Consider the following 122,670-nt stretch of genomic DNA (forward strand, 5'->3'; position numbering starts at 1 on the left):
TTCCCCACTCTTCACATATCTTCTTTGCCTGCTTCCCTGCACCTCCCCCAACAAGCTTTCCAGTACTTCTTAGATGACTACTTCTCTTGGCCTTTTCCGGTCCTAAATTCCTACACATCTCTTTTGTATGACCATAGATAGGGCCATTTTCTCCATAGCCACCTTTCCCCTCCTTTTCTCTGCATCTTGCCTCGGCCACGTCAGCCTCGTTACTCCCTGCCTTCCTGACCATCGCACTGCTCCACCCAACAACAAAGTCATATGCTTTGTTTTCCTTCCTGAGCCCCCCTCCCAGGGTGGTTGCTTCTGGCCTGTGTGTGTGTGCCTCCCTCACTCCGCCCTGTAAACCCAGGCCTGCCCACGTACAACCTGTCTGTCTGCTCCTTTTATTTGGGATCTGGGGAGCTTCTCACAGATATGGCCCTGGTCACAGGATCCATGTGCTCACCTCTCCATGTCCCTTCTGTGTGAGTTTGGTTTGTCTTTAGGTAGAAGACATCGAGGTGTCCTCTGCACCATGTTCTTCCTTGCTTTACAGGAACAGAAGTGACTTCCACAGGAATGTGTGGTGAGCTCGAGGTCCCTATGGAAAGCCCCTGACAGTTGGCTGGCCCCAATCTGCAGAATCCTGTTGATGTTTCTGAACTACCTTCCAGGAAACACTGGGATCCTGCAAGCTTCTAATTGGGATTTTATCTTCTAAAAATATCTTTAATCCTTAAGAAATAGAATAAAATGCCTTTACTCAAATGTGTATTCAACCGGTGTAGATACCTGTGTTCTTATTTACAGTCTTCAGTGGAGGGAGAATTAAAATTGAACATATAAATGAGTTGAATAAAAGCACTATTTTATCTCCTTCATAGTTGGGGTATCAATAAGATTTTGTTTATGAAAGATTCTCCAGCTGAAAGAAAAGGCTGGAAAACCACTGTCCTACATGAACACCCCGACTCCTCTCTCACTTGGCCTGAAACTGTTGGACCATCATAGTTTTTTTTTTCTCTCTTGATCTTACAGGGGTCTCCAAAAATACCCTGATTTGGGGGCACCTGGGCCGCTCAGGCAGTTAAGTGTTCGACTCTTGATCTTGGCTCAGGTCATGATCTCACGGTTCATGAGATCGAGCCCTCCTTCAGGCTCTGCGCTGACGGTGTGAGCTTGGTTGAAATTCTGTCTCTGCCCCTGCCCTGTTTGCGTATACTTGCGCTCTTTCTCTCTCTCAAAATAGACTTTAAAAAAAAAGTTTTGCAAAAATTAGCCAACAAGTCTAAAAGTCACCTCTACTCCTCTACCCCCCCCCCCAAATTAACTGTTTGTTCTTTTTCAGCCTGGTTTTTGTAAATTTATCACTTTAACATAGTGTAGTCCTAGCCTAGTACAGTCTACTGAGATGAAGTCGCTTATTACGCCATTCTGTGTATGTCAGGCATTAAAATTTTTTAGTCTTTTTGCTGTCCTGGAGATTCTCTTGCCTTTTCCTACTTTTCAGCAAGTTCTAATGAATCCTAAATGATAGTGTTTTATCGTGTGTGTGTTTTTTAAGTCTATTTATTTTGAGAGAGAGAGCTCACATGTGTATATGAGCAGGGGAGGGGCAGAAAGAGAGGGAGAGAGAGAATCCCAAGCAGGTTCCACTCTGTTAGTGCAGAGACTGACCTGGGGCTTGATCCCATGAACCAGGAGATCATAACCTGAGATAAAATCAAGAGTCGATGCTCAACTGACTGAGCCACCCAGGTGCCCCAAGGATAGTGGGTTTTAAGCCAACCTCTAATTCTTCTTTCTACTATTTCATTGATAAGGACAATAACTAGGCTTTTGCAGCAACTATAGTAAAGGCTTCCTGTATGCTTTTTGTCTTTTATTGACAGGGTGTCTAAAAGAGATCAAGTTCTCCATACATCTGAAATTCACTTCAAATTCTTTGTCTCTAGGGATTAAATTTACAGTAAATATGTACATTATTGTGCTGCAGATGCCTATCATAGACAGACAGTAACGGGTACCATGTATTGAGCATGTCAAATATGCTGCTTCATTCGTTATGCATATTACCTCATTTAATTGCCTTTGAGGTAGAGAGTACTATTATCCTTATTTTATACTTTATTTTTTAGTGTTTATTTATTTTTGAGAGAAAGAGAGCATGAGAGGGAGGGTCACGGAGAGAGGGAGACACAGAATTCGAAGCAGGCTCCAGGGTGCTGTCAGCACAGAGCCCGACACGGGGCTCGAACCCATGTACTGTGAGATCATGACCTGAGCCGAAGTTGGACAGTTAACCGACACTAACCAGGTGTCCCCTTATTTTATACTTTAAAAAAGGGAGGCTCAGAGAGGTTAGCTGACTTGCACCTTAGGGCTTTTAAGTGGGAAGCCCAAGACTAATTTGGTTTATGCTGTCGGAGCATGAACTCCATATGGTGATATGATACCTGCCCCCCCTATGAGTGCATCTGCTTCTATCCCCTCTTTTTATCCTCCTTGATCCACTCTTTAACACTATTCCTTTCTCTTCCCCCAGAGCTCCTAGCCTGCCAACTTGGCTTCATTGGAGGTGGCAGTGGGGGGCTTCTGGCCTGGAGACATGGAACATCTACCCTTCCACACCTGCCTGAGATGTCCTCTGGTCTTTGAATGTTGACCTCAGACTCCCCAGCTTGGACCAGAGAGTTATTTATTCTCCTTCTAAGCCAATGAGGCAGGCCTGGATGATGATATGAATCTTTCTAGCCATGGCTCAAATGAAACAATTTTTCAGGCTCTTAGAGCTAGTGCTGGACAGAGATAGGACAAGATCCAGGGGTCTTCGTTCTCTCCAACTAAGCAAATTACCTCTTGGGACAATATTTCAATACTAATTTCCTGTTAACAGTTCACTTTTATTCAGCACTTTAGTGCCCAAATGCTGTTATAGTGCTTTTCATGCATTATATCTTTTTTTTCGTGTTTATTTATTTTTGAGGGGGGTGGTGGGCAGAGAGAGAGGGAGACACAGAATCTAAGCAGGCTCCAGTCTTTGAGTTGTCATCATGGAGCCTGACGCAAGTCTTGAACTCACAGACCGTGAGATTATGACCTGAGCTGAAGTTGGATGCTCAACTGAGCCTGACTGAGCCACCCGGGCACCCCTGTATCTTTTTTTTTTTTTAATGTTTATTTATTTGGAGAGGGAGGGAGGGACAGAGAGAAAGAGGGGGACAGAGGATCCGAAGCAGGCTCTGCACTGTCAGTGTAGAGCCTGATGCAAGGCTCCAACCTATGAACCATAAGATCATGATCTGAGCTGAAGTCGGACCCTTAACTGACTGAGCCACCCAGGCGCCCTGCATTGTATCTTTTTAATACTATAAAAATTCAACAAAAATATCCCCATTTTATTATCCTCATTTTGCACTGAGGGAGCTGGCTCAGGGAGCCAGTAACTTGGGTAATATCACACAGCAGATAGAACAAGACACTCTTGACCACTAACTGATACTTCTTCCCCCTTCTCCCTTTTTTCTCACCAAAGGTAATCCATGTTCATTATGGAACTATTTCAATGCTGATTTTTAAAAATCTTCCTTCTGTCAATAAGGCTAAATCTGGAGTACTTTAACCTCTTAAAATGGCACTGATTATCATGTGTACATCTGTGAACCTTCATGGGAAGAGTGTTTTTCCCATGAATTTTTTAAATAAAGTTAAAAAAATTGAACTTTATTCTTTTTTAGACTCGATATTTAGGTTAAGATCCACTGCAAATGTGAAGGGAAACAACCTTGATCTTTGGCTATCCTCTAATAGAGCTTTATGGTAAATACTTTGTCCAGTGCCTCTCAAAATTATAACACGCATGTGAATTCCTAGGAATCTTGTTAAAATGTAGATTCTGTTTTCAGAAGTCTAGTCTGGGGCTCAAGATTCTGCATTTGTAACCAGCTTCCAGGTGATGCTCAAACTGCTGGGCCAGGAGAACCAAACTTTGAGAAGCAGGAGCAGTGTTCTAATCCTACTTAATTTTCAAGAAAGAAATTCAAATTCAACTATTACTTTCCAAACTGTTTGCTAAATAACCCAAGCCTCAAATGATTGTTAGAAACAACCCCTGTCCTCAGGGTCCATAGCATTCTGATTTCCATGGAATTTTTTGGGCTTGACCTTGACTCCCTTTTTGGTTTATATTAGTGCATGCAGGTAAACTCTCCAGTTTCCACATCATTGCTTCTTTGTAAGCTGAGTCATTCCTCTCTCACTTACAAGTAGGATGTTATTTGGGTCATGGCTTGAACCAGCCCATGTGTCCTGCTTGAAGGTTCTGCAGTAAATTTTCTAAGAAAAAATGTTGTCAATATCACTTTTTTGAGACGTCTCTGTGAGTTGGGGCAGGGGGCAGGGAGAAAGATTTGGGAGCTCGGGATTGATCAGTGTGGTCTTGCCTGTGTGCCATTATTTGATAAAGTGCAGCAAAAGTCTGCCTCTTTCCTACCCCCATTCTGCCTACTCTGAGCCTTGGCCATGTGCAGAATGGACTCTGGATGGCAGTTGTGGATGCTCAGCACAAAAGGTTTCTTGTTTGCTAAAGGGTCTATCAGTGTTTAAATAGAACAGGCGGAAGCACAGGCACACCGTATCAGCAGCTTATCGGGGCCCATGGCTTTCCCTGTACATTTGCTAGTCACTTGAGTTTACCCAGCTCCATCAGCACTGAGTTAAAAATTGCAAGGCCACGCTGTACAACAAGGGGAACAAGAATAGGTCAGTTACTGAATACAGGGGTTTGTGTGGGTCCTTGGACCTTACTTGCATTCTGCCCATGGAGAGAATGAAGCGTGCTGGTCTGTGTATTAAGAGGCATCAGAGGGTCACCTGGATGGGTCAGTCGGTTAAGCATCCAGCTCTTGATCTCGACTCAGGTCATGATCTCATGGTTCGTGGGTTCAAACCCTGCATTGGGTTCTGCACTGACAGTGTGGAGCCTGCTTGGGATTCTCTCTTCCCACCCCACTGTCAAAAAAAAAAAAAAAGTGGCATCACAGGGAACTGAAGTTCGCTTTAGCGAACTGGGAGGACTCCAGAAGCTAGGATAACTCCCTGGGGCAGAAGTAGTGGAGATACAATTTGTGACCCTGGCTCTCCATTTGAGCTTCCCAGGTTTGTAGTCAGCCGAGGGAGTGGTTATAGAAGGTGTCTATGAATACCTACAATTGTATGTACTTCTGGCATTTGCAAGCGTGCGTGCACATTTATCCGGGAGTGGATCCATGACCCAAAGGGCCAAATGTTCCTGTACTAGTTGGGCTGCATTTTCTTGGAAGGCAATCTTCAGGAGAGAGAGATGGGCAGCCTGCTTTACAAACGAGTCCTTTCCATTTATAATCATTCCTCCCAGGAACTTGTTCTATGCCAAGTGCTTTGCAAGCTGCTTTATAAGTATTACCTCATTTAATTCTCAGAACAATCTCCTGAAATAAGAATTGTTATTTTTATTTTACAGATGAAGAAACTGAGGCTTAAAGGGTTGTGATGTGTCCAAGGTCACAGAGCTAACTTAAAGATATAGCTACCATCTGAACCTGAGCTTCCCGGTTCCAGAGCTCTTAGCACTGTGGACAGCTATCTCTAGTGTTTTAATACACATGTCTGAGCTTCACACATTCATTGGTTAACTCTAACTGGCAAGAATCATCCCAAACTTCAGCCATCTTCACGCTGTTTGCATGCTTCATGTATTTTGTCATATTTATATCATCTATATCATTAAATTACTATTTAATTAAACATGTATTAAATGTTATTAAATTTGTCATCACTTAGCCTCATCCTGAACAATATCCACAAAACAACCATCCATTGTGCCAACCTCATTTTTCTTTGAGTTCACACTAAAATAAGTACATAACCATTACAATGAAAGATTTTACGTCCCACCTTGCATTATCTACGGCACCGTGAGTGTTTTGGTACTGTATGTTGAACAACCCCTGTAAGATGTAAAGGTGCATGTGTCTATGCCATAGAATTGTGGGCAAACTAAAATCACTCCTACAACCTCACCCCAGGCAGCCTTCCCATCCAGGCCCCGGCCCCCCTCGTGGGGAGTGGTGCAGGGAACCTCAGGAAGGGGCTGGGCAACCCCAGGGAAGGCACTCTTCTGGTGGAGACCACACTCTTGTCTTTCAGGGCTCTAATGAGACAGCAACAGGGCCAAGAAAAAGACTACTACTTAGCTAGCCTTGAGGGGGCTGAAGGATTCCAGGGACTGGGGTAAGAATCTGGACCCCATCACTGTGTGCTCCTGCTGAAGGGATGAGCAGGGATACTGGGGGTTATGGAAGACACGGCCTTGCCATGAGCAGAGTTTGGGTGGTAAAGGGTTCCAGGCGAGGATGAAAGAGGCCTCTAACTAAACTCCAGTTGTTCCTATTTCCAGCCTAACCCAATGTTCCTTCCTAAATTCTGCCTCTGGGGCATAAATTAAAGAGAGATTTGGAGTCTTATTGTCTGAAATTGTATGCATTTGACCTACATTGCTGTGTCTTTAATACAAGCAGCTAAAGAATAATTCCTAACTTCCTGACTTCACTGTTTATACCCAAAATGGGCTAAGACCCTAAGTAACCTAGCACCCCCACTTTTTTTTCCCCAGTAAAGTTGTACTTTATGTGCTAAACTTCCCAGTCTTGGACTTTTAGCAATTTTGTAATTTGGCAATCTCTCTAACCATCAAGCAAGACAAAGGATGGCAGCCTACTCATGATTTGAGGGGGAAGGATTCCGGGAGTCTGCTCTCTTTCACTGGCCTGGAGACATCAGTGGGAAAGGACCAGCGGCTCCACAGATCTCTGTGACTAGACCCACCTGTAGCAGTAAAGTGACACTGGTCTACCCCACAGCTGATCTGCTACCTTGATCATTCCAGACACAGTGATTGCCTGCCTGTGGTGATTCCAGCTGTTAATATTTCAGTACCAATATGTGGGGAAAAGACATCTGCAAGCAAGAAAGAAAAGTCTGCTCTTGGATTGGGCTGGGCATTTAGCACTGTGACTGTCCTCATCCTTGTGGTTCAGCAGTAGCTGACCCTGGACACTTCTGTGGGAGCTGCAGTAGTTCTGGTCCCCCAAACAAAATTCCAGCTCCCTGGGGGTGCAACAGTCATCCTTTCCTGTCTGCCCCCCAAAATGGCAGGGCCTGACCAAGAACTCCCAGGTAGAGTACTTTTTAAAATGTCCCTCGCCAGCTTTCAACTTCATATTCCATTTTCCACCCCCACCCCTCCTCCCACCAGGAGCTTGTGGCTTGAGTTTACAGCAACACCAGGCACAAATGGAATGCTGCCAGTCGCAGGAGATTCCAAGGGAGATAAAAAGCACATCTTTGACCACTTCTTTACCAAACAGACCCGAGATGTGTAATTAAAGGCCCCGGGACTCTGCTGGAAATAGGTTTAAACTTGAGGTAATCCCTTCTGGCACTTCCTCTTCCTAATAACCATCAACAAAAATCAAACAAATCCACCTGGCTCCAGCCAGTAAGCCTGTAAACCAGCAAAGGTCACTGGAGGAGCGATAAGAGAAAAAAGTGGCCACAAACAGCGTTACTGGAAACACATGTCGGAACGTGTTAGAAAGTGACTCCTGCCAGGACCATCCTGGCCCCTAGACGAGTCTGTTCTGCTGTCGAGAAACACATTCCGCCCCCGAAAAGAAGCGCTGGTGGCACGCACACGCGCACGTCCACCCCGGTGCACGCCCACCCCACGCGCGCACGCCCACCCCCACGCGTGCACGCACGCACACACCCCCCGCGCACACATCCACACATCCCCCACGCACGCACGCACGCACGCAAGCGTGGGGAAAGACGATCGGGGGAAGCGTAGTAGTGCCGCCTGCCTTCATTTCTACTAAGATGTGTGACTCAGCCAGAGAGAGACGAGAGAGGAGGCCGTTCTTAACGTTTACTTTCCTCCTCTTTCCAAATGTAACGCATGGCCGTTATTGAGGATACTGTTGATAAGAAAAACCGAGAACAAGGTACTGTATTTCCCCTAATTCCACCACGCAGGGATTGCCCCTGCGAACATCTTGGTGCATCTTCTCCCAGTCTGTTTTTGGTGCATGCATGTGTATGTGGGCGTCAGATATAGAAACACATATGCATGGGAAAGGATTTTTTTTAAACTTTCAAACCGCATTTCACGGTGCAAACTATTTTTAGCCTGGTTTTTGTTTCAGTCTATCTTGAGCATCTTTTTCATCGTCTCGTGTTACATCATTTTAAGTGGCTGAATCGTATTCCATCACCTGACAGCACCACACGTTAATCATCTCCTATTATTCGATGTTTGGGCTGTGTCACAGTTCCCGTCTCTCCCCTCCCCTCATAAAGCTGTGTTGTGGAAGCATCCTGACTGTTGGTTCTGGGGTTGAAAGGGCGGGTGTGTCCGCTGGCTTGAGCGTGACTATGTGAGCTCAGCAGCACCTACCTCCGCTTTGGGGTAGGGGGTTTGGGGGGAGGTGGAGAGAGCAAGTCCTGGTAGCATCTTTGTCAGCATGATTTTATATGAATTTGTCACAACAGGAAGTAGGACGAAGGGGCTTGCCTTGAGTATCTTGGGGTAGTGTGCAGTTTCAGATGTGTGCTATTTTGAATATCTTGAGTGAGTGTAAATACAGAACCTTCAATCAAAAACTTGAGTACGCGTTCTAAGAAGTTGGAATACAGCTTGAAAAACACCCCAGGATAGGATTCCAGTTTTGTGCTTTTCAAAAAATTTTCAGCCTTCGAATTCCGCCTGTGATGCTAGTCATTTTGTTCCGATTGACCAACATGAAAAAAAAGGCTTTGGAAGGCACAATGTACTTGGCAGTATGTGCATGTTGTAGGATCTAAAAACTGTGTCAATGAATAGCACAGTGAAGAAAACTGTGGAGTCATTACAGTCACGTTGAAGCCTGGAAATCATGCATTTTCAGTGCCATCTTTGGGAAAGAGGGAGGAAAACGTGGCACTGAGCAGCCTGCCCATATTGAAAAAAAATTCCAGCCCACGGAGACACAGCCATTGGGGTGGATATTTCCTTGGGAGCAGCTGCTATTGCTACGGCCCCATTTGGCCCACCCACCTACCAGGGACACTTAGGGAAACCCATGTCCTTGGGACCTGAATACCAAGAAAGTGACCCAACTTTGTGTCACACTCTTGTCTTTCCAGAGCCCAGAGGACTTGCTGAGGGAGCAGGCTTGACCCAGGAGGTAGTCTTAGAAGCACTGTTATGCGCACAAAGCTTTATCCTGATTTGGGGAGCCGCCTAGTGCTATCGTCCCCTTGCTCAGGTCTAAGGGCTGGACTGTAAGTAGTGGATCCCTTCTGCCTGGTGAGTCCCCATCACCTAAGAGGAAAATTGGTTGGCTAGAAGCCAGGGGCTGGGGTAAATAGCGACTGGCCTTGATAAGGTACCCACCTGCCTAAGGATAGAGCAGCTAGGCAGGCCACGAGCTGGAGGTGGCCTTTGGTTAGAGCAGGTTCCAGCGAGCCCTAGAGTCTGTGTGCTATGGCTCTGTCAGGGGTAATAGTACCCCCTCCCACAGCTGGGCAGAATTTGGAGGGAACCCAGGCCACCTGGAGGGATTCCACAATGATTGGGGTACAGGGAGGAAAGGGTAGGTCTGTGCAGATAAGGTGGCGATTGGGGTGATTCCCTCTGCATACCTAGTCACTCTCTTTCCCATCTGCTTTTCGTATCGCCCACACCCTCTGTGTGCTGGGCAGCACGGTAGGTGTTTAGTGTATAAAAACAAGATGTTGAGCTTCAGGAGCCTGTAGTCACTAAACTGCAGAGGTAGAGAACCCTCTTTAAATTTTTTTTTAAATGTTTATTTTTGAGAGAGAGAGCACAAGCGGGGGAGGGACAGAGAGAGAGGGAGACAGAGGATCTGGAGAGGGCTTTTTGCTGACAGCAGAGAGCCCATTGTGGGGCTTGAAGTCAAAAACCGTGAGTTCATGACCCGAGCTGGTCGGACGCTTAACTGACTGAGTCACCCAGGTACCCCTATAGAGAACCCTCTTAAAATATGTTATCACAGTGCAGTGTGAATACAGTAGCAGGAGGAACCTCATGCAAAACATAGTGTCGGTGCAGGTGCCATACTGTGTCATATGTTATTTCTTCTACTTAATGATTCTTAGTGTTGCCTTCACAAATGGATTGTAAGTGCTTTTAGGCTAGAGACCAGGTTTCTTCCTGTGACCCTTGCGTGAGCCTCATTCAGTTCAGAGTTCATGGTTAAGTAGTGGTTAGTGCCTTTAAATTGATCAACCAGTCTTGAACCCTGTGACAAGAATGTGCGTGGGGCTGAGAGGGTTGGATATTATAGCCCCACCCTCTTTTGGGGGGAGGAGGCAGAAAAGCTTGGGGCTGGGGGAGAGAGTTGTTAACTCAGGCTCTGATTTCTGAAATGCCTGTTAAGGGGCGCTTGGGTGGCTCAGTCAGTTAAATGTCTGATTTTGGCTCAGGTCATGATCTCACGGTCTGTGGGTTCGAGCCCCGTATCGGGTTCTGTGCTGACAGCTCAGAGCCTGGAGTCTGCTTTGGATTCTGTGTCTCCCTCTCTCTATGCCCTCCCTGCTCATGCTCTGTCTGTTTCTCTCTCTCTGAAAAATAAATAAACATTAAAAAAAATAAAATAAAATGCCGGTTTAAAATGAATTGCACATCAGCTGAGCGGCTTTGAGCAAGTTACTTAACCTCTGTGAGGTTGTTTCCCCTCCCTGTAAGAGTTGATGATGATGCTGACCTCACAATATCTGGGGAGCTGCTTTAGAATCCTGCCTGCCCTTCTCAGGACTCCAGCTTTTCTGATTCCCTTTGTCTTCTTTCATCAGGCACAGCTCTTTCTAGAACCAGTCTTCTCCATTCTGTTCTGAACCGGACTCTGTGGAGGTCCAGAAAGGCATTAGTCTTTCAGGTTCACTTTTTTTTTTTTAATTTTTTTAACGTTTATTCATTTTTGAAAGACAGAGACAGAGTGTGAGTGGGTGAGGGGCAGAGAGAGAGGGAGACACAGACTTTGAAGGAGTCTCCAGGCTCTGAGCCATCAGCACAGACAGAACCTGATGCGGGGCTCGAACTCACAAATTGTGAGATCATGACCTGAGCCGAAGTTGGATGCTTAACCGACTGAGCCACCCAGGTGCCCACTTCAGGTTCACTTTTAAGGAAAAAAGGAGGAGTTTTTAAAAAGTGCTTTGGTCTCCTACAGGCTTTTTGAAAGACTTAGTGTATAACTAAGAATAAAGGAAAGACCAAGTGACTTTGTGCCACAGAGGGCTATGTAGTCTTTTTAAAAAAGTATTTATTATGAAAAGTTTGTTATGAAAAGGTGGAAAGAATAGAAGTAGTAGAATGAACACCCAGCATCAAAACTTTTTGATTGTGATAGAGTACATAGGACATAAAATTGGTAAAATTTGACCATTTCTTTTAATGTTTGTTTATTTTTGCGAGAGAGAGCACGAGCGGGAGAGGGGCAGAGAGAGAGGGAGACACAGAATCCGAAACAGGCTCCAGGCTCTGAGCTGTCAGCACAGAGCCTGACGTGGGGCTCATACCCACAAATGATGAGATCATGACCTGAGCCCAAGTCAGATGCTAACCGACTGAGCCACCCAGGCGCCCCTTAACCATTTTAAGTATACAGTTCAGTGGCATCAGGTACATTCCCAGTGTTGTGTAACCATCAGCACCCTCCACCCCTAGAGCATATTCTACATCCCATACCGTAACCCAGTGTTCATTATACACTAACTCCCCATTTTCCCCTCCCCCCAGCCCTGGTAACCACCCTTCTAGGTTCTGTCATTATGAACTCAGATGTTCTATGTACCTTATATAAGTTTACCACCTAAATTAACAGTCATTAATACTTGGTTATATTTGCCAGATTTTTTTTTTTAACTGGTACATCTTAAAGTATATTAAGGGGTGCCTGGGTGGCTCAGTTGGTTAAGCATCCAACTTCGGCTCAGGTCATGATCTTGCAGTTTGTGAGTTTGAGCCCCGCGTCGGGCTCTGTGCTGACAGCTCAGAGCCTGGAGCTTGCTTCGGATTCTGTGTCTCCTATCTCTGCCCCTCCCCCACTTGTGCTCTCTGTCAAAAATAAATAAACATAAAATAAAAAAAAATTTAAAGTATATTAAAAACATCATGACATTTCCCTAAAAGTTTCCATATACATCTCTAAGAATTCAGAATATATTCCTAAATAACCTCAACAGTGTATATCACAGCTATAAAATTTGCATTAATTCCTTAATATCATCTAATACCAATCCATATTCAAATGTCCCTAGTTGTCCTAACAATATCTCTCACAGCTGGCTTATTCACAGCAGCACCACATACTGTATCTGTTTGTTAAGGCTTTTAAGACATTTTTATTCTAGAACTTTCCTTCGCACTTCTTCTCACCCTTATAACATGGGCTTGTTGAAGAAACCAGGCAGCTTGTCTGTAAACCCACCTTCTGGGTTGGTCTGATTGTTGACTTGCGTTGTTTCAAGTCGCTCCCCATCAGCTACATTTCCCATCAGTGGAGGTTAAACCTAGGAATTGATTAGATTCTCCTGTGGCCACACTGCACCCCTTTTGTTGCCCCAAACCAGGCGGTTCATCTTGTCTGGTAGTCCCACTTTGGGTCCCTCTAATGCTTGGGGCAGAGCTTGATCTGGGGGTAACAGGCTCCTACCTGATCCTGCCAGTGTCAAGTAACACTTTCCTTTTCTATGCTCTTGCAAGCGAACAATTCATGGGGTAGTATTTTGGTGCCATGTTGAATATCCAGTTCCCTTCAAACCATTGCATCCACTGATGTTCCCCGCAAAGAGATGATTTTCTAATTTTTGTTCCTTCTACATTTATTATCTAGAATTTGTAAAGAGTTCTCCCTCCTTGCCTGGGACTGATTCCCTGAAACTCAGTTCCTCCTGGAAAGGTGGGATAATGCAAAATTCTGTGCTTTTCTTTACTCATTTCAGAGTGAGGAATTGAAATTGTTTCATCTTCAGGAGGCTGAAGCATGAATGTGACTGATGGTTGGGGTTTCTTTTCCTTTGTTTCCTGTGCTTTTTCTTGTGATCCCTCAAGATCACAAGATTTTCTTATTTCCTATTTTCTTCAGAAATAGGCCGGAAGCACCATGTGTGGGGCCGTGAGGTCTTCCTCAGCAGTGGAGCCCTCTACTTGGAATTTTTCTCATTCCAGGAGAGTTCCCTGGGTGAGGTGGAGGGAGGGGGAGCTGTGGAGAGAGCAGTAAGCCTTATTTCCAGATCCTGTGTTTGTTCCATTTTTGGAATGAGCTGGGAGGGCCTTTGGAGGGAAGAGTGTCATTATTTCTCAAGAGTTCTTCCTCCTGGCTCTGTGCTTGTGGGAGATCATAGATTTCACCAGCCTCTTCCTGAATGTTTGAGTATTTCTACTACTTATTTTTGCCCTGCTCCATATGGTTAACAGTGGGCTAAATGGTAAATGTCATTTACCTAATATTTATGGAGCATCGTCCGTGGGTTTCATCCTTGGGCTAACTCCAGAGGAGATGCCCCTTAAGAAACTCGCTGTTTAGTTTGGGAGGGGGAGAAGCGTTCACACATAGGAAGTGGAGTAGAGAACAGTGATAGCCCAAATAGACTTATAAACTCTAGTTGATTGTCTGGCCTGGTACGAATCATTTACTGACCACTTATTCTGTATTAGGTACTTGGCTTTAAAATCTCTGGAAAATAGATATTATCATTCTGTATTTCAGACAGGGAAATTAGAGCTCAGAGAGTTCACATGACTTAGCCAGGACTACACAGCTCTTCAATCCAGGGGCTCAGCTCCTTGTGTCTCAAAGCCTGTACTCCATTCACCACACCGTGGTGTTCTGTTTCCAGTTGTTAAGAGACACAGGAATTTAGAGAAGATAGGAGACTGACTATAGTCATTATTCACAAGGTATTTGTTACTTTGGAATTTTTAATTCTTCCCCTTTACATGTAATTGTTAATAATGTACTAGCAACGTATTAAATATATTATGGTGGTAACAAAAGTCTTCATAGGAAAAAATATGCCCATAATCTCTTTAACCACTTTAACGTATTTTCAGTTTCAAAAATGTCTTCCTATCTAGTCTTTGCTTATGGGTGTTGGTAGTCCTACATACTGTTAATCACAAAGCACATTTTTCATGTTTTCTTGCTTGGCTTTATGCATGTTATAAACACCTTTATGAAGTCTTTACACTTACAATTTTAAAGACTAGATAATATTCCATTGCGGAAATAAGAAGAAAGCATAATTTATTTAACTAATATCTTTGGGTTTCATCTGGGCAGTTTCTAATTTTTGTTATCTAAAAAAGCTTAAGTGAGATTTTCAGTGCCATTTTCTTTGTATCCTCTTGTGACTTCCTCCTTAGGAAAATTCCCAGCAGTTGCTTACCTCGTTCAAAGATTTGAACTTTTTTTTTTTTTTTTTTTTGTGCATTTGACACAGTTTACTTAACAGCTCTCCAGAAGGTCCATACACCATTCATTGCTACCAATGGTGGATGAGGTGGCAATTTTTCCAAACCTTGCCAGCATTGGGTGGTCTCTCGGCTTGTGTTTTACTCTCTGCTGACCTACAAGGCATAACATGGTTCTGTAGAGTTGTTAATGTCTATACCTTAGATTGTTGGGTAGCTTGAATATTTCTCCACCCTTTGTCTACTTTTTGTGCTTATTCTATATGAATTGTCTATTCTTAAGCTTTGCCTGTGACTTCTTGGAGTCTTTGTAATAGTTTTATGTTTTATAGGAGATATTTTATATATATGAGTCAGGACTTGACAGAAAATAGATGGCACACTCGGCTGGATCGTTCGCAGAGAGTTTAATACAAGGAATTTCTTAACGGTGTGGGCAGGGTTGGGGAACTCACAAGGATAGAGCAGCCCTCTGGCTGAGCATCAGCCTGCCCTGACCACTCTCATGACTCAAGAAGCAAAGAGGGAGGGGCACCTGGGCGGCTCTGTCAGTTGAGCATCCAACTTTGACTCAGTCCATGATCTCAGTTTGTGAGTTCAAGCCCCGCCTCAGATTCGCTGCTGTCAGCACAGAGCCTGCTTTGGATCCTTTGACCCCCTTCTTTCTTTCCCTCCCCCACTCATGTTCTCTCTCTCTCTCTCTCTCAAAAGTAAATAAACATTAAAAAAAAAAAAGGGCAAAGAAGGAGCAGGTACCAAGATCTGATAAGGGATGGTATATGGGGGAGCTCCCTGACAGGAGCAGTGGCTTTGAGGGAAGGGCCTGGCCAGCCCAAGATGACTCTTCAGGGAGGGGGTCAGGAGAAAAAATACTTCCCACCCACCACTCTTTCCCTCCTCTCACTTGCTGGGGCCCTGGGGTCAGATCACTGGCTCCCTTACAACTGTGTTTCCCAAATGGTGAAGTGATTTTAGGAGATAGAGTAAAACCTTGGATTGCGAGTAACTTGTTCTGCAAGTGTTCTGCAAGATGAGCAAACATTTCTAATAAATTTTAACTTGATAAACGAGCGATGTCTTGCAATATGAGTAGTATGTGATGCTTAACATCACATGATCACCACTGAGCCAATGGTTCTTCTCTCTCTCTCTCTCTCTCTCTCTCTGCAGGATTGTGGGTAATTGTCTCCTATGCTCAGATGTTCGGTCTCAGGCCGTGGCGTTTGGCAGAAATCAGTGATTTTTCAGAACGTTGGAAGGTGCCCACAGTTGACACTAGTGTATCCTTTCTTCAGAGCACCTATGGACAGTCCTTTGCTTTTCCATACAAGAGGAAGCTTAGGAATGCTTCGCTTCATTCCAGGTCAGGCTGCCTGCAGATATAGACCCTTTCTTCTGCCTTATTGCCAGTTACATTACATACAGCATATGACAAGAGTTTATCGATACTGGACGGTGGTCAACATCCGTGAGAGCGAATACAATGGTCCCCATGCAGAAAAAGCCTCTACTGAGTCAATAGACAGCAGTGATTCCGTTAGTGATAGTGAAAGTTGTCCTACACAATAACCCTCCAATTTCGTCTCCATCACACCAGCCACGAAAGTTTTCAAAGGTAAATGCAGTTTGATTTATTTTTCTTTATATTTTGTATTTTCTTTATTATTTTGTATTATACTACAGTATTGTTATCATTTTTATATGAATATTTTGGGGTTGTGGAATGAATCATCTGAGTTTCCGTTATTTCTTATGGGGAAATGCGCTTTGATACACAAGTGCTTTGGATTACAAGAAGTTTCCAGAACGAATTATGCTTGCAAACCAAGGTTTTACTTATGTAGATAAAGGTTTTTTAAAGTTTAAAAGTCATGTATTAAAATACACACACATTAAATGTTTTTATCTTATTTATGTAATAACATATTGGTAAAATCCATTATTTTATAGTGTTTGTTTTTAGTAAAGGCTAAACTATATATTTAAGTTTAAAAATGGACTTGATTTGGTGGAGTATGTGGGATAAAGGAGTACAGGTGGTGTGTGTGCAAGGCAAAGCTGACTGAAGTTTGGAGAAACCTGCTTGCCTACAGGGACTCCCCACAGCATCTGATCCTTTGATCTCTGATCTCTCCCTCTGTCTGTCTCACACACACACACACACACACACACACACACACACACACACACATCTGAAATAACTGTCCTGGGAGATCAAGGGTTCTTGATCACCAAGAGTCTCTTGTCCCTCATGTCCCACGGTTACAGAGGGGTTGCAGAAATACGACAGAAGTTTGTTGTGAGGCCCCCTCACCTAACTAATGGGAGAGCCAGAAGGGGAGCCTTGCATCTGCTTAGGCTCATCAAGTAATGGAGCAAGTGCTGGTGGGCAGCCCCTGTGTCCCCATGCCTGGAAGCCGAACCCTGGGCTGAAGTGTGCTCCCACAGCAGGACCAGTGCGAAGGAAGAAAGGGGATCCCAGAGTCTGGGTTCACATTCTGGGCTGGGGGAAGGACATTAAGCACCACCTCCTTACTACAATGGCTCCATCTTCCTGGGGCATGGAGGGGCACCCTAATGGGGCTCTAGCTGGTGTTCATTAGCTAGACTCCTTCCCCTTCCCACCTGGGAAAGTTCATTAAAAGCCCTGCCTGCCCCCAGCCCTTCCCCTCCGCCTCAGAAGGGGTGTACTTCTGGCAGCCATTCAGTAGAACAGTGCATTTGGTGTTATCTCATCCTGTCCTCTGGGAGCGTCTGCTGTACGCCGAGGAGGCCCCAGGCATGTCCCTCTGTGCCTAGCATCTACAGGAGAAACCAGAAGACATTAGGCAAAAGATAGATTACATTATGATTTATTATGTATCTTACTATGTACTCAGTGAAGTGGTTTGCTAAAATCTCTTTGAGAAGTGACTGTTGCTTTTGGAAAAGTTTGAACAGTGATTTCAGGTTTGAAGTTTTGCAAACTTGAACTCTGGAAAGTGTTCCCTGTCCTCAGCCCTGTAGGTTGAAAGATGAGGCACCCCTGCTTGCCTGGGGTAGACCCAGTTTATGTCTGTTTGACCCTTTTTCATTTTAAAAAGCATCCAGTTGGTTTGGACAATAAATTTAGGGCCCCCTGAACCACAGGTATATATAACAGTCTCTAGAAAGAGCATATAATTAGGGGTCTGAAAGAGCTTTCAGAAGTCTCTTAATTCATTCTCCTGCTGGAAAGCAATAAGCAGAGCTCCCCACCTTTCCCCCTGCCCCTCCAGGAAGATCCCCTTGCCTCCCTCACAGGTCCTGTGTCCAGCTATTTACAGGTGTTTCAATGGGAAGATGTTCTTCACCTTCCTCCCCTTCTCTCTGCTCAGAATTACCTGATAAGAGATCAGAAAATCCAGGATTCTTAAGGGAATGGCCTTTTGTTCAGACTGGGAGAAAGCCCTTGGGCTTGAAGACAAGCCCAGTAGGTAACTTGTTCCCTTGGTTTCCTTGTGATAAAAGGAATGGGATCTGGAGAACCTACAGAGAGAAGGAAGCCCACAGAAGTGGCAGAGCTGGGTGGTGACCACCCAGGGTCCAGATGACGTTTAACCATCTGGGCTTGACCGGCACCTTACACACCACAAGGCCCGCTGGCTCATGCTGTGCCTGGACCCTGCCCGGGCTGTTTGGGGAGTCTCAGTCTAACTCTTGTCTTCTTTCTGCCTCATCCCTACCCTGTTGGTCAGCTGCTTCCTACTGAGCAGACAGGGGACCAGAATGGACATGTCCCTGGGTTGAGGGTTTACTTCTCTGTTTTGTTATTTGGGGAACGATGGGCTTAATTTTACCTAATTATGGGACATTTGTTGTGTTCTTGCTGTGTGGCAGGCAGGTGTCCATGCTAGGTGCTGGAGGTACCGTGGCCCTGCATCCTGACCTGCCCCAAACATGCAGTGGGTTTGTAGCATGGTGTTCTGTCTGATCTGAGGGCACAGAGAAAGGAGCCATTGTTCTGCCTTGGCTGTGGGATCTGGTGGGGGAGGCTTCAGAAAGGAAGAGCATTTGAGCATAGTCTTAGAGGATGAGAAGGGCCTCTACATGGTGGGTGAAACAGGAAGGGCTTTCCAGGCCAAGGAAAATGCTTGAACAGATGTCAGAGTGTTTGAGGAATGGGCAGAATTGGGTGGGATAGAGAGCTGGTGGACTTTGTAGAGTCAGTGCAGAGGTGGGCAAAGAAAGCCTTCTAGAGTCTCATAGACTGGCTGTGTGGCTGTGGGCAAGTGAGTTCACTTCCCTCAGCCATAGTTTCTTTATCTGGAGAGTGGGAATAATATAACCCACTTCATAGTCTTGTTGTGAGAATTGAAGGGTATATTGAATATAAACCATTCACCACGGAGTCTGGCACATAAATGCTCACATAATGTAAAGTATTGGCACTGCTCTACTAATAAAAGTGGATTGTTCTTTTCTAAAACATATGGCATGAATCGCTGGAGTGAGTCAGCAATGCTGCAATCCCAAAGCAGGTCTGAACCTGTGATCTCATTTAGGAGGAAACTGTCTGGAACAGGATGCTAAGAGAAGAAAATTCACGTGGCTGCCTTGCTCAAGACTCTGCTGCCATCTTTCTGTGACAGTTGCGTTGGGCCAGCAGTGTGGCTCTTGACATCGGCTAATGCATTGAATTACTTTTTATTTCGCAAATGTGTATTGTGAACCTGCCATGTGTCAGGTCTTGGATCCAAAGTCTTAGTAAGAATAGTGGCTAATGGTGATGGGGAGGTAGAGAGTGGGGAGAAAACAAGTCAGTTCTTTCCAAAACTAACTTTATAAATTCACAAAAGTATTTGGAGGCCATAATTTAACTGCTTGTTGTTACCCTCTATTTGGAAACTTGGTAAGGTATGGGGGACGATTTCTTTGTTTTTATCTCTTTCATTAGAGTGTGAGCGACTCAAGAGTAGCCACTGTAGGGACCAGGTCACATTTGTCCATTTGGCCACTCAACAGATAGTTATTGAACACCTACTATGCACCTAGCACTGTTCTCCGAGCTAGCATTAGCTGTTTAAGTGGTCTTGGAGATCTGAAGAGCTCTTTCCTGATTATGATTACCTTCAAGAGATATTTTTTGCGTTAGAAAGAACCAGCCTCATATTTTCCTGCTCACAAAGACTTGGAAAGAGAAAGTAGAAAACCGTGGACCTGTATTGTCCTTGCTGAAATCAAATGCTCCTTAGGGCAGTGATGGGAAGGGATATCCCCTCACTACCCCATGCTGTTCCCTTAAGGACAGCCTCCTGGACTCTCCCATTCTGTGCATCAGTGCAGGTGATGGGGTGGCAGTGGGTGGTTTCAAACTGTTTATGAAATGAGTAACTGCTTACTCCCCGCTGCTGCCACCTCCACACTTTAAAATTAGTCTCTGCAGAATGAAGCTTATCCCCTTGTATGTTATTGGAGGAAATGGCTGCCTCAGACAGGTTACGGAGACTAAAGAATAATAAAACTAATTGAACAGTAGCAGTCACCATCATTTTTGAGTACTTATAATGTTCCAGGCAGAGTAGCACTTTTCATACATTATCTCATTTAATCCTCGCTACCACTCTGTCAAGTTCATACTGTCTTCTGCATTTCTCAGACAAGGAAAATTAAAACCAAGGGAACCAGTGAGACCAGTCCCTGGTCACACAGCTGATAAATAGAAGAGCTAGGAGTTGACTCCTTTCTCTCAGGCTTCAAGTGCCTTCACCCATACACTGGTGGAGGGGTCGACTGGCTTTTCCCCTTGACCTCCATCCACCTCTTCCTTTTCCTGCTCCTCTTCTCTCCTTCCTTCCCTCTCCCCTCCCCTTCCTCCCTGTCTTTCTTAAAGATTCTTCACTTAACCAAGCCAGGCTTAGAAAACCCTGATGAGCTATCATTGGGGCCATTTCTAGCAAGGGACTCCCCCTTGGAACTGCAATGGTTAACTCTGGCCTGGTCCTTCAGAGATGAATGACTTGGCCTTGGGAGGCGGCTATTAGTCCTCCTTTCTAATTAACAATCACCACCACTGGCTTTCATCCCCGTGCTAACTAGAAGAGTGTGTGTATGTGTGTTTGTGTGCACAGCTCTTTATCTCCATTTCCTGTTTCATATTTAATTCGACATTTTTTCCAGTTTGTAGATGTGGAACATGTGTAAGGTTGGGACATGGTCTGTTAGTAATCATTCCTGCATTTTGGGGTTGGCTTCCTCCCATTGAGCCCAACCAAAGGCTCTTGGATCCTAATCTTCTTGCCTCACATAAGTTACTTTGTCCTGATCACCTTGGTTTCTGAAGGAGCTGCCTTCTGAAGGGCAGTGGTTTTGCCTTGCGTGCTGCTTTCTAGCAGGTCTGGGGTGGGTTTTGTGGAGCAGGGAAAGAGCAGGTAGCATGGACTGCTGATTTGATAAAGACTGAAGGCTCTGGGAAAGACCACCTCCCCATCATGGTTGTGATCAGTTTGGGCGGAAATGCAGCTCCAGACCTTTGGTCTTTGTCAAGACTGGATGAGAGTCATGGTGGATGTTATATGTTCACTTTCTGCCATTTCTCTGAGTCCTCAAGGACCAAACCACATTGGACCAAACCAGCCCTCTGAGGCGGGGCTGCCTCTGTTTAGCAGCACAAGTTTGTAGACCTGCATCATGGAGTGTGGGAGTCCAAGCCACTGGAGAGGATGGGGGCAGTGGGGACTGGGGAAGCTCTGCCTCTTCATTGGTTCCTCCTGAGCCTAGCAGTGGGTCTCTGAGGCACATGGAAATCCTTTTGGGTTCCCAGGAAATCCCAGGGACCCCTCCCCATCTCGTAGCTGGGAGTTGGGGTTCAGAGCTGCTATCTAGGGGCCTGCTGAATGCCCTGATCTTCCTAGTGGTAACATCTCTTATCCTGCTAACCTGAGCTTTGGCACTCTCCTGGTCGTCTCTAAGACACTGAGGGTTTTTTGTTGTTAGTAGCCTCTGATTGCTAAGGATTATCTCAGGTATAGAATGGAATCAAAGCACTTGTAGAAAGGGAGCTAATAAGATGCTTACCAGTCTGCCTGATCTGGGAAGGACAGAACCTGATCCTAACCTAATCCTTGGAGCCTTAGAATATGCTTGTGGTAGGGGGGTTGGGGAGTCTTGGGACCTCTGAAGCTGCACAATTCTCCATGTTTGGGCACATGCATTTTTCTAGGGCAAGGGTCCGAGGCCTTCTTGAGCTTCCCAAGGTATCAGGATTTTTCAAAAAAGTTAATCACTGATCTAATCCCTTCCTCATTTCACTGAAGAGTGCTGTAGAAAAAGTTCCAGTAGAATATGGAGTAAGGTTCAGAGGGTGCAGAGGGGCTTTGCTAAAAACACTTCGAGATCTCATACTTGAGTGTAAATTTTGATGATAGGTGGGGAGACACTCTTAGAAGAGTAGATGTGGTAGAAATAAAATAGGTTGGGGTGCCAGGATGGCTCAGTCGGTTGAGTGTCCAATTCTTGATTTTGGCTCAGGTCATGATTTCATGGTTCGTGGGTTCGAGCCCCATGTCGGGCTCTATGGAGCCTCTTTGGAATTCTCTCTCTTCCCCCCCCCCCCCAAATAAATAAGCTTAAAAAAAAAATAGTTTGTATTTCTTTGCAGACAGAAGTAATCCATTTTTATTATTCACTCTTTGCTTTGAGGATGTACAGGGAGTAGTCTTAAGTATAAAGAATTATAACCAGCCCAGACTCCCTGACTTTGAATAATCCATTATAAAAGTACAGTTCCTTTTATCATAATGTTCTTATCTTCTGTTTGTTTCTGAGCTGAACAGAAATGCCCTAAGCTACACCCCAGCTGTAGAGTTTCTAGACCAAAGGCTACTGTTTTCTTCCTGCAGGAACCCTGGGGTGTTTGGGGGTTAAAAGGCCTGGCCCAGCCATGTGTGTTTAAAAAACAAGGCTGATTCCGCAGCCGGCGGCTCCAGCCTGACTCCATCCTGCTGTTAATGGAGGACAGAGGACCACTTATAGCTTCCTCTTCACCCCATAACAAATAATACGGTGCTCCCCCAGGCCTTCCTGCGCCCCCAACCCCCACTGCCCTCACAGTGGCGGCAGCAGCAGGCTTAGTCCCAGCCTGGTTTCTCTGCAGGTCCTGTGGTCAGCCCCCACCAAATGTCTGAGGCCCAGCTCCTCTCCGTGAGAAGCCTCTAACAAGCCACATTAATAGAGTGGCAGGCAGATCACCTTGCCTCTGTCTTCTTGGCCACTCCAGAGCCTCCAGGGCAGGGTGGAGGCATTTGTTCTGCAAACAAAGCTTGGTCCACTTTTGAGCACAATCTTCTGAGACGCCTCCTCTGGGAAGGCCTCCCTGACTGCTCTAGCCCAGTTGGTTGCATCTTTGTTACATTCATTTAACACATATTTGTCATGTGGCCTTTATCACAACCTGTGCATACATGATTAAGCATATAATATTAAATAATAATAAGTAATTCCCATTTACTGCAAATCGCTATGCATTCAGCTTGGCAGTAAGCATCTTAAATGAAATGTTTTATTGATTGAGCACAAGAGTCCTGTGAAGTTGGTACCTTTGGTATCCCATTTTATAGACCTGGATATTGAGGCGTTTCTTGATTTCCTTTTCTTAGCTTTTATCACTTTCTGTGGTCACATTATATATTTATTAGTAACTTGTTTTATATCTGGCTCCCTTATTATACCGCAAGCTCCATGAGGGCAGGGGTTTCCCTTCTGAAGTGCTGGAGGCCTGGACTGAGCAGTACCTCGTACCCAGGAGGTACTCAATAGATGCTTGTTTGAAGGTTGAATGAGACACAGGAGGCTGTCACTTGTCCATGGCCTCACAGCTGGTCAGCAGTGAAGCTGGAATTTGAACTTGGGTCCATGAGCGCTTCTTAAATGTGTGAGTTCTTTTCCTCAGTGAGACCCTTCAACTCCTTGGGGTAGAACCCAGTCTTCCCTGAAAAGGTACACAGGCTTTAGAGTGGAATCCACCTAGGTCCAAACACTGGTTCTGCCATTCACTTGAGTGACACTTGGAAAGCTGCCTGTCGTTTCTGAACCTGTGTGTCCACATTTCTGAAATGTGCCTGGGTTGTTTGGAAATTTAGAGATAATATAATACATGGGTTGCCTGGTTTATCATAGGTACCCAGTGAAATGACAGCTAGCATGAACCTGGGCTCCTCCTAACTTCTCAGGACGTCAATGGACTGGGTTGAAAAAGCTTAAAAGTACGTTTTTCATCTTTTCTTAGGTTATGAAATGAATACATGAATACATGCTCATTCCAAAAAAAGAAATTAATGCAGAAATCAAAAAGTGGAAGTTTTACATCCTCCTTTGCCGTCAAACCCATGGTTCTCCCCAGAAGTAACTACTATTGATATTTTGGTGTATATGCATTTACCTAAATAATACATGTTTTATATAAAATTATACAAGGCATATTATTGTGAAATTTGCTTTTTTTTTCCATTAAGCTTCCCCCCCCCCATTTGGGGGCTTTTTTCTGTGTTACATTCAGAATTGTCTCAGTTTTCTTCTTGATGGCTGCACAGCATTCCTGGAGTGGCTGGACTATAACTTTTGTGACCATTCTCCTATTGATAGCCTTTGAAGTTATTTCCACTTGGTCTCTATTTCATACAAGGTGGCAGTGAATATTTTTTCTCTTATTGCTGAGGAACAAAGCCCTTAAAACTTAGAGGCTTAAAACAATAATTTATTATTTCTCATTTTTCCCTGGATCGGGTGGTTCTTCTGCCTTGTGTAGCACTGACAAAGCTAGAGGGTCTGGCAGTTGAGTGGCTGGCCTTTGGTGCTGGCTGGCTGTCACCAGGAACACGTTGGCTCTCCTCTGACTCATCTTTCCACCTGGCTTGGGTTTCTCACAGCATGGGGCTAGGTTCCAGAATGTCACTTCTGCCATATTCTATTGATCAAATCCAGTCACAGGGCAAGTGCAGATTCAAGGCGGTGGGAGACCAGCTCTACCTTTTGAAGTGGGAGCAGCCTGTGTGCCTCTACAGGGAGGGTAGGAATTGCTGGAGGCCATTTTTGGAGACTGGCTACACACGTGTGTACATGTGTGTGTGTCCTTGTTCTTCATACAGCTTTGTAAACAGGTGGTTCAGGGCCTCATTCAACAGCTCTGCTGCTTGCCACCTCCCTGTGAAAGGCTTTCGCAGCACTGGTGAGCAAATTATTAACCCTGTATGATCTTCAGGCTCATTACTTACTTAGATAGGTTTTCAGAGGGCTCTGTAATTCCCAGTAAGAGGATGTTCTGCACTTTACTGGAATTAGAAGACCAGCTCTGAACTCTGAGCCCATTTGCTGGGCTGGAAAAGCCCATGTAGGAATGAGGTGGGAGTGGACTGTGGGTAGTGAGGTCAGGGAATAAAATCTCTGTTTAACGTCCACCTGTTAACATACTTTTCAGGCTTTTCCCTCTTGTATTCCTACTTTCCCACGAAAGGAAGTTAGGAGGATATAGGAAATGATGGCTCTGACGGAACAGTCCAGGGTTTAATTCAAAGACACTCACTGGTCATGGTTGGTCCCATTGTTTTTCCAGCTTTGGATCCAAGCTTCGGTCTCCTAGACTTCTCACATGAGCGTGGCACACAGAACTGTTTTGGTTGTAAGAGACAGAAAAGCCAAACCACACTTTGGCTTAAGCAGGAAAATAACAGGTATTTACTGGATCACATACTAAGATACCTAGGAGTGGAGATAGGAATTGGTTGGGTTCAGGCTCAAAGGTGACACTCTTCAACCCTAGACCTGTCTCTCAGATATCCTTCCATACCTTATGCTCCTTGTGAAGCAAGACAGTGGTGGCCTGTGGCCCCTTATCCTTTCAAGTCTAAGTCCAGCTAGACAGAACGCCTGCCTCTGGCTCTGCATTCACAGCAAAACCTCTGTGGCCCATTGGCGCTGGCTCCCTCGTGGCCATTTTCCCACCTCTGATGTAAGCCCCACGGCCCAGGGAATCTGGCACAGTGACTGGCTCAAGCTGTGACATGGGTTCCACATGGAGGTCAATGTTTTGGAACCTCATCTTGACCATGGGGGAGGGGAGGACCCCAAACAAGCCCTGGGAGCTGTTTCCTGAAGGCAGAGGAAAGAACATTGGGGATGTCAAGGACAGAAGTCATTGTCCCTGGCTTCTCCATGGTGCACGTATATAACACGGTCATTCATTTAGGATATAAAATCTACAGTGTGTATGGGGGGATTTGGGAATTCCACCTATCCTCAGGTAAAGCTAATTCGCCTCTTCCCAGGACCAGCAGTAGCAAACAAAAAACTTGAGAAAGTCCAAGAACAATTACAAATGATTCCAAAGCCTGGCTTTAGTCACGATTCCAAAGCCTGGCTTTAGTCACGGGTTATATGGTCCGCTTATCTCCCTTCACGGAGTAGAGAGGAAGAAGCCAGATGTGACCCCATCTCCGGCCTTCTTGCCTTAAGGGAAGATGTCTGAGTGGTGAAAAGGCCAAGAAGGGAGGGAGAGCCGGAGCTAGTGGGGAGTGAGTGCTTCCTTGCTTCCTTTCACAATCCAGTTACAGAATTGGTCTTTGTAAAGTTGATTATCTTTATTGCAAGTTTTATCTGTGTGGGTTTCGGTGAAGGGTGCATATTTTCTTCAACCACAAACCTAGACTTTGGAGAAGTAAACGTCCTTCTTTGCCCGGCTTGGCGAACAACCCTGGGATGTGCTAACAGGCCCGATGAGATCATTAGCCTCCTATTAATCCTTTCATGGTTTACTGTTTTTTTTGTTTTTTAGAGAACACTCAGGTAAACTATTTATTGTAGAGAAGAGGGATGCTGCTCCCTCCCCCTGCTTCTCCTGCTTCATTGCTGTGGCTTATTTAATGGGCAATAGGTGCAAATAGTGTAAAACCTGAAAGGTGCAAGATGCTGTGTGGGAAAGTCTGTCGTCTCTGGAACCTCTGCCCTGGCCTCACTCAACACCCCAGAGGCAGTCCCTGTTACCAGTTGCCACTGCATCCTTCCTGAGAGAGCCCACACACCATCTCTCTCTCTCTCTGTCTCTCTCTCTGTCTCTCTCTCTCTCTCTGTCTCTCTCTCTGTCTCTCTTTCTCTCTCTCTCTTTTTCTTTCTCTCTGTCTTAAATAGGCTCCATGTCCAATATGGGGCTTGAATTCATGATCCTGAGATCAAGAGTCACACACTCTACCAGCTGAGCCAGCCAGGTGCCCCTGCCATCTCTTTTTTTTTTTTTTTAATGGAAAAATGTACCACATACATATTACTGAATGACAACTTATTCATTGGTTTTTAAAAATAAAGGAATTAGAATTTTCCACTACAGTAACCTTAAAACCCCCAAGTGCAGGCCACACAGTTAAACAATTCTGGCCTCACCTCCTGTCAGTGAACCTGTTGACTGCTCATGAATGCTCACTGGTTCTGGTGGTTTACACACATCTACGTGTCCTCCTCCCTTGGGGCTCCCTCATTCACAGGGCCTGTGCGTTGAATTGCTTCCTAGCTCGTTTGACCAAAAACGGCTTCAAAGCATTATTTGACCATCTTCCCTTTACCTTACTGGCCATCCAGGCTGCAAATGCCCCACAGTTTCTAAAGATAGAGCCCCTCCTCAGTGTTGAAGACTTGTCATCACTAACGCTTATATCAAAGCTGAAGACATTTCTGAAGAAGTGGCCCAAAACATCACAAACAAGGGCAAGCCTCTGCTGGGGGTGCTTTAATGTAACCCCTACTGTATTCCAGGCCTTGTGTTGGGCCCCGAGGATAAAGATGAATAATGCACAGTTCCCTTCCTGGCATAGCTTAGTGCAGTCCCCAGGGAATGGGCGAGGGTGCTGTTGGAACATAATTATTTAATGTGCCTTAAGTGGGTCTGAGTCCCATGGAGATGACTATCAATGACATTCATTTTAGACATACAAGTTCTGTTGTACTTGTTTTAAAAAAGAAAAATCAATCACTCTGTAGTGTCTTGCCTTAAAATGCCAGGGAGAGATGTGGAAATAATAATAGTATAAATAATAAATAATAATAATAATAATAATAATAATAATAATAAAATAATGATAGTCAGCTCGTTACTGACTGACGAGCAGAAATGATAACTGTGGTGCACAGGGGTCAGGCCCTGTCCCAAGTACTTCTAAGCTTTACCTCACCGATGGCTCGAAAGGGCCCTGTGAGGTAGAGCTGTCATGCTCATTTTACAGGTGAGCGTTTGGCCCCAGACAGAGGAACTTAGCAGCTTGAGGTCACAGAGTCGGGGCTCAGCATTCATACCTGGGTCCTCTGCCAAACCACTGCCCACCTGGCACCGTGAAGTCACTGACCCATCCTGTGGCGATTTGTTACAAAATAAAAGTATTTTTTAAAGTGAGCACTTGACTATTTCCAGAGAAAATCTTGATTCTTAGTAGGCAGATTCCTGCTACTGACTGGATCTGGGTTAGCTTGTTGTGTTCCATCAAGAGGTAGCATCATTAATAATACTAATACTAATACTAATACTAATAGCACCTCCATTAGTTGGTAGCGGGACCATAGTTTGTGTTCCCACTGCTCTCAGATGTGTGGAGAAAGCATAGCACCTTCAATGGAGGGTAGAGCTGGTAGAAGCCCCACTCGACCCCTATGGACTGAGTGGCAGGAAAAAAGTCACTGCAGTCCAGTGCAGCTTATGACAGAGTCTGATCTTTTCAGCATCTCTCGAGGTTTCATTTGGTCTGTTTTCTCTGGTTTGAGAGGGTGTTGGGGGAGGAGCGTGGGAGAATTCACGGTCTGGAAGAAGGGTCCTTCCGTCCTTGCACTGGCCGTTGGTGTGTGAGCTGGCTGGTATCTCAGAGGAATGTTGGCCCAGCCGTATCTCCAGGCCATCCTAGTGACTGCTGTGCATCTGAGTCCATTTTTACTTCAGCTCGGATGGCGTCTGGCAGGACATCCCTACTCACTTGTTTCCCCTCCGTGGATCCCCTTGTGTCTCTGCCTGGTCTTCCCTCTGGTCCCTGGGCAGGAGTTGCACCCACAGTCTGTAGCTGTTGATGGCATCACAGATCCTTTCCTCCCGGCCATACCGCTTGGCCTGTTGTCCTCCTCAGCTCTGTGCTGTGTTGGAGGCCACATCAGCAGTGCGGCAAGAATCTCCTCTGCTCTTGCTCTCCTCCTCCTCTGGCTTGGCCCCTGCCACCTTTCTGAGGGAAAACTGGGACTTACATGCCTGTATGTGTACTTCTCAGTTCTGCTCGCTGTCCTTTCCCCATATTCCTTTGGCTAAGAAGTAGTAGGCCTCTCTTCTCCACATTCCATTTGTTTTCTCAACTCCAACCTCATAGCTACATCTTAATGGTCAGCAGCAGTCAGAGATGCCTCAGGACACCAATAATTCTCTCCAGAAAAATGGTCCTTTCTAACTTCTTTAGTCTTTCCCTTTTATGCCCTTAAAGCAGATGTTTGCCAAGCGTTGTGAAATCATTTTTGACAACTTTTCTTTTCACATCTCACATTGGTGGGTCAGTGCCCAAGCATTTAGGAATACTTGGCATCAGTGGCTGTGTTCTCAGCCACTGGACCTATAGAGAAAACCAAGACGGAATAGTCGTCTTTAACCTCTCGTGTCTCGAACATTCAGTATACTATAGGTTTACATGTAGGTACTCGATTCTGAGCATCTCAACAACCCTGTAGGTGAACAGGTAAACTGGAGCTTTGAGACCTTAAGTTATTGAATATGTCAAAGTGAGCTGGGCTAATAAAAGAAGGTCATGGTCCATATTACTGACTTTGAGATGATTTTTCCCATTTTAGATTTTTTTTCTTCTACAGATTTACCACATGTTTCTTTGATGCTGTCTGGCCTGTCATGTTCAGTTTTCAATTTAGACAGGTTGGCTTATGCTGATTTAAAAAAATGTTTTTTACAGGTTTTCAAGTATTTATGTCTTCATCTTTTTTTGAGATTCAGAGGCCATGTTCATTAAGGGAGCCATGTTTTTCAGGACCACAGTGTTCCTGGTTCATGGATAGAAGTAAATAGGTCAGTATTTTATGGTGACCCAAATTCCATCCTATCTGGACAGGTCTGTCAGAAGTGCCATTTCCTGAAATGTGTCCTTAGAGCAGATGTTACTAAAGAAAGAACAGTGGCAGGAGGTATGTGTTCCATGGTCAAGTAGGTTTGGGAAACAGTTTAAACAGAACTCACTAGACTTCTTAACTACTGGGCTTTTCACACCTTCCACAATGCACACCATTGTATTAATCCTAGGATGGGACTTTTATAGACAGTATTGTCCAAACTTCTGTGTCAGTGAGCATTTCTTGGAACTGATGTTGGATGGAACCCTCTCTGCAAGGTGCTGATCTAGACTGAACCATGTAGAGGGAAACAAGGAACTCCTATTATCTTAGTGTTTCCTTGTGAGTGAAATCTGTGGTCTCTGAGTCAAAAAGGGAGCCTGCAGGGCAGACCAGGTTCTATGGTGCGCAGAGAGCCTGCCTAGCAGTGTTTTATTTTTCTGCTGCAACAAGTCCTCTCTCACAAATGAACCAGTGCAAACTTCCTTCTGCCTGTGATGGAAGTAAGTCGCTCCCAGGGAAGGTAGTTGGGTTGTGCTTGTTGGCTCAGATGTGAGAGAGGGTCTGTTCAGCCACAAGAAGTAAATATCCTTCAACACTGCCCCACCCACCCATCCCTACATCAAATATTTTCACTCTCCTCCAACCAAAGCAGTGGTCCAAAAAGAAAGGGTAGGGGAAAATGAACAGCATGATCAAGAATTTGCATGACATTTCCTTTTTTTGCCCTAGCACCATGTTGCTTTAGACTGCAAATATGATTCCAGCCTTGTGAGATTTGAACAACAAGTGGAATTAGTTGTAACAGGATTTCAGCTCTGTTTTGTTGTCAGGTAGCCCCTTTAGCCAGGGTCCTGGAGATGATAGAACTAACTAGAGCAGGTGGATATTAGCAAAATTAGCAAATTGGATTGACTCTCCCAAGTCTGTGGGCTAACAACAATTGGGTGGCTCTGTGAACATTTCAGGGCTTCGGGAGGGAACTAGGCTTCATCTCTCAGTGACCCTGGAAGTGTAGATTGGGTTGGCTTTTTCAGAGAATAAAGACAGGCTGCATGGGGGTGGATGTGTCAGATTGAGAGGGTTCTGAAAGAAGCTATAGACGAGAACAAAATTTCACCCACCTGGGAAAGACCTCTTGGGCTATATACCACCCTCTAACAGATTTATATGTCTGAGGTATGAAGGTAGCTCTTCTAGAAGCCATGCTATAAAAACAAAGCCACAGAGGGTATAAATTTGCTGACTGCACAAGCTATAAATCAGTGGTGAGGGGATCCAAGGTCTTTTAAAGGCCCACTCCCTACAGAATCTGAGGACAGCGTGGCTCACAGGGCCTCTGTGAGGCGTGTCACATCCAGTGCAAAATAACCAAAGATTTTCCTCTTCACTCTCTTCCCCCACCAGCCTCTGTTCCAGTCACTAAGATACTGCTGAATGGAGCCTGTGATGGGTGGGGGTTTTTCCATTTCTGAAGGCCATCAGCACTTCTCAGAGCTCCTGCCACATGACCTGGCTGTCTTGAATCATTTTTTTATGGTTTCATACCTTAGTTCTTTTTGGAGATTGTTGGCTTGAAGATATGGGTTGTGTCTTACCTGTTTTTGTGTATTTCAAAGCAGCTACTCCGTCCTTCCCATTGGATAGATTAATAGGTGATAATTTTGGGGTGTGTCGGACCTACCCATTGACCCCTAGTCCCTAAGAAGTTACCCCTTCCCCATCGAGAATGGGCCCAGGAGTCATATTTGTACTCTGGAACACTGCTCCCCTGGCCATAAGAGGTAGATTGCTGACCCACAGTGAACCACTCGGATTCTCTCCTTAAGAATTTGGGACTGGGAACCGGACACTAGGTGGTTTCCACTAGTCTTTTGAATGGGACATGTGAAAACAGGAGCTCCGGGTCATCATCAGTGTCCTCTGCTGCATGCATGGAGAACAGAGGAAGGAGGTTTGCCAAGAGAGGAGAATGGAATGGATGTGCACAGAACAGCATGGACAGTTGACCATGTGGCTAAAGAGAGAGGAAGCGTGCCTGGCCTGCTTCTGAGTGGCTCTCCAGGTCATGATTCCTGCCACTCCTCATGCCTTTGGGTTCTGAAAGATATAGCTGAATCCTCATCAGTTCATCCTCTTTGCGTAAGTTAGTTTGAGTGAGTTTCGACTTCTTGCAACTAGAGAACCTTGATTAAGCACTATGAAAAATAAATGATACTTGTTTGAATTCCCAAGTATTTCATCAGCATATCTTACTGCATTTGCCTTTAAATCTATCTAGAATATGATCCTTTCTGACCATCCCTATTGCTATAGAATCTCCATTATCTCACTTGGATTGTGGTAACAGCCTCCTAGCTGGTCTCCCTCCTTCTACTCATGCAACCCTACAGTCTGTTCCTCACCCAGCAGCCAGATGGGCAGAGTCCCTTCTCCTTCCCTTCCCTTCCCTTTCCTCGCCTCCCCTCCCCTCGCCTCTCCTCCCCTCGCCTCCCCTCCCTCCTTTTGTTTTCCCATCCCTTCCTGAACAGATTGGTCCTAAAGCCATTAGGTGGGACAAAGAAAAGTAGACACTTGGGAGAGATCTGCTGTGGTATACAGGAAAGTTGGAGTTTGAATGGGGTAAGGAGTGTGTCTATGTAGAAAGACTGGCGTGGGGGAGTCGAAACCCAAAGGGATGAGACGTCATCCAAGGAGGAGGATGTCAGAGCCTTGGAAGGCTAAAGAAGGTTTCCAAATGGTACAGGAATCACCCAGATGTGAGAAGATGGGAAGACAGAACTTGGGGGAGAGGGAAGGATGCCATGGGGCGGAGAGGCCTATAGGGGATATTAGAGTCCAAATATAGGCACACCTCATTTTATTGTGCTTCACTATATTGTGCTTCATGGCCACTGCATTTTTTTTACAAATTGAAGGTTTGTGGCAATCCTGTGTTGAACAAATCTATTGGTACCATTTTTCTAATAGCATTTGCTCACTTTGTGTCTCTGGGTCACATTTTGGTAATTCTCTCAATATTTCAAACTTTTTTGTTATCATTATATTTGTTATGGTGGCCCATGGTCATTGGTGTATTACTACTACTATTGTAATTGTTTTGGGGTGCCAGGAGCCACTCCCATATAAAATGGCAAACATAATCAATCAGTATGGTTTTAACTGCTGCACCAGCCAGCCATTTACCCATGTATTGCCCTCTCCTTAGTCTTCCCTATTCCCTGAGACATAACAATGCTGAAATTAGGCTAGTTAATAATCCTACAATGACCTCTAAATATTCTAATTATGAAAAGAATAATAGCACGTCTCTCCCTTAAAAGTTCAAAGTGAGTAAGCCTCATGTGGAAGGCATGACGAAAGCCAAGATAGGTCGAAAGCTAGGCGTCTTGAACCGCATGGTTAGTCACGTTGTGAATGCAAAGAAGAGTTCTTAAAGGAAGTTGAAAGTGCTACTCCAGTGAACATATACATGATAAGAAAACAAAACAGTCTTATTGCTAGTACAGAGTAAGTTTTAGTGGTCCGGAGAGAAAATTAAACCATTCACAACATGCCATTAAACCAGTGCCTAACTTCGGTCAAAGCCCTAACCCTTTTCAATTCTGTGGAGGCTGAGAGAGCTGAGGAAGGTGCAGAAGAAAAGTTTGATGTTGGTTCGTAAAGTTTAAGGAAGTTAAGGAAGTAAGCCATCTCCATAACATAAAAAGTCCATGTGAGGCAGCAAGTCCTGATGGAGAAGCTGTAGAAGATCTAACTAAGTCATGAAGGTGGTTATACCAAACAACAGGTTTTACTGTAGACCAAACAGCCCTCTACTGGAAGAAGATGCTGTCTAGGACTTTCACAGCTAGAGAGAAGTCCATGCCTGGCTTCAAAGCTCCAAAGCACAGGCTGACTCCCCTGATAGGGGCTAATGAAGTTGGTGACTTTAAGGTGAAACTAGTGCTCATTGACCATTCTAAAATTCCCAAGGCCCTTAAGAATGATGCTAAATATACTCTACCTGTGCTGTATAAATGGAAGAACAAAGCCTGGACGACAGCACATCTGTTTGCAACATGGTTTACTGAATATTTTAAGCTTAATGGAGTTTATTGAGAGTTTAATGGTCTCTTATTGTTGAGACCTACTGCTCAGAAAAAAAGATTCCTTTCAAAGTATTATTGCTCATTGACAATGCATCTGGTCACCCAAGAGCTCTGATGGGAATGTACAGTGAGATTAATGTTGTTTTCATGCCTGCTAACATAACATCCACCCTGCAGCCCATGGATCAAGGAGTCATTTTGACTTTCGGGTCTTATTGTTGAAGAAATACATTTCATAAGGCTATTGATGCCACAGATAGTGATTCTTCTGATGGGTCTGGGCAAAGCAAATGGAAAACCTTCTGGAAAGGATTCACCGTTCTGGATTGCCATTTAGGACATTTGTGATTCATGGGAACAGGTCAAAATATTCACAGGAATTCAGAAGTTGATTCCAACCCTCATGGATGACTTTGAGAGATTCCTGCCCTCAATGGAGGAAATAACTGCAGATGTGATGTAAATAGCAAGAGAATTAGAAGTGGAGCCTGAAGATGTGACTGCATTGCATGTGTGATCTCCTAATAAAACTTTAACAGATGAGGAACTGCTTTTTATGGATGAGCAGAGAAAGTGGTTTCTTGAGATGGAATCTCCTGATGAAAACACTCTGGAGATTGTTGAATTAACAACAAAAGATTTAGAATATTGCATAAAGTTACTTGATATAGCGGCAGCAAGGTTTGAGAGGATTGACTTCAATTTTGAAAGAAGTTCTTTGGGTAAAATGCTGTCAAACAGCATCACGTGCTACAGAGGAATCCTTTGTGAAAAAGAGTCCAGTGATGCAGCAGACTTTATTATTGTCTTATTTTAAGAAATTTCCATGGCCACCCCTAGCCTTTGGCAAAGATTACCTTGATCAGTCAACAGACACCAACATGGCAAGACCCTCCACTAGCAAAAAGATTATAAGTTGCTGATAGCTCAGATGATGGTTAATATTTTTTAGCAATAAGTTTTTTCAATTAAGGTATATTCATTGCTCTTTTAGACATAATGCTTTTGCATACTTAATAGACTACAGTAGAGTATAAACATAACCTCTCTCTATTAGGAAACCAAAAACTTCATTTGACTTGCTTTAGTGTGATACTTTATTGAAGTGGTCTGCATCCACACCCTCAGTATCTCCAAGCTATGCTTATAGAGTGGGGAAGGTATCAATGCAGGGCCTGGTATGAGGGGTTAGGGTCCAAGCAGAGTGAGGAACATGATCATGTGGGTGGGAGTTGTCCAGCACGGGATTCAGAGGTTGAGAAGGGTATCCAGGAGAAAGGATGGTGATGACAGATTGGTGATATCAGGGAGAGTGATCAAATAAGTAAATATGTTAGGACTAATGAGAGCCAGGTTTCCTACTGTGAGAGAAGAGAGAATTATGGAGAGGGAGGAAACTTAAAAGAACCCCATCGTGTTGGATTGGAATTGGAGATATCTATCAGAACTCATGGCTTTCAATACATAGATAGGTAGATTATAGATACAACTGTCCACGACAACTCACTAGCAATGAACACAACTAGCACCCACATCTTGGCTTCTAAATATCATTTTCCACCAGCAGGAACTACGCATCCTTAGAGAAATGGTAATTCCTGGATTAGGGCATGGAAAGTACGAGAAGACCCTGGAACATCTTGTGCCAGAAAGCTAGGATGTGTTCAAAAAATAATTGGGAAATGTCAAGTGGACACAGAAACCAGCTTGAAAGAGCTCCTACTGGCCAAGTCTGGGACAATATGAACATCGGAATAAATAATGATAGTGAGAGATTATAACCTGCTGACTGAATTAGGAAACTGTGACTCCATACTAATATAATTTAATAAGTGCATGTTTACATAGTTTTAAACATTCTCTCCACAAGATATTTTTAAGTGTAAAGGAGGAAAAGAGTAACTTTATAGTGATGTCAGGTAGACATCACATCAGTCAAATGATCAAAGTGAGTATCATCAGCAGTGGGACAAAATGAAATGCTCTGTTGATAGAATGCAATAAGAACACAGCCTCACTTCTCCGATACTCTTTAAATATATTTTTAATGTTTGTTTATTTTTGACAGAAAGAGAGAGAGAGTGAACAGGGTAGGGGCAGAGAGGGGGGGTGGACAGAGGATCTAAAGCAGAGCCCAGTGTGGGGCTCGAACTCAGGACCTGGAGATCATGACCTGAGCCAAAGTCAGATGCTCAACCTAGCACCCCTACTTCTCTGATATTCTTTACAAAGATGCATAAGAAGACCTTTATCATAAGGACCAAATTATCATTCTGCAAAATAATGGACCTGTAATCTTCAAAAGTGTTGAGGTTGTGAAGGCTGAAGACCTGTTCTAAATTGAGGAGACTAAAAAGACGTGACACTGTGTGTGATTCTGAATGGTCTCTGAGCCACCAGGTTTTGGCTGATCTGTTGGTCTTGGCTCCAGGCTGTGTGTTGAATCCAGGTCTGCACCATGTGTCTCTCTTCCTCCTCAAATCGGGAGATACCGCATGCCCATTCTTTTCATGATGAAAAAGCAAGTCACGCCCAACTGCACAATCGTATTTCGAGTTTTGCTCACTTCACGTATGAAAACTAATTCAAGTCAGAGGGCTGAGCCCAGGGTCAAGGGTGGAAAGGCACATTCTGCTCTCCATGAAAGCATAACAAAGATATGGATGTATGCTACTGCTACTATAGGCAGATTAAGAACTGAGACTAGTAATCGAACTTGCTACACTTATTGTGTGCCTGAACCATTTCTAGGGACACTCTATGACCTGGGAATTCCCATGTCGAGTATATGTTAGTGCCAATCACACTGCTGAACTCCAGGAAGATGTTTATCTTGATAGATTAATTGCTGCCAAGGGTGTTTCTATCCACGTTGGGGAGGAGACCAAAATTACCATGTCATTGTTCCCTACCTGTGTTGGTTCCAGGCACAGATAGGCTCCCTGTTAAAATGTAAAATGTGTCAACTTTTGGAGTCATTAGTTTATTTTTCTATCCTGGAGAATAATTGCAGATGTAGTTAAAAAAAAAAAAAAGGCTGTGAATGAGGTTGCTTATAGCATACAGTTTATAAGAGTGACAAAGTATAACTTGCCAAAGGTCTTTCAATAGAAGAGTTAAGTAAACTGGTATTTCCATGGTAGTTAAAAAGAATGAAGAATGAAGTATAGTTATATGTTCTTATCGGTAGAAGACAGACCACTAGGAGGTACAACGTACACGTACGTGTGTGTGTGATGGGTATTTGACTTTACACATTTGGCAGAGCTGGTTGAACAGCCTTTGTAAGGCTGTTTTTTCTCATCTGATGCTGGAATATCCACAGGGCAAGCAGGCAGAGAAGAGCAATGTAAGTAAATTGGAAGCAGCAAGGACCAGCTGGAGCCCACTAAAATCCATGTCAGCCTCATTGCCTCCAACTACGGACCTTTAGGAGAAGCTGGCCAGGTCCCGGAGGTGGAGGGGCTGGTAGAGGATGTGGGGAAGAGGTGGAGCAGCTCCAGGCAGCATGCACGCCTTGCAAAAGCACCCCGTGACCCTGCTCTCACCTTCCAAGAGTTAGAAGGAACATGGTTGCTGCATCACATTGGCCCTTCACATCGCAGCAAAGAAATGTCTCCTAGCCCATTCTAAGTGGAAACATACAGGGAAGGGAAATCCAGAGACTACTTCAGCCTTGCCAAATTGCTGCATCACAAAGCTACCACGTTGCTGTTGGGGGAAGATTTCCAAAACCTATTGATGTGTGAAAAATGCAAGTTTTGGGTATTGTGGACATATGTTTTAAAAAATACTTCCACAAAAATTATTTCCATCTGTACACATCTAGGTGTGTGCATGCCTAGAGACAGATTTGGAAAGAACACTGACCATGGTCACCTCTGAAAGGAGATTGTAACTGGGGAAGGGGGTGTCAAGGGGACTGAGTTTATCCAGCTTCAACTGTAATTGGAAGTAAGCAAAAAGAAAAAGAAAATCCCCTTCTGTATAAATCATTTCTTACATTAAGGGTGGGAGGGCTTTACTTCTTTATAAGGGCCCTAGTTTTTAGTACTTTAAAACTAAAGTACTAATAATAAAGTAGATCTTGTAGGACACTCCAAGGGATATATAGATGGTCAAATGCTTATTCTGGTATCCTTCTATTCCCTATGTCCTAATCAGCACGGTGAGGCTTTACCACCCCTCTTAGCTTCTGAGAGGTGGGGAGACCCTCAGGGCTTCGGCTTGTAGCCAGTCGGCAGTGGTGAAGTGCAGTGATAGTGCCAGGACTTTCTGTAGGGAGTTGAGGCACAGCTCCCTCTCTTTTTTCAGTAGTGATGTTAAATAGCAAGCCAGCACAATTTTTGAATAGATGTTTCTCCCCAGAACTTTGCTTGTGTAATGGATTCCCCTGGAGAACTACTGGGAGTCCTCTTTCCATGGACTCTGCCTGCAGAGCTCTGTAGGGTTTACTCAAGAACAGTAGTCTCAACTACTTTTCAAGAGAGGGAAACAAATAGATGGTGAGTGTCAAGAGTGTGCAGTCCCCTGGAACAGGGGACCTCCAGACCATGTCCCAGGCCCAGAGGACCGCCTCTCTTGTGGGGCTACCCTCATCTCCTGTCTTCTGGGAAGCCTTCAGGTGCTTTCTCCCAGATAAAGCATCTGCCTTCTTTTTTTTTTTTTTCTGTTGAATTCTCAACCATGCTTCAGTTCTTAGGGGAGAAGTTTCTCATTAGCCAAAATGGGTTTGATTTCTCCTTCATCACCCTCATCTCCCTTCAGGGCAACACTCACTGCCCAGCTGTGGGGCCATCAGCAGCCAGTGTCTAGCTGTCGACTCCCTCAGAGTCTGCCTCAGCTGTCAGGACCTGTCTTACCCAAGGTCGTGCCCTTTTCAGGGCTACCACATCTGGTGGCCCAGTGAGGCAAGGGTGTGAAGGCCCTGCCATTTCCACGTGACAAGGACAGCTCTGGTACAGCATTTGCTCCAGAGCTCCCTGTGCTGGCTTGGCCAGCCATTTGACGGGCTGCACTACAGCTTGACTTTTCCCTCTGGCCGTTTCTGCTTCTGCCTTCTTCCTTTCACAGACATTGATCTGCAGTAAACATCTTACATCCCAAACTCCTTATCAGCATGTACTTCTGGACAACACAACCTGTAGTATTTGGGACAGGGAATGATCCAAGAGAGCAGCCGATAAGGTGGGGTTTGGAGCTGGATCCCTTATGCCGAGGCTGAGCATGGGTAGGGGTGGAGCGCAGGCATCCCCTGGTATGAAGTGATGGCCTGTTAGTTCACCTGGTGGTGAAGTGAGCGGATACGCTGGTACACAGGAGAGATGTTTGGAGAGGAATGGAGTTCATACAACTGTGTGGATAGAGGTGTGGGATGGCTCTACGGAGCCCCACTGATGGTCTGCAGGAAGGTAATGGACAGCTACAGGTCAGTAACAGGCAACGGAAAGGCCGGTGTGAGAGCCAGTAGGCTTCTTGGTTACATACAAAGCAGTACTAATCTCTCTTAGCAGGGGACAGACACCAACCGAAGCAGTTCTGTTGTGCCAAGGTCGAGACCCTATTGGGGAAAAACCTAGGACCCTGACATGTGGGATGCAGACGCCTATGTGGCCACCCCAGTAGACTGTGTTCACAGAGTCCGCTGAACTGTCAGAGCCCACAGAAGTGGCCCAGCCCTCCCTAGTAAGGGTTAGCACTCTCTCTGTGTTGGATAACAATGCAAGGGCCTCTCTCCCAAAGGCAATATGTACCTCTAGGTTCAGCCCTTACCTTCCCTCCTGGCCACTTGGTTTGAAATTAAGGTTCAGTCACAGCATAACCCAGCTGAAGATGTGATAGGCCTGACAGGGGAGGAAAGGGACCATCCCACGAAGGGTGCAGGACAGAGCCAGGCAGTGCCTTTGGGGGCCAAAGGGTGCACAGAGGCCTGGATATGAGGGTGTCAGATATCAGACACCAGAGCATAGTGTTGGGTGGGAAAGAGTTTGACATTGGTGTGCTCTCTGGAGGTGCAGGACCCTGGGAGGTGGTGCTGTCTCACTATTAGGATGCTTCTAGAGGCATGGAGAAAGCGACAACCCCAAGCCGATCAAAGTTGAAATGCTAGAATTGCCATGGCAGATGGTGGAAGAAGGAATGAAAGGCACTGGGAGGTAGGTGTGCTGAAATGGATGGAGTCAATAGCCAGGACGCCACCTAAACATGTGATCCCCAGGAGGGTTCAGAGGACATATCATTCACCAATGGTGTAAAGGCATTTCAGTGGTGGCTCTCCTTTGTAGGTCAGGGCTGAGGGTGGAGTGGTTGTTATAGAATTAGTCTCCCTGTTAGCAGTGTTGATGATAGGATCTGAAATAATAGAGGTTGGGGACTGTGCTTTAACCTCCAGAAGCCAGGGACCACAAAGGTCGTGATGGTTGGCAAAACTAAAGTGGTAGACAAGGAGGCCTGACAGAAAGTTACAGAGATGGTTATTACAGTGTCTCTAGGGGCAAGTAGCTGGATAGTTGATAAGGGTGCTGTTCAGCTTGTACTAGCAGAAGAAATCAAGGAAAGGTGAATAGAAGATTGAGGTCCAATGAGAAGATAAGATTCCTTGCCTGTTTCCAGACCTAAGCAAGTTTTTTGACCTGCAAGCCACTGACTGAAGAGGAAAGAAAAACCCTGTCCTTCTCTCAAAGGACCTATGGACCTATGGCCATGTCTTTAGGTCACTGTGCACTAGGGAACTGGGATTACCTAGATATTTGAAGAATTTTGGATACAAGGTCTGAGTTGGAGATCTACTGATACCCAGAGACTTGAAGTGTTGTCATGGTTCCCCTGTTTTGTGGGGGCAGAGGGGTCCAAGTAATAAATGGAGTCCTGACCAAGATCCAGCTTATGGTGGGTCTACCTGGATGCCACCACTACCAATGGGCATTTCTCCCCATCCCCACCCTGCCTTCCTACCCTCTTGATTTACAGTTGCTTGAGAATAGGACCAGTATCTTTGAATTCCCCATTACTGCCTGGCATGATGCCTGGCATGCATCATGGGGTAGGTACTTAATAACTACCAGATAAAATGAAGCTTTTCTTGACCACTGAAGAAAACTGGATGGTAGCCATACCTCACCTTGATGCTTAGAGCTTCTAATATATATTCTGCACATCTGTAGTTATTATTTTTTTAAAAAACTTTTAATTTTGGAATTCTAGACTTACCAGAAGTTGCAAAAATAGTACAGAGAGGTCCTGCCCATTCCTTTTACCTTTCATCCAACTTCCCCAGTGGTAGCGTCTTAAATAACTAAAGTACATTAACAGGAGCACCCAGGTAGCTCAGTTGGTTAAGCATCCAACTCTTGGTTTCTGCTCAGGTCATAATCTCACAGTTGGTGAGTTCGAGCCCTGCATTGGGCTCAGCACTGACAGCTCGGATGCTGCTTGGGATTCTCTCTCTGTCTCTCTCTGCCCCTCCCCTGCTTGCTCTCTAACTCCCTCAAAAATAAATAAATAAACATTTTTAAAAAGTATATTAAACCAGGAAATAGATACAGCTATAATACTTTTTATTAGACTCCAGAGCTTGTTTGGATTTCACCAGTTTTTATGTGCACTTTTGTATGTATCCGTAGTTGTATTAAATTTTTATCACCTGTAGAGATATGTGTAACCACCACTGCAGTGAGGATACACCCTCCCATCACCCCAAAGGAACTCCCTCAGCTACTCCTTTATGGTCATGTCTTATCCTCATCCCTCATCCCTGGCGACCATTGATCTGTTCTCCATCTTTATAATCTTGTCATGTGAACATAAGTTTTCGTTTATTTGGGATAAATAAATGCCTAAGAGTTTGATTGCTGGGTCAACGTGGTAAGTGTGTTTAAATTTTATTTGAAACTGCTAGCCTATTTTCCTGACTGGCTGGACCATTTCCATTTCTACTACGAGTGTCTGAGAGATGCACATCCTCTCCAGCACTTGGTAGAGTCTGTGTTTAGCTGTTCTCATAGATGTATAGAGGAATGTCACTGTGGTTTTAATGTGCATTTCACAATTTGTGGATGACATTGAACACCTTTTCATGTGCTTGTTTTCCACCTGCATGTTCTCTTTGGTGAAGTGTCTTTTGAAGTCTTTTGTCCATTTTCTAGTTGGACCCTTCATCTTCTTACAGCTGAATTTAAAGAGGTTTTTTTAAAAGTTATTTTTATATTCTGTATACAAGTCTTTTGTCAGAAATGTGATTTGTAAACATTTTCTCCCATTCTGTGGTTTGTCTTTTCATCCTCTTAACAGTCTTTTGCAGAGAAAAATTTTAAGTTTTGATAAAGTCTACTTTATTAGTTTTCTTTTATGGATTGTGATTTTGGTGTCAGATCTAAGAACTCTTCACCTAACTCTAGTTAAGATTTTCTCCCATGTTTCCTTCTAAAAGTTTTATATTTTATATTTAGAGCTCCGATCCATTTTGAATTAATTTTTATATAAGGTGTGAGATTTAGCTTGAGGTTTTTTCTTTTTTTTTTAATGTTTATTTTTCAGAGAGAGTGAGCAAGCAGAATTGGGGATGGGCAGAGAGAGAGGGTAACAGAAGATATGAGGCGGGCTCTGCTTCACAGGGCTTCACAGGGCTCAAAGTCGCGAACCCTGAGATCGTGACCTGAGCCAAAGTTGGATACTTACCTGACTGAGCCATGCAGCCACCCCTTGTGTTTTTTTCTTTTTGCTCATGAATGCCTGAAGCAATGATTCTAAGACCACATGTTGAATACTCTCATTTATTGGTTACTTTTTTCCAAATAACTACCTTTTTCACTACCTAAATAGAGCAAGAATAGGTACCCCATCTATGCCTCTTGGCATCTTTCTCTGAACTTAGTATTTCATCCAATCAAAAAGTATTAATTGAATACACATTATATGCTGGAAATTAGACTAGGTGCTTAGAATACGTATGTTGTCACGGAGCTCATCACCTAGTGGAGGAGACAGACCATAGACAATCAAAAAATACATAGTTAACATCGTGATGAAGTTCTCTGAAGGAAAAGAAAACCTTACAGTTACAAAGAACAGTGAGGAAAGAAGGTCTGCCAACATGGTGAGGGAGATGCACTCAGAAGAAGTTACATGTAAGCTGGGACTTTAAGATCTGTGATATCATTGTGAACATGATGAAGCAAGAGGGGTGGGGAGAAGCCCTAACTTTTCATTGTTCCAGCCCATTGTCCATCTCAACACCATCCAAATCCCACAGCTAAAAAAGGAACCTGAACGTATTTATCATTTTATATTCTAAAATTCAAAGTGAGCCCAGTCTGGGAGGAGAATGCAAGGGCATCCCCAGAGTCAGCTTCCTTCATGATTGATTGTCTGTAGCCCAGCATGGTTTTGTGGTTCTTCTTGGATTTTGGATGTTCATAAAACCAGCTGCCAGCTGCCTGCCTGCCATGTGGGCCAGGCTCTGCGGGACAGGTGCCTTGCTGGGAACTGCGTAGACTGACAGGGTCCAACACAGCCATTCTGAAAGCCTCCTGATTGGCTACGTAGAGCATTTCCCCAGGCCAAGGAGGGAAACCCAAACTACCAAGCTACCAACTATGCCTGCTAGAGAATGAGGAGGAGACAGGCAGGATTTCACACCACCATCTATTTGGGGTTCTCAGTGGGCTTCCAAGGCCTCCACCGTCTCTAGGCTTTGCCCTTCAGCACCCAGATATCCAGAAGCCTGGTGGCACTTAGCACATGCCTGGCACAGTGGAGTCACCCTCCATTATTCCAGGGCATTCTCAGCCTATGTGTATTTTGGAAGGTGCAGTAGTCTGGGGAATACGGGTCGAGGAGTTTCTTTTTCTCCCTGGGTGCTGTCAGCCAGTAAGAACTTTTAAGCAGAGACAAAAATTGTTGCTTTTAATATTCAGGGGCAATCAGATCTTTGCTGAAGGACCTGGCAGGGCCTCATGTTGCTGGTGGGGGGAGAACAGTGGAGTCCAAGTGCCTTGGTCCTGGCCCTCTGGGAATGTGGCCTGCCAGCTCTGGGACTGGGGGGTCCTGTTCCAGCTCTGTCGTCTCTGGATAATTTAACCCCACAGTTGCCTTGGTTACACAGGCTGAATCTCAGTGAGCCCCGTTACTCATTACCTCTCCCTGGACTTGGTCTGACAGGCAGCCATGGCTCCTGGCTGTTTGTCTGCTACCCAGACTCACCTCTCTGGGGATGTGTCTCCCAGCTTCTGAGCACAGCCTGGGGTGGGGGTCAGTCTCTTCTTGTACTTGACACTTCCCTCAGACTTGACATTTGTGTCCTAACACCTCCCTATCTTGCTGGTCCTGAAGGCAGGCCCTTCTCTTACTCCCCTCCTTGGAAACCAGAGACACTAGGATCCTGAGAATGGCCAGGGACTAGGGTGTGGCCTACAGATTACCCATTGTGTTTGTGACACATTATCTGCCCATTTCCTTATAGCCCCTCACTGCAGGGTCCCTGGGTCATCAGGGTCCTGCACTGGTGCACCTCCCAGAGGCCTAGGCAATATGCCAAGCCTCACATAAGCTCCAGAGAACTGGCCTAAGCACCAGACTGCCTAGGTTCTAACCCTGAAGCCACCCAATTTGTGATCTTGTACAAGTCACATGACCTTGCTGAGGGTTAGTCTCTTTTATGTAAGAGGAACAATAGCACCAGCCCTCAAAGGATTATTTTAGAGATTAGATAGGATAATGTATGTAACATGCTTGGCACAGTGCTTTGTACATAGTAAATGCTCAGTAAATAGTAGTCATCATCTTTGTCATTCCTTTCAGAATGTGCTCGTCTTATGTTCTCCTCCTGAAGATTGGTCTTCCTGCTCAATGACTGCTAGTGAATTAGCGAGTTAAGATATTAACACTAACCACAGAAAATCCCTATCCAGCACTTTCTTTTGGCCAGATACTGTCTAAACTTTTGACATTTCACTGAATTCTCCTAGCACCTCTCCAAGATAGGTACTATTATTATGCCCAAATAAGGTAAGGCAAATGAGACACAGAGAGATCAAATGAGCTGCCTGAGGATACATTGCTAGTGAATGGCAGATCCAGGATTCAAACCCAGGGAATCTGGCTCCAAATTACAGTCTTACTAACTTGACACACTTGAGTTGCTTCCCCCAGAAAACGCAGGACACTGGAAGGACCTGTCTCAGACATGCAAGGAATGATGGGCAGTCTGGGTCGTTAGTGCTTTTCCTACACTGGTGTGTCTGCAGCAGCTCACTGCTTGCAAAGCATTTTGGGACACGTGAGGCATTTTCATACACCTGCACATTATCTGCCTCTTCTAGCAATCAGGTGGGGCGGGCAGGAGAGAGTAATTGTTATTTCTATTTTACAAGAAAAGGTGAAGCAACTTGCCCAAGGTCACCCAGCTAACGCCAGATTACAGGTCTTCAGTCTCTGGGTATAAATTCTTGCTCCCATACTATCCTGCCTTTTGTTGATGCCACTAGTACGTTCCTACAGCCGAAAACCATGATATAACAATAAAATCCTAGGACTAGAAGGTCACTTAGAGCCATGCAGTTTATGTTTGAATATGTTGGAAGACCCCCAGTGATGGGGAACTCACCACCTGTAAGAGTTAACTGGATAGTAGATTCTGAATGGTGTACAGGGTGGGGGTAGCAAGGGCATGACTGGCCCTGGAGATGTCTGTCCTGTAAGTGAAGCCGTGGGATTGAGCCTCTCTGAGGAACGTCCCTGCAGCCAGGCCCATGAGGCCTCCTTCTCAGTCCTTCCTCTCTAAAACCTCATTCTTCTCCCTCGGAAGGGAGCCCTTTCTGCAAGGACTGGTTAAGGTTTATTAGCCCTTAAAATTCCTTAGAGATGAGTTGGTATTTATTTCTCTGCAAAGCTTATGTAACTGTAAGAGGATACTGGGGCTGCCAAAGCTGTCTGTGGTTTGGATGGGGCTTGCAGCGGTTTTTTTCTGGGAGCTAAATATTAGAATGAATGATCTCATACTATCATTTTCTTTGGGAGCCAGTGGTGCTTGTTCCAGTGATACCTGGAGCTCCTCCGAGGCCCCTGAGGTTTTGCTTTAGGCTCATATCTGCTGGCAGGGCAGAGGGGACAGCGAGAGCACAGATTAGTTTCTTGAGGCAACTCGGCCACTTAGCTGCTTCAAGGAGGCTCAGATCTGGGTGGCCCACAGCGATTGGGCTGCCGGGGAGATGACGGGGAAGGCCAGTCTTCCCGCCATGGTTGTTCCAATCTGAGATTTTATAAGGAGGCAGACCGGGAACTTGGAACAGGAGCAGGATTGGGAGGCTCTGACTGCTGGGAAATCACAGGCGAGTCCTGAAGAACTGTCAGAGCTAGGGCAGCCTTATATTGGGAGCCTCCAGCTACTGGATAAAAGGTGTCAGTTTTGGAGCACTTACTGCATACCGGACAGAAGTTAAGACAGCAAGTCAAACGGGGGCATGGAAGGCAGTGGGTTGGAGGGTAGTGAGAATGTCTGGGTCTTATCCCAGCTTCCCCAATTACTGGCTAGGTGACATTGGGCACTGGTGTAACCTATCTGCCTTCATCTCTAAAAATGGTGGTATAATAGCCCTTCTTTTGAGGTTGTTGGGAAGATTGAATGTGATAATTTGGACAAGTTCTTAGCACAATGTTTGGCATTAGTGAAGAGCTCAGAAAAGTTTAGCAATTATCATCATCATCATCATCATCATCTAATATAATCCTCATAACAGTCCTGTGGTGTAGGACACTTGATCTCATTTTGTGGGGGAAGAAATGAGGCTCAGAGAGGTCATGTGTTCCAAGTCATATAGTTAATGAGCCACTAGGATAGGATATGAACCTTTCATTCCTGGTGTTTCTGGGCCTGGAGTTGGGGGAGGTGGGATTTACTGCATTGATTCCTTCCTTGGGAAACTTGAAAGCTGCCACATGCAGAGCTAGAGAAGGGGAATAGCCAGATTCCTTGGCCTTGGAGCCCTGCCCTCAAAAGGCAAATGGTTCTTGGCAAAGACTTTGAGGAGGCTGCTAGCTTGTGAGCTTCAAGAGGGCTCAAGGACCATGTTGGTCTTGTCCACTGTGTTCCAGCTCCGAGTACTGTACCTGGCATATGACCGAACCCTAGACTGAACAACTTACAGCTGCAGTGATGCTTTGGGTGCCATCATTTTGTCAAGTGAAGCCTCGCTTCTTTCTGTTATCAATAACTTCTTTGACCTTAGGGACATGATACACCTGGCAGCCACTGGGCTAAGTTCCTTTGGGAATAAAACACTGGGGCAGGTGAAGAGAAAGGAGGAATCTCTGTGCTGGAGACAGATGTTGTCAGTGGCAGTCAAAGGGCTGGGGTTTGCGAGAGACCACAGAGAGGAAGAAGTCTTACTGGGAGCGTTCAAAGCCCTAGTCACAGTGTCTTGAATTTAGTGGGCAAATACTTATAAAACCACCTACTGGGTGACTACAGTGTGCTTGGGGCAACGCACACAGCCTGAATAGATAGATGTGTTTTCTGCCCTCGGGGAAACCCAGTCTGGTGGGCTAAGGATGGCAGAGTAAATCAAACGAATCATTGTTAATTATAAATTAGGACAATTGCTATGAATGCTCTGGGTAAAGAGATGAATAATAACAGAGGTAGAATTCTATTTTAGAATAGTCAGGGCGGGCCTCCTGGTGGAGGTAGCATTTGAGCTCCTTCGGAAACATTGTATGACCTCAAACTGGACTCGGTTACCCTTTCTGATGGTCAGTGGGGAATTTGAGGCTCTGAGGCCCACAGCTGGTGCCAGAGCCTAAGGAAAACCATTCAAAGACATTTCTGAAGACAGTGGCTGGCAGGAATCTCAAGAGTAAAGGTTCTGTTCCTTCCTTCCCAGGAGGCTGGAAATAATTAACAGTGAACGGGCAAAGAGAGGAGCTTAATTAAAGAAAGAAGCAGATGGTTCTAGCCAGTCAGGTCTGGGGCACCATACATTCCCGTCCCTGAGGGCATGCATGAAACTTGTTTGCAAGAGTTTTCCCTTGTTTATCCACTAGGTTTGGGATCTCCTTAAATGTTGAGTGTCTGCAGCAAGGCAAGAGTCTGAATTTTTGTTGTCCTTTTTTGCAAAGCCTTTTCAACCTGTAGTGCTCTCTCTTGGTCATTGTGGCCCACACCCCACAGGCCCTGTGGGTTCTACCTTTAAGTAGGTTTTGCATTCAAATCCATCATCTTCCCTCTAGCCCCCTGCTCTTCCCAGCCCATCTCAGGCCCTACTACCCACTGGGCCACATCCTCTCTCTGCCACGGGTGCTTTGAAAGACATTGACTTTTCAATATTTTCGTACTGTAATTTGGAACCAAATAGTCAAAGCCCTTCTCCTGGGCCTGGGAGGCCCTGTGACCCTGCCTCCTCTACCTCCTCATCTTCATCTTGTACCCTGTGCCTCATGCCCGCTCCGGCCCCACATCTGGCCGGGGCCTGCGCCTAGGCATCTCCCCTGTCCCAGGATTCTGTCTGATTGGATCAGTTCTGAGCTACAGTGTCACATCCCAGCTGCCTAAATCCAGCAGCGACAATGATTGACATCTAGCCGTTAGTACTTAGTAGTGGGAAGCAAGGGGCTCAGTGAGCCTCAGTTTCCTCTAAATATGGGGCATAGGGAACCACAACTTTGGCAGGAGATGTTTAGTAAATGTTCAAGTCCCTTTCCTACTTAGACTGCAACGGGAGTATATCCCCTTAGTGTACTTTACATTTTACATTTTCCAGGGCATTTTCCTATTCATGACCTTACTTAAGGCTCTTGAAACCCTGCCAGTAGGCAGGGTGAATATTGTGATCTCCTTATCAAGCAGGAAGTGGCTTCAGAGGGGCTAAAGCCCTGCTCAGGGTCACACAGGGAGAATGGGACTGTGATGACAGCTATACTTGACCTTCTCCGGAAGGTGACAGTGCAGAGGGACCAGATGGAGACCCTGAGAGCCAAAGGCAGCCAGTGTCTAGGGGTGGTGGTAGGGGAAAGATCTCTGCTTTGCAAGTGTCCCCCACCCCAGCTGCCTGGCCACATGCTCTGACTCTCACTATCCCCAGCCTGAAGCTGGGGCTCTCGTGCCCATTTTTTTCCACAGCCTTTGCCCTGTCTCAGGTCTCCTTCTGACCACTTCTCTGCTTCCACAGCCTTCCCTTTCCAGGTTACAGCCCGCCGAGGATGAGGCCCAGGTGGCCCCCACCCACCGGTGGTGTGGGGAGCTTGGGCCAAGCGTGGGATTTGACTGTGGGAGGGAGTCACTGGGAAGCTTAAGCTCCTCCAAACAGCTTTTCTGTGGTCTCCCCATTCTCTGGGCTGGGGTGCATTTCCTAAATGTACCCAGTTAATTACCTCAGTTCTTCCAGGTTGGGGGGGGGGCAGGGAGCAGGCAAAGGAAGAAGGTCTTGAGGTCTTTAACCTTGAGAGTTGGCATTCTTGGAACAAAGACACTGCCCACCTGAGGGGCAACAGCACTGACATACCAGTGATGGAGGGAGTTTCAAGGGTAGAGGAGGTTCTACTCTGGGGCTGTGCTTTTTACTGCTCTCCCAGCTGGTTGCATGGGCACCTGCTCCTTGGGGTTGGAGGTGAGAAGGTTGGGGGAGGGGGATCATATAGATGAGGGGAAGGGAGGCTTCTCAAAAAGTCAAAAGAGCTGCCTACTATAGCTATGTGGGAAGAAGCTGTCTGAACCCCACCTCTGCAATTTACCACCTGTTTGACCTTATGAAGTGGCTTAACTTTTCTGAACCTCACTTTCCTCATCTATATAAAAGCAGGGATAATTCTTCTTTTATTAAACACATATTTTCTGTCTACCTACTGTGTAGTGAACAAGTCAGGAGACAAGATCTCTGCTCTCATGGAGCTTGGGGTAGTGGTGGATGAACAGAGGTACAGCAATAGTCGACAAACAAAATAATTCTGGGTGTAAGGTCAAAAGCCAAAGGGAGCGGGAAAGATGGGCGGATAGAGCAGGACTCTCTGAGGAAGTGATGTTTGACCTGAGACCTGGAGGTGAGAAGTCAGTTCTGCACAGAAATGGAGGAAGAACGTTCTGGGCAGAGAGAACAGCAAGTGCAAAGGCCCTGAGGTGGAAACAGTCTTGAGGAACAGGCAGTGGCCACAGAATTGTAAGATGTGGTGAGCGAGTGGAAGAGTGGTTTGAGTGGAGATGGGGGAAGCAGTTAGCAGACAGATTTCTAAGGGCTCTTGAGGCCATGATAGAGTGTGAAAGCTTTTGGAGGGTTTAACTTAAGCAGGGGAATGGCATGATTGGATTTGTGTTTGAAAAAATCACCCCCTTGAAATTTCTGAGCTTCATTTTCCCCACCTTTTAAAATGGACATAATGAAGCATATCTCCCAGAGCTAGAGCTACTGGAGGGGTTAAAAGACATGAAAGCAACAAGCAAATTCATTAATATGAATCAATGTGCCACACATGTTAGGGCCACTGTGTAAAGACCTTAGAAGAGATAGGAAGTTCTGTGCTTGGGAGCGGGTAGCTCTGAAAGGGTTAATCAAACCTGTCTTGGGAAAAACAATCCCATTCTGCTAATATAATGGCAAGGGATGCAATTCAGGCTGTTTATATTTTAGAGATTCGGTACTCCTATTAAGCAATCACCCTGTTTATGTCACTGCTAATTGAAGTAAATTGCTTTCTGCAATCAAATCGGGAACTTCCCCTTTCCGATCATGAAGGGACTTGGACTCCGGTTCCTGACTTCCAGTATTTAGTCTGCCTTAAGACTTGCCCTTTAATTAATTGCATACATTCCACTGATTTCCTTAAACATGCCTTTGGCTTGCTGTTGGGTCGGCCATGCGTTGATTTTGAAATTGCCCTCCGGGATGGGAAGTGTGTCTCCCCAGCCAGCGCAGGTTTCCGGCCGGCGGGGCTGAGGGGGGGCAGGCTTTGAGCAGATGTGAAAGGTAGAGGTGAGCAGCAGGTATGACTGCTGGTAGTCGGAATGCTCTGGGTGCCTCTGCCTGGTGGAGAGCTGCTCCACTGCACTGGGACCACCGCCCCCTGTAAATCAGGCTGGAGGCTCAGGCATCTCCTCTGTCTCCTGCCCTACCTCTGCTCTTGTGAGTGGAACAGGAAGAAAGCAAGGGCAAGGCCAGCAGAGAGCACGTACCTCAGTGAACTCTGATTCTCCTGGCTGCCCTGCCACCGCCACCATCACCACCACGCCACCACCCCCCCAAGCTTTCTGTCACGTGCATAGGCTTGCATAGCATGGGAATCCTGGGGACTGAGGGGCTGAGGGAGAGTTTACCAGAAGACAGAGGCTGGGACCTGGAGCATGGAGGTTGGGTGGGAAGGAGCTAAAGCGTTATTCTGGGAGGAGGGGGTGCAGGCATTAAGTTCTAAGGCCTGTTGCCCAGCCCCACGGAGGGGTATCCCAGCACTTGCTCCTCATGTTGGTAGTCCGGGGCTAAGGGTAGGGGGGGAGTTATTTGATGCTGGACAGAACTGTCATTTCGTATGCCCTTGGAATTCATTGTCCTAGCTTTTGTAGGGAGCAGAGAAAATAGGCAGAAAGTGTTCCTGATCATTCTTCCTCTGTGCCAAAAGAAAATTAAGGGCCCTAGGATTCAGTCCAAGGTGAGGTATTTTGGATACTTTACTTTGAGGTGAGGACGCTCAACTAAAATCCCTCTCTCTCTCCCTCCCTCTCTCTCTTTCTCTCTCTCTCTTGATCCGAATGGCATTGCCTGCCTCTGGAATAGCGCTGCACCCGACCCTGTATTTGAGTTTCTGAGACTCTGCTGGGTCTGGGGATAAAGACTCAGATCAGACATATTCCTTGCCTGCAAGGAGGGTTTAGTCAGGTAATCAGGAGCTAACTATACTAGCTGTAATAAGTAGCATTTCTTGAGCACTTACCCTGAGCCAGGCACTGTGCTAAGTGCTTTACATGCATTGACTCATTCAGACTTCACTATACCCAGATGCAGTGGGACTCAGTGTATTGACTTTGCAGATGGTAAAGTTGAGGCAGAGTCCATTTTGGGAAACGATGCGGTAGTTTCTTAGAGTTAGACCACAATTTAGTATAAATCCATGGTATGAGGTACATACCCAGGAGAATTGAAAACGTGTCCGCACAGAAACTTAGAGACACATGTTTATAGCAGCACTATGGGTAGTAGCCCCAAACTAGAAATAGTTCAAATGTCTATCAGATGATGAATGGATGAGAATATACATATTGTATACAGTGGAGTATTATTTGGCAAATAAAAAGGAATGAAGTGCTGATATATATGCTGAGTGAAAGAAGCCAGACACAAAAGGCCGTGTATTGCATGATTCCATTTGTATGAAATATCCAGAAAAGGTGGATCTGTGAAGACAAAAAGTACATTAGTGGTTGCCTGAGGCTAAGGGTAGGAATAAGGATTAACTGTAAATGGGCACAAGAGATATAATGAAGTCATAGAAATGTCCTAAAATTAGATTATGGTGATGGTTGCACAATTTGGTAAATTTACTAAAGATTATTAAATTGTACACTTAAAGTGGGCAAATATTATGATATGTAAATTATACTTTAATAAAGTTATTTTAAAAAATTGAGGCTATGGGGTGCCTGGGTGGTATAGTCGGTTAAGCATCTGACTTCAGCTCAGGTCATGATCTCACAGTTTGTGAGTTTGAGCCCTGATTCAGGCTCCACACTCCCTTTCCCTCTCTTTCTCCCTCTCTGTCCCTCACTCACTTGGATGTGCGCTCTCTCTGTCTCAAAATATAAGTAAGTAAGTAAATAAATAGATAAATAAAGGCTGAGATCTCATAACCTGCCTGAAGTGATTGACGGTTGAAAGATGAAGCAGATATTCAAACCCAAGCAGCCAGACCAGAGCAGACCAGAGACTCATTCCTTTTTTTTCTTCTTCCCCAGAGACGCATTATTAACCATTAGGCAACATTGCTACCAGTAAATAGCGCTTTTTTTTCCCCCACTGTTTATTTGCTTTTGAGGGAGAGAGAGAGCACATGGGGGGATACTTGGGGGTGGGGGGTGGGAGTTGGAGAGAGAAAATTCCAGGCAGGCTCCACACTGTCAGCACAGAGCCTGACATAGGGGCTCGAACTACAAACTGTGAGATCATGACCTGAACCCAAATCAAGAGTTAGATGCTCATCCAACTGCGCCACCCAGGCACCCCTCCCGGAAATAGCTTTTATCTCGGCTGAGCAGCGGGAAGCTCACACAGGCCTGGGAGTAGGCCGGCATTCTTGAAATGTTTCTGGAAAGGGTGGCGACGCTTGGTTTGTGTCTTAAGGTCTTGTGTATAAGTTCTTCACCAGGAAGCTCTCTGGGCTGCCATCTTGGACCCTCACTTCCTTCGAAGAGCTGAATCTTGTTGACTAAACAGAAGAGTGAATGCCTGAAGAAGGAGGAGGAGGACACCAGCCATCTTCCTTGCATGAGGAAAATCCATGATCGGGTGTTTAATGTGGCCTGGAGAGGTGCTTAGCTGGAGCTGTGGACAGGTAGAAGACTAGCACTGTGGCCCCACTGATGTCCAAGGCTGAGATTCCCATGGCAGAGGCTGTCCCCTGACCCTCTTCGGGGTGGCAAGAGGGAAAACTTCAAGCCTCTTGGGAATTCTTTTTGGAGGTTCCCTCCAGACACACATTTGAATTAAGGCCTAGAAGTCGGAGAGAAACAAAAGCTTTAACAGTATTTCCAAAACCCTTCTGTTTTTGTCTTCTCTGACTTTGTCACAGTGGTGTCTTAAGAGCAGGGTGGTTAAGAGCCCTCTCCCTGCAGGCAATAAGGGGGGGGTGCATTGTCTGCAGAGAATGAAAAGTCAAGAATGAAACTGAGTCAAAGGACTGCTTGCCATACACCAGCAGTTCTAAACAATGTCGGTGACAAAATAGTCCTCCCCACAGGGCAGGCTGCTCCTCTGCCCTGCCCTGGTATGCTGCTGTTTGGTCAAGTCAATTTAGTGGCACATCACACAGACTGATTACAAGTTGGCTTAAGCCAAAAAGGTGATGTAGTGTAAGGAAGTGGGGTCCCTCATGGAGAAGCCTGTGTGCAGTGCCTGCTTTCTCCAGGACCCCGTGACACACCTCTGGCTTTTCTGTGTGTCGACTTCACTGTTTGCTGTCTGGCTTTCTCAACTTTACTGAAGGGATGCGACCTCAATTCTAGGAACTAGAAGAGACTGACCCACATCTCTTAGTCCCAGTTTCAAATTCGTGGGAGGCAGAATTGGACCAAAGTGGATGAGGTCACCAATCCTAATCCATTGGCCAAAAGAGGGTATACTGAAAACCAGGCTTTTAGAACGCAGGGGGGTAGGGGGTGTGCCAGTCACCCCAAAACATCTACCGTGTTCACTCGGTATAGTTTGAGAGGAGCTGGACAGTTCTTAACTTGGGACCCCCATGAGTCTCTGTTTCTTTATGATACCTTTTTGTTAAGATACCGAGTTCCTTATGACATATTCTTTTTTACTTAAGTTACTTAGAGTGGATTTTTATTTCTTCGAACAGGACAGTCCTTGACAAAAAAAAGTAAATAAATAAATAAATAAATAAATCACCGGATGGGCAAAGGTAGCCACATAAACAAGGCAGACATCCTTGATTGTAAATAAGGGCTTGCTGGGCAGAGGACAGTTCCCTCGGAATGAGGCACAATTTTACATGTTCTTGGTTCACAGTGGGGTATTGTCCTTTTCCTTGGAGTAGTTGGAAAATGACATATGTTACCACTGTGTGGAGATCAAAGGCAGGGCCATCTGTCCTTCTCCCTTCTTGTCCTCTTTCTTTTCCACAGATTTCCATTCTCCCATCCAGACACCTGTCAGTAAGGAATTCCCCAGTCTGAACTTTTCTGTCTGTCTCTCTCTCTTAACGTTTATTTTTGAGAGAGAGACAGAGAGAGACAGAGCATGAGTGGGGGAGCGGCAGAGAGAGAGGGAGACACATAATCCCAAGTAGGTTCCAGGCTCTGAGCTGTCAGCACAGAGCCCAGTGCAGGGCTCGAACTCAAGAACCGTGAGATCATGAGCTGAGCCGAAGTTGGACACTTAACCGACTGAGCCACCCAGGTGTAGTCTGGATTTTTCTAAGGACAGGCAAGCTTGTCTCTCCCCTGGCTGGGGAACGAGCTCCTCGTCACCAGGCACTGAGGGTCTCTTGTCATCAGAGGCAGCCTGAGGAGATGCAGTAGGAAGGAGCAGCGTCACTCATAAAGATTCTTACTAAATGTGTTTAACCTGAATAGAATGAAGCCTTTACTTCCAATTTACAGAAATAAGAGGAAAACAGGAACAATTTAAATGACACCATGAAGAAACAGACAAATCCAGAATATGGAGTGTTCAATAAGATAGCAGGCCTGGGCTTTTCAAAAAACCACTGTCCTCGCAGCACCTGGGTGACTCAGTCAGTTAAGTCGCCCAGCTCTGGGTTTCGGCTTAGATCATGATCTCACATTTGCTGAGTTCGAGTCTCACATCAGGCTCTGTGGAGCCTGCTTGGGATTCTCTCTTTCCTTCTCTCTTTGCCCCTCCCCCACTCTTGCTCTCTCTGTCTCTCTCAAAATAAATAAACTTAAAAAAAAAAAGCCACCGTCCTTTAAATACAAGAAATTTGCTGGGGAGTGGGGTGGGGACAGTTGTAGATTAAGAGAGACTAAAAATATGTCATAACCACATGCAGTGTACACACTTTGTCTCCTGGTTCAAATAAAGAACAAAGTAAAAAGATATTTTAGGGAGTACTAGAGAAACTTGACCCTAAACTATTTTGTTTGATACTAGGAAATTGGTGTTCATGTTCTTAGGTGTGATAGACCGATTATGAGGAGAATGCCATTATTTTGGAAGGTGCGTGAGGGAATATTTTCTCATTTTATTTTTTTCTAAATAAAAATCTTACATTTATATATACATATTAAGTAAATATGACAAAATACTTACAGTTGTCGAATCCAGGTGGTTGATATAAGGATGCTCATTTTATTCTTTGAATGTTTCTTATACTTAAAATTTTCATAGTAAAAAGTTGGGAAATAAAAATAAAGGAGTAGGATTAGACTTGAAGCCCTTTTCCTTCATGTTTAACTATGGGCCTTGAGACAATTACAAAAACCTTTTGAGACTCAGTTTTCTTCTCTATAAAATGGGGATAACAATAGTGCTTACCTCATAGGGGTTTTGTGAAGATTAAGTAGGATCATTTATGTCATGCCCTTGATACGGTGCTTAGTACATAAGGGATCAGTGAGTTAACTTTGCCCACAAATAGCAATAACATTATTAGCTGCCCTGTTAGCTTCATCCTTGGTCAGAGTCTGGCTTCTCAGTCAACCAGAGAATTGTCATCAGGGCTGGATGTCTTCTGTTTGCCCCTCCAGATCCAACCTCTCCCTTCTTTGCGCTTCTCTGTGACTTTAAGGGCTGACCAGGGTGGACCACTGCACCTCAGGGTTACTTCCTCTGGCTTTTGCTTTGGTTCGGCCAGTGAGGAGCACCAGCAGGGGACTGGAGAGAGGTGAGAGAGTGAGCTGGGTTGCTTTGGGTGGGCACCATTCCCTCCTCTGGCCCCTTCAGGCCTAGGGATGTGAAGGCTCCCCCACTATGGCTCGCCCTGGGACACTGCACTATCTCTGTTGCTTTCTTTCACATTTGTAAATAGGGCCTTTATTAAAGTGTTCATTGATCCAATTTGAGTATATTACCTGTTTCCTCCCAGAATTTTGACTGACGCAGCTGATGCAGGGGCTACCATGTACCAACCATTTTGCCAGACTCTGAGGGGTATCATAATCAGTAAAACAGGCGTAGTCCTATCCCTTCTGGAGTGCGTCGTGTGTTCACCTCGGACCAGTCCCCTTACGGATTTCCAAGGTGATACTGAGTCCCCCGTTCCAATGGACTAGTGGACACAGAAGGACAAGCAAGCACCGCTGCCCCACCTCCACCCCACTGCACACACGCGTGGAGAAATCTGACTTGTACCCAGGGATATCTTGGCCTGCCTCAGATCCTCAGACCAGCAAACCAAGAGAAATGTTGGCTGTGCCCCCTTTTCTCTACTCTGTGTGTCTAGGAGTAAGATCAACACAGCCTCCTTAAATGTCGGAGGTACACTGACAACAGGCAGACAAATGTGGTAACACTTAGCAGGAAACTGTGTGCAGCACTAGGCTTCATTAAATCAAGTTTGTGGTGAGAAGAACTCAGAAAGCACATTTGTGTGAGACAGTAGGATTAGATCATGTTCTCATCAAGTGTTTCCTTGAGTCTTCTAAGATCTGTATAAATGACCCCCAAATGAGATGAGGATTTAACACCTTTGGGGAAGCTGGGTGTATAAACTCAGGGCCTCGTTCTGTATCTGCTCTGAGAATGGCTTTCGCACTCTCACTGCAAACATGCCGAGGTGGACACCATTTGTGGGCAAGATTTATTTGCAGCGGTATGGTAAACAGTCCCCACCCTGGTCCTCGTGCACTGTATCCAGTGAATGATTTCAAACATCCTTGTGTTCTCCCTGTTGGGAAGCTCCTCAGGGTGGGATCTGTATTTTTGTCCTAACACCAAGGAGATAGCTGATGAGCCCTGTGGGTTTGGTAGCTCGGAAAGGGTCCTCTCAGATAGTGCAGTGACTTAATGAAAAACCTTCCTGGGTTGGGCTTCTCAAGGACCTCAGAAATCTGAACCATATGGAGCATCTGTCTGCACTTGGGTCCCATCCCCTGGCTCCATGTGTTGGCTGCAAGGTTGTGATTATAACTCCTAAGTACAAGCCTCACCCAGAGGTTCCTCTGCATTTGTGATGAGCATATGGACACATGGAAAATAAACAGCTCAAGGAATTTCTGGCTTGGAGGCTGGCTCATAATCAGATGTTGCAGAAAAGGGAGCAGTCAGGGCAAGTGGAACTTTTGTAAGTACGTTGTAAAGCAGGACAGAGATTCCCTCCTACAGACAGCTTCCCCTAGAAGAAACGGCCCCATGATGGCACCTGATATTTACAGAGCATTTCTTTATTACATGCCTGGCCCTGGGCCAAGCCCTTGACCTGCATCTTTTTAGTGGATCCTCATAACAACCCCCGTGGTAATTAACTGTTGCAGATCTCAGTAATAAAACCCCATTTTACAGACGAGGAAACTCAGAAGGCTAAGAAAAATTCTCCTAAGGTTATACAGTTTGCAAATAGATAGAAACAGGCCTTGAACCCGGGTCTAGTTAGTGGCAAAAACCCTCTTCCTAACTATTGTCCCATACTGCCATGCTCCTGTCTACCTTGCTGAGAGGGGCATTTTCTTGCTACACAGATTTGGCACACAGGTGAGAGCAGAAAGAAAGGAAACCGGAATCTCTGTTCATTGGTGCATCCCCAGTACCTGGCACACATTAGTATTGGTCATTGTCACCTAACTGTAGCTATCGCCCTCCTGGCCTGTGTGTGGGGGTGAGGACTATAATGGGAGAAACTGATTTTGATGAGCAGTGTACCCTGTGTGGCTGAGGCCCTGGGAACTATGGTGCGGGGTCTCAGGACGGGGGACAAGTTCAGATTTTGACTCTTGGTTGTGGCTGTGGTTTTGGGAGAAGAAATGCCGTGGAGAGCCCATGGGGCAATCAGGGTCACAGGTGGTGGGCTTGGGGCTGGGCCCTGGCCCCTCTGCCCCCAGCCTGCAGACTGAAAGCACTTGGGAGGGATGGATGGGAAGGAGAGGGGTGTGGGAAATCTAGGGAAGAGAGAGAGAGAGAGAAAACAGGAGAATTACCGGTTGGGCGGTTGCAAGGCCCCAGTTAGTGCTGCTCCAGCAGGTCATACAGACTCTCAAGGCGCCTCCTTCCTCCTGCTCCTTCTTCCATTGTTGGGCAGTCTGGGTGAGAACAATGGGAATGGAATCCTTTTCCCCTCCCGCCTGGCAGGGCTGGGCCCACTTCCTCCTGGCCCACCGAAAGGAATGCTTTCTTGTCCTGGCTGTGTGGGACCCTCAGGGAAGAATGGCACTGGGGGCTCCCCAGGGATGAAGGCTTTGTGGCTTGAGCTGATGACAGTTGGGGTTGGAGCAGGGAGGGGGTGGGTGTGGAGGATCTTTTCATTCCTCTTGGCTTTCTAACGAGTGTTTCTGCTCTTTTTCCTCACTCATTATGGGGTCTCTGTTGTGAGGCATTAAGTCAGGGCCCTTGCTGACTTCTGGAGCAGACCACTCAGGCAGATCTGTGAATCACAAGGAAGGGGCCAACAGTCCCAGGGAAGCCCTTTGAGACAGGTTAGCTGGGCCTGCGTGCCCCCCATCCTGGGCGGGCTTGAGAACTATCCAAACCCTTTATTCCTTTCCTCCCAGTAGTCTGGAAGCTACCGTGTTTTGTGTGAACCGGCTTCATTGCCACACCTCTCAAAAGGCTCTTAGACAGTTGAGCCCTGATCTCTGCAAGCAATGGGGTGGCATGAGCAGCCAAGGCTGGGGTTTTCATTTCAAGTTTAGAAGACACAGAAGCTGCTGCCTTTTCTCTTCTCCTTTGATGATTTTGAAGCTTTTGTCTGATCTCACCCTTGTTTGGGGGAGTGGATATGTATTCACCTACACCCTGAGTATTAGCAGCAAGCTTTCAGGAGTGGCTGCTGAAGATCAGACTGTGCTTTCTGGTGTCATCTCTCACTCCAGGGTTCAGGACCCCTGGAGACTCTTCATATCTCCCCCAAACGTTCCCTTCTAAGTGACTTCTAAGACCGGAAGAAGGTGAGGGAGGAATCCCTTGTGGCCCCAAATAGCATGGGCTTAGGAGTCTGAAGGAGTTTGAGTTGAGCTTACCAAGGACAGGGAGGGGTAGCCAGGCCTGTGACCTGTCTAAGGGGATGCCAGCTAATTAAACCAGTGTGTTTTATTGTTGGAATTGAGAAAGGGGGGTGGGGGAGGGTGGAGGGGCGAGGTCGAGGGGAGTGTCTGCATGAGTTGGGGGAACCGATGGGAAAATGTGGAAGAACATGGGCTTGGAAGGTCTGGTGGGTCTCTGGATTCCAGTCCTGGTGTTCAGCTATGGAACCCGGGGAAGGAGACATAGTAATGACACAGTAATGAGAGCTGACAAGTATTGAGCTCTTCAGGGAACTAATTACTACACTTAGTTTGCCTGGCTTCCAGCCTTATGGGGAGCCGATGGGGGGCAGAGAGGGGGGGTGTCTCTGCACACAGTATGCAAACATTCATTTAATCCCTCTGTTGTCAGCTGAACTGCTGTCTCCGTGCTCCCCTCTTCAGAGAATAAACGCCAAATGTCCTTTGAGCAGGAGGAGCCTCAGGGAGGAGCAGACCCTGGACTACAAGGAGAAAGCGGGAAATGGAGTCTGGTTGCACTGTCAACAGCCTTTCAACCTACTCTCCAGTTCTTAGACTCCCCCTCTGCCCCTACTTGCAGAGATACTTGGTGCCGTTACCTCTGAGCCCTTTGCCCAGCTGCCTGCTTAGGAGTCAGCTTTCTGGGTCCTGCTGAATTGGTGACCATTCATCCATCTGCTTTCCAGCTTTCTTTTTCTTTCTTTGTTTTTTTTTTTTTTTCCAATGTAGTTAACATGCAGTGTTATATTAGCTTCAGGTGTAAAATATAGTGATTCAGCGCTTCTATACATTACTCAGCGCTCATCAAGATGCGTGTACTCCAGCTTTCTTTTTCTTGTTGATACTGGGATGTTGTTTTGTGTTGTTTTGCGGTTGTCCCTCAGCTTTATGTATTTCAAAAAAAAATCCCATCTTATTTGAGTGGGCTTTGGAATGTTAAATACATGTGTTCAGTCCTCCATCTTTTACTGGGTGGGATTTATCCAGTTGGTAGATTTATCCCTTTATCAATCATCCAAAGCTTTTTGGCTTTGGGTAGCAGAAATGTTGTAAGTCCTGGCCCTCAAACACATTTCAGTTTGCAAATTAATTTTGCAAACAAGTCAGTGCACGTTCTTTCTCTTCTCTCAGCTCTCACCATCTTTCCCTACAAAAACATTGGAGCCCAAAGCCCAGCACAGTGGTAGCCCTCCTCAGAGCATGGTGCATGTGTCTGTGACTGATTGAATGGCTTTGACCTAGCCAGCCCATATCATGTGAAATCTTTTCATCTGAGGAGAAACACTCAGCACACTGGCACAGTTAATTTCCATAAGACTAAACTTCGTTAATTAGTTTTTATTATAAATGATATCGAAGATATCATAAAATCTATACAAGGTACATATAGAGTGGAAAGAAGAATAGTAGAAATACCACTGTTGCCAGCACCCAGCTTAAACCCCACAATGTTAGACACCCTGAGTGCCTCTTTCCAATCACCTGTCCCCCCGAAATAATCACTGTTTTTGTTAATCGCTTGCTTTCTTTATAGCTTTACTATTGGTGCATGAAAACCTACATAATCCACTGTTTCCTTTTGAAATTTTTGTAAATGGAATCATATGTACAGTTTTCGTTGATTTGCTTCTTCACTCAGCATTTGTGATTCACTCAAATTGACCCATGTGGTTACAGTTCATTCGGCTATAATGTTCCATTGTGAGGTAACACCACATATTCTACTGTTAATGGACATTAGGATTATTGCCTCTTTTTACTCTTTCGAACAACAGAGCTTGGACTACAGTCAGGCAGGAGAGACATTATTATTTTCCTTTAGCTGTCTTAGTAAATGACCACAAATGGGATGGTTTCAAACAATAGAAATTTATTCTCTCGCAGTTCTAGAGACCAGAAGTCTGTAATCAAGAAGTCATCAGGGCCACGCTCCCTTCACAGGGTCAGGAGAGGATCCTTTCCTGCCTCTTCTAGCTTCTGGTGGCTCCAGGTGTTGCTTTGGCTTACGGCTCCCTTGTTCCAGGCCCTGCCTTTGTCTTCACATGACCCTCCCGTTCTTTCCCTGTGTCTCTCTTCTCTGTGTCTCTTACAAGGTTGCTTACCACTGAATTTAGGGCCCACCCAGATGATCCTGAATGATCTCATTTCCAGATCTTTAACTAAATTACATCTTCAAAGACCCTTTTTCCAAATAAGCTCACATTCACAGGTTTCAAGACAAGTGCATGTCTTTTGGGGAGCCACCATAGGTACAGGTGTGATATTAGAGGCACCAGCCTACAGCCACAACCCTTGGGGTGATTGCAGCAGCCTGAGCTTTTGTGGCCCCACAGCCTCTCTTCCTCCTTCAGGCCTTGGATCTGCCTCACAGCCCTGTTGTGAACATCTGTGCACATCACCTGGAAGCTTCGGGCAGGAGTTTGTCTGGGATACATAACACAAGTGGAATTGCTGGGTGGTAGAAAATGTACGTATTAATTTTTGTCAGGTATGGCCACGCTCTTTTTCAAAGCGGTTGTACGAATTTATGTTACCATCAGCAGTGGATGGCAATTCCTCATGCTCCACATTTTCTCCGGGACCTGGACTGAGCACCTTCCTGATTGTAAGCAGTCTGGTAGATGTGAAGGATTTGGAGTGATAAGATGTGGTGTGAGAGAATATCTCATCCAGGTTTTAATGTAAATTTCTCTGATGACTAACAAGGTTCAGCATATTCTCACGTGTTGATCGGCCATTGGTGTTTCGTCTTCTGTGAAATACCTCCTTAAGGCCTTTGCTTATGTTTATAATTGATTTATAGGAGTATTTATGATTTATGTATTCTCTATATTAATCCTTTGTTAAATTGTTCCAAATATTTTTCCTCCTTTTAAAACAGTTGAATTTATCAGTTTCCTTTATGGTTTGGGGTTTTTGTTCTTGATTAGGTAATCCTCTCAATCCTTGAGCATATAAAAATATATCTCTATGTTGCCTTTGTTTTTATATTTATTTATTTTTCCTGAAAGAAAGAGAGAGCATGAGTGCAGGAGGGGCATAGAGCTAGGAGAGAGAGAATCCCAAGTAGGCTCCTCGCTGTCCGCACAAAGCCCAGTGTGGATCTTGATCCCACGTGAGATCATGACCTAAGCTGAAATCAAGAGTCAGACACTTAACTGTCAGTCACCCAGGCACCCCTCTCTCTATGTTGCCTTTTAAAGATTTTATGGTTTTGGGGTTCTCACTATGGAACCTTCTTAGCATTCTCTCTCTCCTTCTGCCTCCTCCCCTTCTCATGCATGCTTTCTCTCTCCCAAAATAAATATGTTTTTTAAAAATTTTAAAAAATACAGATTTTATGTTTTTTTCTTTCATATTGAAGTCCCAGAATGGATTTTTTTGGTGTATGGTGTGAGGCAGGGATGCAATTTCACTTACTTCTATGTAATTAACTAATTCTCTCAGCACCATTTATTAGTCCAGGCTTTATCCACTATCTAATACAACCTCTTGGTCATAAATCAAGCTTCCATATACACATGGACATTGTTCTAGGTTCTCTGTTCTATGCAGTTGGTTCATTGGTCGGTCCTTGTTCCAGTGAATACTATCTTTATTACTCCAGTTTTAACAATAAATCATGGTATCTGGTTGGGTAGGTCCCCACCAACCTACTCCTTTTCAAAAGTGTCTTGCCTTTCTTGGACAGTTGTTCTACTATATACATTTTTGAAACAACTTTTCAAGTCCTTAAAAATACTTGTTGGGTTTTTTATAGGCTTTGCATTAAAAGTATAAATGAGTTTGGCAAGAATTGATGTAATTATGATTTTGAATTTTCTTACCTGAGAACATTGTATTTGTCTCCATTTATTTAGACCTTTTAAAATGTCATTTGAGGGGTGCCTGGGTGGCCCAGTCGGTTAAGCGTCCGACTTCAGCTCAGGTCATGATCTCACAGTCTGTGAGTTCGAGCCCCACATCAGGCTCTGTGCTGACAGCTCAGAGCCTAGAGCCTGCTTCGGATTCTGTGTCTCCCTCTGTCTCCGCCCCTCCCCTGCTCATGCTCTGTCTCTCTCTGTCTCAAAAATAAATAAAAATTTTAAAAAATTATAAATAAATAAATAAATAAATAAATAAATAAATAAATAAAATGTCATTTGAGGGGTGCCTGGGTGGCTTAGTCAGTTAAGTGTCTGACTTCAGCTCATGTCATGATGTCATGGTTTGTGAGTTCAAGCCCCGCGTCAGGCTCTGTGCTGACGGCTGAGAGCCTGGATCCTGTTTGGGATTCTGTGTCTCCCTCTCTCTCTGCCCCTCCCCTGCTTGCACTCTGTCTCTATCTCTCTTTCAAAAATAAATAAATATTAAAAAAATAAATGTCATTTGGAATATGATCGTTTTCCACAGAAGGTTTACATATCTTGATTTATTCCTACATACTTAAAATTTTTTTTGGTGGCCTTTAGAAATGAGTATCTTTTAAGACAATTACATTTCTAACTGATTATTGCTGATGTATAGAAATGTGTGATTTTTTGTGTGTGTGATTTTTATAGTCAGCAATACTACAGACCTCTCTTATTAGTTCAAATATTATATCTGCATATTATTTTGGGATTGTAATGTAGGCAATCATTTATTCATTCATCTACAAATAATGACAGTGGTACTCCATTCACCCTTTCTTCAGTATCTGGAATGTATAATGAGACACTGTTAGTCCTGCAGGTCTAGTAAGAAAATACTAAGTAACGCTGAATTCAAAATGATCATTTTCCCATTTTATATAAAGTCACCTTAGTATTTTAGGGGACCTAATCCAGATTTATAGCATCCAATGCCAAAATCATTTGGAGTGACAGATCTGAATGCCCGTTTATGAAATACATAGAATTCTGGGCAGAATTAGCAAACAGCCCATTGACTTAGGTCCTGAGGTTGTAGCGGCAGATCCTTCACTATATAGAGCAGGTCTGTGCTGCAGTGAAGTTGGCGGTGATACTTGCTGACAGAATGACTGCCTTGCAAGTTCCTCTCCTTTCTTCTAGCATGGTGGAGGATGGTCACGGGGTTTGGAATCAAGCAGATCACTCTATGTGGCCCTTAGTAAGTGGCTTAATTTGTCTGAGCTATAATGACGGCTCATTTGTAAAAATGATGTAAAATGATGATGTAAAGCATCATCTCATGTGTAAAATGATGATGATAAACATTCCTCATAGGGTTTGGGGGAGGATTCAATGGGTCAATAGATATAAAGCCTGGAAGACAGCCTGGTTCCTGGGAAATGCACCATTAATGTTGGCAACCAGAACTGCTCCCAAGCCTTGGACCCTTCAAACTAGGCAGGTCCTTGAGTCCTGTCAGTTGATAAACCTTCAGCACAGGTGATAGAATACTATTAGGATGGCAAGCCTGAGCTTAGAAATCCTTCAGTCCTGGGGTTTCAAAAAAAACTATTCATCAAGGAAACTTCCTTGAGACAAAACAAAAACAAAACCACAACAAAAAAACAAAAAAACTTGAACAGCAATGGAAAAAAACAGCTAAAGTTCATGCTGGTTCCAACAAAGTGAGGAATGCATGATCAGGAGTCCCATCTCCCCAGTCTCTGCGCAGCATGTGAGGCATCTCTGATGTACCCCTGCCTCCACAGCATTGATTCTGTCTGCCTCCTCCGTACTCATCTGCTCATGTTGCCTTAACAGAATGTCACAGAATGGGTGTCTTAAACAACAGAAATGTATTTTCTCACAGTTCTAGAGGCTGAGATCCTAGATCTCAGATCAAGGTGCCATCAGGGTTGGCTTCTGGTGAGACCTCTCTTCCTGAGCCTTTTTGCTGTGTCCTCATATGGTCCCTTCTCTGTGTGCACACAGGAAGAGAATGAGCTTGGTGTCTCTTCCTCTTCTTACAAGGATGCTAATTCTTTTGGAGTAAGACACCACCCTTATGGCCTCATTTAACCTTTATTACCTCCTTATAGGCCCTGTGGCCGAGTACAGTCACACCAGAGGTTAGGGATTTAACAGGAATTTGTGGGGAACACAGTTCAGTTCATAACACTTTACAGTTTTCCAAATGGAGTAATAGAAGCTCCTCAAAAGTAGATGATTCCTTCAGGCACATGTTGGAAATCAGGAGCTAAGGTTAGACCAGAGGCTGCAGCACTGGGCACAAGCACAGATACTCTGGTGACCTGGTGGCTAAGTGAAGTCCAGAGCTTAGCAGGGACCTCCTGGCCTCTGCTCAGAATCCAGGACTCCACCTGTGTCCTAAGATGGGTGGGAAGCTCCAGGAGCACCTGTTTGAAGCACTGTTGGCATGGACATTGGCATGGATGTTGGGCATTTTTTACAAGGGGCTTTGTGAGCTGAAGCAGAAGAGCTGAGGGGACCCCACATGGTGACTGAGGTCCATGTACTTGGGATTGGGAGACATTCACAGGGACCAGGGAGCATTGTGACTCTGCTGTTGCAGAACAGGAGAGTCTCAAGGTAGCAGACCTTTTGGGTTGGCTGCATCCACTCACATTTGTTATGTTCTGGCCATGTGCTGCCTGTGCCAGCTGCTTTGTAAACTTAACTTGTGGGACCCTGTGCCCACCCTGTTAGGTAGGAGCTCAAGTCAGCTCTAGTAGTGACATAGCTAGTAGTGGCGGGGGGCTGGGGGGGGGGGGCAGGGAGGCTGCCAGGGCTGTTTGTGTTTGGCTCCAAAGTTTATACCCTAATGCTGTGCTCCACTGCCTGGCCCCTCTGCATCCCTCCCTTCTTCTCTGAAAAGAGAGAACAGCCTCTGGATGATGCTCCTGGGTTGGTCGGGCCTCTTTCCACAGCCTGGTCAGGCTTGGATGTTTCTCATCTCCAGGAGGAAGAATAGGGAAAGTAAATGTATGTTGTAGTTCTGCAGGCCCATCCAGGAACCAAGCAGATTGGACAGGGTGGGGGTGGGGCCTGGAATGTCCCAGGCTGCCTTTTCCCAAGTTGAGCAGCGGAAGCCATGACAGCTAAGGGGATTTGTGGAAATTCCTCGGCACATTGTTACCAGGCAGAGGAAGTGTTTTAGAGTGGAGCTCTCAATTTCTGCCCTGGGGAGCCAGGGCTCGTTTCCGCTTCTGAAACTTGATTGTGGGAAACTGAAGGGGCTGTTTCAGGTCCTCAGTGTGGGGGGCTCCAGGAACTCCCCATCTCTCTCTTCCAGAGGTGAAGGGGGCAAGAGAGTCCAGTGAGCCAGACAAAACAGCTCCGGAGTCTATTGCTCTTCTCTTTCCTTACAGTTTGGGGTGGATGGCTCAGAGCCGAGGCAAACGAAAGAAACATTTTTTCCAGGCCTGCTGGTATTTGTTTCTGGCACAATCAGCACAAGCAGATTAGAGGAATAAATTGCATTTTTTAGTCTGTGTTCCCCCTCTGGACTGGACCTCCTCATGCTCCATCTGTGTGGCCCTCCACGGCTCACCAGTCAGTCCGTCCTGGAGAGATGGTCAGGCCTGACATCCCTGGCATGGCTGTCCAAACTCTGCCAGCTGGTGAGTCAACTCCCAGTGTCTTGGGAAGGTCGTAATTAACTCACCAGGAAAGATATACATGCCTCTATACATGTGTCTACATATGGAGGCTCCCAGTTACAGATGTACACGTGCGTATACTTAAGTGTGTCAGATGGCTGTTTCCTTTCCGTTGCCGTCCCAGCTTCCTCTGGCTCCGCTCTCTGATGGAGGAGCCCTCTGTGAGAGTTCTCGTCAGGACTCTGGAGGAAGGGGAGGCTAGCATGGGTCCCCCCTGCCCCCCCGCCCCCCCACCGGAAAGTCTTGCTGGGAGCCAGATACTGAGGACTGGACCAGGCTGCTCCACAGGCCCTGCCAGGAAAACGCTTTCCCAGAAAACCACCTTTGAGGTGTGACAGAAACCTGGAGGGGAAGGAAGGGCATGTAGGCGCACAAGGTCTTTCTTAGCCCCCACACCGTCTCCGGTTGGAAAGTGAGGGTATGTCAGCTTGGCCGAACAAACCAAGTGGGAGTAACCAGCCTGGGAAAGAACTTCTACAGGATCACCTAACTGAGCAAGAGGTGCTCCCATGCCTGCCTTTCTTTTCTCCTCCCCTCCTCCCTCTCTCCCACCCTCCCATCTTCCTTTCTTTCTCCCTCCCTCCCTCCCTTCTTTTCTCTCTCTTTTCTTTTCCTGACTTCTTTCTTTTTCTTTATTCTCTTTTGGAAAGAGAGGGCCAAGCACTCATCCCTTTTATTTATTGTTTAAAAAAAATTTTTTTTAAATGTTTGTTTAAACATTAAAGGACAGAGAGACAGAGTGCCAGTGGGGGAGGGCATAGAGAGAGAGGGAGACACAGAATCTGAAGCAGGCTCCAGACTCTGAGCTATCAGCACAGAGCCCGATGCCGGGCTCGATTCCACAAGCTGTGAGATCATGACCTGAGCCGAAATCAGATGCTTAACCGACTGAGCCACCCAGGCGACCCTGTTTTGTTTTGTTTTGTTTTTATATAAATGTTTTTATTTATTTTTGAGAGAGAGAGAGAGGGAGGGAGAACGAGTGGGGGAGGGGCAGAGAGAGAAGGGGACAGAGGATCCAAAGCAGGCTCTGCACTGACAGCAGAGAGCCCAATACAGGGCTCAAACTCATGAACCATGAGATCATGACCTGAGCCGAAGTAGGATTCTTAACCCACTGTGCCACCCAGGTGCCCCCCTCCTCCCTTTTAATCTCTCATTATGTCTGGCTCAGTGTGAGCACCAAGGTTGGAGGATGTGACAGGCCACAGCCCATGAACCCAAGGACTACAAAGTGTCTCTTCCCTTCAGAAAGTCCACCTCTGGGTGAGACTACAGGATGGCTGGAGATGAACCTGTCACATGGTCAGCCTCCAGCTTTGTCCTTCTGCAGTGAGGAAAAGGGCACTGTGGAGCCCAAGCAGCAGGCTAAGGATGAGGATACCTAAGAGAAATGGAATTTGGGGTCATATGTCAAGCAGCATATTCCACTTGGACAAATTATTATTTCAGAGTTAACAGAGTTTGTGTGTGTGTGTGTGTGTGTAATGGTTTACATCCATAAGGCTTCTGGGAAAGGGACAGTTTCCCAGCGTGTAAAATATGAATTTTTCAGAGTCAACATTCCTAATGCCCAAATACACTTTAGGACTATGAAAACTTCATGTACAATGATATGTTGTTGTGAACTAAATCATACTGAGCAGTTAGTTGTAAGAGGGCATTTTATGTTTTATTTTTATTTCCATGCGCGGTTTATTTTTGCACTGACATTTTATTATAATTTCTTCCTACAGTAGGTGAAGTGCTTGGGAAGTTAATTTAAACCAGCCTGACTCTCTGTGTGTTTTTTAATATTTGTTTAAGCTTTTATTGAGCTTGTCAGGCCAGTCAGTGTGCAAAAATGCAGCCGAAAACCCCTTTTTCCTTCTGCGGTGCCTGCCCATTAATACTAGGTGGTGACAAGATTCGCGCACACTTCAAATGGGGGATTATTCTGGGTTTTCAAGGAAATTTGAGCCACCTGTTTCAGAAACCTCTTAGTGACTTAGCGGGATGCTGAAGAGTGTCTCCCTGCTCAGCTGTCACTCACAGTTCCAGCTCCCCGGGCCCCCTCTGACCTGGCCAGGCCCTACAGGGGCAATTTGCATCACTGGTTGGCAGCCTGTGCTTGAGATGTCCTCCCAGCTTGTGGCTTGGCCTCAGCCTGGGCAAAAGAAGCAGCTGCCATCTCTGCCTCTGGGGAACTTTCCAGATCCATGGCAGGCTGGCTTCCCCCGCGTTTGGGCTGCCCAGTCTGGAGCTGTTTATCATGGACAGCAGAACGACATGGGATCACCTTGAGGAAGTGGGTTGTGAGAGCCGATTGTGTGGCCTACGTGTCGAGGAGCCACGCTACCCACAGAATTTGGCCAAGGGAGAAATTAGAAAGTCAACATTTTCCAGCAGGCTGGGAAGCAGCTGGGCATCTCTGGAGCCCAGGACTGGCTGGTAAAAGGGTCTTTGTGGTGGCAAAAGCAGCAAGGTGGTTGAGGGGGCACAGTCTGGTCTCGGCTAGGCTCGGGAAAGACCTCCTCCCCAAACAAGAGGTTTCCTGGCCCACAGTCCAAACTCTCCGTCCAATGTAAGCCAAGGAGTAGGCTAGACTCGTAGCCTGTTACAGCTGGAAGGAATTTTAGTGAAGAGCAGGCCAGTGGCTCTCAAAGTGTGGTGCCAGGTCAGCAGTGCAGCATCATCTGGGAACTTGCTGGAAATATCAGTTGTCAGACCCCTTCCCAGGCATTGCCGACTCAGAAACTCTGGGGGTGGGTCCTAGTCATCTGTGTTGTAATAAGTCCTCTAGGTGATTTGGATGTAGGGGGTAGTTTGAGAACCAGTGGCCAAATTCAGCCCAGTCATTTGATCAGTGGGAGAGCTGAGGCCCAGGCGTGATTGGGAGGACAGACAGTAACATGTACACCGTCACCTAGTCTGTTTGTGGCAGAATCGGGACAAGTTCTGCCAGGCTGGATTTCTTTCTGTCCCTTCTCCTGCTGGTCCAGGTAGGAGAGGCTGACATTTCTCAAATCTCACCATTTCCCATAGTTGGTCTGCTTATCTCTCCTTGGGATGGGCTTGGTCCTCTGCTGACCTTATCCCCATCAGCAAACTCCAGGTGGAATCTCTTCCTCTTCTTTCAGGCATGTCAGTCATTCAGTTTGCAGGTTTTGGCTTTTTGGTCAGTGTTGTGAATAAGAGAGCTAGAAGAATGCTCTCTGACTTTAATAAAATACCAGGTCCCAGGGAGCATGGATGGCTCAGTTGGTTGAGTGTCTCACTTCAGCTCAGGTCATGATCTCATGGTTCATAAGTTCAAGCCCTGTATCTGGCTCACTGTTGTCAGCTCAGAGCCTGCTTCAGATCTTCGGTCCCCCTCTGTCAGTCCCTACCCCCCTCACACACTCTCTCTCAAAAATAAATAAACATTTATTTAAAAAAAAAAAGAAAGAAAGAAAGAAAAGACCAGGTTCTTCACAAGTTAAGTTAGCTAAGTTCTGGCTCCTGCCCCATTGCATTTTCTTCTAAAGGAGGGCTCTGTGCGTGTCCCTTCTGTTGAGTGGACGACACATTCTGCTCCATATAATAGCGTCCCATGGTCATGAAAAGGATCCAGGAGTGGGCTTTGGCTGAAGGGAAGGGGGCAACTACAGGCTGGCCAAAAATCTCCAAGAGTCATAGACTTGAAAAGATGGTCTGAACCAGTCAGATTGATTCCGTGGGACTTCAGAATTGGAAAATTTAGAAGCCAAGGCCATTAGCAATGGGGACCAAAGCTGAAAGGCTGTTTGGGATTGCATGATGTAGAAGTCTAGGTAGCCCTGAGGAACCATGTGCAAGCTGAGGGAAGGCAAAGTAAGTTGAGGACAGCAGGCAGTGGAGAGAACAGAGAAGAGACAGGGAGAAACAGAGACCCCTAAGAAAGATCTACAGTTGTAATTTTAGTTCTATCGAGGCCTGATTTCTCTGTGACTTCTGTCCCTGGCATCCAGCACATTCCCTCTTATGTCCTGACCACAGACATCCTTTGCTTGAGCTAACCTGGGTGGGCCTCTTTTCTTTGCAACTCAAGGTGCTAGATCAGGGATTGGCAACTTTTTCTGTAAAGGGCAGATAGTAAATATTTTCAGTTTGCCATCCTAATTTTAGTCTTGCAACACAGTATCTGTTGAAACTCCTCACTGCTGCCTTCCTAGAGCAAAAGCAGTCATAGACAATATATAAATAAATGGAGATAGCTGTGTTGCAATAAAACTTTGTTTTCAAAAACTGGTGACCAGCTCACAAGACGAAGTTGCCAAACTCCTGTGCTAGATTAAAAATTTAGCGTCACATAGACCTGGGGTGGATAAATCTAATTCTTTATAAAGACTGAAAATGTCCCCTTGTCCCTTTGAGTTCAGCCCAGGTCTCCTTTGACTGTGGATTTAGAGTAAGTACAGAGGTGCCTGGGTAGCTCATTTGGTTAAGCGTCTGACTTCAGCTCAGGTCATGGTCTTGGGGTTTGTGGGTTCCACCTCTGCATCAGGCTCTGTGCTATCAGCGCAGAGCCCGCTTTGGATCCTCTGTCCCCTCTCTCTGCTTGTGTGCACGCTCTCTCTCCCTTGCTTTCCCTCTCTCTCTCAAAAGGAAGTAAACATTAAAAAAAAATTTTTTTTTAAAGAGTGAATGCAATATGGGCTCCATATTCCCCTTGTACCCTCTTTACTCATAGTGCTCTGTCACTTCTCCAGGCTGGCCAGTTACCCCAGACCCCAAAAGTTTGTAGGAGTCAGGATTACCCAACTGGCAGACCAAGCATATGCTCAAGGGACCTGCAAAGCAATTGCTCCCTAGACTCAGCTTCAGCGAACTATGCAAATTTTTACAAAATGAAAATCTAGGGGGGGGGAACCTCGTCATTTCAACATACTTATGAGTGTTGTAATATTCTGAAAAATCAAATAAAATATTTAAATTACATTTCCATAATTACTAACATGAAGTAGAGTTTAAAAAATAAGGGAATAAGGGGCTCCTGGGTGGTTCAGTTGGTTAAGCATCCGATTTTGGCTCAGGTCATGATCTCGTGGTTCGTGGGTTCAAGCTCCACATTGGGCTCTGTGCTGCCAGCTGGGAGCCTGGAGCTTGCTTCAGATTCTGTGTCTTCCTCTCTTTCTGTCCCTCCCCTTCTCGCTCTCTCTCTCTCTCTCTCTCTCTCTCTCAAAAATAAATAAACATTAACAAAAATTTTTTTAAAAATAAAGGAATGGTTGGGATACCCGGCTGGCTCAGTCAGTAGAGCCTGTGACTCTTGATCTTGGGGTTGGGAGTTCAAGCCCCACGTTGGGCATAGTGCTTAAAACATTTTTATTCTAGGGGGCCTGGGTGGCTCAGTGGGTTGAGCATCCAACTTCAGGTCCAGTCACTATCTCACAGTTGGTGAGATGGAGCCATGCATGGAGCTTGCTGCTGTCAGCACAGAGCCTGCTTTGGATCCTCTGTCCCCGTCTCTTTGTGCCCCTTCCTCGCTCATGCACATGTTCTTTCTTTCTCTCTCATCAATAAACATTTTTAAAAAATTAAAAAAGGGAACGATAGACTGGCAAACTGGTCTGAAGAGACACTGCCCATTCTAAAGTCAGTGACAGCCAGTACTCAGGTCTAGTTCACTGTCCCCTTGAGAAATGCAAGCCATCTGACATTGCCTGAGTTGTCAGTTCTTGGTATCAGAATTTTTTTTAATGTAAAAACATGTATATTTTTACAATTAGCAGCTAATTTAAGTTGGGAAGAAAAATTGCTGTTATTGAATAATATCTACAAGTCAGTTTGAGCCCCTGGCGTCCTCAGAGCCAGGTTGTGCCTGTCCCTGTGCCCACGCTGGACTGCGCTCCCTTGGGCACGTTCGCCTCTCCCCTTGGAGAAGGAAGGCCCGGCATGTGTGTTTGAGCTCTTGGGAAGGAAACTGAGTCCAGAAAGAATAGGTGCCTTGCTTTTTACTCCCTGAGTCAGAACCAGAGTTGAGCTGCAACCATTCAGGCTCCTGGTTTCTACTTGAAAACTGACGCGTCCCAAACTGAAGCCGGCCTTTCAAACATTTCTCCGCTCATTCACACTTCCACATCTGGGCTGTGTTCGCAGTGGTATCCGCCTGTGGTTGCTACAGTTGGCAGGAGGGGCTCTGACAAACCAAAAGAGTTGGATACGTTTAATAAGTCAGAACACCGAGCTGGGATCTTGTCCTGAGACGTGAGCAGCTCTCCGCTTGCCCTTCAAGCACATGTTGGGGAACAGACCTTTCTCTGGTCCTCACGTGGAGTAGCTCCAGGGTGAATCATAGATTGTTTTTTCAAATTCAAGAATATGTTTCCTCCATAAGGCCACAACAGGAAGAAATACTCTGTTTGCCAAACAAATGTCATGAGAGTTCAGTAAGATAAGTGACTTAAAAACAGGGACACGGCTTCCAGAGGTGTGTGTGGACATTCTTTTTCTAGAGAATCTTAAAGATGCACTTTAAGATGGTTATCAGGGCAGCTTGGAGGACAGGGGCTAGATCCTCTGAGGACCTCTTCCAGAGAATGTCAAGCCTGGTTACAGATTGGGGCCAAGTCCAGATGGATTGAATGTAGCTGCTTCTCCAAGAGTATGTCTCTGGCTATATGCCTGAGCCAAATGAAGGTTTTTGGATTATGCAGGGTTTTTTTCCCTTTATTTAAAAATTTTTTCCTAAGTGAGCTCCATGCCCAGCATGGGACTTAAACTCACAATCCCAAGTTCAAGAGACGCATCCTGTACTGACCGAGCCAGCCAGGTGCTCCTCCAGTGTTTTGTTTTTGTTTTGTTTTGTTTTGTTTTGTTTTAATTTTTTAATGTTTATTTTTGGGAATGAGCGAGACACACACAGTGCAAGTGGAGGAGGGACAGAGGGAGAGGGAGACACAGAATCCAAAGCAGGCTCCAGGCTCTAAGCTGCCAGCATAGAGCCCAGTGTGGGGCTCAAACCCGCGAACTGTGAGATCAGACCCTTAACCGACTGACCCACCCAGGTGCCCCCAGTGTTTTTGTTTTAATACAGGCCTCCTCTTCCTTCCATGAGACCAGGCCAACCTGTTGTTATCAGTATTGGTTCGGTAACTGCAAGTTGTCAGTCTGTTTCTCTCTGGCCATTGGGGGTGGTGTTTGGAGTCAGACAGTCTGGGTTCTAATTTTAATTCTACTACTGTTAGCCATGTTGCTTTGGCATATTATTTAATCTCCCTGTATCTCAGCTTTCCCATCTGTAGCATGGGAACAATAACAGTGTCTACCTCTTAAGGTTCTTGTAACATTCAAATAAAAAATGCCTTCTTTCAATCCTAAATATTTATTGAGCACCTGCTTCTTAGGTGCTGGAAATAAAATAGAGAATTAGGCACTGCTTCTGCTCTCAAGATGTTAATATTCTCAAGTGTGCTCAGCAAATGTTAGGTGATATTCTTATTGTTGATGTTTTGTTGATGCTGTTGCTATCGATGTTCTCACTACCTAACTCATAGGGAGAGGGAGAGAGAATCCCCATCTGTGGCTGTTAGTTTTCCTAAATAAGCAAGCTGTGTAAGATCCATCCTTCACTGTATGATACCCATTTCTTAGAGCCTGCTCCGTGTCAGACACCAGCTCCCAGAGTACCTGGACATTTAAAACGTGCCCACAAGTTATTTGATGCTTCTTCCTTCAAGAAGTAGAGTTGAACTCCTCTCCCTATGAATGTAGTTTCTAACAAATGAAATGTAGCCTAAAGGATGGGGTGTGTGACCTCTAAGAGCAAGTCACAAAAGGCATTGTGGCTTCCCCCTTCCTCTGGCTGGGATCACATGCTCTAGGGGGAAACCAGCTGCCATATTGTGAGGAGGACCCTCCAACAGCCCTAGGGAAGGGCTCACGCGGTAAGGAACTCAAGCCTCCTTCCAACAGCCAGCAGGGAACTGAGGTCTCCTGATAACAGCTGTGTCAGTGAGCGGTCTTGGAAGAGCACCCTCCTTCCCCCGTCAAGCTGCTGCCTGCATCTTAACCACAACCTAATGAGAGAGCCTCAGTCAGAACCATGCAGTTTAGCTGCTTCTGGATTCCTGAATTGCAACAGAATACATGTTTGTTGTTTAAGCCACTAAGTTGTGAGGTCATTTGTTACACGGCGATAGATAATGAAACATTGCCTTTACCTTGAACAGACTTTGGAGGAAGATTCTTTCTAAATACTGGGGTGGAAGTCTATAGAGTTATTTATATACCAAAATCTCAGTGGATTTCTGTGTTAGTACAAGGAGAAAATAAGGTAGGGGAAGCTGGAAGATCTTGAGTGTGGCTACAGATATCATAATTTCACTGGTATGGAAGTCACCACTCAGATTGAAATCAGAATGCTACAGAGTTTGTGCATCAGGACAGATTGATATTAATTACATATTCCTGAGCACTCCTGCGTGAGCTGGAGATATAGAGGAAAAGATTTCAAAGGTTCCATTCCTGTGTGGGAAGATGGTACCCAGTGAAATCCAGCTTTGCAGTGTTCCAGTTGCTTGGTGCTAATGTTATCATAGCCAAAGGACTCCATCATCAAGAGAGGAAATTGCCTCAGTAGTTGGCAGAGAGATACTTTTCTAGGGATTAGGGAAGATAGAAGCTGCAAGAAAGTGATAGGTCCGTGCTAAGGCAGTGATTCTGCTTTTTTTCTGCAACATCATGGCATCCGCCAGCCTCTGGCTTCTCGGAGGTCTCCCATCTCCACCCCTGTCATTTGGTCCTGATGAGACCCCTCATCATGAGCATGAGACCCCTCATTCCCTTCCTCTGTCCCTTACTCCCCACCTGCAACGGTGAATTTTGTGTCATCTTGCCTGGGCCACAGAGTAACCAGACATTGGCCAAACATCATTCAGGATGTGTCCATGAGGGAGTTTTTGGATAGGACTAACATTGAAATTCGTCGACAGCAGATTGCCTTCCTGAATGTGAAGGAGCCTCATCCAATCAACTGAAGACCTGAGTAGAACCAAAAAAGCCAGGTAAGAATGACCTCCTCTTGCCTCACTGAATGAGCTAGGACATTGCTGCTTTTCTGAGCCTTTTGACTCAGACTAAGCATCAGGCCTTCTTGGGTCATGAGCCTATCAGCTTTAGGACTGGAAATTGCATCAGCAGTTCTGGCCCTCAAGCCTTCGGACTCAGACTAGAACTACACATCGATTCTCCACTTGGCCACAGAAGATCCTGGGACTTTTCCGTCTCTGTAATCATTTGAACCAATTCTTTATAATTAATCCCATATATATACACATACATATATATATAATTATATATAATATAATATTATATTGTATATATTATATTAATATAATATATTAATATAGTATTAATATATTATATATAATAATTATATAATATTATATTATAATATATAATTAATCCCATATATACACATACATATATATGTATATATATGGGATTAATTATATATACATATATATACATATATATAATTATATATATATATATATATATATATATACACACATATATATAAAATTAATCCCTGTCTATTTCAGTATACACATCCTCCTGGTTCTTTCTCTCTGGAGAAGCCTAATACCCCACCTAACCAGGCCTTCTACTTTTCTCCATTTCTACAGTCACTTCCTGCTCTAATCCACCATTGTCCTTCACCTAACCACATGAGTCTCCTCGTTGGTCTTGTGGTGGGTGGAATTGTGCCCCCCCCCCCAGAAAAAAAGATATCAACAGTTCCTGACCCTTGATACCTTGTGAATGTTGCCTATTTGAAAAACAGGTCTTAATAAATATAATTAGGTTAAGGATCCCAAGATGCGATCACCCTGGAATAACTGGATAGGCCCTAAACCCAATTAAAAGTGTCCTTATAAGAAAAGGAGAGGTGCAGGCGCACTGGGGAGAAGACACAGAGAGAAGAGGTGTGAAGACAGAAGCAGAGAAGGGCATTATGCTACCACAAGCCCCGGAAGACTTGGGGCCTCCAGGTGCTGAGAGACGAGATTCTTCCCCTGGAGCCTCCAGAGGGAGCACAGCCCCCACCCCCCCCCCCCCCCCGCCCCCAACACCTTGATGGTGGACTTCTGCCCTCTAGAACTGTGAGAGGATAAGTTTCTGTTGTTTTAAGTCACCCAGTTTGTGGTCCTGTGTTACAGCAGCCCCAGGAAACAGATCCAGTCCCCTCCTGCTCTTGACCCCTGTGATCCATTCTCCACCCCACAGCCTGAGCCATCTTTGAGAAATACAAATCCCATAACTTCTACTAAAAATACTGCTGTGTGTGTGTGTGTGTGTGTGTGTGTGTGTGTGTGTGTGTGTAACCACATTTAGAATAAAATACAAACCCATACCCATAGCCTACACCAAAGCCCAGCCAGGCCCAGCCCTTGCTGTCTCTGGGCTGGGACAGCTCTCACACAGCCAACCCCGTCCCTCAGCATGCTCCCGTTACAGTCACTGTCTGAAGTACACCGAGCCCTCTCCTCTCCCATGTCTTTACAGTGGCCCTTTCATTTTGGTCCTTTGTCATCCTTCAGGTCTCCGTTTAAATGTTCCCATCCCAAAGAGAACCTCCCTACCACATCCGAAATGCTCTCCACCAGCCCCCTGTGCAAACCACACCATCACCATGTTTGTTCCCTTCATGCCTCCTGGCACTGTTTGAAATGAACTCGTTTGTTTACGTGTTAAGTCTGTTCCCTGTCCTCACCATGGCGGTGAGGACTGTGTGTGTTCTGTTTGCCGGTGCATCCTCCACATCCACAAGAGTGCAGAGTGGCTTTTGACAGATGCTTGTAAATACACTCTTGCGTGACTTTCTTGTTTCTTTTCAGTCAACAGATGTATATTGAGCACTCAGTTTGTGCCAGGAGTATACCACAGCCAGTCTCAGTGACAATTGTCATGTATTTTTCCTTTTAAATTTAAATTGTATGTATTTCTTAAATTAGGTAATGCTGTGAATGGAATAAAATTCCAGAAGTAACCCAGCTATTCAGCTAACGCCTCTTTGCCAGGTATTCAGCTACTGTCTCTCAGGTCTAAACTTTCCTGCTCAGTTTTTGGATGCTGCAGCTGGGGCCTCTGCACGAGGCATTTCTGCTTTGGCGGCTGCCCCAGGTGAGACTCTCCCCACAGCAGGGACAGGGCCAGAAGGGGGCTAAGAAGAAACTTGCTCCTTCTCTGGGCTTCCTGTCTGCTTCCTACACTGGGAACATCATGCAGCCTCACTTCATCTTGGCATCCTGAAGCAGTAGCTGAATCCAATTTGTGGTTTCTCTACCACCAGCTTCATTGTATCCCTCCCCTTGCCCCCAAAGAAACCAGACATCAGTGCCCCTCCTCAGATAACACATGATAGGAGGTCCCCTGCCCCCCATGCCCCTGCAGCTGCCATCTCAGCGCATGATAGGAGGTCCCTTCCTCACCTGAGCCAACAAACCAGTTTCTTGTGTATCCTTCAGAGATCATTGTGTTTTTGAGTCAGTCTTATTAAATATGAAATGAAATAAAACAGAAATCACCAAACTTTGCCAGTAATTAAGATAATAGCTACTAACTTTGTTGTTAATACCAGACTGTATTAAGAACTCGGGATTCATCAGATGGGGAAACTCAGGCAAAGAGAGAGTAGGCATCCCATCCAGGTCACATGGGTAGTGAATGTCAGAGCTGGTGGTTGAATCCAGGATCACTGGCTCCAGCATCCTGACATTGAACCACTCTGCAACATTGCCTTCCCTGTGGTGGTGGTGTCCAGAGCTTGGACTTTAAATCTAAGACAGGAGCCTTGATTACTATATGCTGGCTTGTATCCTTGAGCAAATTATCTAATGTCTTTGGCCCTTACCCAACATGTATGAAATGGGTAAAAATAAATACCTCATAGGGCTTTTCCAAGATTAAGCAAGACAATGTATGGAAGCATCTAATATAGATTGTGACATAAAAGCTCTTATAATTGACATTATCACTATACTTTCCTTATTTACTGTTTATATCTATCATCTTCTCTTTTAACACCTGTAGGCCATTGTGTGCTGTTAAATGTTGAACAGTGAGCTTTCTGAAAGTAAAACAGAGCCCTAATTTGTGATTTTTACTGACTGCTGTAGTGTTAATACTCCCAGCATGGCCAATTTCAAGCTACCAGTATGATGACAACTGGCTTAGAAATTTCCTGAGAATTTTAAGATTCTGCTCTTGAGAGCTGGTACAAAGGGGTCTCACACAGCACGCCATATAGGGTTCTTGGTGAGAAACCTAGGATAGGAACATTCTTTAATGAGAGCCTCAAGAACATCCATATTACAAAAAAACAAAACAAAACACATTACCACTGCTTAAGGGTCAGGTAGGTGAATCTGAACCGCTGAAGAGCCCCTGTCTTTTGTTCATGCGTTCAGCATGTACTGCTGAGCTCCTGCTGTTTGCTCTCTCTGAAAGCACTTACTCACGAATAAAAACCTGCAGCTGCCCTGTTGAATGGGTTTTGTCCTGGGCTGTGTTCAGATTCCTGTCCAGAGGGTGCCCTTTCCCTCCTCAGCCCACCCTACCCCCTTCCTGTCCACACCCTAGCATCTGTACAGAGAGCCTCAACTGTCCCCCGTGGGCTCCTCTTTCCCTGCACATGAGAGCTGTCCCTCTCAACTCCTCTGGTGCCCAGGTTGTCCGGGTGGCTCTCCTATTTGTCTGATGACCTGTTTGTTTACCCGGCTACCTCTTTCCCTTTGTCTCTACAACCTTTCACTAACTGTGCTGTTGACTTCTCTGCCCCAAGTACAACATCCCCCACCAGATGCTGGGTCTACTACAGACGAGATGAAGATCTGAGAGGCTATTGTGGTGGTGTGTAGTGAGTTATAACCAGTGTTGTGGAGTCAGATGAACCTGGGCTCAGAACTCAGCTCGTCATTTGCCAGAGCTGTGCACTTGGGGCTGGCAAGTTCGCTATTTTAATTTTTTTTTAAGTTTTTATTTTTAAGTAATCTCTCCATCCATTGTGGGGGTTGAACCCACAACCCCAAGATCAAGAGTTGCGTGCTCCACCAACTGAGCCCTCCAGGTGTCTCACAAGTTAACTATTTTAAAACTTGATTTTCTTTCTCTCTTCCTTCACTTTTTCTTGCCTCCTCCCCTCTTCCCTGCCACCCTTTCTACCCCCTCTCTCTTCCCTTGAGTTGCTGGCTGTCTTAGTCTGTTCAGGGTGCTGTAACAGAATGTCACAGATGGGGTGGCTTATAAACAGCAGGTATTTATTTCTCACAGTTCTAGAGGCTGGAAGTCTGAGATCAAGGTGCTAGCATGGTGAGGGTCTGGTGCAGGCCCGCTTTGAGATTACAGACTGATACCTTCTTGAGTGTCCTCACATGACAAAAGGAAGCTGTCTCTGGGCCCCCTTTTTTAAGGGCATTGTTCATTCCCATTCATGAGGGCTCTACCCTCATGACCTCATCACCTCCAAAGGCCCCATCTCCTAATACCACCACCTTGGGCATTAGGATTTCAGCATATGAATTTGAGGGGGGGGGGCAGAAGTTACAACTGTTGAGACCACAGCTGTGGCTTTACCTTTATGTTTTGGTTAGTTTTTTGAATTAGTTTTTTAGCCAAACATGGTTTAGAGTCAAGTACTTCTACAAAAGTTATTTAAAAATGCCAGCTCTCCCCTCACCCCATTTTCTCCTCCCCAGAGGCAACTACTTTGAAGTTCGTTAAGTTATTTCTTCCGGTAATTATCTCTGCCTATCTAAATAACATAATTAGCTTGCTACTTTTGTGATTTCTGTGTTTCAGGCATTATCTTTGGCTTCTACCATGAAACAGGACCATATATATAGTAATATACACTGTGTGTATCTTTCCATTAGGCAGTATTTCACATGGACTAAAATGAGAAGGTCAAAGGGTTAGCTTAGGTTTCTAGATTAGAACATGAGGATTGCTCCTTTGGCACCTTCATCCCTTCTCCTTGTGTCCACACCCCCTGACCCTTCCTCTCTCCCAGGATAGTTCTATCTGATGTTTATTAGATCAGTGTTTAGCATGTGCTCTAATACTATAAGTGCTCTGGAATGCTGTTCACAGCTGAGCCATGTAGTATCTGCATATATTTTTCCTTTCCCCTGTAGTTGCTATTGTTTTCCCTGGTGTTAACACTTGTCCAGATTTCTTTGCTCAGTATTTAATATGAGTATCATAAATTCAACTCAGAGAATCCCTAATGTGAATTTCCTCCTCTCAATACATTAAAATACACAAGACATTTTGTCAGCTCAGAGAAATGCCTGACCGTTGGGCCTGCCTGGCTTTGTTTTTTTCTGGGCCTCAAGCACAGTTATTGTCTCGGGTCTTCTGTATTGTCATCCAGGGTTCCTGTCGCCTCCCTCTGCTGTCGGACCCACCTTTACCAGAATCTCACACCTACTGGTAGATCACATCATTCGGCAGCTTCCTCAGACCTTGTGTGTCTGAAGGTGCCTTATTCTACCCTTACCTTTAAGTGACACTTTGGGTGAAGAATTCTGGGTTGGAAATCATTTGTTATCAGAATTTTGAACACATGGCTTTGTTTTTTTCTAACTTTGCAAATTGCGGTTGAATGACATCATGTCATAATGATTCTTTGCTGAAATATTTTTGGTCTCTGGAAACTTATTTTTTCTTTGTCTGCAGTTTTCTGAAATTTCACAGCAGTGTGCCTTGATGTGAGACTATTTTCATCCATTATTCAGGGCACTCTGCAAACTCTTTTAATAAAAACAATCTTATGGGGCACCTGAGAGGTTCAGTCCATTAGATGTTCTACTATTGATTTCAGGTCAAGTCATAATCTCATGGTCATGAGATCAAGTGAGCCCTGCGTTGGGCTCCGCGCTTGGCGAGGAGACTGCGTAATAGTCTCTCTCCTGGGGCACCTGGGGCTCAGTTAAATGTCCTTCTTTGGCTCATGTCATGATCTTGTGGTTCGTGAGTTCAAGCCCCACGTTGGGCTCTGTGCTGACAGCTCAGAGCCTGGAGCCTGCTTCGGATTCTGTGTCTCCCTCCCTCTTTGCCCCTCCCATGCTCGTGCTCTCTCTCTCTCTCTCAAAAATAAATAAAATATATATATATTCTCTTTCTCCCTTTCCCTCTGCCGCTCCCCTGCTCATACTTTTGCTTTGTACTATGTCATCTTAGCTAAGCTAGAACTATGTCTCCGAGAATTCCCTTCTTTTATGGTGTCAGTCTAGTGTTTGGCCACAAAGGACATTTTGTTCCAGATCTGGAAGGTGGAAATGAAGCAGCAGCCGTATCTATATGCTCTCGAGGTTGGTGTCCATTGCCAGGCACTGAGAATGTTCTGGCTTACCTGGTTGTTTTGGGGCAGCATCTGGACTCTCAGCTCCATTAGCTCCCACCGTATCTGCTCCTTCAGCTTCTCCAGCTTCTTTGGCCACGTGCGTGTAGCTCTCTGGTGGTGAAAAGGTGCCAGATTCTGCTGGAGGTCACACATGGCATTCAGGTGGGAAGTAAGAGAAAGACATGGGTACCAGTTTGCTTTCTTGTGTTCCACATTGTCTTTGATCTTCTCCACATCCAGCTTTCCTTCCCAACTGCCAGTCTTTAGAAACTTTAGGCTCAATAGAGTTGCAAAGACAACAGTCTGCATAGACAATTCTGCCAGCTCCACAACTGTGTAAGCTCTCAGCCCTGTAACAAATCCCTTGTCCTGTATCACTGGTAGTTGTTTTACATCTCTGTGTGAACCCTGATTAATTTCTTTCATGATTTGTTCTCCTTCATTTCCTCTGTTCTTTCTTTCTGGAACCCCTGTTAACTGAAGATTGCCTTCCTGGATACGCCCTCCACTTTTCTTATTGTTTCTCTTATTCTTCACCTTTGTCATTTTACTCTACTTCGTAGGGGTGTTCTTCAGTTTTACCTTCCAATATTTCTGTTGAATTTTAAATTTATGCTGTGTATGTGTAATTTCCAGGAGTTTTTGTTTGTTTGTTTGTTTTTTAGTGTTAGGATCTTCCTTTTTTTTGTAGCATACTGTTCTTTTTCCGTGGATGTAAGAATATCCTAACACACAGAAAATAGTAATGATAGTTTGTAAAAGAGATTTCTTCTTCATGCACTCTAATTCCTCCAGAAAACTTTTTTTGAACATTTGTGTTGCTCTCTACCTTTCATTTGCCTTTCCTCAAATGTCTAGTGACCCTTGTCTATTCATATTAAAGAATGAGGTCCCTGTTGCAAACTCTGAGTTTGTGGTACTTCCTGGCTGTGATCTTTACTATAAACTAATCTGGCTGGCTCCTTCATTGGGAGACTCTTGATTTTAGTATTTTGTATCATTTTTCTTGGGCTAGTCAAATTCTCCAGAGAAGGGGTTTCCATCTCTTGCCTGGAGAGCGCAGGACTGGCTGCTACCTCTCTGGAAACCAAAGTAGGAAGGAGGACGGGGTGGGGGGGGGGGTGGGGGGGGGGGGTGGGGGGGGGTGGACCTGAGCATTCAATATGTCAGTGTCGCTTCATCCCTCTGTTTTTCCATGGTATCCTCACTCTCAGCTGTAGGGTTTTCTCTAATCCAGACTCCTCCTGTTCTCTCTCCTGAGAAGAAATCTCAGTCTTCTGCTCTGCTCCCAGCTGGGGAAGTAGGAGTCACCAGGCTGACTGGAGTGGAGTAGGGGATCTGGGATCCCCTCCCTAAAACCAACACCACCCCTGTTTTTATCTCCACCCCACTCCCACTTTAGGAGATGGATAGTGTTCCCTATCCCAGGCCCTTGTGGGGGAAGTCTGAGCCATAATCTGGCATCTGCTTGGCTTTCTCCACAGCTGATTTAGCATTCAGCTTTCTCAAGTCTGCAAAGTCCATTAACATTCATTCCATCTTCTAAAGTTTTGTTGGTGTGAGCTCAATGTCTATGTTATTTACCTTGTAGGTTTTAAAACTTTTTTCATTCATCACTTAATTCATTTATTCCACCAATATTTATGAGTCCATACTATGTGCCAGACATTGGTTTGGCTTTTAAAAAAATCAATTTACTCTTTTAATGGAGTTTTGGATGGGAGCAAGCACATTTATGTGTATTCAATCCCTCATCTTTCCTTGGAAGTCAAAACTTTTTTTCTTTAATTAGTTAAAAAGGAGTAATAATATTTACCCATGGGGTTGGTAAAGGATTGAAATAATGCATATGAAATATCTAGCACCGTGCCCAGCACATAGTAAGGACCCAGTAAATTGTAATCAGTATGGTTACAGTATGTAATCAGTATGGTTATTTTAGTCTTTACTGGCCTCAAATAGACCCATTGTGGATGTTTAAGAATTATATAGACATTCTGTTTTGTTGAGGGTATTTATGGTCAGGTAGATTATGCACATTATGGATTGCATTGCAAATTTTCAATTTTTGGCTGACCTCTCATTAAGCCATTACAGGTGTGCTGAGAGGACACAGTCTCAGCTTAAGGCAAGCCCCCAAGCAATCTCGATGGTGACTGTGCAATTTGGATGGAGAACAAATCCTACATGATGGTCCAAAGTCAGGTAGACATCATTTTGAAATTTTCACTACTGGTCTTCTCCATCAACATGACTCTGGATGTTTCCTCAATAAGTGATGCTCTACGAAGCACTACCACAATTATTCTCATTTTAGCCCTGACAGGTGGGGCTGTTCCATTTTATAACTTGAGAATCTGTGTCTCTAAAAAGTGGACCTTGTCTATTGACACATAGCCAGCAAGCAACTAATTAAGCCAAGATTAGATTACAGTTTTGTTCCTTTTTTTTTTTTTTCCTCTCCAATTCTACTAACTGAGAAGAACCTAAGAATCCTGAATTTCCATTGTGTATTCAAGATGAGGTCTGGGAAATAAATGGTTTCTGTAAGTCAGGAATTTAGGAAGGTCTTGGCTGGGCAGTACAGACTTCTTGGGATCTCTTGTGCAATTGCAGTCACATGTCAGCCAGATTTGCAGCTGTCTGAAAGCTCGATTGAGGCTGGAGGGTGCTGGCTGATAGCTGATAGCTTAGTGTCTATATTTGGCTCTTGTTTCAGCTATCTAATGCTGCATGACGAATGACCCCTAAATTTAGAGACTTAAAACCAATCATCTTTTTTTTTTTAAATAGGGTGGGGGAATAAGGTGGTTTGGTTGCAAGATAAAATCTTTCTTGGAGGGGCACCTGGGTGGCTCAGTCAATTAAGCATCTGACTCTTAATTTCAGCTCAGGTCATGATCTCAAAGTTTGTAAGTTTGTGCCCTGCCTCGGAGTCTGCACTGACAGTGCGGAGTCTGCTTTGGATTCTCTCCCTCTCTACCCCTCCCCTGCTCTCTCTCTCTCTCTCTGTATCTCTCTCTCTTTCAAAAATACATAAAGTTACTGGGAGTGCAAACTGGTGCAGGCACTCTGGAAAACAGTATGGAGGTTCCTCAAAAAATTAAAAATAGAACTACCCTACAACCCAGCAATTGCACGACTAGGTATTTATCCAACGGATACAGGTGTGCTGTTTTGAAGAGGCACATGCATCCCAACGTTTATAGCAGCACTATCAACAATAGCCAAAGTAGGGAAAGAGCCCAAATGTCCATCGATGGATGAATGGATAAAGAAGATGTGGTGTATGTATGTGTATATATATACATATATATACATACACACACACATATATGTATATATATGTATATATATATGTATATATGTATATGTATACACACACACACACACACACACACACAATGGAATATTACTCGGCAATCAAAAAGAATGAAATCTTGCCATTTGCAACTACGTGGATGGAACTAGAGGGTATTATGCTAAATGAAATTAGTCAGAGAAAGATAAATACCGTATGACTTCACTCACACAAGGACTTTAAAGATACAAAACAGATGAACATAAGGGAAGGGAAGCAAAAACAATATAAAAACAGGGAGGAGGACGAAACATAAGAGACTTTTTTTAAAATTTTTTTTTAAAGTTTATTTATTTTTGACACAGAGAGAGAGGGAGCGTGAGCTAGGGAGGGGCAGAGAGAGAGGGAGACATAGAATCCGAAGCAGGCTCCAGGCTCCAAGCTCTCAGCACAGAGCCTGATGTGGGGCTTGAACTCACGAACTGTGAGACCATGACCTGGGCCAAAGTCGGATGCTTAACGGCCTGAGCCACCCAGGTGCCCCAAGAGACTCTTAAATGTGGAGAACAAACAGAGGGTTACCGGAGGGGTTGTGGGAGGGGGGATGGGCTAAATGTGTGAGGGGCACTAAGGAATCTACTCCTGAAATCATTGTTGTACTATATGCTCACTAACTTGGATTAAAATTTTTAAAAATAAATTAAAAAAAAAACTTAAAAAAATCTTTCTTGGAAACAGCCTGGATGTCCCTGAGGGCGCTGACGGCATCAAATCCTGACAAAGATGCAGAGCAACACATACTCCCATTCACTGCTGGTGGGAGGGCCAAAGGGTAAAACCACTTTGCAACACAGGTAGTTTCTAACAAAGCTAAATACACTCTCACCGCATGATCCAGCATTTATACCCTTGGTGTTAATCCAAATGAATTGAAAACCTATATCCACACAAAAACCTGCACATAAATGTTTATGGCAGCTTTATCTGTAATTGCCAGAACTTGGAAGCAACCAAGATGTCCTTCAGTAGGTGAGTGGGTAAACCAACTATGGTATGTCCAGGCAATGGAATACTATTCACTGATAACAGGAAATGAGCTATCAAGAAAAAAATAAAAATAAATTTTAAAGAAGAAATGAGCCACCAAACCATGAAGAGACGTGGAAGAAACTTAAATGCATACTGCTTAGTGAAAGAAGCCAATCTAAAAGGCTACAGTATGATTCGAACCATAGGACTTTCTAGAAAAGGCAAAACTACAGAGACAGTACAAAATCAGCTGGTGGTTGCCAGGGTTTTAAGTAGAGAGAGGCAGGGATAAATGGGTGGAACACAGGGGACTTTTAGGGCAACGAAATTCTTCTCTAAGGTACCGTAGTGGTGGATACATGATATTACACATTTGCTAAACCCCATGGAATGTACAACATTCTCTGTGTGACAAAGACTGAACCTTAATATAAGCCATGGATTTTAATTAGTGATAACATACTAACTATTGGTGCACCAGTTTGAGCAAATGTACCTCACTAATGCAAGATGTTACTTACTGGGACATGAGGAAATAAAGCATATGGAAATTTTCTGTACTTTCTGCTCAGTTTTTCTGTAAACCTAAAATTGCTCTAAAAAATAGTATCTATTAAAAAAATTATGGGTACACGGAGTGGGTTGGTTACAAGATAAAACCCTTTCTAGGAAACGTAGCCCAGATGTCCCTGCAGGCTTTGTGCTGCATGTTCTCTGCCATTCATCAGTCCTGAGGTAAAGATGCTTAAAGGATAATGATGTATTTAGGGTAATATGTGCACCATTCTGAGGTGCAAATGAGGGTCTGATTTGGATGACTTTGAGACTCTTTGGAGATCTATGTTTTTAATACATTTGAACCAGAGCAAAGAAGAGAAGCTGTTCATGTCCCTAAGTTTTTCTCCCGTTCTTGTCTCTCTCTCTCTCTCTTTTTAAATTACCGTTACAATATTTTGTTTGGGAGCCTGTGATGTGAAGTCCCAGAGACCCAAAGGAGACTGGAAGCCTGTTCTAAAAAGGCAGAGTGAGTCATGCTCAATGAATAGCGATTGTCACAAAAGGGCATTATTCTGCAAAGCCGGTGTTGATACCTCCAGCCCCCGCTCCCACCTTGATGACTGGTGCCATCACCTTTAGATTGGAAGTGCCGCTGAGGGCACCATGCACACAGAGACTCTTGGGAAGCAGACTCCTCATAGAATCCAACTGGCCGTTGACATTTGTCACTGTCCCATGTAAACCTCAGAGGAATTGTGCCTGGCAGTGGCAACAGGACCAGTCCTCGGCTGGGGCAAATCTAAAGCCCCCTCCCTAGACATAGTGCTCAGTGGTTTATAGAATACTTCCATTTAAAAATCTTCTCACTTGTTGAAAACTTCCTTGTTCACTAGAGAGATACATAATGTGCTTCTATATCAGAAGTTGTGTTAGACAGTGGGATGCAAAGATTAATAAGGAATGTCATTGTCACCAAGGGTTTACTCCTTTCTGATGTGCTTGCAAAGTTAAATGGGGTCCCACAGCTGTCACGGGAACAGTGTAGAATTCAGTGCCAGTATGGTGGACATTTTATGGTTGTGTCTGTAGCATCTCTTCCACTATCAGTTCCCTTAGTCCTTTGGTCCAGTCATGCCTGCCCATGCTCAGCTTTGGGTGGAACTGACCTCCAAACCTAGCTCAAAGGGCTAGTCCTGACTGGTCCACGTCCATTAGTGTATCCCATCCCATGACCATGGTTATTGTTTGGAAAAGGGCATGTGTCAAGAAGCAAAAGTTCAAGCCAAAAGCAGAGAGGTAGTCTCAACCTGTGTATAAGTCACTAGAAATACCCTCTTCCTTCTCCTAGAATCGGAGGTATAATTTGAAACTGTAGTGACCAAGTGGTTACCATAAGAAGATAAAGATGCCACTGTGAAAGACAGAACATAGAGACATAAAGAAATGAAGTTTTTCACGGTAATCCTGGAAAAGCTGGATCAAACCTCACCTGAAGGCAAATTCTCCATGACTCTTTAGCTTCCTCATTCCGTAAATTCTCTTCATTGTTTGAGCTGGATTTTCCTAGCATTTGTAATGAATATGTCCTCACTTATGGTGAAGAAAGAAATATAGGGAACAGGATAGGAAAATTGATGGATGATATTCCATATGTCCAAGCACAAAGAAATTACTGTGCATAGGTAACCAAGGAGTTGGGGAAAACCAGCGTGTGATTGTGATAGAGTTCCCTGGGCTACCCATTACATGAACTGTCTCCCATTCTTGGAAATCTCTCACTATAAGAATCCTGGTGGAAGGATCTACCTCCCACTCCACCAGTCCACCTCACCGAGGTTAGGGTGGGGCCGAGTGTTTGATGCTCAGCCAATCATATGCTCCCACTAGGACCTGGGATCCAGGATAGGCAATGTAGACCAGCAGGAAAAGTTGCAGTGGCAACTAGGTGCACTTCCAACAGCAGCAAGACTGGTGCCATTGTTCAATGATGTAATGACGGCATTGATGTCCTCACCTAGTGGGTACCTGGTCTCCCTTGATTCCAGCTTGTTTTCCAAGCTTGATTCTTTGCCTTCTTGGCAATTTTGTGAGCTACCTACTAACTGCTAAATAGACCTCTTTTCTGCCAGAACAATCAGAATTGGTTTCTGGTGTTTACAGGTGAGGACCCTCCCCTGCCACCAACTGACTAGCCAAGGTGGAGGTCAGTACTGCTAGACAAAGAAGAACTGGTCAGGAGAGAAGTTCGTGAAGGTCTCCCAGAGAGAAGTAGCCTTCATGTCAAGTACAGGGGATGTGGGAACAGATATACTGGGATTGAATCCCGGCTCTGTCATTTACTCATGTGACCATGGCAGGTAATCTGACCTCTCTGAGCCTTCATGTCTTACGTGCAAGAGCACTGTGATGGTAGGACCTAATGGACGGCACCTTTGGGGTGGCATTCCTTAGTCCAGATTCTGGCACAGACCTGGTCTTCAGAGTAATAGCTGTTCATGAGGTGACCTTGCTCACAAAGAGCCCTTTGCACCCTTTTTTGAGTATACTTGTCCTTACTCTTTACTCTTCATTCCCAGCAGAAAGGAAGAAGATATTCCCAATGTGTAGGGAAGAAATTTAAGTTGGATCGAGACGGATGTGTGCTGGTCAGTGTTGAACAACCAGCTCTCCAGGGAAATAAAAGCACTGATTTGTAGCATTTGCTGATTTCCACAGTGTAAAAACTCTCACCGTGGCTCATTTCAGGCAGCCAACATGCTGTTGCTAACCATGGAGGCGGGAAGAGATGTTCTCAGTCAGCTTTCGTGATCCAGCACTAGCACACCACTGGACCCAGGGAAATGCCTTGAAATGTTGGAGAGTTGAGGGAAATAGGTGGTTCCTGAGCCCTGGGGCAGAATGTCAAATGAAACTCCTTAAGAACTGTTGACAGGATGAGGGTGGCCACATAGTGTGCTTGGCTTAAAACTTGAGAGTTGTCTTTAAATGGTACCCTTTGACACCCCCCACACTTCAGCTAGTCAGCTTCTAGGGCCTGGCTGTTCCTTCTTTAAAATCTCTCCTGCAGACGGGTCTGGGTGGCTTAGGCAGTTAAACTTCCGACTTCAGCTCAGGTCACAAACTCGTGGTTTGTGAGTTCGAACCCCGTGTCAGGCTCTGTGCTGACAGCTTGGAGCCTGGAGCCTGCTTCAGATTCTGTGTCTCCCTCTCTCTCTGCCCTTCCCCTGCTCCCACTCTGTCTCTGTCTCTCTCAAAAATAAATAAACATTAAAAAAAATTTTTTTTTAAATCTCTTCTGCATTTGGGCACCTACATGAGTCAGTCAAACATCCAACTCTTGGTTTGGGCTCAGTTCATGGTCTCACGGTTTGTGAGTTCAAGCCCTGCATCAGGCTCTATGCTACTAGCGCGAGACTGCTTGGGATTCTCTCTCTTCCTCTCTCTCTGCTCCTTTCCCGCTCATGCTTGCTCGCTCACTCTCTCTCAAAGTAAATAAATTTTTAAAAATCTGCCCTGCATCTATCAATCCCTTCTTTTTCATGCCCACTGTGGCCCTGCTGCCCATGGGCTCAAGTTTTCAACTCTGAAACATGACTTCCTTTGTTGTACTGGAGTGGACCCGTGTGCCATCCCTCAGCTGACTCTCAGTGTGCCCTCCCCACTCAGGGTTTATTGTCATATGGCTCTACGTTAGCTGTCCCACCCACTGTAAATGCTGCTGCATGGTTGGCCCCACTCAGTCTGGAAGTGATGTGAGTGTGGGTCTCATATCTACTTACTAGCTATGAGTTCTGGGGCAAATTACACGACATTCCCTGAGCTTTAACTTCCTTACCTCTAAGATGGAGATAATAGAAGAACTTGCTTAGGGTTGTTCTGAAGACTAAATTCTACAAAAGGCTTGGGATGGCCCTTGGGCCGCTGTGCATGTTGAAGTGAATACTGGCTCCGTGACGATGACGATGATGGTAACTGCTCCTCTGATGGTAAACGGTGGCTGGTGGAAGGCGATCTTCCTCCCGCCGGGACTTCTACCCTACTTGCCTTTGCTATTTCAGTGCCACTTTTCCTTCAGCTTTGGTTCTTTTTTGGTCCGATAGGGTTTTTTTTTTTTTTTGTGCACTCATTAGCTGCTTTTCCTCTGAGTTTCTGAGGCAATTACACCCCATCATGAAACATTAAATTCAGTACTGTCCCTTACTGTTCTCTCTTGATGTGAATCCTGTTTTCCTGGCTCTTCTGTAATGGGTTTGTGGGGTGTGGCCTGTCTCCTCTTTCTCTTGTGAAGGGTCTTGGATCAGCAACCACAGAGCAGCAGCCAGAGTGATAAATGTCATGAACGACCTGGGACTGTGCCTGCTATTGTATCTGCATCCTCCCATTTTATTGTTTCCATTCACCCAGGGTTGGTCTGGGCACCAGCTATTTGCTAGGTGCTGGGGTTACACACTGAGTGGGACAAGAGCCTCTGTCTTTCACGAGCTTATGGTGTCCTGAGGGGAGCTGTGCTGAAACATGTGATCACCCAAACCGGGGTACCGTGATGGATGGCACTGGGTGCTGGGGAGGGAAAGAAGAGAGTGTGACAGGAGAGGAAAACAGGAGCCTGATGTGGGTAGGGGCAGAGGTCAGGGCAGGGGCGCTTAAGCTAGCACCGGAAGGAGTCGCTCAAGGAAAGAGACTTTCTAGGAAGCTGGCTCGCTAGGAGCTGAGTGCAGTGGCTCAGAGTGCTGAGGACCCGAGATAAGATGGAACAGCAGCAGGTCCCAGCAGGAGGGACAGAACAGCCCGCAGCAATGGGCAGGCAGGTAGCCCCGGGCCTGCTGGGCTTCCTAGGCCGGGATGGGTATTTCGGTCTCTATCCTAAAAGTGGAAAGCACTTCATCCTCTCAGAAATCTTATGAGATAGTTGCTATTATCAGTCCCATTTTACAACAGAGGAAACAGGGGCCCAGCGTGATTAAGTAACTTGCCCAGGGTCACACAGCTAGTTGGCAGCTCAGTCAGAGTGCCAGTATGGCCCAACATGGCCAGGACCCCTCCAGCGTTCAGTAACCACTCCCTCAGTGACTGAGAGTAGCACTGACCACTGCAGTACCCACCAGCCTTGTCCTTCCCACATGCTGTTTTGGAAACGGCCCTGGAATTGAGAATTTTCTCAGGGGGTGGCGGGGGACAGTCTGGGGCCTCCTGGGAAACACAAAACTAGTTTGGTGGGAATGAAGATGTCAGCATTTCTGCAGTCATAGCTGAGGGGTTTACAACTGCCTTGCCTTCTAAGCACTAGGTCCCACGGTCACATCCCGGCTCATGCTCTGCAGAGCTAAAAAGAAACTCCCCGTTCTGTTAGTCAGAAGTCTGAGGCTGTGGTGCCAAGAAAAGGAGGTGGTGCTTTATGGGGAGCAGTACCGTCTTGAGGAGTTGAGCCTGGATGGTGTGGGCGAAGAAGCCCAGGCACAAAGGGGCCTGAGGAAGTCTGGTGGAGACAGGATGTGCCCAGGAATCTGAAATAGGCAGCATTTGTCTTCCCAACTCCTCTAAGCCCCCTCCAGTCTAAGACCTTCTTCCTTTCTCAGCGCCCCCCCCCCCCCCCCCCCCCGCTCCCAACACCCACCCAGGGAGAGGTGGTCTGGAGTCCCTTCCCTGGGCCCCATCAAGGTTCCCAGCCTGCCTCCAGGACCCCTCCCAGAACATTAAAACTTACTTAAGATGCTAATAGGTGATAACAACACCTCCCAGGACCTGGGACCCAGGAGGTAGTTAAGGGTGGGAATTTCAGGCACCAAATGGAGGTGGCCTTTTGGCCCCCCTCAAGTCACCCTGTCACCCCAGGGAGATAACTCCTTTTATTTCCAGTCTTCTATAGTATGGTGATTTCTTTTCATCTGTCATTCCCCACTCCCCCTCCCGTGTTCTGTGGAGAGCAAAGAGCTCACAGCTCAGTGAGGCAGAAGAGCCATTGGACCAATGAGAGGTGGGAAGAAAATGAGGGAATGAAGCCTCTGTCTGCTTCCTGCCAAGGAAGGTCCCTTTGTTTGCCGAGAGCCTGGCCCTTCGGCCACAACATGACCAGAGGCCCTTGGGTCAGGAGGCTTGCCCTCTTTATGGCCTTCTAATGGACCTTCCTTCCGGGACGCTTGAGCAAATGCCCCTGCCTGCGGGGGAGGGGCAGCCCGTAGCTGTCCTGTTGGTTTGCCCAAGGAACCCTGCCCCCAGCCTCACCCGTGGAGAAGCTAGCACCTCCAGGGCTGGAAGCAGAGGATGTGCCCAAGTTCCCACTGGCTCTTTTGTCCGAAGGGACAGGAGGATTATCTGACTCCCCATCCCTAAGGAGATGCCCTCAGTGCCTTTCTCTTTGTTGTTTGGTTATCTATGGGGTTATGGTATCCCCATGTCATGTGTTTTAAGCTCCACCATCATTTTGTGAGGGAAGCTGGCCTGAGGTTTCCATAATGCAGAGTGGTATCAACAGGTGCCAGGACCACTGGACCCTACACACACACACACACACACACACACACACACATACACACCCCTACCTCATACAGTACCTTTAGCTCACCCTGACTTCTTGCCCCCTTTGCATCCATTTACTCCCTACCATGCACCTTGTATCCTTCCCTCTTTTTTTGTGTCCTCTTTGCCACACTCTAGCTCACTGCCCTACTTGGCTAATCTCGGACCTGTCTCCTGCCTCTCCATTTCATCCCATCAATGGCTAGCACATTCATTGACATAATAACAATTGCTACCTACAGTGAGTACTTAATAATTCTAGCTCACATTTAGTGACAGAGTCCTGTTAAGAAGTGTCCTAGAGGCTTACATTAAAGCTGTCCAGTATCGAGGCCAGGGCACAGAGGTGCCAGAGCACGTGGCTCCGGGGCATCCGGGACAGACCAGGTTCAGTCGCTTGCCACTGACAGAATCCAAAGGCAGGGAGAGGAGTGGTGGTGAAACAAGACAGGAATTTAGTTCAGTGAGGCTGACACCAGGAAGACAGCGGACCAGTGTCTCAAAGACTGCCTCCAGAGTGCTGACAAGACTTCCAGGTTTATATAGGGAAAATGTGGGGCAAAGGTCGGTGGGTGTGTGCAGGTGGGCAGTGAAGGTTGAATGATCGCGGTCTTGGGGTCAGTCACTGGGCTGGGTCTTGCTAGCTACCCCAGGATAGTCCGTGCTGGAGATGGTTAGGGTTTCCATCAGGGGATGCTTTGCCCTCGGGGTCTCCTGTCTGAGCCAAGAGACAAGCTGGAAAGAACCCAACTGGAAAGTTTTGAGGTGAAAATGGAGGCAGCCAAAGCCCTCTTTCAGTATTGCTGCCGCTTTGCAGCGGAAGAAACAGACAAGGAGAGTAGTTGGCCCAAAGTCACACAGGTAATAAGTGGCAGAGCCAGGATTTGAACACAGTCAGCTAGACACGAGCCTGAACTCCTAACTGTCATTAACATGGAATTTAAAAATATTTTTCCTAAAAATTTATTATGAAGAAAGCCATAGGGTAGGCGCTAAGAGCATTTAAACAGGAGTAGATGAAACTTGTTTCCTCCTCATGTCCTAGCTCAGGGAGTTAAATGATAGTAAAGGCCACCTAGGGAGATGAGTAAGACAAGTCCAGACATGACCTCCTGCCGGAGAGGGCAGAGTACGTGCCACGGAGAAGATACACAGAGGGCCTTTGGTACAGAGGACAGAGAAGTCACATCCGTTCAGGAGACTCAGGAAGTCAGGAAGAGTTCCAGGGAGGCCGTTGGGTGGGGGATGGTTTGGAAGGACAGATGGGTTTGTGGCAGGGTCCTAGGAGGTGAGGAAGGACTAGATTGGAGTAAAGAGGGTAAATACTCTGAATACTGCAGAACAAAGATCAAGAGAAGCAGACCCAAGGTAAAAGCACCCTGACCACAAGACTCAAACCCCTGAGAACTGAACCCGGTAGTTGAACACTATATGAGTTCTAATTTCTTTTCTAGCACTTAACCAGCTCTGTAATCATAGCCTCCCCCATGTTTCAGTCACCTCATCTGAACAGTGGGTGTAATTCAGGGCAAGGACCAAGGTAAGGTGGATGAGGCATTTGCCTTGAGTATGATGCAGGCAGGCTGAGTCGAGAGGTGCCCCCCAAAAAGCTCTGTGATACGAAACCATATTGGAGCCTAAAGCAAAACGAAAAATCAGTAAAATTGATCCTGTTTTTAGTTAAGATAAAGCCTCCCCCCTGGTCCTGGCCCTGATAATAACACTAGGCATTTCTTGATTGAATCAAAAAAGAATATCAGGCAGGCATTAACATTTAGGAGATATTTCCATGGGGCAGTAAGGCAAGTCTTCATGGAAAAGGTTGAAGTTAAGCTATTAGTTTATCAACATAGTTTCTAATACATCCTTTATCTGGCACCAGAGAAATAGCGATACATATGACATACACTACCCTTACTTTCAAGGTGTTTATACTTTAGCTGAGAAGAAAAATAAGAACAAATACTTAAGAATAATTGATCAGCACAAGCATAGTAAGCATTAGATAGAGGTGCCACGGGACCATCAACTCCTGGAAGACAGGGAATGTGCACTGGATTTTTCTTTCTTTTCTGCTGTACTTACATAATTAAGACCTAGAGGATGGAAGTTTTTAATTTATAGATAAACTTTAAGCTTTATGTCTCTCTTTTTTTAAGTCCTTGACTTTTTTTTTTTAAGTTTATCTATTTTGAGAGACCCAGAGAGAGCACGAGCAAGGGAGGGGTAGAGAGAGAGAGAGGGAGACAAAGAATCCCAAGCAGGCTCCACGCTGCCATCGCGGAGCCTGATGTGGGGCTTGAACTCATGAACCATGAGGTCATGACCTGAGCCCGAAATCCAGAGTCAGACACTTAACCGACTGAGCCATACAGGCCCCTCTGTGCCTCCTTTGAATAAGTGTTACTCACGTGTGGTGTATAGTCTAAAAAACACAAAAGGGTATATAGTGAAAATCTCCATGCATCCCTTTTCAGAGGTGAGTGATGCCACTGTCTCAGGTATCATCCCAGAGATGGTCTAGCTATACATAGTCAGGTAAACTCCTGAGTAATTACATAAGTGGGGTCATGCCATCCTCACTGACTAGCACTTACTTCTGTCTTGATGATTATTCTATATTAGTATGTGATTTTTATGACTGCATAGTACTGTGGTGGGTGATTCTATCAAAGTTTATTGAACCAAAATCCTATTGGTGAACACATTGTTGGTATTTTTTTTTTCAATTAACATACTTTATTTTTTGAAGCAGTTTTAGGTTGGGGCGCCTGGGTGGCTCAGTCGGTTACGCATCCACCTCCTGATTTCGGTTCAAATCATGGTCTCATGGTTTATTAATTTGAGCCCAGTGTCAGCCTCTGCGCTGACAGTGTGGAGCCTGCTTGGGATTTTTCTCTCTCCCTCTGTCTCTGTCTCTGTCTCTGTCTCTCTCTCTCTCTCTCTTTTCCTCCCCCACTTGTGCTCCCTCTCCCTCTCTTTCTCAAAATAAAGACAGACAGACAGACAGACAGATAGATAGATAAGCAAGCAAGCTGTTTTAGGTTTATAGAAAAAATGAGCAGAAAGTACAGCGTTCCCACATTATCTCTCTTCCAGCCCATGCCCCGTATTAACATTTAGCATTAGTGTAGTACGTTTGTTACGATTGATGAGCCAATATTCATACATTATCGTCAGCTAAAGTCTGTAGTTTACATTAGGGTTCTCTCCGTGTTGTATATTTTGTGGGTTTTGACAAATGTCTAATGACCTATATCCGCTGTTACAGAATGGTCTCCCTGCCCTCAAAGTCTCCGTGCCCTACCTCTTCATCCCTTCCTCCCTCCCTGGTGAAATGTCGTTTGTAACATTCACAGTTATTTGTAGTTCAGCTTTCAGAGATGTGGGGGAGGAAAAATAATTTTCCCTCTACTCTTCGAGGTTTTTGGCAGAGATACTTCTCCAATAATAATTTTTAAAAGAGGATTAACAAGAGAAGAACAAAAGTTTAGTAACATATAGCCCTTTTATCTGCATGAGAGACACCCAGGAAAATCTGGTAACTCTCCAAAATGGCCCAGACCATCACCTTAAATGCCATCTTTGGCTAAAGACAAAAGAAAGGTGTTAGGGGTGGTGGGGGAAGGCCACTTATGGAAGGTTACCAGAAAAGGACAGTAAATAAGCATATGGTTGTTATGAAGATTTAAATCATTGCCTTAATGCCACCATTAAGAATTTCTAGAGATTTGGACATCACCCTCTTCCTGGTACAGCAAGGGAGACAGTCTTACAAATGAGGATTTCCCATATCCGTGTAAATGTTTGTTACAAAAGTAGAACCTTCTACCAGGTTTTCAGAGCATCTCCTGTGTTTGTGGTTTCTTAAAAAGAAGCAGCTTAGATTAATCCTTATGCCAAAGGGCATATTTTGGGGTGACAAATTCTCCCCCTCACTCCTTTCTTTTAAACTTTAAACTAGAAGTTTCACTGTCCAGAAGCTAAATTGATAGACTGCTCCCTATCTCACTGCACCAGTCACTCCGTCCTGAGATTAGGTCAGTTGAGTCAAACAGTTGTGTCACATTTCAGGAAGTGATGATGCAACTAGACTGCCAAAGTTAGGCCTATATTGTGTGAGAAATCAGGAGTTTAATAATATATTTCTGTGCATACAAAAGAAAAACAAGTGTTAATGGTTGGAGTAAATTGGACCAGTCTGAGTCCTAAGGGCAGTCAGTCAAGATTTCTAGATGTCAGGCTCAAAACATCTTTGGCAGTTTGACCATCTGCGATGGTCCCTGGGCGTTCAGATAAACTTTCTGAGTGGCCCATGCAGCAGCAGACCTGAAAATTGTCTAAAAGTGTGCTGGTGTGGCATTTGCTCTGAGGTTTATGTCAAGTCATTTTACCTCCGGGTTGCAGGGCTTTGGGGAAAATGGCGGTTTTTGGACTCAGTGATTCCAGTCAAAGAGGTGAGAGAAAGTTCAAAATGTTAGTTTGGAGACTTGTAGTCAGATATTTGAGGGAACTCCAGTTCAGGATCTGGTCCAGTTTACAGGTAGAAAATGGAAACTTCAAAGACAATTGACTGGAGTATGTAACCACAAGTGTGTATTATGATTTCTAGTGCAACATAACTTCGCTTTCTAAAATGAACATCGCTTCTACCAAAGATGGCCAAATTGAGACTGATTTCTTTGCAGAATAAGTCTAGTCTCAATAAACTTGGCCTGATTATTTACATAAATGCAGCAAGCATAGTGCTGGACCATATAGGCTTCTTTAAATCTGCTTTGCTGGAACTTTTCATAAGGACTCTCAGATCAAGCTTTTAAAAGCCTCTCCAGGGGCGCCTGGGTGGTGCAGTCGGTTAAGCGTCCGACTTCAGCCAGGTCACAACCTCGCGGTCCATGAGTTCGAGCCCCGCGTCAGGCTCTGGGCTGATGGCTCAGAGCCTGGAGCCTGTTTCCGATTCTGTGTCTCCCTCTCTCTCTCTGCCCCTCGCCCGTTCATGCTCTGTCTCTCTCTGTCCCAAAAATAAATAAACGTTGAAAAAATAAAAATAAAAATAAAAATAAAAGCCTCTCCATGCTGGGGCGCCTGGGTGGCTCAGTTGGTTTGCATCCAACTCTTGGTTTTGGCTCAGGTCATGATCTCAAAACTTGTGAGTTCAAGTCCTGCGTTGGGCTCTGTGCTGACAGGGTGGAGCCTGCTTGGGATTCTCTATCTCCCTCTCTCTCCGCCCCTCCCCCTCTCTCTATCGCTCTCTCTCTCAAAAATAAATAAATAACTTAAAATAAAAATAAAAGCCTCTTCATGCTAAGAAACCAAGTCAAGGACTCACTATCAGATTTTGCCTGTAGTACCTATAGATTTGGGTGAATTTTTCCCTTCTCAAGGTCCCCAAAATATTCTGAGTTTCCTGCATCTGCCCAGAAGTGACCTTCCTTACTCACCTACTTAGGATCCTTTTTTTTTTTTTTTAATATGAAATTTGTTGTCAAACTGGTTTCCATACCACATCCAGTGCTCATCCCAACAGGTGCCCTCCTCAATGCCCATTACCCACTTTCTCCTCCCTCTCACCCCCCCATCAACCTCAGTTTATTCTCGGTTTTTAAGAGTCTCTTATGGTTTGCCTTCTTCCCTCTCTGTAACTTTTTTTCCCCTTCCCCTCCCCCCATGGTCTTCTGTTAAGTTTCTCAGGATCCACATAAGAGTGAAAACATATGATATCTGTTTTTCTCTGTATGACTTATTTCACTTAGCGTCACACTCTCCAGTTCCATCCATGTTGCTACAAAAGGCCATATTTCATTCTTTCGCATTGCCATGTAGTATTCCATTGTGTATATAGACCACAAGTTTCTTTATCCATTCATCAGTTGATGGACATTTAGGCTCTTTCCATAATTTGGCTATTGTTGAAAGCGCTGCTATAAACATTGGGGTACAAGTGCCCCTCTGCATCAGCACTCCTGTATCCCCTGGGTAAATTCCTAGCAGTGCTATTGCTGGGTCATAGGGTAGAGCTATTTTGAATTTTTTGAGGAACCTCCACACTATTTTCTGGAGCGGCTGCGCCAGTTTGCATTCCCACCAACAGTGCAAGAGGGTTCCCGTTTCTCCACATCCTTGCCAGCATCTATAGTCTCCTGATTTGTTCATTTTGGCCACTCTGACTGGCGTGAGGTGATATCTGAATGTGGTTTTGATTTGTATCCCCCTGACGAGGAGCGACATTGAGCATCTTTTCATGTGTCTGTTGGCCATCTGGATGTCTTCTTGAGAGAAGTGTCTGTTCATGTTTTCTGCCCATTTCTCCACTGGACTATTTGTTTTTTGGGTGTGGAGTTTGGTGAGTTCTTTATGTATTTGGATACTAGCCCTTTGTCCGATATGTCATTTGCAAATATCTTTTCCCATTTACTTAGGATCCTTATAAGCAAGGTTCCAGGCTCTTTTTCTTTATTGGGTCTTATCAAGTCAGCCTTCGTTTCTTAAAGCTGTCTGGCATATCTGATTCTATGCACATTCTCAAATCTCACTTTGCAGTCAAAGCCTTGATAATATAACCAGTGTTTCCAGTTGTGTCCTGTTATAAGGAGAACTGATTGTTACTGAACTTATGCAAATAAATATATTGCCATGAAAATAGGAATGCTAAGAGTCTCCAAATTCTGGAGGGATCAGGTAGGGAGGAAAAGAAATTGTTTCATTCTTGTTAATTTACTAAATTGCTATAAGTCATAATTAGCTTAAGAGAAGATAATGTCCTGGGGCATCTAGGTGGCTCAGTTGGCTGAGTATCCAACTTGATCTCAGCTCAGGTCTTGATCTCAGGGTCATGAGTTCAAGCACTGCTTTGGGCTCCGCATTGGGTGTGAAGCCTACTTTAAAAAAGAGAGACAGAAAATAATTCCCTTAAATCTGGAAAAATAAAACATTAAAGAACCAGCAGTATTTCCTACAAAAAAGTTATAAAAGTTATCATCCTCATCAGTTCTTTCAGTTATTAATGTTTTTAATTATTGTTCTGTTTGGATGTAGTTTTTCCATGAGTTCTGGAAATTCTTACCCAGTTTACTTTTATGATCTTAAAAGTTATCTAAAGCCTGTGCTTGCCACAGCCCTTTCCATGAATCTCCTTGAAGATGAAGCACTTCTACCGGAACACTTTTGCAAAAGCATCACAGTAAAACAATCATTGTAAATGACAAGACTTAAAAATGTCCATGCCTAGGGGCGGCTGGGTGGCTCAGTCGGTTGAGCGTCTGACTTCGGCTCAGGTTATGATATCGCAGTCTCTGAGTTCAAGCCCCGCGTCAGGCTCTGTGCTGACAGCTCAGAGCCTGGAGCCTGCTTCAGATTCTGTGTTTCCCTCTCTCTCTGCCCCTCACCCGCCCATGCTCTGTCTCTCTCTCTCTGTCAAAAATAAATAAAAACATTAAAAAAAATGTCCATGCATAAAGATCTGAAGAGTTCATCATAATGCATGGGACAAGGAAATGTGCCGATTAATTCAAAATAATAACTAGAATTATGACTGATAGAATTATACCAGGACCTACAGGAATTTCAGAAATGTCATACAATTTCTGGAATGCTTATATACATATGCAGATGTGACATAAAGAAGCCTTAGTATTACTTTCTTATTTGACAATGCTTCTTCTGCAGTTTAACATATTAAATAAGCATAATTAGTTTGACATCTCCCCCTTTTTAACAAAGAGAACAAATCTTTAGAGATGATCCAAGGACCTTCTGAAAAATCCCAAAGTTAGTCAGAGGTCAAGAAGACTTCATTTAGAATTTGATTTGGGGAAGTTTATCAAAAATATCAAAAGGTTTGGACACCTGACTAAACAGAATTACAGATGATTATGAAACAGTAATTATCCATTTAACCAAAGTGACAAGATTTTAAGGGAAAATACAGAAGGTTATATGGTTGTAAGCAAAAGTTAGCTTTTTTAATATTGAGAAGACCCAGTTTTCTTAATTAAAGACCTGATTAAGATAGCATTGAAGCACAGGAAATCATTTTGGCAAGACACAAAATCTTTGATTTTTAGGCAGATTACTTAAAAGGTAAAGAAAAGCCTTTTATGATCTCTTATCAGGAGCAGACCTATAGTCCAAGAAAACTTTATCCTTTTAGCAAATGAAAGTGAAATTCCAGTTTTACATAACTACACTATTGATATTAAATCTTATTTAAGGGGTGCCTGGGTGCCTCAGTCAGTTAAGCATCCAACTCTTGATTTCGGCTCAGGTCATGATCTTGTGGTTCCTGAGATCAAGCCCTGATTTGGGTTCTGCACTGACAGAGTGGAGCCTGCTTGGGATTCTCTCTCTCCCTTTCTCTCTGCCCCTCCCCGGTGCATGCATGCATGTGCACGTGTGCACACACAGTCTCTCTTTCTGTCTCTCTTTCTCAAGATAAAGAAACAGTTTTTAAAAAGAAAAAATCTACATCACAAAGGCATAGAGAAAGTATCCAAATGTTTTCCAAGGAGTTTGGGGGTATTTTCTTTATCAGAGGTATGAAGTAATTACTACTTAAATTTTTCCTTTTTTTTTAAAGCATAGGGCAATTCTGTTTTGTAGTATCTCAGTATCAATAGCATTTTAGGATGAATAAGGGAGCTTTGGGGATTGATAAGGATAGGTGGACTTCGAATTGTGTCTAGAACCACAGTTCCAGTTTTGTAGACCTGCAAGTCAAAGACAGTTGTTTCTAATTCCTCAGAGAGTCAGGTTTTTAGCCCAAACATCAAGAGGAGGATGCACCCATCCAGCTAAACTTTGCTTCTTTTACCAGGGAGATTTCCACATTCTAGAAATTTAGGGTTTAATGCAGTGCACCTTTAAAAAGTCTAAAGCATTTAACGGAGGCCTTGTTTCTGCACAGTTCAATCTTGGACCAATTTACCTATCAGGGAAAACCTGTATTGCTTCTATCAGTCCCTGAATATCCACTTCCAGGTGACCGATTTCCTGATAATTTACAGTAAGTCCTGGGAAGAATTCTGGTCATCTGTTTCTTTGTGAGGGGGTAGTTTCCCCAGGGAGCTGTCTGGCTTGTCTGATAACCACAGTATAAATCATGTGTGGCAAGAATACTCTTTTACAGCCAATCGAGGTTCCTCTGAGTGGGATTGTGAATGTTTACTGCTCTAAATGTTCTGTTAATTTGGTAGGATCATCTCAAAGTGAAGGCAAAAAGGACTTTCTAATTTCATCTGGTTAAATAATTCCTTATGGCTAGCCACCTTTGTGTTCGTGTGTGTGTGTGTGTGTGTGTGTGTGTGTGTGTGTGTGTATCCTCTTTTCAATTTGATTTTCCATAGGCACCATTAAGATAATTGTTTAGAATGAGAGAGCTCTCTAGGGGCGCCTGGGTGGCTCAGTCGGTTAAGTGGCCGACTTCGGCTCAGGTCATGATCTCGTGGTCCATGAGCTCGAGCCCCGCGTCGGGCTCTGTGCTGACACCTCAGAGCCTGGAGCCTGTTTCAGATTCTGTGTCTCCCTCTCTCTCTGACCCTCCCCTGTTCATGCTCTGTCTCTCCCTGTCTCAAAAATAAATAAAACGTTAAAAAAAATTTAGACTGAGAGAGCTCTCTAAGTTTTTTCAAGTATAGACGTTTGTTTAATAGAAAGGATCCATCATCTGGTCACTGATGAGTAGGATCTTATATGAATCTCAATAGCAGTTCAAACTAAATGCCTTCTTATGGTTTACCCATGGATGCAAGAGGGAATGTAAAAGATACAACCCCCACAAGATCCAGAAAGTGTTCTCCCAGAGTTAGCCTAAGAAGGCACAGATCTTTGTTGTCACGGGCAATAAGGATGGTGTAGTTGAAACAGTGTCTCTGGTTTCCCATGCGAATGTGAGATGCCTTCAGTCCCACACCCACTGATCTGTGACACTGGATGGGCACTACTGGAATGGGACTTTTCCAGCAATAACAAGACAAGGAAGGTTGAGATGATAAGGACCCCTTATGACAAACTCCCCTGAGAACTGTCACAGTTGGACAAAGAGAATTCCGCTTCTCAGATCCACAGGCTGTTCGGCTGCCCGCCAGGTACGTGCTGGTACATGTATCCTCTGGCTGGTAGAGACTGGGGAGGATATTCTTACTGGCTGCAAAGCAAAGACCTGAAGACATAGAACAAGACGAAAGGAAAAACCTCATCAGACCTATGGTGCTGCTCTTTATCTAAACAACACAGAAGACAGAGGCAAAAGAAAACAATGACCATCTCTGGGAGGAAGAGGATCAGTAGCAAACAGGAGTACTTGTAACAGATTTTTAGGAGATTAGCTATCCCCAAGGAACTAGTTCATACAAATATTTTCTCTTGCTGATGTCAATGTAGAAAGGAAGAGGCAAAACATTGTTACCTTTCTCTTGACCAGGTACTGCAGAGTGAGCTCCAGGGGAGCTGGCTTTGTTAAGAATTCTTACCCTTCATGACTTCTGCCAGTTTTCTAGGATTCCTTCTGGAGGCCGCAAAATGAGTACGGTGTATCAGAAAGTCCCATAGGGGACACTAAAACTATGGGGGAGGAAAAATAATTTTCGTTCTACCCTTCTAGTTTCTTGGCTGAGACGCCTTTGTAATAAAAAGACAGATTAGCAGGAGAAAAACAAAAGTTTAATAACATGTAGCCCTCCTGTGTACATGAGAGAGACCCAGGAAAATCAAGTAACTCTTCTTAAAAGAGGCCATCACCTTAAATACTTTCTCCAGCTAAAGACAAAAAAATATATATATATGTTGGTGGAGGCCACCAGGAAAGCACAGTGAACAAGCATATTGTTGTTAATGAAGATTTAATTCTTTGCCCGCTCCGTTGATAAGAATTTCTAGGGATTTGGTCATCCCCTTTTCCTTGTACAGTGAAGGAGACAGCCTTACAAATGGAAGTTTCTCTTTTCCTTGTAAATGTGTCTTACAAAACAGTAACTTCTGCCCGTTGTTTTTTTGTTTGTAATATAATTTATTGTCGAGTTAGCTAACATACATTGTATACAGTGTGCTCTTGGTTTTGGGGGTATCTGCTCGGTTTTTAGAGCTTCTCTATCTGCAGTGTCTGAAATACAACTAATGCTTATGCCAAAGGATTGGGCAACAGATTCTGTGCCCCTCCAGAGCCTTTATCCTTTGTCGCCTTGTCTCCTGCCCCCTGTCCTCTGGCCACACTGTATTGCTCCTGCCCTCTGAAACTGTGTGCGGCCCCTACCTGACTGCTCCTCCTGCAGGCACACTCAGCTGTCACCTTCTCTCTGAAGCCTTTTTCTGGTCTAATCTACACTCCCCAACAGATTCATGGTCCCTTCCTCTATGTGGTTCTTTTTTTATTAAAAATTTTTTATGTTTATTTTTTATGAGAGAGAGAGAGAGAGAGAGACTGAGTGTGAGCAGGGGAGGGACAGAGAGACAGAGATAGTGGTTCTTTTTTTTTTTTAAAGATAACTTTTTCACTTTTTATTTTATTTATTTATTTTCAAATGTTTATTTATTTTTGAGAGGGGGAGAGAGAGAGAGAGAGAGAGAGGAAGGTAATGAGTGGGGGAGAGCAAGAGAAAGAGAGGGGACAGAGGATCTGAAGCAGGCTCTGTGCTGACAGCAGCAAGACTGATGCAGGGCTTGAACTCACAAAGGCTTAACTGACTGAGCCGCCCAGGTGCCCCCCTCTATGTAGTTCTTATGTTAATTTATTCACTCTTGCAACAGATATTTGGGGAGCATCTTTTGCATGCCAGTCAGGGTGCTGGTGCTAAGGATCTGGTGGGGACACATGACGATGAAGCCCAGCTCTCAGATGATTGAAAGTTCTTCAAAGAAACTAAAACCAACTGAGGTGCTGAAAGAAGCCAGTGTAGTCAGGGAAGGGCTCTTGGAGGAGGAGACATTTATGAAGGGGCTAGAGTAGAGGTGCCTGGGTGGCTCAGTCAGTTAAGCATCTGACTCTTGATAACGGCTCAGGTCTTGATCTCACGGTTCATCCAATCAAGCCCTGTGTCAGGCTCTGTGCTAAGCTTGGAGCCTGCTTGGGATTTTCTCTTTCCCTCTCTGTCTGCCCTTCCCACACTCACCTTCATGTTCTCTCTCTGTCTCTGTCTCTCTCTCTTTCAAAATAAATCAATAAACTTAAAAAAACAAAGGGACTAGGGGGGAGGTATTAAAGGTGGGAAAAGCAGCAAGTACAAGGTCACAGAGCACTGCATGCAAACCTGAGGAAACACGCAGCTACCTCATACTCTTGGAAGAAAGCAGGCAGCCCTCCAGCCTGCATTCATCTGGGCATGCCTGGTGACCAGCCCAGGTCAGGGATACGAGAGAGAATAGTGAGACTGGGCAGGCCTGTCCCCAGTGGGGCAGAGTTGGTGGGGGGCTCCTGCGCTTCCCGGCAAACACACTCTCCCCTCATTCTCCCAGCTGGGCGCTGACGGCTTTGTTTGCTAAAGCGTTTGAGCCCTTGATACCAAACCCCAATTACCTGAGAGAAGGCTATTGCCTCTTTAAAGAGTTCAAAAGCCCAGACTTTTTATAAATAGCTCTGGCCTTTCACCAGCTCCTAAGACTGCGATTTATGGCCCGCTTCCCCAGAGGCCGACGGACCAACAGACAGGTTACTTCCCTTGGAGCCAGGTTCCTACAATTGTGGGATGCTCCCGCTTCCTCTTTGCATTTTATGACCTCCTGGCAGCTAATCCTGAAATGGGTTCCACGGGAAGGAGGTGGATCGTTCAGGGCTGCAGCTGCCTCGGAAGCCAGAGGCCCACCAGACTCAGGAAAGAACTGGCAGGCAGCAGGGAGGCCCAGGCAGCCTGGCCTCTTGGCCGTGGCTGGCTCCTCTGGTTCCCGGCCTTTCCCCCAACACGATACCCAGAGTAAAGTCCTTAGCATGACTGGTCAGCGGGGGGTATCTGCAGCAGAGGGACAGACCGAAAAAACCTCAGTTCCTAATCTCTTAATGTAGTGGGGCAATGTGGCAAGAATGAGAAATTTTGCTCGTCACGTAAACACATCACTCTTTCGGGGCATGTGCATATTCCTTATTGCCTTTAATTACACAGCTCCAGTTGGTCTCATGACATCTGTATGACAGACGAGGAAACTGAGGCAGAGACAAGCCCGGGTTACACAGCTAAGGAGTGCCAGGTACGGATCCTGATCTCGGCTTCAAATGCTGGGTTGGGGTCAGAGGCACCAAGAGCAGTGGGAGGTCAGGAAAGAGAGTGGCCTTTGGGAGAGGGTGGTCAGCTTTGAAGAAGGGGAAGGGGTTGTAAGAGAGGATGCGGTAGAAAAGGCAAAGTCTGTCATGGGACAGCGACATTGGACTGGACCAGAGCGTGGGGAGGCACAAGCACCCTGATATCTCTCTGTAGGTCTTTTCCGTGGACCCCCAGCCTCACCTTTTCCGCAACCTTTTCTCTAGTTGCTCACCTCTCACCCTGATGGGCGCGGCAGTGGTCGGGAGCAAGGGCTGAGAGTTCAAACCCCTCCTACCAGCCATGGGACTTTGAGCGGATGGCTTAACCTTTCTTACCTCCTTTTCCTCACCTCTAACATGAGCTTGATAATGACGGACTGGGGTTAACACAATGATAGCTTGACGATTGTTGCCCCAGTCAGTGTTTCTCGTTCTGAAGTACAGCTCCTAACTCGTCATTTGCTCTGCTCAAAAATTCAAGACTGAGCATGTTATTTTGGTTATGAAGGCCCTGTGAGGTCTGATCCTAAAATCCCCCACGGCCAGACCATCTTTAGATGGTTTGAAATCTCAGAGGATGGGGATCTACTGCATTCATGGCCCGTGACACAGTGGAAAGAACATCAGGTTGGGAGTCAAGATTCCCAGTGTTCAAATTCCAGCTCTTGCAGTGGTCCCGCGTGCAGGGGAAACTAACCTCCCAGAGTCTCCGCAGCCTTGCCTGTAAGGAGTGGGGTCTTTCTCCGCTGGCTGCTCTGAGAGTGTGGCACCACGTTCTTTGCCTTCTGGACCACTGTGGGTGCTCCTTCAACGTGCCCCCTTGTCTTCCTTTCAGTGATGTATTCGTTTCATGCCATCTATATGAAAGTGACTCTGCTACAAAGTCATCAGGAAGGAGCTCACCAGCAGGACACACACAGTGGCCTTGCATTCAGCTTTCCCACCATGGCCATGTCTTGTTCCCCCACCCAGATGGCCAGGCTTTCCCAGGGTAGGCTCCATGTCTATCTTGTTCATCCCAGATCCTGGCCTGATGAGTAGTCAGCACTCAATAAATATTTATTGGACAAATTAAGTATTGAAGAGAGGCCTCGAGCACCGTGTTCAGTGTCCAGGAGGTATGTTTGAAACATGCACTTTGAATCTCAAGGGCCTCAGAAAGTAAATTCATGCTCCTAAGAATATGATAATGAATTAGAATCGGCAGGTAAGTCACAGCCATGGGATAGCAATGAATAATGAGCATGTCTACAGTAAAAAAAGGGGATTCCTTGTGTGAGCAGCTCTCCTTAGCTCTGTTCTGGACCTCTTGGCTCAGGGGTCCCTCTCCCTCTGGGGAGAGGCACTAACGTGTTACAGTGTGCCTATTATGTCCTCTATCCTTGGCATTTTATAGCCACTATCCCTGTTAATCTCAACACCAACGCTGTAGGTTAGAATTCGGATCTCCATTTTACAGATGAGGAAATTAAGGCAAAGAAAGGACAAGCAACCCACCCATCCAGGTTACTCAGTCAGCGGGTAGTGGAGCTATGATCTGAACCTAAGCAAGACCCAGCCCCCAAACCCATGGTCTTCGGACTAGCCCACACTTCCTACCTTGGCCAGGTTAGCCCACTGTGCCTTTCAAACTGCACATCTATCATTCTTTTCTTGGCACCCATTTCCCAGACTAGCAGGACCACTTTTGAAAGACTAGACCAACTCACCAGAGTGTGTTTCCAGCCTTGGACAAGCCCAAACTGCTCTGTGTGCTGGCAGCACTGGTCTGCGTGCTTCCGATAGTCCCCGAAGGGGGTTGAAACTCAGGGCAAGTGGAAACTTCCCCCAACGTGGTGTTCAGAGATGGAATTTTTTTCTCTCTCAATTTTGAAATGGGAGGATTGGGGCCTCCGTCTGGGCTGGGCTCCTCTGGGGTTGGTGATTTATTCATCAGGTGGCTTTGGTACTTAAATTTCTCTGTAGGAATTTGTTGTAGAGGCAAGTGGAGATACATGGGGACCCGTGGGGCTTGAGTCCCCCTTTGCCCCTCAACCCTTACCCAGAGGTGAACAGTGACAGTTCTCCAGCTCTGCACGCCCACCCCAAGCCGGGTGCCTGATCGCCAAACAGATAGCATCTGGGCAACAGGAAACAATTAGCTGCCATTGTGTTATTTAGACTGGAGACAGTCTAAGAGTCTAGAGTGAGGTTAGGGACTTGGGGGGAAGGTTTGCACGTTTATTAGCTTTCTCCTTCCCTTTTTCACACAAATGTACACTAATCCCCTTGAGCCCTGGGTTGGCTGAGCCAATAGAAAGGTCAAGTTGACTTCCTCCCTCCCTCCCTTCTAGCTTGAATGCTGCTTCACCATTTATTGTTTGGGTGGCACTTTGCTTACGTTTTGAAAGCCTCAGTTTCCGTCTCTGTAAAATGGCATAAAATATAGCACCTCATAGTTTATTGTGACGCCTGGATGAGTGAATGCATTTTTAAGTGTTTGGCACCTGACCTCGCACCTTTATTAAAAGGCCATGCAAATGTAAGCTTTCACTGTTGCTATTGCTGACCTAGCAAACAGCAACTGGTAACGTACCGTGTGCCCTGAATTGTGCTGGGTGTTGGATATAGTCCGTGTTTTCCAATGATACGCAGCTAGTGGGAAGAGAGAGCTTGTGAAACAGCCAGCCGGAACACAGCATGGTAGCAAGTGAAGTGACAAACGAACCATAGTATTAGGACTTAGTATATGCCAGACACTGTTTGAAGGTCAATCACTCATCTTATTTAATCTTCAAAGCAGTCTCATGAGGCAGGTACTATTGTTTTCTCCACTTTTTAGATGTGGGAACTAAAGTACGGAGGAATGACGCAACCTGCCCCAGTCCACCTATCTGTTGGAGGTGGGATGGGAATCCAGGCAGACTTTACAGGATGCCAGAGGGCTGCCTTGCCAGCTGAGGGCAGGAGAAGCTGCATGGAAGAAAAGATGTCCGAGTTGACCTTGAAGGTCCAGTAGGCTAAGCAGGAATGAGCAGGGGTACAGGGAACGGCATGTGGGGTCCTCTCTCCCTGGGGCTGTCCCTTGCCCAGCTGTGGAAGATTCAGCTTTCCTTTGTCTTTCTCCCTTCCTTCCCTCTTTCCTTTCTCTTTCTTTCTTTCTTTCTTTCTTTCTTTCTTTCTTTCTTTCTTTCTTTCTTTCTTTTTCTTTCTTTCCCTCTCTCTCTCTCTCTCTCTTTCTTCTTTCTTTCTTTCTTTTTTTTTTTTTTTGAGAGAGAGAGAGCAAACAGGGGAAGGGCAGAGAGAGAGAGAGAGGGAGAGAGAGAATCCCAAGCAGACTCCCGCTGTCAACACAGAACCCAACGTGGGCTCGAATTCACAAACTGTGAGATCATGACCTGAGCCGAAACCAAGAGCTGGAAGCTTAACCACTTAAGCCACCCAGGTGCCCCATGTCTTTATTTTTTTAATGTTTATTTATTTTTGAGAGAGGGAGAGCAAGCAGGGAGGGGCAGAGAGAGGAAGAGAGGGGATACCAAGCCGACTCTGTGCTGGGAGCAGAGAGCCTGATGTGTGGCTTGAACTCATGAACCATGAGCCAAAGTCCAACACTTAACCAACTGAGCCACCCAGGCACCCCAACTTCCTTTGTCTTTAAAATATGAGTCCACTTAGTAGTATGATATTTGTGAGGACTGAACAAGAGGGTGTGTAGTATCGAAAGTGCCTTCCACAGTGCCAGGGTGCATTAAGTGTTCAGTAGATTTATTCATTCATTCATTTGTTCATCCAACACATTTTTATTAAGCACCTACCATGAGCCAGGCACTGTCCTGGACATTAGGAATGTAGTGGTTAAACAGGCAACCTCTTGCCTTCTCATAGAGTTTATATTCTAGTCGGCAATACAGACAATAAACAAGTAGACAAAAAAGTGTATATGTGGTATAAAAGCAGGTAGTGGTGAAATAGAAAAATAGGATGAGAGGAGGTGAGAGGTTGAAGGGGGGACTATTCTAGACAGGGAGGTAAGATAAGGCCTTTCTAAGGAGGTGATAATTAAGCAAAATCCTGAATGAAGTAAGGGACTGAGCCATGCAAATATCTGGGCAAAGAGCTTTCTCCACCAGGGAACCAACAAATGCAAAGGCCCTGAGGCATAACATCCTTGGGCAGATGGAGGAACTTCAAGGAAGACCACACGGGAAGGAAGGAAGTAAGTAAAAGGAAGGGGCATCAGAAGAGATGCAGGGACAGATCACAGGGAGCCTTATCGGCCTTAGATACTGTTTGGAATGAAATGAGAAGCCAGTAGGGAGGGCTTGAGCAGAGGGATGGCTTGTGGTTTTGTGCTAGAAGTTAGGTACGGCCCACGCCTTCCAGTGACACCCAATCTAGTGGGAAGAAATGACTCTTGAAAAACTTGTCACTGCACAGCATGCTAAGTGAAATGACAGATTGTCATAATGAGACTCACTATGGGCCAGGCACCCGTATCTTATTTATCTTCACAATAGTCTCAAGAGGCAAGTATTATTACTTTTGCTGTTGATTAGAGGCAGCACAAAGGGGTGAAACGACCTGCCCAAGACCACCACCCCCCTCCCCCCAGGGGCTCCGTGCTCTCAGTAAGCTAACCACAGGGGCCATAAGAGACAGCAGAGAGCAGGTGCGGTCATCCAGAGGAGACAGAAAGGATGGCGGGTGGCTTGGATGGAGGTGGTAGTGGTGGCAGTAGGTCAGATCCCCCATGTATTTGACTGTAAACCAATAATGATTTGCTGCTGTATCAGGTGTGGGGTGGGAAATAAAGAGAGAAGCCAACAATGAGCCTGAGATTTGGGGCCTGAGCTACTGGGTAAATTCTGTATTTACTGAGATAGGAGAAAGTTGTAAGAAGGGCAGTTTAGGAGACAAAGTCACGACGTGGGCTGGTTTAAAACATGGAAAAACCTGTGTTTACTGAACGGATGAAATGGCCACCCCGTCCCATGCTCTTACTGTAGTTGAGGGGCATCTCTAGTTAAAATGGTTAATAAATGCTTCTCGGTCAAGTACTTCCTGTCCTCCCACCCAGCTCCACCCCAGGGTTCCAGAGAGAGGCCATCCCTGTGTGACCTTCTCACATTGTTTTTTACACCTTTAACTTTGTTTTGGCAGCTTTGACCTGAAGAGAGCTGTTTCACCTCAACTTGTACTGGGGTCAAGGGGAGGCATCCTGCCTTGAACTCTCTCCCTGGCCTCCCCCACCCTCCCATCCCCCCACCTCCGGCCCCTAACCCAGAAGCATTGTTTTGAATGTAGCTGCTAGTCCCCCTGGCCCAGGAAAGGTGGAGGTGGGTTGGGGGCCTGTGCTGGGAAGTGTGAAGTCTCTCCCGAGCCAGAGGAAACCCTGGTGATTCATTGAACTGAGGTACTCTCAAGGAAGGAAAATAGCACACAGCGGGGAGATCTTTATCTGAACCATTTGTCTGCCGCCCCCTGCCCCCCATAGAGGGCTTCCCTGGGGGCTCACAGCCACTTCCTGCTCTTGCACAGGGGAGGGGGGCGACTGAGTTCTGAAAAACTGCCAACAGAATTCATCTCAGCCATGTTTTATCTGGGCAGTTCTTGCAGATTTTTCTTTGACTTTGTTTTATGGGGTGTGTGTTTGTGTGTGTGTTGTAAGGACCAGGTTCCCTGTTAGGGAAGACCCTTCCTTTATCCCATGGCTCACACCTCCCATTTCTCGCTGGGGTTTTAGCTCAAACATCACGCATCCTCAGAGAGGCCTTCCCTGACCACTATGTGGGTCATTCACCTTATTTCTTTTCCCTGTAGCCCTGGTAACTCATAATGGAGAGTCAGTGACCTTCCACCAGGAGAGAAAGCTGCTTTGTCCCTCCTTTGCCCTCAGGACTTCCCAGTCACCCCAGACCTCACCTCCTCATGTCTGTCTCAGGATCTGGGCTCCATTTGTCTCTCCCCTTGTCCAGATCTCAGTGATTCTCTCTCTTTCTAACTGTCCTTTGTTTCTCTATTTCTGTCTTCCTCTCTCTTTCTTCTTCCTTGTCTCCCTGTCATCCTCTCTTTCCTTGTTCAGACTTTGCACATTTACTGAGTTCTTTTTTCGTGGTAACTGCTGTATGTACGCACTCTCACTGACCACTGACAAGAGTCTGTGTGAGATAGGTCATTATGGTCCCGTTTTTCAAATGGGGAAATGGAGGCTCAGGAAGACCTTGGACTGGTCTGTTCACACAACCAGTGTATGGTCCAGCTGGGATTTGAACCCAGGTCTTCTGATGATCATGTTCTCTGTAAGGCCACGGTCCTAACAGAAAACAAATGCTGTCTGTCTTCTGAGGACGTGGTGATCTCCGGTCCACCGTTCCAACATGTGGAGATGAGGCTGGGAAGGCCAAGAAGGTGTGTGGATGGGTGGGCTTGTGAGGTCACACCTTGCAGTCACCCTTCATGCAACTCTGCCTCTCAGAGAAATGGGGAGCCCCTTTGGTCTCCATCCAGGTCCTGCCTGCAGGCTTGTTTCATTTAGTTGTAATCCCGAGGCCAGAAAAACTTGGGAAAATTAGAGCTGGAAGGAGAGAAACAGCTACAAACTTGTGTCTACCAGTTCATCTGTGACAGTGACGTGTGGAAGTCTGACTCCAGCAGATCCTTTTATGGAAAGAAGTGGCAAGAAGGACAGGAATACAACCCTCTTTTTACCCTACCAGAAGCACGAGCTCTCCACACTTCAACATGGGGTTAAAAGGTGACGCTGGGTCAGCCTAAACCACCATCTCTCCCAAGGCAGCGTTTTCAAGACAAGTTTGGGGCAGCTTTGGAAGTCGCTTCTCCCCGGCTCGCCTCACCTGGCAGGGAGAAGTTATTGTTGGAGAGCAGGTGGGAAGCATTCACCTGCTGCTCTGCCCGCCTTGCCCCGAGTGGGCTGGTGAGCTTTTTTGACAAGGCTGGCTTATTCACACCACTGAAGCCAGGAGAGGCAGGATGGAGACAGATTCTAACAAACGAGTTATTTATATCTACATCCCAGACCTCACAAGGAAAATTCCCATACTTAGACATTCCTAGATGGCCTGCGACACAGGATATTTAAAGTAACAATGGGCCAAATTCTTGCTCACATTTTTGGCAGTGATCCAGTCTGAAAGTCCACAAGAGAAAGACTTGTCGGGCTGTGTAGCTTCAGCAGAAGGGGGGTGGGAAGACTGTTTCTAATTCGGGATTTATTGAAGACCTGACTTCCCCCTTCCTTCCTGGAATTACAAGGAAAACATGATTTTGATGGTAGAGACAACATTCTATGTAATCTCCTTTGGAAGATTTTAGGAGTTGTGGCTCTCCCCACCTTGAAAACGCGGGATGTTAAATCAACTAATAGGGTACACTATGAAAAACTATAGCACTCCTCCTCCATTTATTATTTTTCACCTGAGGGTGGATTTAGCTACTACCCATGGGCGGTCTAGTAGCCAAACTCTCTGAATGCTGCAGGTGACTGTACAGAGCTGGACACAGGCCTCTACTGAAGTCACTGGCTCATTTAAGACATGACGTGATAGGGGCGCCTGGCTGGCTCAGATGGTAGAGCATGTGACTCTTGATCTCAGGGTTGTGGGTTCGAGCCCCACACTGGGAGTAGAGATTATGTAAGAAAAAAAACACCTTAAAAAAAAAAAAAAAAAAGACATGACATGGTAGCATTAGTTCCAAGGAAAATCTCAGAAGGGGTCAAAAACGGTGACTTTCTTGTACTTACCCAGTTGTTAAGAGGATTTATGGTGAGGATGACTTAAGGCCCCTCCCAAACCCAGGATATTTCTAAATGCCAGTCTTCTAAAGAAGTAGGCAATATTGCATCTCTGTTGGCTAGGATGCCTTGGACTACAAGTCATGAAAATTACCCAGCTCACACTGGCTTGAATTATAAGAAAGGTGCGTTCATTCATATGCACCTAGTCTGCAGGTATAATGACTGCAGGATCAGCTAATTAGGCAGCCCAGCAATGTCACAAGGGTTATAGGTTCCTTCCATCTTCTCTCTCCCATCCAGCCTCTGGCCCTTAACCTCAGACCAGCTCCCTTCATGGCACTAAGATTGCAGTTCTAGTGCCACAGAGACACTACGGTGTGTTCCTTTCTTCCTTGTGTCTCCTTTTATGAATGAAGAAACTTCCCAGATACCCCCAGATTTCCCCTTAAATCCCATTGGTTGTCTCAGTACCACATGTCCTTGCGGATGCAGTCACTGGCAAGGGAACTGGGGCCAACATGATTTGATTACACTCTTCAGGGGTTATCTATGAATAAAATTACTTTTCCCTTAATTGCATAGCAAGAGGATTACATCTGAAAGAAACTTGGGGCAGGTTAGGCAGGGTCTTGTAGGCTTTGGTAAGGAGTTGGGACTTTTGTTCTAAGTTCAATGGGAAGAAACTGAAGATGTTTAAAAATTATTTATTTTAAAAAACCTTTTTATTTTTTTTAATGTTTATTGTCGGGGGGCGGGGAGGGGCAGAGAGAGAGACACACAGAATCTGAAGCAGGCTCCAGGCTCTGAGCTGTCAGCAGAGTCTGACATGGGGGTAGAACTCACAAACTGCAAGGTCATGATGTGAGTCGAAGTCGGATGTTTAACCAACTGAGTCACCCATGCACCCCAAAACATTTTTATTTTGAAATAATTTTATTTCAAATACAGTTAATTCCCTATGCTGTTCACCTAGCTTCCCCTAATGTTAACATCTTTGATAACCATAGTATATTGATCAGAACTGAGAAATTAACACTGGGAGATTACACCACTATGCAGATTTTATTCCGATTTTGTCATTTTCCACCAAGTTGTATTTAGTTGTCATGTGTCTTCAGTCTTCCCTAGTATGTGACAATTTCTCCGTGTTGATGGTTCATTGCCTTGACACTTTGGGAGAGTTCTAGTCAGGTATTTTAAAGAGTATCTCTCAATTTGGGTTTGTCTGCTGTTTTCTCGTGATTCCACTAAGGCTGTGAATTTGGGGGAAGCATACGAGAGGTGATGTGCCCTTCTTGTTCTATTATTTCAGGGAGTATATGACATCAGTGTGACTTATTACTTGTGATGTTTGATGATCACTTGGTCAGGGTAGCATCTGCCAGATTTCTCCACTGTGATGTTACCGTTGTTACTTTTCTATGCTCTGTTCTTTGGAAACAAGTCACTAAATCCAGTCCACACTCGAGGGGACAGAGAAACTGGAGGGTTTTAAGAAGGGCAGTGACAAGAAGGGATTGGGTAAATAAATGATGGTCGCTGTGGAATACACTGCTCTAAGCAGTACAGACCTGGAGCTGATGGTCCAGTGAAAACCGTGCATCTTAAAGACAGTAAGTAGCCTTTCTTGTGCCCTCCTGTTTATTGTCGTGGTCACCTTTTTAAAAAAATTTTTTTTCATGTTTATTTCTGAGACAGAGACAGAGCATGAGTGGGGGAGGGGCAGAGAGAGAGGGAGACACAGAATCAGAAGCAGGCTCCAGGCTGTCAGCACAGAGCCCGACACGGGGCTCGAACTCACAGACCGAGAGATCATGACCTGAGCCGAAGCCGGACCCTCAACCGACTGAGCCACCCAGGCGCCCTGAGTCATGGTTCTCCTTAAGGAGAATGTCATACGATCTAGGAGCTTGTCCCAACACAGCAAATGTACCACCTGGCAGGTCTTCTGGGGAGGGCAGAATTTCCTTTCCCCCACATTACCAGCTCCAACAGGCTGCCCTGTGTGCGGCCCCACCCCTTGCAACTTCCCCCTCCATACACACACACACACACACACACACACACACACACACACTCAACAGGCTGACAGGGCTCCTGTTTTTGACCCCTAGCTTTCTTGGGAGGGCAAGCAGAGGGTGTGTCTCTTGTGGTCCAGGTGAGGTTTGTGGCTGGGTGTGTAGAGCAGAGCTCTCAAAAGAAGAGGTGGAAACAAGAGTGGTAAGGCTATAAAATGAAATGCCATGCAACACCACCTGTTAAAAAGGAGAAGGTGGAACCGTAGAGATAGGGAAGGAAGTCCATGTGTGTGGTGTGGAATGGTGTTCTGAGAGTGATCCCGTATACGGTTTGAAGATGGAAGTACAATGTCTGCACATTATTTGTTAAATAAATGAATGGTCTACTCCAGAATGTCAAACTGAAACTGGGAATATGATGGGGAGTTTTATTTTTTTCTGTTGCTTTCCATTTTGCAAGTCATGTTATTTTTAAAAAAACCTATTTGACTCTTTCAAATATTTTTCAAAAATTAGGTACCACCTTGATTCTTTTTCCCGAAGCTGATCAGTAATAATTTTTCTTATACTTGCCTGGTCTAAGCAGTGGATGTTCAGTCTAAGAACTGACCATTAACAAACACTTCTGGTAACTGCATTTGTTCTAGAAGGGCCAGAAGAACCAAATGGCATTAGTTCCTAAACTGGCTTCCTCTTTTTCTCTTTGGGGATATTCTGTCACAGGCAAGTGGTGAAGGGAGCTGGGAGCTGGGAGTTTGCCAGATTCACTTTTGCAAACTGCTGGCCCCAGGTGCCTTCACAGTCCATGAGTGATTCTACAGCCTGCAGACAGGGCTTCCTCCTATGCAGCTAGGGCTCAGGCCTCCTCCGTCATGTCAGCCGCCCCCAGTTGGTGGCCCAGACACCCTGCTGATGCCTCTTCCGAGTGTCCACTGGGTGGGCACGTGAGTAGGAAAGCTGGGGCTCAGGAGTCAGGCCTGTGTGACCTTGGGCACATGACATCATGGCACATGACATCTAGAGCCCCAGTGTCTTCATCTGTAAAATGGGGGAAGATACAAGTACTAGTACAGAATGAGGATTAAAGTAAAAAATGGATAAAAAGCAGTTGATTGGCATGGTGCTAGGCATGTGATAAACACTCAAGTGTCAGCTGTATAAGATGGAGGCTGGTCTTATTATTCGTATCATTATGATTATATAGTGGAAATGCTGTGTCCTCTCATGTGGCTAGCTTTGGGACAGAAATAAAGTCTGAGGCCACGTGTTCACTTGTTTTTTACTCTCCTTTCAGTATATCATTATTTGATTACTACATTTGACAAATATTTATTGACTGCCCCTCATATGCCAGTTGCTTTGCTGGAAGCTTTCCAGTGGATGTGGGGTATATTGAATACTGATCCCCTAGATGTTTGGGGGCAGTGGGTGTACCTTGGGGAGGACAGAGAGAACCTGTGGACTCTCGTGCTGCTGCCCATCACTGACAAGAGACCTTGTTGGTTTACCTGAGTGGCCAGTTTCTCTGGGTGCTGTGACGAAGGCCAGGCGGCACTGATATCACGAACCAAAGAGGCCAAGTTTCACACTGTCACAGAACCCATCCTCTAGTGGGGACAAGACATGCTGTGAGCAAGTAAACAGGTCATCAAATCGCTGCGTATCGCAGAAGTGGCAGGAAGAACCAAGTAAAGATTGGAGAAAGAGAGTTGGGGTGAGATTGCAGGGGGTGATTACTGACAATATCATTACAGTTGAGGTCACTTTTGGGGGAATTTTTGAAGGAGACACTATAGATGGGCGGATAAATGCTTAAAAATCACGAACTGATTTCCTAGAAAGAAAACCTGGCTTCTGTTCTTCACAGCTAACCCGTTGTGTGACCTAGGACGAGCCACTCTCAGGATCTTCCATCCCCATCCATAAAACGGAGGTGGGTGGATTGGACTAAGGATTCCTAACATTTTGGACTAGTCACATGCCCCTCTGAGACTGGAAAGCACAAACATACAGAAATTTATCTAACAATGTCAAAGGGTTCCCTTAACCACCCACTCCCAAATTCTGGGCTACGGACCTCCATGACCTTGGATGTCTTTTCTGGGATTAGGACTCTGGTACCTGTAACTGAGTGATATGCCTGCAGGGTGGGCAGCCTTAGGAAGCCTCTAGATGCGATTTGGGACGTCGAACATGGTTCGAGTTAGAGTGCCCAAGAGCGCCAGCCAGACTTGATAGCAGTCAGCATCGGGGGTGGAGAGCTGGGCAGGTAATCTAAAAAGAGAAGCACGCTGGACTAAGAGACATCATGGGACAAACATGACCCATGCCGGCGGGGACCCTGCCCAGTTTGCAAAAGGCACTTGCCTTTCAGCTCCGGCCAGTTGTCACCATGGGGAATGAGGGCTCAGAGGCGCCAGCTATTTTTATTTTTTCAAGAGAAGCTTTATATCTGGGTTTGGGAACATCTTATTTTTCAAATGACGATAACCAACAGTTTTCAGAAACACTGTGGACCAGCAGTTAGTGACTTCCTGCCTCCACAGTCCAGGCTGTAGGCTTAACATGGAGAAACTGAGGCTCAGAAGAGAGCCAAATTCCTCTTTTCCCTGCTGTCCCACGTGAGCCCCATTTTGATCTCTAATAGTAGAAACAGCATTTATCAGTGTTGTGCACAGCCACTATCTCATCCTTCAGCTGTTACTACAAGGGCAAGGATTCTCCCGGGGTTACACTAGTGAAGATGACAGGGCAGGGACCTGAGCAGTAGGGACCATAAGGCTCAGTGCTCTTTTTACCACATTGCTCTGAGAGGAGTGGCCTGTGGGGGTGGCCCCAAGGCTTGTGCCCACTCTGGGAACTAGCTCTGCCTGATGGACACTAGTTGTCTAACTGGATTAGATCCAGCACCTCCAAGAGCCTTAGTCCAGGGCTGGCTGGAGCATTGCCTGGACAGTCCAACAGTAGCCTGAGGGATTGGGAGGTGCACTGCTTCTAACACGGGCCACCCCTTACCTTTGTCACTCTCACCTCCACCCTGACCACTTTGGCTCTCTGGTCTGTGCCCCATCCATCTACTCCAGCACTGGCACAAAGAGGAACGTGCCTTGGCCCCTGGACATGCAGAGGAGCGGTCTCTGCCCTTCACCCTGTGTGCGTATCCCTCCCCATGCAGGTGCACCGGCCCCATCCACCCAGGCCACACTTGTGAATTATATGTGGCAGCTTACAGCCTCCTCTCTCCCCTGTTGGGTTCTCGTCCCTGGCTACCACAGCCCAAATAATTCCATAGTCTGAGGATGCACCTCCTCTCTTGATGGCAGAGGAAATCAGGCAGGCTGGCCAGGAGCAGTGTCAGGAGGGTTCTTGTAACGTCATGTGGTAAGATCAGTTTGAAGATGTGGCCTCAATATTTTATATGGGGTGTTGTGGTGCGGTGGTTAGACCTGGACTCAAATCTCTTCTCAATTAGTCTGTGTAACCTTGGTTAAAGATCACTTACTCTGCCAACGGGTACAGAAGCACAAGTGCAAGGAGACCTTTCTGGGAACATAGGAAAGTGTCTCAGGGGAGGTAGTATTTGGGTTGGGTTTGGAAGTTTGAATAAGACCTCAGCCTGCAGTGCACAGGCTCTGGAGGCAGGCCCACCACTTACCAGCTGTGTAGCCTTGGGCAGATGACTTAACCTCTCTGAACCTCAGTTTTCCCAACTATAACATGAGACTGATTATGTCATACCAACTTGATTATTTTCAAGATTGCAGAGGACAATGCGGCATCTTTGCTTAGCAGCAGTAGCTTTTGTAATGATGTCATAAGGCCACTTGACTTATCACCCTGTGCAGGCTTCCCAGAAGACTGTAGGTGTTCCAAGTACTGATCTCGTTTAGAGTGTCATCTGGAACTCCGTTATCTTGCTTTGTAGACACTGAATGTTTTTTGTGGAGACTGACAGCACTCCCCTCACCAAGCCAAGGGAGAGGAGTCAGTCAGAAGTTTACCTGAGTCCCTTCAGGTACAGGAAAGAAAGGGGCCAGACCCAAGGGAGAAGGTGGAGAGGAAGAGAACAGGGAGGGTTCCAAATCTTGCAACAGTTAAATGTTAATGTAGGTGTCGGCATAGGAAGTGTCTTCTAATGACAGAAGGAAACGAGGGAGTTTGTCAATCATCTCCTGCTTAACAGATACAGATGTATTCATAATTATCCCTTGCCTCAGGCCTTGAGGCCCAGGTGGGCTCCAGAAGGGCCTGTGTTCCTGCCAGACAAGAGTCCTTAAGGAATATCATGTAGACAATTGGAATGCCATTTATCGCACAAAACACAATAAAACCCTGAGCTCTCTTCCTGTCTCAGAGACCCATAAATTATGAAAATTATACCTGCCCCAGGCCATGGACATATTGTTTTATTAAAGTTCCGATGAATAAACTTCAGGCTCTTAAAAATGTCCTCTCGGCTTTCATCTGGCACACACCTCCAGCGTGGAGCTGTCTGCCGGGGTGCGTTTGATTACCTCACAAATGTACTTTGGAAAGTGGAACTCATTTCAAGGTGCAGGTTCAGCAGGCTGGAAGGGCCAGCTGGGGAGCGGCGGGTGCAGCTTGGGGCTGCCTGGCCAGACTACAGAGTTGCCAGAAGTGGGGGTGGGGGTGGGGTGGTTTTTTTGCCCCTAGAGCAGGGATACCCACCCTCCCCATCTCTTGGTGGAGTGGGCACCAGGCTTGTGGTGCCCTCTTAGGAGTATGCGGTTATCGGCGTGGAGGGTAGAAATTCTGCTTCTTCCCCCTTATTTTAAAATTCAGTCACCAGGGTCTATCTAGTCTATTGTCTGCTTCTGACCCAAATTGTGCTGCTAAACCCTCAACTCCCCGTTTTCCTCATCTACCCCCAAACAGGTGTTGGGCATGTGACCACATGTCGAACCTCAGTTTCTGCACCTCTAAGAGGGAACTAACAATGGTGTCTGCCATGTATTGTTCAATTTCTGGCAAAAAGAAACCATTCAGCAAATGCTAACCATTATTACCCAAAGCCATTTCATAAGCAGTCAGGAAGGGAAAGACAAGGGAGGCAAATGTGGAATTTTTTCTCTGGACAGGAGTTTTTAAAATACAAGTGTTTGTTCATTCAAACAATATTTGGATTGAGGAGATGCTAAGCACCCAACACCCTGTGTAGATTTTTATTTTTAATCCCCAAACATTAGAAAACAACATAAAACCAGGGGCAGGCCAAGCGTCAGGAAATCCAAGACTGAACCAAAGCCTGGTATACAGCATTCGGGATTGAGGTGATTAAAGAGAAAAGCATCTGCAGCGGGACACTTACCTGGCCAGCACAGGAAGATTTTGGAGCACAAATTATTCTTCGTCCATCATCTGGGAACGGGGAGGCTACATGGTCTCATCAGGGAGACTGGTGCCTACCTTTTATTAAAGTTCTAGAGCAGACAGGACCGCAGTGACTACAAACATCCTTTGTGCTCTTAGGCACTAACCACGGGGTCCTTGGAATGGGTTTGGATATCTTAAAGAGGAACCTGAGGCTTGAACAAAGAATTGGAAGATGCCTGTAACTGATGACCTCAGAGAAAACAAGATCTGGACCCAGGGCTTCTCACCCTCTCTGTCCATCCCTCTTGTCTTTGTGTGCTTCGTGGCAACAGGAAAAAAACCAATAATCATTCAATTCCTTGTCTTTCAGTAAATAGGCATGTATTCACATGTTCACAATAAAAAAGTTCCCCCAGGTCCATAAACTGAGAAGTGACCTGGTCTCTACCAAGTTTTGAGGGGGTGGGACAGAGGAAACAGGTGGCAGGTACATCAGAAGGGCAAAGCCAAAGCATTCATTGGATGGAAGCCTTCAGAAGCCAAAGGAACTGCTTTTATATAATATCCACCACTCTGGTGGTCATAAGAAAAC

The 122,670-nt window shown here is 45.4% G+C and overlaps 1 long non-coding RNA gene across 1 annotated transcript; it reads left to right on the plus strand.

Moving 5' to 3' along the window:
- The first annotated feature begins 7,851 nt into the window (after positions 1 to 7,851).
- On the plus strand, positions 7,852 to 107,191 carry LOC128315586 (uncharacterized). Its single transcript, XR_008298491.1, has 4 exons — positions 7,852 to 8,024; positions 9,205 to 9,367; positions 15,668 to 16,112; positions 106,855 to 107,191. It is a non-coding gene; the product is annotated as an uncharacterized LOC128315586 (long non-coding RNA).
- Positions 107,192 to 122,670: the final 15,479 nt, after the last annotated feature.

Source organism: Acinonyx jubatus, chromosome A1 (genome assembly GCF_027475565.1).
Source record: "Acinonyx jubatus isolate Ajub_Pintada_27869175 chromosome A1, VMU_Ajub_asm_v1.0, whole genome shotgun sequence".
NCBI classification, from domain to species: Eukaryota; Metazoa; Chordata; class Mammalia; order Carnivora; family Felidae; genus Acinonyx; species Acinonyx jubatus.